A 144,179-nucleotide genomic window follows, 5' to 3' on the forward strand; every position below is an offset into this window, starting at 1 on the left:
AAGCTGCAGGCTTTGGACAAGCCCTCTGGTCTCTCTGGCCCTGTTCCTTCACCTGTTCAGTTCAGTTCAGTTCAGTTCAGTCACTCAGTCGTGTCCAGCTCTTTGCGACCCCATGGACTGCAGCACGCCAGGCCTCCCTGTCCATCACCAACTCCCGGAGTTTACCCACTGAGTCCTTCACCTGTGAAAAGGGGGTGATAACATACCCCCTCCTTAAAAAGCTCCTCAGCTCGCAGGCTGATCTCAGTGTAATGGTGTTTGTGAGTCAAGTGTTACCTGAACATAAAGCAGCCTCGCCTTTAGAAGGAGGACCCCAGAGGACATGGATTTTGTCCGCCTGGCCCACTCACTATCGAGGTGCTCGGGAAGTGGGCCCCGCCTGAGGGAGCAAAGCCTCCACACGCCGCCGCGGGTTGGATGGGGGAGCTGTGCTGGGCCCGGCGGCTCCTTGCAGCCCTGAAAGTCGATAAAATCGATTCATCCCGACCCTTTGACCCCTGCAGCGGGGCTGTCAGTGGGAGGTTGGTCTCCAGCTGGAGTGTGCATGAATATCAGGGGGCCTGGTCAGCAGTGGGGAGCACCCCGCCTGGGAGCCTGCCTTCGGACAGGGTCCCCCGCCCGGACGGACTGGGCCGCCCTGCTGCTGCACGGTTGGCACTCCTGGGGGGCGGTGGTTCCCTGGGCCCCAGAGCAGAGGTCCTCAGCCCGGGGCGCCCCATGAGAACAGTGGGCGGCTCTCTGGCTCTGCCTCTGGCTGTGGCTGCGGGGCGGTAGGTTAATGCTCCCTGGGAGCAGGGACCCTGGAGGCTGAGCAGACCCCCCAGCAGGCTCAGCACCCCCCACCCCCGCCTCTCCCAGGGGCTGAGGGACACCCCTGTGGAGCCGGCCCCTCCCCTCCCCCAGGAGACAGGGCGCTGACTCTGCCCCCAGGGCCCAGCCCCCAGCGCTATTCATGATCTGGGGGGGTGGGGGGCTTTCTGCGCCCAGGATTTGCTTTCTGATTAGCTTCATTTTATTGTCTTGGTTTTGGGGGGGAAAAAAAACTGAAGAGGGTTAGAGACAGGATGTTTGGCCTGCATGCAGGAACCTCTCAGTCATGCCCAGAGAGAGAATGGTTAAAAATGGGTGACGTGGAGAAAGGCAGGAATGTTTTTGTTCAGAAGTGTGCCCAGCGCTATACTGTGCAAGAGGGAGGCACGCACAAGGCTGGGCCCAACCTCCCCGGTCTGTTCGGGCGAGAGAGAGGTCAGCTCCTCTGAGACAGACGTCAGCAGGAGAAGGCGTCTCCCGGGGACAGGAGTCTGATGGGGCACCTGGAGAATCCCAGGGCGCCCATCCCTGGGACAAAAGTGATCTTCGCTGACATTCTGGAGGGAGAAAGGGGAGCCTTGATAGCTTACTTCAAAAAAGCTCCTAAGGAGTAATAGCTAGCCACTGCCTTATCTGTCACAAAACCAAAGTCCCAAGACTCTGTGTACACCATATTTAAACTGATCTCTTATGCTAAAACTCAGATCACGAATGGCTGATGGAATATTTCTTTTCAACAGTCCTGATTTAAATAAGATTGGCTTGTGGCTAAATGAAAAAAAAGAAAAAGCTGAAGGGGGCCCCAGGGTTCAGGAGCGTGGGCTCCGCTCCCAGAGGCCACAGAGAGGGCCGTGAGTCTGAGACCCTCAGCCCTGATCATCTTTGCAGAACGGGCTTTCCTTGGGTATAGTAGGTCCTCAATGAATTCTGCTTCTGGAAATTTGTCAACAATATCTAAGCTTCCCCCAAGACCCCAGTTGTATGTAAATCCTCCTGTAGCTTTAGGCCTGCCTGGAAGCTGCCTCTGACAGACTCTAAAGCACCCTCGAGACCTAGAAAGTTCCTGAAGCTCTCGGGAGCCTCCTTGGTTCTGCTTCTTAGGCAGAAACTCACAAGCTCCATGAAAACATAGCAGGAGACCCTCAATTAAGAATCGTACTTTTTTGGTGTGCTATTCAAAAGCCTTAGCTAAGCTAATTAAGGTTCTTAATAGCCTCCTTGGTTACTGTTTGGCTCTAAGACTTAGGGCTTGAGAACAGCTGGCCATGCCCCCCCACCCCCCAATCTCCTTTACCCTCTCACCCCCACCCCTCACCCCCCACTGCCCCACACGGCTCTGGGCAAGCCCCTCCCCTCCTTGACCCAAAAACCAAGCTGCCTCTGGGCTCTGAAATGAGCAAAGGGGTTGGGGGCTTCAGGCTTCACACTGACTGTTTTCCAGGCACCAGAGCTTCCCAGCTGGGCCTTCCCCCACCACCCTTTTCCTCCATGAAACCGTCCCCTTTGCAGAGACGAACCTCTTCTTTTTTGTCCTAACTTTCTACTCTGTCATGCTCTTTGCTCATCAACAACATTTCCAGGCATTCCTGAAGCTTCACAAAACACAGAGGGTGGAAGAGGGGGCTCTTGGATGGGGTGGGCGATTGTCCCAGCCGCTCTCTGATTCCTGTCATCTGCACGGTACAGTGGACGGGGTTAACAATGCGGGTTCGGTCCTGAAACCTGGGGGGTCGGGGTGGGGGCTGGGGTTCGGCAGAGAGTTCTTGCTCCTTCCGAACCACGCTCAGTCCCCTCTGCGCCCACCCAGAGACGTGGACGGGCCACGGCCTGCTCTAAACCTCCTGCCCCGCAGTAAGGACTTGTATCTGCGTGCCGCGCACTTGGCCTCGGCGCTGTGGTTGGATCGGGGAGTGGGACGGGGGGTGGCCTGGTGGGACAGAGGGGCGGAGGCAGCCGCCAGCCCCGGAGGCCGAACCTGGCGGGCAGGGCCACACGGGGACCCGAGCGGAGACCCAGGCTGGGACAGACACGGAACTTTTACAGGTCAGCCGACTTACAGATAGCAGTCAGATGTCCTCCACCGGGTCAGGCGGCCCAGTGAGCCGGGATGGCTGCCATCTGGGCGCTGTGGCCTGAACGTGATTTTGGAGTGAAAGCTGACTCTGGGGGGCATCCACCCACTTCCTGCCCATCTCAGAAGGGAAGGGCGTCCAGCTCCTTACGTGTGAGGGCAGGGCTGAATTTAGCTTCTGACATCTGGTGAAGCACCTCGGTGGAAACCCAGAAAAACTAAAGCAGGTCTTGCTGTTGTTTTAATTGCTCCATCATGTCTGAATGTTTTACGATAGGAGACCGCCAGGCTCCTCTGTCCATGGGGTTTCCCAGGCAAGAAGACTGGAGTGGGTTGCCATTTCCTTCTCCAGGGGATCTTCCCGACCCAGGGATGGAACCTGCTTCTCTTGCATTGGCAGGCGGACTCTTTACCACAGAGCCACCTGGGCAGCCCAAAGCAGGTGACATCTCCTAAATTAAACCTCAGGTGGCACAGCTATAAAGGCCTCTAGGAATCATCTCACTCAGTCTCAAAAAACCAAAGCCTGTGGGGACCAGTGTCTTATCCGTCAGGACGCAGTTGACTAGAGGCCTTGGAGCTCTTTCTGCTCCATCACAGGTGCTCAGCTCTACCAACCCCAGTGCCCATTTTACAGGACCACTATCTTGTGATGACCTCTTATCTATCTTAATATTACATTTATAGATAATATAACTGCCCTATATATATATATAACAGAAATCGATATAATGCCCTACATGTACTATAAGGGAGAAATAAAAGGGAAGTCATTCATAAAGAAATAGTTCAATACACAGATACACAGGAACAACTATACTCAGAGCCCATCACCATGAATGCCGTGGCCACAAATGTGGACTGATGGAAATATGTACTGTACTGGTGGCTTAAATACCTTCAGTGTGTTGTTATCGATTATGCGATTTCCTGAAACAGTAAACAACTCTCGGTGAAGTTACCACCAAGATGAAATACAATCTCCTGTTTTTTGAGGAAAATTTTAGTCCAGGTTCCCCAGAAAACAGTATGAGGCAGGGAGAAAATGATGCTTTCTCTAGAGGTACCATCCCCAGGCAGCGAGAGTGACAGATGGAAAAGCTACACGGGACGGTATGATGCTGGGTAAGCCCCTTCTTCAGACACACTGCTGGCGGGGTGAGTAAGCCCAGTTCCGCAGGAAGTTGGATCAGATGTAGAGATTACACTTAGGAATGCTGTTTAGTCACTAAGTCTTGTCTGACTCTTTGTGATCCCGTGGACTATAGCCCACCAGCTTCCTCTGTCCGTGGGGTTTTCCAGGCAGCGATACTGGAGCGGGCTGCCATTTCTTTCTCCAGGGGATCTTCCTGACCCAGGAATCTGAACCCTGTCTCCGGCATTGGCAGGTGAATTCTTTACCCCTGAGTCACCCGGAAGCCCACGCTCAAGAACAGACCACCCGAAAAAGGAAAGGAAGGAGAATCTTCATGCCCCTTGGCCGAAGTTGGTTCCATGAGGAGTTAGTTCTCTGGCCCCCTGGGTTATGTTATCTGGTCCTCCAGGCACACCTTCGGTCTGACTCCACAAACAGCAGAAATATCTGGATATGAGGGCACAGGGCTGGCTGGCCTCAGGTGTGGCGCACAACGCCCTGCAGAGTCAGGCGGACCAGGACGCTGAAGGTCTGGGTCTGGGAGTCCGGCACAGCCCAGAGGATCCCAGGAGGTGAACACGCTGAGTCTGACACAACAGAGTGATTGCATTCCTGGCAGAGCTGGTGCATCTTAAAAACCTCAAAAATTGTTTTGTGTTCGTTTTTTTTTTCTTTTCCCTTAAAGAGTCACGTTTCAGGCTCAGATTATTTGAATGGTTGGTGGAATGTTTGAGAATTAATGTAGAACACAGGACAAGTGTGTGTGGCTGGGACTGTTTGGTAGATTACAGGGAAGTGACAGCTGACATTTGTACGTTCCAGGCATCGTTCCGGGGGCTTGGTCCAGATGAGTTCACTGGATGTGCGTAATAACCCGAGGGAATCGGGACAGTTGTTGATGGGGAAACTGAGGCGATACTCTCGGCTCCAACAGCCCCAGCCTCATCAACTAACCACCAGTCACGTGCCAATCAAAGCATCCCCTGTGTCAACCCCTCCCTCCCCTGCCATGGGAGCGGCAGGCTGTGTTCTCCGTGGAGCTGTTCTCGTCACAGACACACAGCCTGATCGGGTCCCCACTCTGGGCTCCAGTTTGCTGATCTCGGGCAGGATCAGGGCTGAGGTGTGGGGACGGACGCCCCGGGCCAAAGGCCGGCTGAAGGAAGAAGAGTTTGGACCATGTACACAGAGTCCACCTCAATACCCTTCTAGACAGCAAGGCGGCTGGCCTTCCGGCCAAAGTTGTTCGCGGAGATTTTCAGGAGTTATCACTGCTGTCGCCCAGATTCTAGTGGGGCACCAGAAAATTTTTTTTAAAAAATAGAGAAACCCAAACCCCAAAGCAAACCAACCTTCTGTGTCTGTCTTCTGACAGCTCAGGCATTGCTATTTGTGGCCAAAAGCCAGCTGGGGGTCACCAGGCCTGTGGAGCCGCTGGTGGGCCAGTTGGAGCCCATCTGAATCTCTGCTCCCAGGGCGGCTTTGAAATGCAGCCGCCGCCAGAAATACCTGGTGAGCGTGGCCTCCCAGAGCCCGCGGGGGTGGTTTCTCCCCACAGAGCTTCTGACAAACATCTGCACCGGGAACTCGAGCCCCCAGCCTCCTGGCGGGTGGTCTCAGATCCGCCAAGCTACCAGGCGTGGGGTGCTCAGGGCAGTGGGGGTGAGGGGAGGAGGGGAGGCTGGTGGCGTCCACCTGTATCCTGCAGGCAAAACTCCCGTTTTCGCTACCAGCCAAGGTGACATCTGAGACTGTCAGCCTCTCACTCACTCCTGGGATAAGTAAAACAGTAATAATAATGATAATAATAATAATGACTCAGCCTCACCTGGCACCTACTATGTCCCCAGTACTGTTCTCAGCACTTTATGGATGTTAACCCTGGCCACAACGCTGTGAGGTTACATGTGTTCATGATAAGCTGCCCCCACTTTACAGATGGGAAAACTAAGGCACGATGAGGCTAAGTGATCTGTCCAGGGTCATGCCCTCCATTGGCTACCAGGCTTCCCTGGTAGCTCAGCTGGTAAAGGTCTGCCTACAATGCAGGAGACCCAGTTGTGAATCCCTGGGTCGGGAAGATCCCCTGGAGAAGAGAATGCCAACTCACTCCAGTAGCCTTGCCTGGAGAATTCCATGGGCAGGAGAGCCTGGCGGGCTACAGTCCATGGGGTCGCCAACAGTCGGACACAGCTAAACGACTTGACACGTTCCCCTTCATGCCGTCCAGGAAGTGGCTCGCGGACGTGCGTTTCTAACCACATCTCCCCGCTGCAATCCAGAGCAGCACACAGCCCCGGTGCTCTGCTCTGAGCAGGGCCCCCAGCAGGGCTTCAGCAGCCCAGGATCGTCGCAGCTCTCCTGCCGGGACGTGTCCCCACGCGGCCTCTCCCGGCACCCTGGCCGGGCAGACGCTGCGGCCGGATCCCTGGCCCTCTCTCTCTCCTGCTCAAGCCAGCCTGGGTCTCCCGTCTCAGGGGTTTCCACAGGAGGCCTGCGGCCTGATTGCTCGCCGTCATCGCCTCCTTCCCCAGGCTGACTCATCCTTCCGCTCTGCTCTGCTCCTTTCACCTCCTGCTCTGCTTCCTCCCACCTGTCCTCCCGGGCCCTTCACCCCCCACCCAAGGACCCTTCTCCTCTTCACCCCCTGGGCTGCACCCACAATCCCCCCATCCTCTACGATCCTGGCCCCTGGGATAACAGACCTCCTGGCCTGGAATGTGCTGGGCCCTGGTTGTTCAGGGTCAAAGATGAGATGGTTGACATAGCTAAAAAACAAACAAACAAAAAAAACCCAGTATGGTTCTCTTATTAAAACAGGCAGTTATTTCATTTCATGCCGACTCATGTTGGTGCCCACACTTACACACTTACACACTTACACCAGTGTAAAGACAGTTTTCTGTTTGGAGTCACATAGATCCCTGTTTCTCTGCACTGGAAATTCTGGAGTCTAGGGAATTCCAGGCCTGGCTGCCGGGCCCTGGGCGCCCCTTTGCTCTGACAGGGCGTGGGGGTCCCGGGGGCTCCACGGGCGGCTTCCCAGCGCCGGCTCACGCCCAGGCTGAGCTGAGCGGCGGCGCAGGCGGGGTCCACCCCAAGCGGCGCGCAGACCCCCGGGCGCTCCGAGGGCCGCTGTCCCCCGCCGCCGCCGACTCGCGTTCTCCCGGGGGCACAGCGGGGCCCGCCCCGGGGCCTCTGCCCCGGGAGCCGGGATTACGAGGGCGGGGCCTGAGCGGCAGATGGTAGCGCTTAGCGCCCAACTGCTCTCCGGCGCTTTGAACATCTTGAAAAGATTTCTTTAGAAGTTAGACTTGGCTTGGGAGAGACAATATGGTTCAGCCTGTGGCTTTGAAAAGGCCTCGGGGTGGGTGGTGGCGGGGGGAGGCCGTTGCACGTTCCCCCGCCTTGCTCGGGCCCTTGTTTGCGGAGCCCCGTTTTTTTCCGCGTGTTCTGTGCCCACAGTCGCCCCTGAGTTTCCACTCCATTGTCTGGGAGTCTTGTCTGCCCCGGTTGCCTGTGAGCCCCGGGAAAGGCCAGGCGGGTCGTCCTGGGCCATCCTCCAAGGGCACATTTAGATGCCTGGGGCAGCTGGACAGATTCCTGTCCTCGGGGTACCCAGCAAAGCCGGGGCTGTGTTTTGCTGATGCCCTCAGTTCAGCCCAGGTGGGGTTTGCGGAGCGTCCAAACAGGGCTTTGGGTCCCAAATCTTTTGGCACCAGCCAGGACCAATTTGCAGCTTCTTGAATCCCGGAGCTCATGGCTAATTGCACCAGAATAATACCCTCCAAATCCCCATCCTAGGCTTGTCCTATTTAACGAATCCTTTGAGGGACAAAGAGTTTGATCATCTCTGGGCTCAGATTATACCTCCCCTCCCCACCCCACAGTTTTCCTGTCCTCAATTTGGTCCCTCTGAATTCTTTCCGGAAAGAGCCAAGCTTCTCCTGGAGGAAGTCACCCAGGAGCATCTTCCGGGCAGGGAGAGCGGACTTTAAATTGGCAGAAAAGAAACGTGATCCCCGGCCGGCCTGGCCACTGCCGCTCACAGCAGCTTCAGCAGCTAGAAGCAGGCTCCATTGACCATTCATGAGATGTCAGGTGGGCTACAGATGGGAACACGGCGTTATTGATTTTTACTAGCCTGCTAAAATTGAAAGGGAAAAAAAAAAAAAACAACCCTCCTTAAAAGCTCCCGGTTAAGCTTTGTTTCCTAAATGATGATTCCAGGGCTCCGAGTTTGTCAAAGGCAAATTTAAAATATCAGAGCTGTTGGAGATATAATAAAATGAAATCTTCTTACAGCCATTAACTTCAGAGAGGAGGGGATCTCTGCTCAGGCTCCGGGGGTGGAGGGGGGCGGGGGGAGGGAGGCCAAATCCCAAGGAACAAAACCAGGAGCCCCTCCCTGCCTCCAAGGCAGCCACTTTGATAAGATCGGAGGTGAATCTAAAGCAATGAATTCCAACCGCTCTAAATTGACACCGGTTCCTTGGTGAAGCGATGATAGAGGACAGGGTCTAGGCGCCTCATGCGCCCCGCCGAGGGCACTCACTTGGAAAATGGGGAAAGTTTGGGGTTAGACGGATGTGCTCTCAGGGGAGGAAGCTGAGTCCCCCCCACAATACTTATTTAGAGGTTGTTTTCTCTGTAGCTCATCTTTTTGAGAGGTTGCCTCCTTCCAACAATAGGGAGCACCCTTGCCAGCACACTCATGGTGGTTGATGGTTTAGTCGCTAAATCATGTCCAACTCTTGTGACCCCATGGACTGTAGCTCTCCAGGTTCCTCCGTCCATGGGATTTCCCAGGCAAGAATACTGGAGTGGGTTGCCATTTCCTTCTTCAGGGGATCTTCTTGACCCAGCAATCGAACCCGGGTCTCCTGCATTGTGAAGTGAAAGTCATTCAGTCGTGTCCGACTCTTTGCGACCCCATGCATTGCAGGTGGATTCTGAGCCCCCAGGGAAGGCCACTCAGGGCCCAGACAAGTCTGTGGAGGGATCCACACCTTGGTCAGCTTACTGGGTTGCTGTGGTCCTAGGCGCCCTCTTTCTGATTGCGTGCTCTGGTTGGGTCATTTTCCTCCAAATGTCTGAAGCTGGCAAAGCCTCTCAGGAGAAATCTCTGTGAGTCCACCAAAAGCTGCGTGCTCCCCATGGTGGTTTCCTTGGAGGGAAGACTTGGGTCCCTATAGCCTCCCGAGTGTGAGTGTACAGGTATGGACGCACATGTGGGCACACACCCGTGTGTGCGTGTGTGTGCACGCACGTGCCTGTGTGTGTGCCCGCGCAGGTCGTCTGCCCGTCAGATTGAGTCGGGAATGCAACTTGGCTGGTGCCCGCTTCCTCCCGAGCTGCCCAGTGGCACCGCAGCGCTGTAGGAACATGTGACTTGTTGACTGAGTGACCTTTTTCGAATTAAAAGAGCACGGAGCTGGGAGTCACGAACTGGGGGAATCTGACCGATGGACTGACCGGCAGATATGCCCCTGAGCCCCGGACAGCGTCGTGCTGGGGGCTGCGAGGGAGTCACCGAAGCAAAGGGCACCCTCCTGGTCCGGGGAGGACAGAATACATGTGTTGGTCATCGGTTTCTCTCAGGTCCTGAAGCCGCAGAACTTCAGAGCTGGACGTGGCTCTGGGAGACCGCACCTGCCTTCCTACCTTGTGGACGAGGCCGCAGAGGCTCTGGGGGCCCATCCGACCCCCGTCAGGTCCCAGGGGCGCCCTGGACTCCAGTCCCTGACGTCCAGCAGCCAGACGGCCCTCCTCAAACACGTGGGCTCGGCGCTCGGGACGCGGACAGGCCCGGCGGAAGTCTGGGCTGCCCACCTTCTCTCTCAGACGGGAGGGTCATTCACCAGCACAGGAAAGCTCAGCACGAAGGCCTCGGGAACGTCTTTCAACCCATCACGGGACGGCAGAGGCTCAGGTCCTCCCTTATTACAGCGTTTCCCAACAGTTCCCTTGCTCCCGCAGTAAGTATTAACAGACCCCAGGGGCTTGTGGAGTGCTCTTCACTCTCCGCCTATTTTTTAAGTTTGCACATTTCATTTTAATTAATTAATTAATATTTTGTCCATGCCATGCAGCTGGCAGGATCTCAGTTCCTCACCCAGGGACTGAACCCCGGGGCCATGGCGGTGAACATGCCAAATGGTAACCACTGGACCGCCAGGGAACTACCCTCTCCATCAATTTTAATTCTCAGAAGAGCATCACGGAGTGAGTCCATGTGAGGACAGGACAGCACAGAGAAGGCGTGTGATGCCAGGATTTCCATGCAGATGGATGCCGGTTCTGCTGGTCAGAGCAAGACAAAGTGGTGTTTGTTATTGCTTCCCACTGACTGGGTAGCATTTATTTGTTTATTGCTAAGAGCACTGGCTATGTCGAGGTTAACGGTGACAACGGATGTTCCAGCACCCCTTCAGAGAGCCGAGGTTGGGCGATTGGACCCATTCATTTCCAGTGCCTAACCCTATTTCATGAAGGGTTGGCAGCATCTTTTCAAGGCTCGTGGGCACATGACCAGAGAACCTATGATTAGGTCTGTGCCATAACACATGAAACAGGATGCTCCGTGGAGTCATGTGGTTTGGGGAACTCTTTCTTCCCCACCCTCAAGAAAGACAAATGGCTTTTGAAGTAATTTTTTTTTCCATCTTAGAAATTTAAAGAACAAATTAAGATTTTAATTGCCTCTCATATGCCTTGCTCACAATTTCAAGGTGATATCAAATTCCTTTCTTCTCTGGTAATGAACTCTCTTCTTGGTCAAAGATGGTCAGCTTACAGGTATCGCGATGATTAGTCAGAAAGATGCAGCCAGTGCTGTGCGTTGCACTCTTGTCTGTTGTTATGTGGTTTATCTCCCCCAGTATTTACACTGGCATTGCCCCCAGTTATAGTGTTTGAGTTGTTGGTTTGATGTTGGGGGAGCTGTCTGAGGCAATGTCTTCAGGAACAATGGCATTGGCGACCTAAAAAATATCCATAGAGAGAGCAGAAGGGAATGGTCAGCTGGTCTCTAGCAAGCTCAGGAGTTCCACCCAGACTCCATTTTGCAGACAGAATTATGGAAAGGCTAGAAATTTCCAGATCATCCTCTAGTATACCCTCCTCCAGCCTGCTCCACCCCCGCCCCCTTTCATTAGGGTGACTGGAGTGTCCCTGACCATAACCAAGGTAACCAGGGCCCTCCTGGAAGCTGTCTCCAGCGACAGGATGGGTGCCCATCGAGGATTTAACTCAGAGGGGACCCTGGTGACCAGGGACGCTCGGAGGCTCCCTTCCCGGAGCCGCTGGGGCCGAGTGACAGCTGAAAGGCTGCGCGTGTCCCTGGGAGACAGAGGAGGACTCGGCGCTATGGATAGATTTTTATCGCACTCCTGAATACTTCCAATTACAGGCATTAGTTCCAAGGCTTTGTTTAGCAATTGGTGCCACAGCAATTGGTTTTTGTTCATTGATTTACATGAATGCATATTGTGACTGCTTCTCAGGATACATAATCTGCATCATTGCTTTTGTTCCGTGGAGCTCTTTGGGGGAATGAGGGAGAATGGGAGTATCACAGGAGGGGCGTGCTCCCCTCTCCTGGTGACCGTGGTTAGTGCTCAGGGCAGGCTTCCTCAGCCTCTGCAGGACTGAGCTTTGGGACTGGGCCATCCTGCGCCTTGTAGAATGCTGAGTGGCATCCCTAGGCTATGCCTTCTGGATCCTAGTAGCACCCCTCTGCCCACATGTGACACCCCAAAGTGTCTCTAGACATCGCCGCATGTCCCCAGAGGGCAAAGTGACCTCTGGTTGAGAACCTCCGGCTCAGGATAACCAGGGACGCAAGCAGACCCAGGAGTGTCCCACGTGGCTCAGTGGTAAGGAATCCACCTGCCAACGCAGGGGACACAGGAGACTGGGGTTTGATCCCTGGGTCAGGAAGAGCCCCTGGAGAAGGGCACGGCAACCCACTCCAGTATTCTTGCCTGGGAAACCCCACGGACAGAGGAGCCTGGCGGGGTACATCCATGGTGTCGCAAAAGAGTCCAAGACTAAACAGCAGACAACAAGCAGACCCAGACTTGCTACAGGCCCTGGTTCAGGACCTAGAACTCAGGTCTCCTGTGGACCCCGAGGCGTGAGGGGACTGGGGAGGAGGATGAAGCTGGACCAGAGTCCCCCACCAGAAGGAAGAAGCTCCCACTAGAAAAAGATAAAATTAGCCAACCCAAAAAAAAAAAAAAAATTAGCCTACCCTTCTGTAAACCTCACGGCAACCCAACACTTTGCCTAGGTGGTCTAACAATTTTTACAATCAACCTATGCAATCGGTACTCTGATTCATCTCCTCTTAGGGATGAGGAAACTGAAGCAAAGGGAAGTTCGTTATGCTCGCGGTCACAAATGCTAACTGGGAGCAAAAGTGGGATTTGAACCCAGACCCCATCGGCACCCTCCATTTCGACCCTGGATTGTTTAAGACCCTGGATTGTTTAAGACCCTGGAGAAAGCAGCGGCTGGCGCTCGGAGCCCCGTGTCTGCACGTGGGCCCTGCTGGCTCCCCGGTGGATCCCTTTATTGCATCTGCGGCAGCTGTTCCCACTGCCAGGGGAGTGGCTGGCCAACCTCACCGCACAACAATGCTCGGGGGGAAAAGCTAGAATGACCCTACTTCGTGGCATGGTGACAGGACGGGCTCACTCTGCAGGGGAGCGCCAAGAGCCTCCTGGGGTCACAGGGCAGAATCCCATGAGCACTGGTTGGCCGTGACCCCTCCCAGGCCTGGTTCCTTCCTCCTGGGCTCATCCAGTCGCCCTGTGGAAAGCATGGCTTCGTCAAAAGATGCATTCAACCTCCCCCACTAGGGAGACTTGTTTACCAAACGAAGCTGCTGCAGAGTTGGGACTGGGGTGGGGGCGGGGCGGGGGGCTCTGGGGAACACGCTAGGTGGAAGGGCAGGGGTCAAGAAGTGGGGTCAAAGGGCTGAGACCCTGGGGAAAACGGGAGATTAAACATCCTCCTTTTCAAATCGAGAGGTTGGGATAATTAATTGGTCCCCGAACATGAAAGCGTCCGATGACTGTTCTGGGCAGTGGCCATTAAGGGTCTCCTTTTCTGCAGTCAGACCAGCCTGATGATGTGGTTTGGCCTGAGGGAGGCTTTTGCCAGCCTCTGTGCCAGCTTCTGGGTCCCCTCCCCTGGAGCGACAGGGCCACCCAGGGCAAGGACAGCGGGGCCAGCCCTAGAACGATGCCTCCTTTGCAGGCATCCGTCTATCTGAAACTTGGGGAGGGAGGAAGCAGCCACGGGATCACTTCTTTACAAGTGCTGGGCGGATCTGTGGGTGACTAGGTCCCCCTTTCAGACCCGGAAACATCCCTTTGAGACTTCTGTCCTTGGGGTGCTTGGTGAGTGAGAGTTGGGGGGTTGTTTCCCCACAGCATGTCTGCTGCAGGCTTCCCTGGCGGCTCCGATGGTAAAGAATCCGCCCACAGTGCAGGAGATCTGGGTTCTATCCCTGGGTCAGGAAGATCCCCCGGAGAAGGGAATGGCCACCCACTCCAGTACTCTTGCCTGGGAAACCCCATGGACAGAGAAGCCTGGCGGGCTACAGTCCTGGAGGTCGCAAAAGAGTCAGACACAACTGAGGGACACAGCGAAGCCAGGTCGGTCCCCACAGACGCTCACTGGCTGTCCCTAGAGGTTGGGCTCAACACTCTGAAGCCATTTTACAGATGAGAAGATCAAGGCTCCGCGCGAACATGCTAGCCGAGCTGAGACACAGTCTGGGGCTCCTGACTGCACGGTCGTCTCTCTGTCGTCGCCACCCTGGAGCACAGGTGCCTGCAAGACAGGCGGGCGGGGACCGTGGGACGAGGGCAGGCCTGCAGGGCGGAGGGCGCGGGCGGCATTCCGAGGGCGGCTCTGTGCCGCTCCGGCTCGGCTCGCCTCGGGGCGGAGGAGCCAGGCTGGAAGCGGCAGGACTGCTCAGAGCCAGGGCCAAATCCATCGAGTCGGGAGGCCTGGGGGAAAGCCCCGAGGGGTGGGGGCAGAGCTGAGCTGCCAGGACTGGGGGCCACAGGCCCTGGGGGCTTCACGCCCTCCTGGGGGGCAGCCCCGCCCTGCTTGGGCTTGCAGAGGGACTCCTCGGTTACGGCAGGAGCAGCGGCTGAGGGGCCAGGACCCAGGCGGGGTGGGTCCGCGCCGAGTGCCCTAGCCTGGAGGGCTCTCAGGTCTCCCTGGCCTCTTCCTGGAGCCGATCCCGGGCCTCCGCCGTTGCATGTGTGACGGTCTTGTGCGAAGTACACTTACGGACTCTAAAATTCTACAAATCGTTATCCCCGCCTTCTCCCCACCCCCTCCAAAATCACTCGCCTGCTGAAACACTTAGCGATGCGGATGTTTTTGTGCACGTGTAGCGAGAGAGGGTGGGGAGGGGGCATCTGCCCCTGGGCAGCAGGGCTCTGAGGGGGCGCGGTGTGCAGACGGGGGTCTGTCCTGTCGGCCCGGAGCCGGACAGGGGCGCGAGGAAGCACGGGCCCTTTGGCGGATTCAGTTCTTGCACGATGCGAGTTCCAGCTCGGTTCCAATGCCCTCGCCGGGGCTGGAGACTCTGGCGCTTTCCAAAATTTTCCACCCCCGTCCCTCTCCCCCATACACACGCACTAGCACACACTAGCACATGCCATGTCCCTGGGCAAGGCCTGATTGATTTGCGGCTGTGGATCTGTTTAATGTCCCTTCTCCCCGGGCGCCCATCTAGGCGGGCAGAGGTGCTCTATTACCTTGCTGCCTGGCTGGCTGCCTGGCAGGCCTGGCTGCTGGTCGCTGACGCCCTGCACCCCCGAGGATTCCTGGGGAGGTTACAGGTGCATCCAGCAAAATGAAAATCCATAGTTTTTAAACCTTCATGAATTGAGAACGTAAACCTGGAAGATGGATCTGGAGTCACTAACGGGCCCCTGCTCTGACCGGCCCGTCTGCCCTCCGGGTGCGTGCCTGAGGGCCCTCCTCCTGGGGCCGCTCCTGATGGACCCGGGAGTCCTCCCCTGCCTTCCTCCCGGGCCGCGGGGTAGGGGCGGGGACGCAGAGGCAGACGCAGAGGCCCGGGTGCCCAGCGGGGGCTGGAGGAAGCAGGGGGCTTGGAGGAGGGCCCAGGGCCTCGCGGGCGGGGAGGGACTTTGATCCGCAAGTGGCCACATTTACTGGGGAAATTAGGGGACCCCGTCCCCACTGCGGGCTCCAGGCTGGACCCAGCCCCAAGGTTGAATATGCCCCCACTGATACAAGGCGGGTGGGGGTGGGGGGCTGTCCCAACACAGTCCCCGCGCTGGCTGAGGGCACGGGAGGAGAAGGGACCAGCTCTGGGGTCCCGACTGGTCCTAGCCATCGGTCTGCAGGTTCAGGTACTGACCTCTCAGGGCCCGCAAGCTTGCGGGGTCCTCTGCCATCCGCATGAGTCACCGCCTCTGTTTCACGCGGTCACCGCCCGAAACCCTCCTGGCCTCCTTTGCGTCACAGCGCTGCTCCCAGTCGGACGTGTCCTATGCTTTATCCACTGCTTTAGCAACTGATTCCCTACTAGGATGTAAGCTCCAAGAGGGCAGGGGTTATGGTCTCTTCTGTTCACTAATTTTTTTTTCCCCAGACCAACTGGAAAAGTGCCTGGGATGTAGTCAGTGAATAATATGTATTTGCTGATTCAGTGAACATCGCAGGGGAGCAAGGCTCACCCGCAGTTTAACCCAGCACTTCCCCTTGCTGCTTCTGACCTGAGCCTGCCGGGACTCTCCTGCTCAGCTGTCCCAGCGTTCGTGCTTGGCCACACAACATGTCTCTGCCCATCGGGGCTGTATTTGAAGACGACATTCTCGGGTCCAGCCCGGACTCAGAAGATCAGAGACGTGGAGAAGTGAGATTTACTGATGAAGCAGCTGCTCTTGAACTGTGGCTCAGCATGGTCCTTGTGCTTGATTGCAACAATGGCGATCAAGTTCTTCACACCATTTGCATCTTTCCCCTGACACTTCAGGGAGGGTGACCTGCCACTCTCTAACACCAGGCTCAGCCACGTAACTTGCTTTGGCCAATGAGATGTCAGCAAGCACAGAAGCAAGCCAGTTGGACTGCCTGGAGGAGCCTGGCCAAGATCAGCAAGTGACCAGCCTCCTCTGACACGTGAGCCGTCGGCAGCTCAGTAGAGCCCCAGAGTTGATCCTGAGCTGACTCTAGACATTTGGATGCGAGCAAGCGTTACTGTCGTACGTTGTTGAAGCCTTGGGTTGATTGTTACTGGCATGAGATAGCAATCGATAACTGACATAGGACCTTTCCAAAATCATTCTTAAATTCACCGATGAGCTCCTGTATTCACTAGTGAATATTAACATCACTTCCACATTCTCCTGGCCTCATGCTTCTCATCCCCAGGCTTCTGATAGTTCTCAGACCTCATCCAACACTCTGGTTCCTCCCATGCTCCCTCTCCATAACCCTTCCCTGTTCTTCCCTCCCTCTCATACACCAGCGGTTCATTACACTAATTGTCTCTCTCCATCTCTCGTTCCTCCATTACACAATGTGAACAAGACGGCCAGAAGATGAAAACCCAGAGTGTCGGTGAATTGACTGCTCACCTGGAAGATTGAGATACAGAATGAATGAATGAACTAGAAAATGGAAAACATTGATTGCTTTACATTTTCATCCACCCCACGTTCATCATAGATGCCCTCACATTGTGGCAGGACAATTATGAACCTGTCTTAACTACACCAGGAGAACTTCTCAGTGGCTGCTTTCATTAAAGGGTATTAATGTGAGCTGCACAAGGCTAGAGCAGGAACAAAGAAGGAGAGGAAGAGGGAAAAGGTGGGTTTTTTTGCAAATGAAACAGGAAATACAGGATATATGCACTCAAATATGGACTGTCATAAGCTGCGATGGCTGCCTCGAATGAGATCAACAGTTTCTAGGTAACCTTGTGTCCTGTGTTCTGAAAAGGAGGACAGGAACAAGAGCCTGAGTGCAATAAACAGAAAACAAAAGATGGGGAAGGAAGAGGTTGTGACAGAGACACGAGAAAAGGGAAAACTGAGAGCAGCATCTGAGTCCTTGGTTCTGAAGGATGGAAAGCTCACCTTCGGTCATCCGGTCAGGCTCACTCTGCCTCCCTGCGATGTCTTGGCTGGTCCTGGCTGGTAAACTAGGACAATTGAGAAATTTGGAATTGGGGCTCAGAAGGGTTGGTTGGCCCCGGGACTCTGCACACGGGTAACGCCAAGAGCCGTGAAGTTTCTTGTCTGCTCCATCCAGGCAGGGAGGCAGAGACAACTGGGGAAGAGACAGAGAGAAGGAGAAGGTGTATGTGGGGCAGAAGGGAGACAGCATGGGTGCTGGGGGTTCCTGCCTGCATGCTTTCCTTTTTTTTTTTTTTGCACTCTGCATTTTGTTGTTGTTGTTTAGTTGCTAAGTCACGTCCAACTTTTCTGCCGCCCCATAGACTGTAGGTTGCCAGGCTTTTTAAAATTTTATTTTCAAAATGTTTTATTTTATACAATTATAAAGATTGCACTCCATTTAGACTTATTACAAAATATTGGTTATGTTCCCCGTGGTGTACAAAACATCCTTGTGGTCTATCTTACACCCAGTCGTTGGTACTTCCCACACCTCCAGCCCTGTGAACCCCTCCCTGCCAATGGGGACCACTAGCTTGCTCTCCGTATCTGTGAATCCACTGCTTTTTTGTTAATATTCACTAGCTGGTTGTATTTGTTAGGTTCCACATATAAGTGACACTATACAGTATTTGTCTTTCTCTCTCTGACTTACTTCACTTAGCATAATGCCCTTCTAGTCCATTCCTGTTTTTTATTTACACCACAGGATTATTTCTTAGGCTTTTCCTGCATCACGAGGAGCTCTGCCCCGTGGCCAGGTGTGAGAATCCCTGCAGCAGAGCTGTAAGAAATGCACGACGAAGCCCAGTTGCCACCCAGGGCATCGACTTGGAGAGAGAATCAGAAAGCTTGCAGAAATGCTCATTGAACGGGGGGCAGAATGCTTTCAACAGATTTCTCTGAGGACTCCTCTAAATGGTTGCTTCAAACCACCTTAGCTGCACCTTTTCTCATTGAACCAGAATAACTTCATATTGTTGGAACTGATCCTTTGATGCTGTGGGTGTCGTTGGGGAGTCTTGCCAGTAAATCCTAACCATCGCCTGACAGTCAAACCTCCTTCTTCCCTTGGCACTTGAATACATTCTTTCCCTTATCCCTGCCTCCATATCCGCCAAGCCACAGGGCAGGGCGACAGAGGCAGAAGGCAAATCTCACGTTTGCTTAATAATAGTTAACTGGGACTTCCCTGGTGGTCCAATGCTGACTCCACACCTCTAATGCAGGGGGCCCAGGTTTGACCCCTGGTCAGAGAACTGGATCCCACATGCCACAACCAAGTGTTCACATGACACCACTAAAGTTTCCACTTGCGGTAAGTAAGACCTGGTGCAGTCAAATTACTAAAGAAATGTTTAAAAACTGATAATAGTTAACTCTGCCTGCACGCTAAGTTGCTTCCATCATGTCAGATTCTTTGTGACCTCATGGACTGCAGCCTGCCAGGCTACTCTGTCCACGGAATTCTCCAGGCAAGAATACTGGAGTGGGTTGCCATGCCCTCCTCCAGGGGATCTTCCCCACCCGGGGATCAAACCCATGTGTCCTGTGGCTCCAGCATTGCAGGCAGATTCTTTGCTACTGAGCCATTGGGGAAACCCCAGTAGTCAACTCTACGCCTTGTTTAAAGAAAAGAAAAAAAGAAAAAATGGAAGAACGACTTCTAGGAGTCAGGCAATTAAAGAAATCCAAAGTCATGTGGGGAGGATTGGAGTCCTTCACTCAGTCCTCACCTAGAGAGCCGGCCCAGAAAGACAGAGAGAGGGCAGGAAGGCAGCCTTTGGGGTCACGTGGCGGGAAGCTGGGCCCTACCTCCCACCACGGGGCAGAGAAGAGCAGCCAGACCCTCCAGGCCTCCTTTACCCTCGGTGGCTGAGGGGGAGGGGCAGGGGTGGCAAGATGAGGCGGTCAGACTCCCTCCACGTCCACATGGCTGGGGGTGAGGTGGGGCGATGGGGTGTTCTCCTCAGAGCTGCAACCACACACTTCAGAGCAAGGCAGACCCAAAGCATCCCCCAGGGCCCTTTGGCTCTGATGCCCTGGGCCCCAAGGGTTCATGAGTCCTTCCTTGCTGCTCCAAGTGCGGTCTGGAACCCACAGCACCGTCTCCCCAGAGCGTGACTGCGGTGCAGAACCTCAGCGGACTTGGCTTCAGACCCACTGTCCAGGAATCTGTGTTTTGGGGCGAGCTGCAGGGGACTGACATGCATGGGTGAATTGAAGAAGCGCTTTGGAAGGTGGTCGGTGATCCCAGGGCTAGATGACAATCCCAGTGTGAAGGAAACATAATTTCACAGACAGTTTATCCCTCACACAGCATGCATGCACGGCAGAGTCCCCAGTTCACTAGGGACCCCTGGGTCGTCTGCCTCAGACCTCCCCACCTGCGCCCACCCATCACTGTAGTTCCCAGAGCCCCCAGCCAGCCCTCCGTCCCTGGAGTCCAGTTCCAGCTTTGTTCCTCAGGCTTTGGCTACATCATCTCCTAATTTGTCTTCCCATCAAGTTGATGATATTTGCCTTTCCAGAAATGTAGCTATGATACAAAATTATTAAATGGCAGGAAGTAATGGTACACAATTTTTAAATGATAGGAAGGGGGCAAAGGAAGAGAAAGTAACCCAGATTGATGACCCACTCTGTCTTCTTTTTTTTTTAAGAATATTTTAAAAAAATATCTGTTTATTTGGGTCTTAGTTGCAGCACGTGAACCCTTAACTGTGGCATGTGGGATCTACTTCCCTGATCAGGGATCAAACCTGGACGCCCTGCACTGGGAGTGTGGCGTCTTAGCCACTGGGCCGCCAGGGAAGTCCCTCTGTCACTGTTTTAGCCGTATTACCTCGGGTCCTCTATGACGATGTCAGATGCTGATCAAGCGAAAGACACCAGAAAGAGTTTTATGTTTTGGCTACTTCCATCCCCCTGGCAGGGGATGGGGTCACAGAGCCCACCCCATGGGATTCCTAGGGGAAGCCCCAGGGTCTGTGGGCTGGAGCCTTTTTTGCAGTGGCCGTTCAAGAAGGGAAACTGACCTGCCTCCATTCAGGGCCTCAAAACTGGGTCAAGACAGTATTTTAAAAATCTACATTATAGTTAGTCCCCAAATTAGGTATAATCCCAGGTTATTTCACCTGATCATAACACATAGGTAATGTTGTTCCTTTGTGTCCTGCTTATCTATTTCCAAACTTGGCATAAACAACAAGCTTTTATTATGCACAAAGATAACAGCCCCTAGGACACAAAACTGTGAGGACAGGAAGCTGAGAGCGTTTGTTCTCTGCACCATGATGTTGGATTCTCTTAAATGGCTGGAAATGACTCACACAGCTGGGACTGAAAGACCCGGGACTGGAGGCTCCATCGACTGCTGGCCAGTGGCCGGGCTGAAGGACAGTCTTAGTTGAGACGGACAGCCAGCGTGCCGACATGGGGCCCCCAGCACAGTGGTCTCAGGGTACTCAACCTTCTGGCATGGAGGCTGATGGCTCCAAGAATGCGTGCTCCTGATAGTAACCGAAGTGGAAACTCTTAGATGTCCTTACAATCTAGCCTCGACGTCACCCAGCGCCTTTTCATCCCAGGGCTTAAGTCCGAGCAGTCACAGGCCTCCTCCCCCAACCAGAGACGCAGACCCAGGACCTAGACTCCACCCCTCCACGGAGGGATGTCACAGGCTTTGTGACCGTGATTTAAAACTGAGTATTAGAGAAAATGGAGGTCAGGAACCCTGCCCACAGTCAGAGCTGTGCAGTGAGTAGGAGAATATTAGACCTGATGGACTTGGAGTGTCCTGGCTTCCACAAGAGGCACTGAAAAGGTCCAAGAGAAACGTCCAGTTACAGAGACTGTTCTGCTCTTTTCTAAGAACTTTACGTCTGATTTCCTCCTCCTAAACTCCTTTCCTGATGTTCGTATCTCCTGAACAGCAAGAAGCCAGGAAACACCAGGAAATCATGAACTTTTGCTGCTAATACCTGTTATGAACATCTCCTCTGTCAACTTTTTTAATGAATTAATTTTTGTGCTGGGAGGTCGTTGCTGCATGGGGCTTTCTCTCGTTACGATGCCTGGGCCTCTCATCGTGGCAGCGTCTCCTGTTGCAGCTCTCGGACTCTAGGGCACTTGGGCTTCAGGAGTTGCTGCTCATAGGCTCCAGAGTGTGGGCTCAGTAGGTGTGACACACGGGCTTAGTTGCCCCTCCGCATGTGAGATCTTCCCAGACCAGGGATCGAACCTGTGTCTCCTGCATTGGCAGGCGGATTCTTTACCGCTGAGCCTCCAGAGAAGCTCCTCCTCTGTTCCCTTTCATCTAAGCCCACACACATGCATTGTCTACAAATGGGTGTGGTAGCACTGGGGTCAAGAGCCAGAACCCCCGAATCCAGCTTCCTGTTAGAAATCCTCTCTCTGCCCCTTTCTATACACGTGAAGGTCACGGCCATGTTATTTAAACTCTAGTTGTCTCTGTCTTCTCAACTGTAAAACGGACATAGTAATCTTCTAAGAGTGTGGTGAGGATTAAATATGGATAAAGTGCCCAGAACATTGCCCGGTGCAAAGTAAGGCCCTGGTCAGTGTTTGCGGGCATCACGTGTGTGTCAGGGAAGGTCTGGCCCTTCCCTCTCTCAAGGACAGTGCAGGGGGACAGCACACAGGTCCCAGTCGCCCCTGACGAGCTGGGATGTCTGCTGACACAGAGATACTGACGGCTCCGAGAGGAAACCAGAGGGAGCCAGAAAAATTGAATATTGACCAAATTGTAAAACTGCAAACCCATAGTTATTAAGTTTCTGGAGCTTTGCCTAGACCGCCAGTCTTTGAGAAGTGAAAGTGCAAGTCGCTCAGTCGTGTCTGAGTCATGGAATTCTCCAGGCCAGGATACTGGAGTGGGTAGCCTTTCCCTTCTCCAGGGGATCTTCCCAATCCAGGGATCAAACCCAGGTCTCCCGCATTGCAGGTGGATTCTTTACCAGCTGAGCCTCCAGGGAAGCCCAAGAATACTGGAGTGGGTAGCCTATCCCTTCTCCAGGGGATCTTCCCCACCCAGGAATTGAATCGGGGTCTCCTGCATTGCAGGCAGATTCCTTACCAACTGAGCTTCTACTCCCAATAGCCATGACTCCAGAGTCGGCGTTTTATAGTCATATTTGTGCTTCAGTGATTGCTAAAGACCATCCTACATGAAAAGGGAGATTTGCTGAGAAACCCACCTGAGGACTGGAAGCTTCTTCACTCCCTTCCTAGACCTCAGCTCACCACACGGGTTGGTGTGTAACTGGGTTGAATTCACAGCTTGATTCGCACAGTCTTGCCCAGCCTCTGAAGTTGTTGCCTGGGGCTCCCTCTTGCCTTCCCAAACCCATGCAAGCTTCCTCAAGAAGGGAAGGTAGGCTCCTCTCTGCCTCCTGCTAAAGTTCTCGACTCCTTGGGGTTCTTGAGAACTTCAGGCAAAAGTTCCACTGCATTTACAATGTGCCTTTGTAACCTCAAAGAAACACTCCCATGGAGGAATTCCCTGATGAAACACACCTGCCATGAATAAGTTGCAGGCGGTGTCAAGACACCATATGGGGGCGGAGTTCTTGTTTGCTTTCCTGTTCCCAGAGCCCACTCCAGGGCCTGGCACACAAGGGAGATTTCATAAAGACGTTTTGAGTGAATAAATGAGGCAAGTATGTGGTTGATGTTGCCAAGTTGGAGATCAGAATCCAAGACCTAGTTTTGGGTAGAAGAGCTCAGCAAACAGGCTGTGGAACCAAGGGCACAGGTGTGAGGCAGGTTACCCATCCCAGCTAAGAGACTCAGATACCTGAGCCAAAAGCCTAGGGGAAGCATCAGTGTTCAGAATCACATGGAAGAGGATGTTTTTGGTTGCAAATAGCAGAAACTTTCATTTGAATTGAAGAGGGAATGGCAGCCCACTCCAGAATACTTGCCTGGAGAATCCCATGGACAGAGGAGCCTGGTGGGCTACAGTCCATGGGATTGCAAAGAGTCAGACATGCCTGAAGCAACCAAGCGCACACACACACAAACAATAAGTGAACGTGTAGACACTCACAGCTAAAAATTCCAGAGGTGGGCGGATTCAGGAATCATTGATCCAGCAGCTCAGATGGATCCAGATCCCTGTTCTCCCAGGGACCTGGGTTCCTTGTTCTCTTTCTGGAGTTGATGCCACCCAAAGGCTGACTTCCTGCCTAGTAGCTAGCAGCAGCTAGGGCTACCTGAGTCTTTGTGCAGGTCTGGCAACTGGCTGTCCACAACTGCAGAGCAGGAAGCCTGGGGTTTGGTGTGATGGACCACCCTGAACCAACCCCACGGCCAAGGGAATGTCAGACAGCGGATGGATGAAGCCGCAGTAACTGAATCATTGGCCAAGGGAAGGGTGCCTGGTGGGACTCCAAGGTCGCTCGGCTGTGATGGGGCTGAGCCTGGATGCTGGGAGGCAGCTGCAAACCAATGGAGGAGGAGCCTGGGTGAGAGTCCTCTCCTCCAGCCCTCCACCAAGGATCAGTTCCCCCGTGCCTGCTTCCTGGCGTCACTGGTACAGCCTGGAACAAGAACATGGGGATGAACTGATTATGCTTCCTATACTATTCATAAAAATTCCATTTTCAGTTTCTGAAGCCCTACTACACTCTTAGTAGCTGAGATGATACTTTGGTGCATCTGTAACACGCCAGACTTATGGAGAAGAGGGACCTCAAGAACAGACGCTAGTCGTGTCCAACTCTTTGCGGCTCTGGACTGCGGCACACCAGGCTTCCCTGGCCTTCACTATCTCCTGGAGACAAGACATAGACGGGCTCTTTACGTTTTAAAGATCTTTTCCCCAGCAGTTTGGGGAGTAGGTGTCATCCCTCTTTTCCATATGAAAATGGTGGCTTGGTTACCCCGGTGGGCAAGGCTGAGATTAGACGCCAACTCTGTCCCATTCCCGAGTCCAAGCTCATCTACTTCAGAACCATATTTCTTCTCGCTGGGTTCAGTTCGGTTTAATCACTCAGTCGTGTCTGACTCTTTACGATCCCATGGACTGCAGCACGCCAGGCTTCCCTGTCCAACACCAGCTCCCGGAGCTTACTCAAACTCTTGTCCATCGAGTCCGTGATGCCATCCAACCATCTCATCCTCTGTCGTCCCCTTCTCCTCCTGCCTTCAGTCTTTCCTGGCATCAGAGTCCTTTCCAATGAGTCAGTTCTTTGCATCAGGTGGCCAAAGTATTGAAGTTTCAGACTCAGCCTCAGCTTCTTGCTGGGTAGAGGAGTGATTTGAACTTTGTGGGAGCCGGAGTTATAACCATCTGCCCACAATGCACAGCAGAAAAGTGCTCCGAGGTATTATCAGCAAAGGAAGTCGTGACTTGTTTTAAAAGAGAGAAAGAAAGTGGATGCAGATGCTGAAACGTCCACATTTTAGGGGAGATACCAGGAACAGGCTGGTGGTCCTAGGCATGTGGACAATGTGTGCAAATGTTTCTTTACCGTTTTCTGTCCAGATTCACCCTCGGTATTAAGCAGGTGCTCCCAGGGACCACCTAGTACCTCTCTGTCCTCTGCCAGCTCCAAGGACCCCACTGTGTCCCTAAGCGGATTTCTCCTTTTTGAAGCTTATGCCCCAGGTCTTAAGGACCTTGATGGAGCCTAAAGCTAACACCTTGGTAAAGGTAAGTGCTGAAAGGTTGGAATGACAGTCCGGGATCACGCGTTTGCATTCTGCAAAGGCAGTTCAAGGAGACCAGAAGGGTTGACTACACAGATGCCAGGAGAGATACGGGCACAAAAACAGTGCAAATGCTCTCACACTTCAACCGTGGAGCTTTCCCTCACGCTTTACAATCCTGCAGGGCCAGGAGGGGGCGGGGGGCGGAGGAGTAGGCTGGAGAGGAAAGCTGTCCCAGGAAAGGAATGTTCCAGCCTAGAGCAGGGCCGGGGAGGAGAAAGGAAGGGAAAAGTAAGCCTTCCAGGGGCTAAACCAGCAAGAATATTCAAAGCAGCACCGCTGCGCTTCCCCACTGCGGACACATGGACACACACACACACACACACACACACACGTGCCTCAAATTGCTAGCAGGCATCGTCCGGAGTAGCCTCCTGCAGAAAGGTGTCAGGAGATGGTCCCCAGGAAAGAAGGGCTTCCGGCGCCCCTTTTACACCTGGGTCAGGCGTAGGAGCACTCCCACAGGGAGGAGCTGCAGCTAAAACCTTGAGAGTGAGAAAATTCGAGGTAACAAAATAAAACACGGCTGCCGCAGGGTGTAATCAGCCTTAGAAGAAGGTGGGGGGTGGGGGTGGTGAGGGGAGGGAGGGCGAAGAGAGAGGGAGGGATGGAGGGAGATGGGAGAGAGGGAAGCAGATGTTCCCCACGTAGCGATGCGCTGTCTGCTCTCAAATGCCCTCCGGAAACTGGGAAGAAAAGGCGAGCCTGGCCGGCTGCCTTCAGGGCTCTCCCCCGACTTCACCCCTTCTCTCCGCGCAGCATTATGCTCTGTTGGTGGCTCTGGGCTCCGCAAAATGTCGCGATCTTCCCGCCCCCGACCCGGCCTGCTCCCGCACTCCCCCACCCCCGCGCCCCCACCCACCCTGGGCCTGGCTCCCCTTCGCTTCGGCAGGAATGGGCTCCTGACCCACTCAGCGCGAGGCAGGGGCCCTGAGCCTCCGCCCAGCGCCCAGGCTGGGTTTCACATTGCCCCCTTGCTTGGCGGGGCTGCTGGCACATCCCCGGCCCGTCTGTGTCCCGGGCATCCCGCCAGCTCCTGCCACCCTCCACCGCGCCCCGGGTGGGTGTCCCCCTGCCGGATGCCCCGCCCCACCGCGCGGCCCTGGCTCTCAGGTCAGGGGCAGACCTCTGCCCGCGCACGTCACCTCCAGGTCTCATCTCTCATCCCCGCACCATGGACGTCCGGTAGGTAGGGCCCCCTCCACGGGGAGATCTCTTGGAGGAGGTTCTCATGTCTCCACCTCTTCAAGGAGCACCAAGGCTCCTGGAGAAGGCCCTTCTCCAGGGGCTCCTTCCTCTGTAAGCCGAGGGCGAATGGCTTCTAGAAGGGGTCCTTGTGTTCCTGCTTTTCAAAAATGAGAAATTCCGACTTGTGGTTGGAAGGGTATTGGCCAGGGTGTCAGAGACCCTGGCTCTAAGAGGAGCTCTGCCACTAACTGGCTGGGTGGCTCTGGGCAGCCTTTTTGTGACATGAGGGGACCATGTGAACCCCTTCCGGCTCAACACCTCCGACTGAGGAGAGCAGAGGTCCCAACCTCCCAGCTCAGTGAGATCCAGTTTTGATGTTTACCGACCTGCCGCATTTCCCGGGGAGGGGGAAAGCATTTAGCCCTTCTCTTAAATTCTTCTCCCATCTTTAACTGGCACAGGGAGAGTTCCATGTTGAGACATTCAGTTACAAGCCCGTCTTTTTTTTTAATGTTTAGTTTTATGTAGTCATTTATTTTCAGCTGCGCTGGGTCTTCCCTGTGGCCTGGGTTTTTCTCTGGCTGTGGCAAGCAGGGGCCACTCTCTCGCTGTGGTGTGGGGGCTTCTCATTGCGGCGGCTCCTCTGTGGATCACAGGCTCTGGGACACGCAGGCCTCGCTAGCTGTGGTGCACAGGTTTAGCTGCTGCAAGGCATGTGGGACCTTCCCGGATCAGGGATTGAACCTGTGTCTCCTGCATCGGCAGGCAGATTCTTTCCCACTGGGCCACCAGGGAAGCCCATGATCACCTCTTTTTAAAAGTGCAAAGAGGCATTTTCTTTATAAATTGGGCATGTTGGGTCAACGGGGCAGGGCTGAGTGGTGACCCCCCACTTAACTGGACTCATGCAAAGCCCTTGGGTGGATCTAAACCCTGCATGGACACAGGTGAATGTGCACCCCATGCACACAGCCAGGATGAGGGACTGCTCTGAATACTTCCCGAGTATTGCCCCGAGCTGGATGCTCTTCAGGATGGCTGCTGACAAGCACATGTGCGGGAGCAAACTAGAGCCTGATGAATTCCTGCATGCTCTGAGAGGTGCTGAAAAGTCGTCAGGCTTCAGCAGAGGTGAAATCTGAGATTTCGGTTTCCTGCAGAGAGCAAAGGGAGAAGGCAGGAATATTGAGGTGAAGAAGTCAGACAGTGGGAACCGAGAGTGATACCTGGGGGGTGTGGGGGGTTGGGGAGACGGCCTGGGAGCAGCGATAAGAGAAAGAGCAGAATCAGACACATCAGCTTGTAAAGTCAAAGAAAAGTGATTTTGTAAGATGGGGGTGTCAGGGTGGACATACTCTTCGACCTTCTGGTTGGTTGTGGGACCTGGTTTGTTCTGAAGGAAGATGCTTGCTTCTCGTGGAGAGAGCCTACAATATACATGAATATGTATGGAACAGGATAAAATCGCCTGAAGTATGTTCTGGAGGAGTTGCTTCTTAGCAGAGGTTCTATTCTTAGCAGGGCTTCTAGCTTTGTGCCCATGGTCAGAGAAACTTTCTGCAATAAATGACAAGACCTTTGTGGTCCAGAGCAAACTGTAAACTCAGCGAAGCTGGTCTTGGCTCTCCGGCTCTTTCTAAAGACACTCTCCGCCACCTCTGATGTTTTCAGAGAGCTGACGCCTCCCCAGTCATTAACTTTCACCGCACCCACTCTCAGTCAAAAGTTCTCATGACCACCTTTCTTTCACAGTGGGGATCTCTCTGGCAACATCATCCATACTGTGAAGTCTTGGGAACTTGCTCTGTTGTTTCCTCCAAATACTAACACTAATAGTAACACTTTTGACACCACCTGGCGAATATTTGGCCAGTGGGCCTTCTCCAACACCCTACACCTTCCAATATAGAACAGACTTCCCCTCCACGCATGTGTAGACCTGTCCAGTGCAAGTTCTGAGGGAAAAGGTGTTTTCATGTTTGAAACAAATGAACCTGGACCATATTTTCAAGGTTCAGGAAAGGCTTCATGGAGGAGACAATGCCCAAGGAGGGTTTTGAGGTATAAACAGGAGGTCCCCAAGGAAACAAGAAGGCATTAAAATAGCATCTTTGGGAGGCAGCTTAAATTCCACCTTGGCTGTTTTCTAGCTTTGTGACATGGTGCACATTTCTTAACCTTTTAAAGCCTCAGTTTCAATTTTTGAAAAATGAGGATAAGAATGGTACTCACAGAGTTATTGTAGAAATGAGATGAGGCCTGGCACAAAATAAGTGCTCAATAAATATTTTCAATTATGCTTTCTTGAATTTGGGATAGACTTCCACAGAAACCTGTTGAAATTCTCGTTGGCCCATATTATTGGAGATTTATAGAATACCTTTGTCCCCTATAATTTCAACCTCAAAGGAGACCTCAGATTAATCATAGAGATATTTATTGAGCGTCTACTATATATCCCAAGCTCTGTCTGTGGCACTGGGGTATAGAGACAAAAAACTCTCCTTGCCCTCAAAAGGAAGAAAAACAAGTAAATAAATTAATCTAACATACCATTTTCAGGGCAGTAATTGAGGTTTGACAGTGAAGAAAGAGGATATTGCAGAGCGAGGCACTTAGCATTTTGCAGGATGGGGTTGGCAGTTTCAGGAAAGGCTTCATGGAGGAGACAATCCCCAAGGAGGGTTTTGAGGTATAAATAGGAGGTTCCCAGGGAAACAAGAAGGGAAGAGGACAGCTGAGGAGTAAAGAGGAGCATATGCAAAGTCATACTGACATAAGACAAGAAGATAAAGTTACAGGAGGTTGAGTGAGACAGGACTCCAGGAGAGGAGTGAAGCTCATGGGGGGTCCTGCTAAGGAGACCGTGTGAAGTAGAGTGGGCATATTCTTAGCCCGCTAGTGGGTAAGTCTACGCAGGAACGCTCTTGAGCCATTCCGGAGACAGAGCGGAAGATGAGCTAGAGGTAAACATGAGTGGAGGTGGCGAAACATGGTCCAGCTTCTCTTAGGAACTGCTTTTGGCTATTTTGGTGTCAACTTTCTCTAATCCTTTTCAAATCTGGTTGTACTGACTTAAAAATAAGTCCCTAAATAGTACAATTTAGAAATGAAAAGAGCTCTGAAAGTTGTCTTTCTCTCTTCCTTCCTTTCTTTCTTTGACAAATCAATGTTGTATATATTTATGGCATACAATATATGTACATATATATATATCATATATATATATGACATATATGTGTATATATGTCCATGTCTCTTTCTGTACTAGTACTAAGCTTTTTGATAACAATAACTCAGTGCTACAAAGTATATTTTGAGGTTAGGAAGAATGATGCCTCCAGCTTGGAAGTGTTTTCATAACTCATTTGGTGCCAGTGACTTGACTTGAAGCAATTCAGTAGCTAAATCTGAATGGAACTGACAGAGGGCTATGTATAATATTTTATTTGTCCTATTTGGTATAAATATTAATACATTTTGCTGCAGAAGTATCAAAGTTTGACCATAGCGTGCTCTCACAGATTCTCTCAGGGTATTAGGTAATATATGGCATATGCAACTGTGTTCCCCTTCTAATATTCAAAAAATTCTGAAGTGTGAAGCACATCTGGCCAGAAGGGTTTTGGCTAAGGAAAGATAAGCCTAAATGAGATCTGCCTGCCTCTACGCTGAAGGAGTAATTATTTTTCCTGATATAAACTTCCCTACATCCCCTCTCCTACTTCTGTTATTTTTTTTTTTAATCTCTCATTTCTCCTGAGATCCTGATTCATGTACACACTCAGAGTCCGGAGCGTGGATTTTGTATGTTGGTCAATGGATAACCATAAGATTGACTTCACCAGAACCCCCAGGGAGCTTATAAAACACATTTCTGGGCCCACATTCAAAGATTTTGAGTGAGTGAGTGAAAGTCGCTCAGTCGTGTCTCTTTGTGACCCCGTGGACTATACAGTCCATGGGATTCTCCAGGCCAGAATACTGGAGTGGGTAGCCTTTCCCTTCTCCAGGGGATCTTCCCAACCCAGGGGTCAAACCCAGGTCTTCTGAGTTGCAGGTGGATTCTTTACAAGCTGAACCACAAGGGGAGCCCTCAAAGGTTTTAATTCAGTTTAATTGGAGTGAGCTTGAGAGTTTTGGACATTTTTAAAGCCTTTCACATGAATCTTATTCCCAAATAGGTTTGAAAATAACCAGTAGCAGGGGGACTTCCTGGTGGCTCAGTGGTAAAGAGCCTGCCTGCCAACGCAGCATATGTGAGTCCCATCCCTGGGTCGGGAAGATCCCTGGAGAAGGAAATGCAACCCTGCTCCAGTGCTCTTGCCTGGGAAGTCCCATGGACAGAGGAGCCTGGTGGGCTACAGTCCACGGGGTCACGAAGAGTTGGACACGACTTAGCGACTAGACAACTCAGTAGCAGTGCTTCAAACATCAGCGGGTTGCTGTGAGTGTTTGGCGTTATGAGAACTTCTCTTCACTGTTTTTTTTTCCTTGTGGCTATAAGCTTCAAAGTCAGAACGAAGCTCTGTTTTCTGCTATGTGGAGAAATGAGGTCCATAGAAAGAGGGAAGAAGGAAGCAGATACCCAAGTGAAGCAGCGCTAAGAGACAGACAGCAGTCCTGATATTGTCATCTTCTTGGTACCAACTGTTTCTGAATCCCAGATGAATCCTTGCTCTTCTAAGGCCTTGGCTGTTCTGTGAGGTGTCCCCAATTTTTTTCTCTATTAATATCTCATTTTTTTACATTTAGTTGGTTTCTGTCATATGTAACCAAAATATAGTCCTGACCATTATTGTTGCCAAAATATTAAGTAGCTTTTTAATTTAAAAAACTAGAACCAAAAGTAACCTTTAAAAAGTAAATTTTTATCTGTAATTGCCAAATGAGCCTCAACACATCTCCTGGAACTTGAGTACCACTCTTCTGAACCTACAGTTGAAAAAATCTTGCCATAGGAGACACTAAAGGAGTTTATCTTGGCCATGTACCTTTAAGTCACTGTGACGTGCCTACATGCTACCCATCCACAGATTATGAGGACAGGACTCCAACTTTTTTTTTCCACAGTGACAAATTATGTTTATCCTAATTCATTCTTGTTTTTAAAATACTCCTGATAATATCTATCAATTTTTAGGTGCTCTGCATGCCTTGTTGCTCTTGAGATATATATATATATAGTTCTCTATGCTTTACACAAGAGTCTCATGAAAGAGCTTTAACTCAGAGACATTTACTTCTAAATATTTTTGCTCTGGACCACCTGAGGTGTGTCACATCTGGATAACTTGAGATGCAATATTGGGCTGTGGTCAGTGGTGGGATGGAGCTGGTTTACACTAGCTCACAAGAGCTGACTGTATTAATATGTATCTCCTCCCACCTTCATATTCAGTAACATCTTTGCATAGCTTGAAGTTAGTCCTTGTGGGAGTACTGTTTACATCGTGGAAGTTCCCTCTCCTGGAGAAAAATACTTAAAATTTGTTAAACCTTTGCCAGCACATCACTAGCTACCACCCACTTGATCTGACAGTCCTTCTCTGTGGAGTCACCGAAAGGGGGAACAGATTTTGATATGTCTGTTTTAAATATAGATAAAGATTTATAATTTCTAATTACTGTTTTACTAAATTTCATTTGCCCAAATAGCCCACCAAGTAATCAGATCTGTTACAGAGGATTTTTAACTGCACTTCCCACTCAGAATGTACAGCTGGGGCTCTTGCTAATACCAGCACCACGGACAGCACCAGCAAATCCATAATATGGAAGATTATTAGAAGAGCCAAAAATATTTCAAAGTTCAGGGTCTGGACTTGACAGTGGGTTGAACATTAGAAGACAGTGAAGAATCTAAGATGAAGGAAAAATTAAATGAGTATTTGCTAATATCCAGGTCCTCTGCTAGGTGATGTCCCCAGGATTCAAGTGTCAGGGTTAAAACAGACTAGAAACCATGGATATAAGCAAAAATAAGAGTGCCAACTTTATTCAATAATTCTCAAGGGCAATGAGGAATAAAGTAAAAATTAATGTTCCATGGTACAATAGAAGGGCAAAATATGAAATGGGTGGCCAGGACATAACTGACTCATGGGAGGCAGGAAGGTGAGTGTAAGCAAGTATAATGAGGAGACGGTAGCAGCCAGGTGGTTTACATACTAGGCAGAGATAGGCTGTGATGAATGAAGCACTGGATGGGTCTTGCCCTGGCTCTGCAGCTACTGTGCCAAGTGACCTTGGTCAGGTTGCTTGACCTGTTTGCACTCTGGTCTCATCTGTGGAATGGAGACTTTGAATTATATGATCTCTAAAGTTTCCACTGGTTCTATAGCTTTGTGGAGGATTTTATCCCAGCCAGGAAATGTCTTACATGCCCTCTTAGGAACTGAAGTACGATCTGTAAAATGGAATCCTTCAACTGGAGTAGAAATTAAAATGAGGTTCATTGAGATTTGAGATTTCACATCTCACCAAGATGATAAATTGGGGGTAGACTTTTGGGGCTTCCCTGATAGCTCAGTTGGTAAAGAATCCACCTGCAATGCAGGAGATGCCAGTTAGATTCCTGGGTTGAGAAGATCTGCTGGAGAAGGGATAAGCTACCCACTCCAGTACTCTTGGGCTTTCCTTGTGACTCAGCTGGTAAAGAATCTGCCTGCAATGTGGGAGACCTGGGTTTGACCCCTGGTTTGGGAAGATCCCCTTGAGAAGGGAAAGTCTACCCACTCCAGTATTCTGGCCTACAGAATTCCATGGACTGTATAGTCCCTGGGGTCGCAAAGAGTCAGACACAACTGAGCGACTTTCACTTTCACACTTTTGGAGAGAAGAAAAAAATGCCAATATCCCGAAGAGACTCAAACCCTAACCCATAGCTATCCCCAACTGATGATTCATCAAATAAATTAAAACTGAAACATCACTGTGATTTTACTGTCTAGTCATAAGTACAGAGTTATCATCCAGAAATCAGCTCTACCTTTACAGTTATTTGAGATCAAGCATCACTTAAGCACCAATTTTTAAAGTTTAAGTCTAATCCAGATACACAAAGGAAAAAAGGGAATTCTTAAATACAACCCAAACACCCTAGTAAGAAGTTCAGAAGCTATGTCTACAGAGAAATATCCTCAGAACTGACAATAGAGATCAAGGAACATGAGTCAAGAAAATTGGTCAATTATTTATCAGGATTAATGAAAAAATGAAACTGAACTTCAGAAAACTTCACCTGAGTTTGTATTATTGATGTTCATAAAAAGCAGTTAGGAAAAAAAAAAAAAAAAAGCAGTTAGGCAAGAAGGGAACTGTATAGAGTTCAACTCCTTCTTTTAAGAGTTGTCACCCTGCCTATGAATGATAGGTTAGAATCAAACACCACATTTTGTCATTTGGAATACAGGGGCAGGCGATCTGTTATGAGAAGATCATGCATTGAAATGTGATCTAAACGCTGTTCTGAAACATAAGCAGATATTTAAGGAGCCTCTGTGAAGGTGCTGAGGACACCATTTACAGCACAACCAATCACAGAAAAGAATTATTCCAGGCCCTGATAAATAAGCCCAACTGTGCCGAAAGAGAAGGACTCATGTCTGGAGAATATCACCCAGCCCCGCTGTTGTGGGGCTTATCGAAATACGATCTTACATGAAATGTACAGTTTCTTCCTCAAATGCTTACATGACTTAAAGCTGACTGCCTCGGGCATGCAGAAATCCAAGCTTAAGATGGAAATCAGTGTCGTTGTCCATATCAGAAACCATCTGTTCGTCATTGTCCCCTCTTTCAGAGACTGCGTCAACTTGGCATTGTGAGATTATGTTGGACCCAACTCTTTATAGAATCACAATAAGAAGTGTTCCTGTTTCAAATATTTTTTTTTTTAATAATACCCCAGATTTCTATTTGTTTCTTCATTGGCCGTGCTAGATCTTCCTTGCTGCGCAGGCTTTTCTCTGGCTGTGGTGAGTCCGGGCTACTCTCTCTGCGGGCTGCAGGCTGCCCACTGCGGTGGCTGCTCTCGTTGCAGACCACGGGCCCCAGGGCGAGCCGGCCTCAGTACCTGTGACTCCGGGCTCTAGGGCACAGGCTCCGCAGTTCCGGTGCGCGGGCTCAGCTGCCCTGCACGTGCGGGATCTTCCGGGTCAGGGATCAAACCCGTGGCTCCTGCATGGCAGGCGGATTCTTTACCACTGAGCCACCAGGGAAGCCCGCAAAGACTTTTTTGTTTTGTTTTGTTTTGCCCTACATAGTCTGAAACTGAAATCATCATAAAAGCTTTAAACCCTTAGGGAATGAAGGAACCTAGAAAGGACATGTGCTCTGGTCAATGGTAAGGTGGTCTCAGGAGTAGATAAATGTCTCTTGGGAGAGCTTGAGGTTCCCGAGGGAGGCGCTAAAATTCTCACATGGTGAAGATAACAACTGCTGACCGCAGTGATCCCAGTGCAAAGGGATGACCATCATCCAAGCCTTCAACCAAGGCTGAGGCTGCCCCGACCTTCCTGTACGAGGCTCTGGGCACACAGTACCTTGAGAGCCTGGCATGGTGCCCACACTTACCAAGCTCACAGGCTGGTAGGAGGGGCTGATGAGCAAAAGCAGCTCGGTGGGAAGGTAGCTGCTTCCCTAGAGTCACACCATCACCTACTCTAAATCTTCCTCCTAGGTCCTAAACACACTGACATTTTGAGAAAACTTTGGAGTTGTGGAATTATCACTGAGGGGAAAAAAAGGTCAAAGATTTATAGGGAGCATTCTGGAATGACCAGAATTGAGCTAAAGAAAAATATGCTTTTCTCATTTCTAGGACTTCATAATTTTTGGTTCACTTTTAGCTCTTGAAATTACCCCCCTCCCCAGCCCGTAGCTGCCAGTGGAATACATTTAAGATCCTTGATCAAAAGCCCTCCTCCAGAAGATAGCCCTGATTAATCCAATCCAGCCGCAAGCGCGACATTAATGCTGCTTCCCTTCATCACTGTGGTGAGTCAAGGATTGCCCTTTTGGTTTGTCTTCTCTCTCCCATTCGCTAGCACCTCAGTATGTCCTCTGCCTCCATAGTCTCTTTTGCAAGTTTATGAAGCAAAGAACATGTGTCCTGATTTTTCTGAATTATCCCATGCCACTAAGCTGAGTACTTTGCCCCCAGGAGATGCTTGGTCAATGCAGACATAACTCCTCTTTCATCCTCAAAGCCTACATGTTTGTGCTAAGTCGCTTCAGTCATGTCCAACTCTTTGGTACCCCATGAGCTGTAGCCTGCCAGACTCCTCTGTCCTTGGGATTCTCCAGGCAAGAATACTGGAGTGAGTTGCTGTACCCTCCTCCCGAGAATCTTCCCAACTCAGGGATCACACCCATGTCTCTTACATCTAACCTGTGTTGGCAGGTGGATTCTTTACCAGTAGCACCACCTGAGAAGCCCTCAAAGCCTGCGCACACGTGGTTATTCTGAAATCGGTGCTGGTGACCATCACGGCCACTCTTGTCTTCAGTACGTTGCGTTCCATGATCAGACCAGGATTTCCTTCCCCTTCAATTCTTTCACTGACCCTTTGGAATTTAGCTGACTCACTAACCAAGCGCTGAAGGGCAGGTACCAGCAAGTAACTTTAAAAATGTCTTTTCACCTTGCTTATAGTTTATGGGAATTTGCTTTCTGGCTCAGGAAACTCAAACAGGGGCTCTGTATCAACCTGGATGGGGGGATGGGGAGGGAGATGGGAGGGGGGTTCAAAAGGGAGGGGGTGTATGCATACCTATGGCTGATTCATGTTGGGGTTTGACAGAAAACAACAAAATTCTGTAAAGCAATTATCCTTCAATAAAGAAAAAAATTTTTTTAAAAGCCTCTTAAAACTTTGAGGAGTTTGTCGTACGTTTGCCATGGTTACAAAGGGAGCTGGCAATAAACAGCGTGTGGCAGGAAGTAACGACTTGTCCGTGACCAAGAAGCATTGGTTTTTGTGAAGAGCTCTACGGAGGCGTTGCGGGAGCAAGGTGTGCATCGAGGGAGGAGCTGGCAAGGTGTTGTTGGTGCCAAAGAGTAAAAGCCACTTTTTAGAGGGACACCCGTGTCACTGTCAACAGGGGCGGGGCTTTTCAGGGACTCGTGTGATGGAGAAAGAGTCGTGATTCCAAAGCTGTCACTGTGGGGAGACTCGACGCTGCATCCACGCACACCGGTGACCTGCTTTAATAGGATGCAAATGACCTTGTCCGGTGGCAAATGTGACCCAAGCTGTCAGATTCTGAGACAGATGACTTGATTTGCTTGTGTTCCCAGTTTGTTTCATTCTGCATGTGTGGAAAATAAGAGATGCGTGCTCCTTTCTCCATCCAGAAAGCAACCTCCTCATCCCTCTCTGGTTGCTGCTGTTCAGTACCTCAAGCCATGTCCGACTCTCTGTGACCCCACAGACTGCAGCACGTCAGGCTTCCATGTCCTTCACTATCTTCCAGAGCTTGCTCAAACTCATGTCCATGGAGTCGATGATGCCATCCAGCCATCTCATCCTCTGTTGCCCCCTTCTCCTCCTGCCCTCAATCCTTCCCAGCACCAGGGTCTTTGGTACTTTGTGTACAATGTGGCTGTGACCTGTGGCTGGGGGCTCAGGATGGACCTGTCTGATCACACAGCCCCATAAGGTGGTTTCCATTCCGGCTTCACGGACTCCAGCAATCCATGGCATGCTGCTAAATATTTTACAACCAGCTTCCTGGGAGGCCAGGGCGTGGGGAGAGAAACCCAGGTTAGTAGCATTTCCTGGTTTCCACGGTGTAAATATTCCCATCTGTGCTGATCTCAAGCTGTTAGATGACATCACTGAACGTGGTGTTGGAAAGATGAGCCATTTGGCTCTAGCTCAGCACTGCCAGCAACCTAACACTTACCCGTGACTGGGCATCCTTGTAAAGAGGGGACCGAATCAGCATCCTGATCCCCGGTCATTGTGAGCTGAGGCGGGCAGCTGAGTACCCGAGTCTTGTATAGGAGTTCCGTACATCTCGGGCGGCGAGGAGGGACCAGCAGGCCCCTTTTAGTAGGATGACTGTATTCTTTATAATCTTAACAGGGACACTTTCATGATAAAAGGGGATGTTGTTAACGTTTGTACTAGGACCGTGGGCACAACTAGGGCTGTGCCTGGAAAAGCCAGGACTATGTGATCACCTTCCTTTAAAGCAAAATGTGAACTTAGTAGGGAGCAAGACTGTATCCATTCGAGGCCTGCCCCGTCTTCCCCATCTCTGGGCTTGGTTTTCCGTCCAGGGGTCCTGGAGTCCCCACTTGGCCTGTCAGGGCCAGAGTCCACACAGCTTCTAGAACCATGTGCGTGTTCAGACTGATAGCTTCCCTCGAAGCATATTTTCAGCCACAGCAAATGCCCCTTTCTGTCCCAGCAACTGTGTCAGCAGCTCAACGCTACTCCTGTTGGTCTAAGGCCAAACATCCTGTCCTTCTCATAAAAAAATTTAAAAAAATATAAGATCTTCTTGGAGGAAAAAAAGAGTCCAGTAAATAATCCTCTCTTTACAGGACTCTAAATTTGCTTTTAGTCCTTGCTTATGAGTGTGTGGACATATTTATTGATGGAGTTGTAATCAGTGCGTGCAAACTATTGGGTGTTCTTCTTGTTTCCATTTAGCATTATTTCACACCCTCATTTCCATATATTGACTCAGTCCACACGCCTATCATTTTTTATGGCGACGTAGTACTCCATCATGTTGACATGCTCTAGTTTTACTCCCTGTTCTCCCAAGAAAATGTCCTGGCTTCAGGCTGGCTGGCCGTCATGACTGCAGGCTGGCAGGGAGAACTCTGGCTGGCTCCTGTTGTGGGAGGAGCTGAGAGCATTGGGCAGAGGATCAAGTTGATCAGTAACATGTTTCAGTTTGGGGACTGAGTCTCTAACCAGTCCCTGTGACATGTGCAAAAGAGATTCACTGAGAGACCGGGCTACACATTTGGGGTTTTTTCTTTTTGGAGATGGCATGTCTCACCTGAGCAAAATAATCGTAACTAAAATTTTTTTTTTAATTGAAGTATAGCTGATTTACATGCAGTTTTAGGTGTAGAGTGTACAGCAAAGTGACTCAGTGATATAACATATATATATATATATTTTATATGTATAAAGAAATATATGTGTGTTCTGTTATGGGTTCTTTCCCCTTATAAACTATTAAAAATGTTGAGTAGAATTCCCTGTGTAATGCAGTAGGTCTTCGTTGTATATCTGTTAATCCCAAGCTTCTAATTTCTCTCTCCTTTACCCACTTTCCCCTTTGGTAATTTTGTTTTCTATGTTTGTGGGGTCTATATTGCAATAGTGCACATTTTTGCATGTTAAAGTTCAATGTTAACACTCCCCTGTCTTCTCCTTTTATAACTTCAGCTTCTCTGCGGTCCCTGACTTGGCCAAGAGAGGCCACACATCAATAAGCACATTTAACAGAGAGGCAACCAGCATTATCGTAGGCATGGGGTGACTTTTTAGTTACGCCTGAGAATACAGGCATTTTAATAGAGCAGCATCAGGGTAAAGTCTGCCGACTCTTCCAGGGCTTCTGAGAAACCCCGGGCTGCCCAGTGGCTCCTCCAAGACCACAGAGGCTGAAAGTAGAGAATTCTGCTCTGCATGCTGAAGTCCTTGGGCCTCACGGTTCACTTCCCCTGCACTCCGAGCCCAGGCCCAGCTTGGGCTTTGCTGTGGGTGAGTGCTGCTTTGGCGACTAGGGAGGATCAATAAACAGCATGAGGGAAGAATATGATACTTAAGTGCAACCTTTGGCCTTGAACCTAAGGCTGAGTTCATTAAATTTGATTATCTTCTTGTTGGGGTTAAAGTCTCGTCTTTGTACAGTGAACTCGCTGATTTCCTGGGGGTGAGGAATCTAGAGGGGAGCTTTGACTTACCTCCCACAGTGCTTACTACTTGGCAGCCTCTGTTTTAAGCACTTTAGGCATGCGTGCGTGCATGCTAAATCATTTCAGTTGTATCTGACTCTGCAGCTCTATGGACTGTAGCCCGCCAGGCTCCTCTGTCCATGGGATTCTCCAGGCAATAATGGAGTGGGTAGCCATTCCCTTCTACAGGGGATCTTCCCAACCCAGGGGTTGAACCTGGGTCTCCTGCAGTGCAGGCAGATTCTTTACCATCTGAGCCACCAGGAAAGCCCACTTTAGGCATATTAACTCCCTAAATCCCCACAACTGTGTGAAGTATATACTATTACTCTCTCCATTTTATCAGTGAAGTAACTAAAACCTGGAAAGATTAAGCAACTTGTCAAAGTCACGAAGTTGGCACAGGGCAGATCTGGGATTAGAACTGGGATTAGAACCCTGGGTTTGCTGCCAGGGTCGATGCCTTAAACTACCACACTGTTTGAATGAAATTCCAGTCTTTTCATCCAGAAGCGGGCCTGGCCTTGCTCTGCCCTTGGCCCCTTCTGCTCCAGGCCAGAGGAGGCCATCTTCAGCCTCTGAGGAAGAAGCACATGCAGGATGGGCTGACTGTGTTCATCTGAGCCTTGCCGGCTGAACGAACAATCGGAAACACGCCTAAAAGGGTTAGCCCCAGTTTTGTCTTTAATTTCCTTCCTGAATAGATTTTTTCCTCTGCTGATGAAATCTGTCTCAATTTGGGGATGGGTGGGTAGGTAGGGGAGCCTGTGAGGATTTGGTTTCAGAAGGTCTCATATGTCTGCCAGGAAAAATATGGGGAGATTTTATGCTCCAAATATGGTGAGAGACTATATTCTTTCATGGCTTATCCATCCATCCATCCTTTTCCTCTCTATCACCCATCCCCATCCATTCATTTGTCTATCTGTTTATTTATCTACCTATGTAATCTATCTATCTATCTATCTATCTAATCTGTCTCTATCAACTTTCTATCACCTATCTGTGTATCTATCTAGCCGTCATTTTTGCAGGTTCATAATAGCAGTGTCGAGGCCACCAATCTGGTGGATGCTCCCTGGTATCTTACCCCGCCACAGCCCTGTTTATGGCCGTCGTAAAATGTCTGTGGAGAGTCCAACGACTGATTTCCCAGGGTCTTTTTCTCCTGTCTGAGGGATCAGGAAAAAAATCTATCAGCTGGAGAAATTAAGCCATTTTTCTTCGGGGGAGAGAGATGGAGGAGCCAGCTTTCCACATTAAAATGCTGCAGTGGATTCCAGATGAAAGAAAAATTGGTCTGCATAGTGATGAGTCTTCAGGAGCGATTTGGAGGGTTTGTGGCTGGCTCCTGGCAGAGGCGAGTGGCGTGTGTTGTGGGGGGGACAGGACATCAAGCCGGGATGAGTCAGGCAAGTGGGTCTCTGGGACTTTCACTCATGGGGAGCCGGCGCCAAGGCGTCACCCTACTTAGTCTCCCTGCCATTTATTCTTCCAGAAAGCTCGTTGTCCAGGTGGTTTTATCAGAGAGGGGCAATCGCTGGGCTCCTCTTCCAATTATCACATCACTCTTTACGTCCTCCAGATGCCTGACCACAGCCTCACTGCCCCTCACAACTCACACGGGCCAAGTCTGCAGGAAAGGGGGTCAGCCTTCAGAGGTGGCGGGGCCTGTCACAGAGGAAGGACATTAGCCCAGCTTCAGGCAATTAACCCAAATATGATCCAGGTATAATGCTATGACCGGCCGGAAACCTAATCAGGGCCCATCTATGGTCCTTAACAAATAGGAGTAGCTGCTCTGATGACAGTAAGCAGGTTACCGGGAAGCCACAAAAGCAGAATTCACTTAAGGATGTTGGCCTGACCCCACCCTTGCTGGGGATTAGCTTCCTGTGGGCTCTCAGATGCCCAGTCTTCCTGATCTGTCCTGGCTCTCCAGGGCCATTTCTCACCCGGGAGGCTCTTGGGAGCAGAGGCTACTTTGTCTTATCACTACCTTTTCAGGGTGAGTCTCCTGCCTACAGCCTTTGCTCACTTCCTCCAGAGGCGTCCCGCCCTGGGAGGGGAGAACGGGGCCCTGGAGAACCTGAATGCAAATCTGCTAGGTGGGTGGTTAGAGCATCACTGATAAGGTAGGAATGGTGATACCCACCCTGCAGGGCTGCTGTATCCACCCAGCAGGCATCCCAGCAACCGGAGCTGACGGGTCATTATTCTCTGCTGCCTGGCACGAGTGGAGGGGCGGCGAATTCCTGCTGTTCCCAAGTGCTGCCTGACCCACGATGTCTGCAGCTCCACCATCACTTCCGTTTATGTCTAATTTCGTTCCAGAGAAGTTTCTGTGCTCCACTCCTTGAGGTCCTCTGAAAAGACAAATATTCATGGAAGCGGTAACATATCAGACCTGCCCTTTTCACTTTTTCCCATGAAGTCCCCTAATAGCAGAGGGGTGTGAATGTGTAAATTCTGGGTGGGTGTGTCGACTGAGCCATAAGGCATAGCAAATGTGGGATTTCTGTGAGTTTTTTTCCTTAAAAGTGCATGCCAATTTTGAAGTCTACTCTATAACATAAGGATCCTCCAAATGATTTATTTAGAGAAAGTAATCCTAAAGGAAAGTCTTCCCGAGTGGCTCGATGGTAAAGAATCCATCTGCAATGCAGGAGATCCAGGTTCAATTCCTGGGTCAGGAAGATCCCCTGGAGAAGGAAATGGCAACCCACTCCAGTGTTCTTGCCTGGAGAATCCCATGGACAGAGGAGCCTGGAGAGCTACAGTCCATGGGTTCGCAAAGAGTCAGACAGGACTGAGCTACTAAACCACCACCACCACCAATCCTAAAAGAAATCAATCATGAATATTCATTGGAAGGACTGATGCTTAAGCCGAAGCTCCAATACTTTGGCCATCTGATGCCAACAGCCAACTCATTGGAAAAGAATCTGATCCTGGGAGAGACTGAAGGCAAAAGGAGAAAAGGGTGGCAGAGAATGAGATGGTTGGATGGCATCACCAACTCAATGGACATGAGTTTGATCAAACTCTGGGGTATGGTGAAGGACAGGGAAGCCTGGAGTGCTACAGTCCATGGGGTCGCAGAGGGTCGGACCTGACTTAGCAACTGAACAGCAACAAACATTAGATGATGCAGGAAGAGGGGTGATGATTGCCCATTGGTCTAGGAATTCCTAACACTGCTTTCCAAACCTGCTGCATCGGAATCACTGGGAGAACTTAAAACCACCCAGCTACCCAGACACCACGCCTGAAAGCTTGACCCATGTTTCTGAGTTGGACCCTGGCGATCTGGGTTTTAGGAAGATCCTAAATTCCCTACGTGATTCTGACTTGAGGTCAGGCTTGGGACCCACTTCAGAGTAAATGCTCCTAACCTATGCCAGGTAATCTGAAGAGAGGTGTGTGTCTTGAAATGGAGGAGTGGGGTACATGGGAGCAGAAGCCAGGTGTTGAGTTCAGAAGGGAGGTAAGGAAGGCTCACAGGAGGAGAGGAGGTAACGTAACCAGAAGTTCAGGGGCTGGAGGAGGAGAGCGGACACCTGTCTGAAGGCTGACTCCTCCCCACCGTGACTGCCAAGTGGGCAAGAGCTTTTATAGACCGAGGCCGGGGGCTGAGTGCATAAACAGCACAGTCAGCTCTGACAGTCGTCTTGAGACTGGTCATCGGTGGTCTGACCTGCATTATCTTGATTGTTTTAGGTACAGTTAATCTTCAGTTCCAGCGCTGGTTATTTCCATTTCTTGAGGCCAGTTCTCAGAATTGTGGTAGCCTATGTCATGCGGAAACAGTGGAAACAGTGACAGACTTTATTTTTGGGGGGTCCAAAATCACTGCAGATGGTGACTGCAGCCATGAAATTAAAAGATGTTTGCTCCTTGGAAGAAAAGCTATGACCAAACTAGACAGCATATTAAAAAGCAGAGACATTACTTTGCCAACAAAGGTCCATCTAGTCAAAGCTATGGTTTTTCCAGTGGTCATGTATGGATGTGAACCATAAAGAAACCTGAGCACCAAAGAATTGATGCTTTTGAACTGTGGTGTTGGAGAAGACTCTTGAGAGTCCCTTGGACTACAAGGAGATCCAACCAGTCCATCCTAAGGGAAATCAGTCCTTAATATTCTTTGGAAGGACTGATAGTGAAGCTGAAACTCCAATACATTGGCCACCTGATGTGAAGAGCTGACTCGTTTGAAAAGACCCTGATGCTGGGAAAGATTGAAGGTGGAAGAAGAAGGGGACAATAGAGGATGAGATGGTTGGATGGCATCACCAATTCAATGGACATGAGTTTGAGTAAACTCCAGGAGTTGGTGACGGACAGGGAGGCCTGGTATCCATGGGTCGCAGAGAGCCAGACATGACTGAGCGACTGAACTGACTGAACTGATGTCGTGGCTCCAGTGTGGTCATCACGTAGCTCACTCCTCCACCTGGGGTTTCAGCATCCATAAGACAGCTCATAGGATATGGCTCAGAGTATTACCCATAGCCCTTGAGAAGGAACTAAAGGTCCTTGGGTATGCTTAGTGAGTATATTATTATTTGGTCTCCCCTGATTGGGCTTCTCAGGTGACTCAGTGGTAAAGAACCCACCTGCCAATGCAGGAGACTCAGGAGATGCAGGTTTGATCCCTGGGTCAAGAAGATCCCCCTGGAAGAGGGCACGGTAACCCACTACAGTATTCTCGCCTGGAAAAAGGCCATGTGCAGAGGAGCCTGGCGGACTGCGGTCCATGGGGTCACAAAGGGTCGGACACGACTGAGCACATGTGCACTCCTTTGACTGTTTCCCTTCGTTCCTGCATGTTCCCACTTCTCTGATTAAACTTATTCTTAGACCAAAACCCTTCCACGGACAAAAGGCTGAGGACGGGGGTGGGTGGAAAGGGGAGACCATAGGGTCCTGCTCCATTTCAGTAAGACAGACAAAGAATTGGGGCTGAGAAATCGGTGAGATGGGCCTTTTAAAAGCAGATTCATGAGTTCTGCCTAGGCAGGATCAGTCCTGAGGGCAAATCTGTCCGAGCCCGTGGCTTCTTGTGGATTGGTGTCCTGAGCGTGACCAACCCTCAGGAAGGTAGAGGGCACCTGAGCCGGACTCCGACCGAGCGGCTGGCCCTGCCCCCCCGAGGCCTGGTCCGAATTTGGGTTCTGAGTCAGGCCCAGGTGGGGAGGTCCCCAAGCTGCTGCTGGTCACATGGGCACTGCAGAGGCCGTGTGGTACTGTTTCTCTGATGGTGGGGAGGGGTGGCGGGGGGTGCCTGGACGCTCTGGAAGCTTCTCTAGGCTTCGCGTCCGGGATGGGACTTGCTGGTTAATCCTGGCCGGGGCCTCCCCCTGCACTGCTGGGACCTTCCCTCCGTCTGGCCCCCGTGTGGACACTTCCCATACCCCACGCCCCTGACCCGGGCAGGACCCCAGGAGTTTGCTGTTCCTTCTCCCGTGATCACGAGGAGCACAGGGGCTGGCCAGGAGCGTCCCACTTCAGGTTTTCCAGTTCGCCGACCAGGCGGGCCCTGAGCCTGGGTTTCTGTGGAGGCAGGTGACCCCCAGGGACCTGACCTCTGACCCTCATCCCTCGGCAGGGCCAGTTGTCAAGGAGATGACAGGATTGAATTCCGAGTTAAGGGAACCAATCTTGTCTAATTTTATCTTCACTCTCTTCCTCTTGCCTGCCCTTCCTCCCTCTCTTCCTTCCTTTTTTTTTTTTAATCCCACGCAGCCGTTAAAAGAATGGTGGTCATTTTCGAGGTGGTGACCAAATCATGACTTGATTAAAGTAAGACCTTTTGTTGGCTTTTAGGAAGTCTCTGATGTAGAATTATTTTGCATATTATCCACACAGAGTTGTCTTACATTACTGATCGCTTCCAAGCACTTGGCTGGACTAACTCATCTGTAATCCTCAAAACATCTTAGGAAGACTTTGTTACCTCCAACTGTCTGTTGCAAAACATAGAGATTAAAAGGCAAAGCCCACAGCTAACCAGTAACTAAGCTGGATATGCATCTCAGGTATCCCGACCCGCAGTTTGGAGCCAGTCAGGACTTTGGACAGGATGTCTGATCATCTCTGGGCTCCTGGAAGCATTACACCTCTGGGGCCGGGTCAGTGCATCAGTCAGCTGCATACAAAAAGCTTTGAGCTCACTTCGGTGCCTAGCTGTTGATACTGGTCTGCTAATACTCAGCTCATGGGATACAATGTCGTCCATATCCTTTGTTAAAAGCCGTCCACTTTTCAAGACAAAACTGGAAATGGTGCCTCTTGCTTCTCCTTTCAACACCTACTTCCTTCTGCTCATTTTAAGGTAATAAAAATACATGATATTTCTAAAACACCACTCATCAGCCTTCTTAAACTTTCACCTAGAAACTGGCAAAGATATGAAATAAAATGATGACCAAACTCAATGGGGGTAGAGTTACCGTTGTCCTCTTGGAGGGTGCTGAAGGAGACAAGCCCACAAAAACAGTCCTTTTCTGTTCACCTGGGACCTATGAAAAATCCAGGATGAACCCTCTCTACCCATTATTGTTCCACAACCCAGAAGCATTTTTGTTTGTTCTTATTTCAATTTTTAGTAAAGAACAATCAGCTGGAAAGAGCGTGGCTATGCCACACAAGTGAAAGTGAAAGTTGCTCAGTCATGTCTGACTCTTTGTGACCCCATGGACTGTCCATGGAATTCTCCAGGCCAGAATACTGGAGTGGGTAGCCTTTCCCTTCTCCAGGGGACCTTCCCAACCGAGGAGTCAAATCCAGGTCTCCTGCATTGCAGGCAGATTCTTTACCAGCTGAGCCACAAGGGAAGCCCAAGAATACTGGAGTGGGTAGCCTATCCCTTCTCCAGCGGATCTTCCCAACCCAGGAACAGAACTGGGGTCTCCTGCATTGCAGGCAGATTCTTCACCAACTCAACTGTCAGGGAAGCCCACGCCTGACCCCGAGGATGCCAGGCCCAGCTAAGGGGACGTCCTGCTTCCTTCCTGCCTCCACTCCAGCTCTCTGATCTGAACGTCCCCCTCAGGGCCTCCTGCCGGCTGCCCATCCCTTTAGCCTCACTCCTGCTCCAGATGTGCCTAGAATGAGCACCCACACACAGAGCAGCCAGGTTTCTTCCTCCCATGGAGATTTCCCCAACCTGGATCTCTAGTTATTTTCAAGAAGACAAATAAGACTCTTCTGTAGGGTGACCACGTGTCCTGATTTGCCCATGACTGTCAGTATGATTATGACAACATAATCATGAGTTGTGTGCTCTTTTTTTTAACTGGAGTGTAATTAGTTTACAATGTTGTTAGTTTCTGCTGTACAACATGAATCAGCTAATGTATACGTGTATCCCTTCCTTCTTGCACCTCCCCCTCACCTCCCCCCACCACCATCTAGGTTGTCACAAAGCCCTGAGCTGAGCTCTGGTGCTTTAGAGCAGCTTCCCACGCGCTGTCTGTTTCACGCGTGGTGGTGTATATATGTCAGTTCTCATCTCCCGCCTTGTCCCACCCGCCCCTTCTCCCCTCTGTCCGCGTATCTCTTCTCTATGTCTGCATCTGATTCCTGCCCTGGAAATATGTTCATCTGTACTATTTGTCTAGATTCCACGTCTATGTCTTAATGTACGGTATTTGTCATTAGAGAATTGTGGGTTCCTTTTGACTCAAATTGGGATTTCCCCTGGTGGCTCAGACAGTAAAGCATCTGCCTACAGTGTGGGTAGACCTGGGTTCAATGACTGGATCAGGAAGATCCCCTGGAGAAGGAAATGGCAACCCACTCCAGTGCTCTTGCCTGGAAAATCCCATGAATGGAGGAGCCTGGTGGGCTACAGTTCATGGGGTCGCAAAGAGTCGGACATGACTGAGCAACTTCACTTTCTCTTTCTTTTGACTCAAATAAGATATCCTATTTTGGACACTAGATTAACCTGGTCTCTCAGTTTTTGGTCTCAGGGGCAAGACACCTTCATTACCATTACCCAAGTGTGATGCTCCCGTCTGAAGTCACAGCAGGCTACGGAGAGAGACATCAGGAGGTGGGCATTTTACATGGCTTGCCCCACTGAGTTACAAGTTCTTTTATCTTGGTTTCCTCAGAGATTGGGCTTCCCTGGTAGCTCAGCTGGTAAAGAATCCACCTGCAATGCAGAAGACCCCGGTTCATTCCTGGGTCGAGAAGATCCACTGGAGAAGGGATAGGCTACCCACTGCAGTATTCTTCCCTTGTGGCTCAGCTGGTAAAGAATCCACCTGCAATGCTGGAGACCTGGGTTTGATCCCTGGGTTGGGAAGATCCCCTGGAGAAGGGATAGGCTACCCACTCCAGTATTCTGGCCTGGAGAATTCCATGGACTGTATAGTCTATGTCAGAGTCAGAGTCAGACACGATTGATTGACTTTCCCTTTCACTTTCCTCAGACCTTAGAGCAGGGCCTGGACTCACTAGAGTAATATGTGTGTGCTCAGTCGCTCAGTCGTTCCAACTCCTTTTTCAGGCGTCGTAGACTGTAGCCCACCAGGCTCCTCTGTCCATGAGATTTTCCAGGCAAGAATACTGGAGTGGGCTGCCATTTCCTCCTCCAAGGGATCTTTCCGACCCAGTGATTGAACCCTCATCTCTTATGGCTCCTGCATTTGCAGGCAGATTCTTCCCACTGAGCCACCTGGGAAGCACACCCTGGAGTAGTGATTCTCGAACTTTTTGGTCTCAGAACTCTTTTGCATTCTTAAAAAGTATTGAAGACTCTAAAGAGCTTTGTTTATGAATATTATATCTAACATTTAGGAATTAAAACTAAGAAAAATTTAAAATATGCATTGGCATTGATTTACATTTTTGCAGGTCTGTTTGGTATGTTACCTAATAGTTTGTTCTTGCAGAAACTCCAACATGTAGTCTCTGAAAAACTCCCTGGAGAGAGAAGGGAAAAGGCAAATAAGCTCTAGAATTAGTATTTAAAAAAATAATTTTGCCCCCATGGATCTCTGAAAGCATCTCAGAGACTCCTGGGAGTCCCAGACCATACTTTGAAAACTACTTCCCTGTCTAGAGATCATCATATTGAGTGAAGTAAGTTAGAGAGAGAAAGACAAATATCACATGGTATTGCTTATAAGTGGAATGCAAAAAGAAATTGGTGCAAATGAACCTATTTAGAAAATAGAAATAGAGTCCCAGATGTAAAAAATAAACTTACAGTTACCGAGGGGGACGAGGGGGTGGGAGGGATAACTTGGGAGATTGGGGTTGACACATACTACTGTGGGTAAGACAGATAACTAGTAAGAGTGTCTGAGAGCACATGCTGTTCATGGGGTTCTCAAGGCAAGAACGCTGAAGTGGTGTGCCACTCCCTTCTCTAGTGGACCTCATTCTGTCAGACCTCTCCACCATGACCCGTCCGTCTTGGGTGGCCCCACACGGCATGGCTTAGTTTCACTGAGTTTCACCCTGCTTATTTAACTTATATGCAGAGTGCATCATGAGAAACGCTGGGCTGGAGGAGGCATAGCTGGAATCAAGATTGCCGGGAGAAATATCAATAACCTCAGATATGCAGATGACACCACCCTTATGGCAGAAAGTGAAGAAGAACTAAAGAGCCCCTTGATGAAAGTGAAAGAGGAGAGTGAAAAAGTTGGCTTAAAGCTCAACATTCAGAAAACTAAGGTCATGGCATCTGGTCCCACCACTTCATGGCAAATAGATGGGGAAACAGTGGAAACAGTGGCTGACTTTATTTTTCTGGGCTCCAAAATCACTGCACATGGTGACTGCAGCTATGAAATTAAAAGATGTTTACTCCTTGGAAGGAAAGTTATGACCAACCTAGACAGCATATTGAAAAGCAGAGACATTACTTTGTCCACAAAGGTCCGTCTAGTCAAGGCTATGGTTTTTCCAGTGGTCATGTATGGATGTGAGAGTTGGACTATAAAGAAAGTTGAGGGCCGAAGAACTGATGCTTTTGAACTGTGGTGTTGGAGAAGACTCTTGAGAGTCCCTTGGATTGCAAGGAGGTCCAACCAGTCCATCCTAAAGGAGATCAGTCCTGGGTGTTCATTGGAAGGACTGATGCTGAAGCTGAAACTCCAATACTTTGGCCACCTGATGTGAAGAGTTGACTCATTTGAAAAGACCCAGATGCTGGGAGGAGAAGGGCAGGCGGAGAAGGGGATGACAGAGGATGAGACGGTTGGATGGCATCACCTACTCAATTGACATGGGTTTGGGTGGACTCTGGGAGTTGGTGATGGACAGGGAGGCCTGGCGTGCTGCAGTTCATGGGGTCGCAAAGAGTCAGACACGACTGAGCTACTGAACCAAACTGATAGCACAGGGTTCAGTTCAGTTCAGTTTAGTCAGTCATGTCCAACTCTTTGCGACCCCATGGACTGCAGCCTGCCCAGCTTCCCTGTCCTTCACCATCTCCCGGAGCTTGCTCAAACTCATGTCCATAGAGTAGGTGATGCCATCCAACCATCTCATCCTCTGTCGTCCCCTTCTCCTCCTGCCTTCAATCTTTCACAGCGTCAGGGTCTTTCCCAATGAATCTGTTCTTTGAATCAGGTGGCCAAAGTATGGGAGCACAGCAATTCTCTGTAATGACCTAGATGGGAAAAGAATCTGTAAAAATGTGGAGATATGTAGATGTTTAACTGAATCACTTTGCTCTACAGCAGAAACTAACACGGCTTCCCTGGTGGCTCAGACGGTAAAGAATCCGCCCACAGTGCGAGAGGGCTGGGTTCCATCCCTGGGTTGGGAAGATCCCCTGGAGGAGGAAATGGGAACCCACTCCAGTATTCTTACCTCGAATCCCATGGACAGAGGAGCCTGGCGGACCACAGCACATGGGGTCTCAGAGTTGGATACTACTGAGCAACTAAGCACTGCACAGAATAGCATACTAAGTGAAATGTCAGAAAAAGACAAATACAGTATGACATCACTTACATGTGAAATCTAAACACTAAAACAAATGAGTGCATCTAACCAAGAAGAAGCAGACTCACAGATAGAGTGAATGACCTAGTGGGTACCAGTGGGGAGAAGGAAAGGGGGAAGAGCAATATAGGGGCGGGGAGTAGGAGGTACAAAGAATTAGGTATAAAGTAACCTACAAGGACATATTGTATAACGTGGGGAATAAAGCCAATTATTTTATAACTGTAAATGGCACATAACCTTTCAATATTGTGAATCACTATATTGTATACCTGTAACTTACGTTGTACAACTATACTTCGATTTTAAAAAGAAGATTAAAAAACCCAACACATTTGAGGAAGCTAAAGAAAAATAAAGCAGATCGGGGATGCCTCTCAAGGTCCCGTCTGCTGCTCTCCTGGCCTGGATCCTGTCCTCTTATTGTCATATGCTTCAACTTCTTTGCAGTGGAGGTTAGTTTTTTCCTGTAGGTGTCCCATTAGCCTGGGTCATGGAAGTGCAGTTCTGTGTTTCCATCTGCAACCTGAGAATGGTTTTCTGTGAATTCCACAGCTTGGGGTCCTGGCACCCTGAGGGGAGTTCACATTCAGACTTCCCTCTGTGGGAACCTCGGTCATGAGATTTCAGTTTCACACGGGAGACCTTTTTCTTTCCCTCTGGTGCTCCAGGCAGATGATGCCTCTTTGCTGTTTCTCTGAGCCGCTGGGAGAGATTTCTTTCCCCCTGAGTCTTTTCTTCGTGGAGAAGGCAGTTCTTCCACAGGTCTGCTTAGAGTCGAGGTCCCAGGTCCCCTCCCTGTGTGATAAAAGCTGGATCCCACTTTGTGTGTGCCGGGGGGCCTCTGTCTGCCTGGCTCTCCAGCCTCAGTTGGTTCCATTTTATAGTTCCTTTTGGCCTCCTGTTTTCTTTTTTCTTTTCAGTCTGGCTCAAAATTTAAAACATATCTTGGTTATATTTTATCCAGGACTTGTGTGTCTGGGACAGGAGGGAATAGACAGTTACTCTGCTATGCAGCCAGGATTTTAGAACATCCTTTATTGGCTCGTCTCGGCCCCTGAAATGTTCCCTCTGGCCTCCTGCATTGTGGTTAAGAGCATGATTCTAGAGTCAGGCTCTCTGGATTCAAATTCTGGCTCCACCACTTACAAAATGTGCACCTCAGAAAAGCTAACGGAGCTCAGGCTCCTCGTCTCTCCAGTGGGGCACTCATAACACCGACCTCCTTGGATTGCTAGAAAGATTAAATAAGTCAGCATTGATAAGGTGCTCATACGGGTGTCTGGAACCAGGTGTGATAGGTACTCTGTCCATGGGCGTCCCCAGGCAAGAATACTGGAGTGGACTGCCATTTCCTTCTCCAAGGGATCTTCCCAACTCAGGGATCAAACCCAGGTCTACTGCCTTGCAGCCAGATTCTTTACCATCTGATCCACCAGAGAAGCCCATGTTAATAGGTACTCGTTGCTATTTATTTTGGTTTAGGGACTTTCCCCGTTAGTCTGCTTGTACTGAAAGATTCAACTCTTGGAAAGTATATCCATCAGGTTACTACTCTGTATTCACCGCTAGTATGTTTAGTTTATTCAGTTCTCAACTAGTTGTCATTTTGCACAGGAGAGATGAGGAACCCGAGGAATTGGAGTCTAGTGGCTGAGCTTTGACACGGACAGGTGGTCCCGGAGAAGGGTGGTCAGGGAGGCTGGTCTGTCCAGGTGTGGATCCAGAGGGATCGATCTTTGAGAAAAATAGAGAAACTGGGACTTCTCTGATGGTCCAGTGGTTAAGACTCTGAGCTTCCACTGCAGGGGGCAAGGGTTTGATCCCTGGTCAGGGAACTAAGATCCTGCATGCGTTGCAATGCAACCAAAAGAAAAAAAAAAGAAAGAAAATTTAGAAATTAATAAAGAAAAGAAGCTGTTTCCGATGTTGGCTCTTTCCTATGGTTTTGAAGAAGGAGTCTGTCTTTTCACTGGAGTCTTTGTCTGGGCCACTTTTGCATTTATTTTTTACTGATGAGAATATTACTTCCTGGTAGACGTGTCTAGGAAACATTTTTAAATATTCCTGTGGGACACTAAGCGTCTGATGAGTTTCTCTTCCTGACATTGTAAAGTAAGTGCTCAGCCTCGGAGGCTGGACTTCCTGTGCCTTCCTGAAAAACACTTGGATGGGTCAGGCTGCAGAGATATTTGCTACAGATGGATAATCACTCTACAAGGGCTAGGAATCTTGGTGTGGACCCTGGGTGAAACTTTGGGGGAATAAGAACACTTGGATACATGTGCTTCTATTTCATGTTTTGTAGAAAGTGAATATATTGGCCAGAGTGCACTTTGTCCCTTCAATAACAGGTATTCATTGAGTACCTACTATGTGCCAAACGTCAGCACTCAGGAGGCAACCATTATAGCAAATTTCCTAGACATTCTCTCAAATTATTCTCTATAGGCAAAGACACACACACATGTACTTTGCAAAATGTACTTTTGTGTACCTTGCCTTTTCACTTAATGTTGTATCTTATAGGTCATTTCACATCGGTGCATTCTTTTTTTTTTTTTTTTCAGTGCATTCTTTTTAATAACTGCATAGTATGCCACCACATGGAGATACCATTGTATATATAAATAATGCCTTGTTGATGGAGAGTTAGGTTGTTCCCAATCATTAAAAAATGCTGCAGTGTATGATCTTATACACACATATTTCACAGAGGTGAGGCTATATTAGAAGGATAACTTCCTAGAAGCAGAATTTTTAAAAAATCCATGTACATCTTTGAAGACGGCAAGAAGGAAAAGTTCAGGCTTTAAATGAAGTGATGGGCTGTGGGAAAGCAGTGCAGCAGGGCGCACTGGCCTGGGAGTGCTTCATTGCAGATAATCAGCCAGTGAACTTGGGCAAGTCCTTTTACTTCTTTGAAGCTTAGTTTCTTCATCTGTAAAATGGAGCATTGGGTCCTTCAAGGCTGAGGGAGAAATGCCCATGAACCCACGCATCTTTTCAAAGCATTTACCTTCCTGACAGTCAGTGTAGATTTCCTCTCGACTCCCAGGCTTCTCCTTGCCGAGCTAGGTGCGTGCGTGCTAAGCGCTTTAGTTATGTCTGACTCTTTGTGACCCCATGGACTGTAGCCCACCAGGCTCCTCTGTCCATGTGATTCTCCAGGCAAGAATACTGGAGTGGGCTGCCATGCCCTTAACCAGGGCATCTTCCTGAATCAGGGATCAGACCCAGGTCTCTTATGTCTCCCGTGTTGGCAGGCAGTTTCTTTACCACTAGCGCCACCTGGGAAGCCCCAAGCTAGGTGAGGTGGTGGTTTTATATTTTATTTTAATATTTGTTCATTTATTTGGCTTCATCAGGTCATAGTTGTGGCAGGCGGGATCTTTCATTTTGGCGCATGGACTCTCTAGTTAAGGTACGTAGGCTTAGGAGCTCTGAGACAGGTGAGATATTAGTTAAGGTGCGTGGGCTTAGGAGCTCTGAGGCAGGTGAGATATTAGTTCCTCCACCAGGGGTTGAACCCCGGTCCCCTGTATTGCAAGGCAGATTCTTAGCCTCTGGACCACTAGTGAAGTCCTGAGGTGGTGGTGTCAGGTTCTATTACTTCCTAAGGAGATGGCACACCCCACTGCCAGCTTCCATTTTGCAGGAACATGTGGTTCAGTGAAAACAGCCCTGAAGAACTGAGGAGTCTAACATGTCTTATCCCAGCTGGGTGACATTGGGAAGTCCTGTTCTCTCGGTTGTTGAGTGGATGAACCAGGGGGAGGTTCGGGGTTCCAAAGAAGGTTAAAGCCCATTTCCCATTTTTTTTCTTTTTTTTTTTTTACACGGGGGACCCTTCACAGGACAAACATGACTTCACTGTGTCCAATTTCCAAACAGGACTGAGTCCCTATAAGCGTCCTTCCTTCCTGTGGCCAATGTTTGCTCAGAAGGGTGGGCCAATCTAGCCCCAGAGAGGGAGAGGAGAGATAATTGCTGGTGGAAAAGATTAGACTAATCCCCATAAGCCAGCAAGGCTGCTGATGAAATCTTTTCTTTGGGTTCTGTCTGTGGTGCTCTTGTGACAAATAATCATTCATTACCTGAAGTAAGCCCTGAGCTTTCCCAAGAGTTGGGTTGTTCAGAAAACCGTGACCCAAGTGTGGGCACCAGTCACGATGGTGCAAGTCCAGGGACCAGAGGGTCCCAGTCCTTTACTGATAGGCCTCAATCCCTAGTGGTCAAACACGGAGCTCTTGGTTAATGGAAGACTATTGTTGTTTGGTAGCGGAAGTGTCCACATGACCTCAAATAATGACCTTTGCTTATAGATTTTCTTTATAAATATTTTTGTTCAAGTTCAGGCTTAAGCCTTAAGGGCTGATTAGTGGAGGGGCGGGAGGTGTGTACACAGAGGAAAAACGCTGGGTCTTAGCAAGGAGATTTGACTGACTGCAATGGTATGAAGTTGAGAAACATGAATGAATAGGATTTGCTGTTGTGTCGAAGTTTCCTACCTCACTTAGGAAGAGTCTCACCTTTCACGTGAATCTTATCCATCCTTGAGCCTCTCCGTCATCATGGACATATCCCAGTCTTCCTGAAACTTCAGACTAAAGTGAATCTCCACACTTACAACACTCCAGAATGGGGAAACAGCTCTGTGGGCACCTTAAATTGAGGTCTCTTTCTGCCCCAGACCACCGGAAGTAGAGCGTGCCCCTGGCACTCAGCACTTGCAGGCTGCAAGCAGGATGGTGGCCATCTTGGTCAGATCTTGTCCAACTCAAGCCCTGATCACGTTACTTGGTGTCTAGCCTACCTCTTAGCACGTACTTGGGATTTCTTGAAAGCCACCAGGAAAATGGTCTTCCTTTGATTTATCAGTCCTTGTTGCTGTTGTTTTAGTCGCTAAGTTGTGTCCAACTCTTTTGTAACGCCATGCACTGGAGCCCGCCCGGCTCCTCTGTCCATGGGATTCTCCAGGCAAGAATACTGGAGTGGGTTGTCATTTCCTTCTCCAGAGGATCTTCCTGACCCAGGGATCAAACCCAAGTCTCCTGCATTGGCAGGCAGGTTCTTTACCACTAAGCCACGTGGGAAGCCCTCCCTCCTGAAGAAGACTTCCCCTCCCCCTGCAGGCCAGGGTCCTCTCCCCAGGCCCATGTGGTGGACATTAATACAAGGTCACCTTTTGCAATAGCATGACGGTGACCCTTTTCTCCTTTCCACGTGCCTGTCCTTCCAGACCAAGAAGTTTCAGCAAAGACACATATTGCAGTCATGAGGAGCACACCTTCAGAAGCCTGCTGGCCAATTTCTTCATGCTCCTGCTGGGGTATGAAGGTGCCTGGAATCTTCTGTGCACCTCAGGCACTTGCAGGAATAGGTGAATCCACCTGAGAAATCTTTGGCTGCCAGTGTCATCGGGTCACTGGCCACCCTGCGTGACCTTTCCCTCTGCCTTCCTGCAGACACAAATGTCCCCAGAGGTGCGTTCAACCACAGAAGCCATGACACAAAACTAGGTTCTGGTTTTCCTGAAGGGGTTCACCCTTCCTCAGCATTGCAGCCCCAGGGAAGGTTTGCAGGGACCAGACAAGGCTTTCATCTCTATCTTTCTCTCCAGCTCTATCTTTCTGCCTTTTCCAGACTTGTTCTTTGTTTTAAAAAAAAAGGTCCGGAGGGGAGGAGCCACGGTGGCTGTTGTCCAGGGGATGTAATTTTAACCCCCTCTGCTCCTAAAAAATCAATATTCCTTTGAGTCTCTGTGAAGAGTGTTTTATAGACTCCCTTCTGAGCAGCCCCAATCTGTAAAAGCTGATATTATCTGATGACCCTTCACTTACTTACACAATTTTTTTTTTTAAACAAAATATTTCCTGAACCTCACCTTTCTCTAGAACTGAGACCTTACCGCACATATCTGCTTTGTGACAGTACGTCTTATCTGTCCAATTTGGAAAGGAAAGCACCTCATTTACATACCTGGAGGCACCAGGGGGGTGACAAAGGTCATCAGCTGACGTGGTAGCCTCCAGCTGGACGGGAGCGGGAGGGAGGGCAGCCATGTTGTCCATGAAAGGAGGAGGGAGGGCAGCCATGTTGTCCGTGAAGGGAGGAGGGAGGGCAGCCATGTTGTCCGTGAAGGGAGGAGGGAGGGCAGCCATGTTGTCTGTGAAGGGAGGAGGGCTCTCAGCCAAGGTCAGAGAAAAAGCCATCAGCTGGAGAACGTGTGTCTCCTGTGATCAGGCCCAGGCTTCACCAGTGTTGCCTCAGACTGCAGGCACCCAGGTTTATTCTTATTGTACGTGTCACTTCACAGGAGAAACAAGCTGCCTCCACTTAACTGCCAAATCCCAGAGCTAGAAGAGACTTCAAATGTCATGTAATCTGACATTACAAACTGATGGCTGGACAGGTCGCCACGGCACACATGTCTTTCTCGGCCTGAGTAGCTTTTGTGATTTGTGTCCTTGTTTCTTTCCCCCCCACCCTGGTTTTTGTTAAACCTTATATTTTATATTGGAGTATAGCCTATTAACAATGTTGTGATGGCTGGTGGCTCAGACAGTAAAGAATGCGGGAGACCTGGGTTCGATTCCTGGGTTGGGAAGATCCCCTGGAGAAGAGAATGGCAGCCCCTCTCCAGTATTCTTGCCTGGAGAAATCTCATGGACAGAGGAGCCTAGCAGGCTATAGTCCATGGGGTCACAAAAGAGTCGGAGAGGACTTGGCGACTGAACAACAACAATTGAGCACTTTATAGGCACTTTGAGTGACTGTTTGTTGAACGCTTCTACACAGTTGGCTATGATTATTAATAACTAGCACAGAGGAATGAGTGCATCCACATCTGTTCCACCCAACCATCATGTTAGCAGTCCAGTGAGGCTACCGTTGCTCAAAACTGGTCCAGAACGTGACCTTTGACCTTGCTTTGGGGGCCATCTTTGAACCACTCCAGAAAACCTGTCTCTTTTCTTTGTTATCATGTCAAAGTTTCCACACAAACAATATTTATCACCTTATTCGGTTTTGAGTCTTAATTCTGACTCTATCAACATCGAGGATGTCCTAGATCTCTGAACCTGTAAAATGTTCCATACATTCAATTGTTATTATTATCTGGCTAAATAGCCATGGCCAAATCCACCTTCAGGGTTGAAAAATTGCCACCATTGAGAATTACCCAAAAGATAATTCAGCAACGAAAGAAATGCCAGGAGAAATATATCAATACATTTTGAACAATGGGGATGTCATTGGAATAAGAAAGTACTTTAAAGGCAAGTCTTTTCATTTAAATGAATGAAAAAAAATCAATCCCATTGCTATATAGTTACTCTGTGCCTCAAGGAACAAGAGAGAGGGAGGAGAGAGCTAAATAAGTAACAGCACAGCGTTCAGAAATAATAAGGCCGAAGGTGGATCTCACTCGGTGCATTTCTCCATGTGACCTGATTCCTGGTCGCCTCCATTTATCACTAGGAAGAAGAGTAACCCTTGGGGTAAACCTGCTCTTTGCTCCAAAATAATGGATGCAAAAACTTCCTCTAACTAGACTTTTCCCACGGATGGTGGAAGGGTTTAGACAGGCAAGATTGAGTACTGCAAAGAGGATCCAGATATGGAGCTGACATTATAGTCGAGGAGATAAAGCAGAACAGAGGAGCATGACCAGCATTAGGGAGGCATGCAGAGGGTGGGAAGAGGTCAGTTTCCACGGGTGCATCCCAGAAAGGTGCCATGGAATAAACAGCGCTTCTGTTGAGCTGTGAAGTCCTGCGGGCACTGGGAACGTGTGCAAAGGACAGAAGGGGGAGGGGAGGGAGCCACACCAAGCTAAGAGAGCAGGCTGATTACTTATTAATAAATGACTCAGCTAAAAACTCACACAATAGAGACACAGTCTGTAGATTAATCATTGGCTTTCCTTTGCATCTTTCCTTCCAGGGTGGAAAGAGCAGCGTAAGTTTCTAATGCCCTGAAACTCATTTTCCATGGAACCTGGGAAGGTCATTGGGTCCCTTGGCACCTCAGGTTGCACATCTGTTAAAAAATGGAGGCATACCTGGCAGTCCTATCTCACCAAGTGGTTCTAAGGGTGGAACGATCTAGTGCATGCAAAAAATTATTCATTTATTCAAACATCCATCTATCGGGCCCTCTGGGCTCCCATCAAAAGCAGAGGGGGAAAGGCGTGGATGTGGAATTCCAATTAGCTCAAGAGCTAGAACCAGCTCTATCAGGAGGGAGAAGGGGATTGGAATGACTAGAGACACTTGCACACTGGTTTTGGAAATTATCTCGTGGCCCCTCAACTGCTGGTAACTATGTCTTTTCATTAACTGTGAAAAGAAAAGCTCCAACAGAGAAGCTTCTCTTGGGAGGAAGTTGGCCAGGATTGGGACTGAGCACCCTGAAGCTGGCCTAGTTCCCAAAGAGAACCAGGTACCAGCCGCCTTCACCCCTCACCCGCAAGATGTCTTGCCTAGGGACTAACCTGGTGGTCTAGTGGCTAAGACTCCATGTTCCCCATGCAGGGGGGCCCTGATTCACTCTCTGCTCAAGGAACAGGATCCCCCATGCCACAACTAAGAATTCACATACCACAGCGAAAGATCCCATGTCTTGCGATGAAGATCAAAGATCCCTTGTCCTGCAACTAAGACCCGGTGCAGCCAAATAAACAGATACATATTTAAAATACACACATATATTCCCTAACTTAAACAAAAAAGTTATCTTGCCTAGGACTGTCAGATATTCCTCCCCTTTTTAACAGATGAGCAAACGGAGGTGCCAAGGGAGCCAATGACATCCGAAGGGTACATGGAAAACGCATTATAGGGCCTTAGATATCTGCCTCTTCCCTTTTGGTAAACCACCTGATGTGAAGAGCCAACTCATTGGAAAATACTCTGATGCTGGGAAAGATTGAGGGAAGGAGGAGGAGGGGACAACAGAGGATGAGATAGTTGGATGGCATCATTGACTCAATGGACATGAGTTTGAGCAAACTCCAAGAGATGGTGAGGGACAGGGAAGCGTGGCGTGCTGCAGTCCGTGGGGTTGCAGAGTGGGACATGACTGAGCAACTGAACAATGAACAACGGAACACTCTACTTGCAGACGGGAGTGTTTGGCTTTTTGTTTCTCTGGACAAAAGGGAAGGGCAGACACACTGCTGAGAGTGAGCTTACCTTCTTTGAGGAAGACCCCAGCATGGAGCCTGTCAGCTTCCCTCCCCTGGCTTGATAATGGTGGAAAGATGACTTGCTTTGTCTGAGTCTCTACCCTTCCACGTTTTACCTGGGCTCTTGGGGCAGGGCAGTTGCTAGGAGTCCCTGAAGGAAGATTAGGAAGAGGTGAAAAGGTAAGGTCTGGGGCAATATTTACTCTCCCACGGCAGTCTGTATGACCAAGAGGACGAATGAGGAGAGTACAGATAAGGTTAATCAACACAACAAGCTCACAGCTTCATTGGGACACTGGTTATAGTTTTCCTAAACCCTGAGAATGCGTTTTGATAAAGCGGAGAATCATGTGGGGTTTTTCACTGTTGAATTCCCTCAGAAAACCAGGCTTTTCCAGACACTGGTTTGACATTCTCTGTAAACACAATTAGTCTGGGGTCCCTGCCACACAGTAGTAAAGATGCCTTCAGAAAGGCAGGAGGGAGATTAAATGATTACATTAGTAGAGCAAATATATGTATGATAAAGTTTTATGAGCTCTTCTTCCAAGAAAGGGGCTCTGCAAAAGCAGTATTTTATTATCCTTGTTTCAAGGCTCAGGGAAATGTAACCTCCCTTATTCAACTTGGCAGGTGGTGATCATATTTATCTATTCACGACTTAGCTTTTTTTTTTTTTAAAGAAAATTCAGACCAAGCATCATGTTGGTATTACTAACATTATTTAGTAAAGCATTAAACATCTTGTTGTATACCATTTATCATTCTTTTCTAGAGAGGAGCTCAAAATTTCTCTGGTGAGATAGCAAAACTTAACTGTAGCAAGCAAACATTAAAATATTATATGAAGTGATTTCTGGCCGACATGATGAGATTTCCTTCTCTGTAGAATTCTTACAGTCATTTCACTGACTCCTGGAGAACCGGATGGAAGCTGATGGATGAGCTAAAATCAGCAGTCCCCTTTCGGGCACCAGAATCCGATTTCGTGGAAGACATCATTTCCACGGACAGGGGGTGGGGGCGGGGGTGGTTTCGGGATGATTCAAGCACATTGCATTTATTGTGAACTTTATTTCTAATCTAACGCTGCTACTGATCTGACAGCAGGCACCCATCCACGGCCCCGAGGTTAGGGACCCCTGGGCTAAATGATGCTTTGGGCCTGATTGTTGCCCTTTCCATTACAACAACCCTCAGGTAAAATGAAAGCTTCTGTTCAGGGCTTCCCTGGTGGCTCAGAGGGTGAAGAATCTGTCTGCAAGTCAGGAGACCCGGGTTCGATCTCTGAGTCAGGAAGATCCCCTGGAGGAGGGCATGGCAACCCACTCCAGTATTCTTGGCTGGAGAATCCCATGGACAGAGGAGCCTGGTGGGCTACAGTCCATGGGGTCGCAAAGAGTCGGACACGACTGAGCGACTAATGCACACATTCTTGCCTTTGCAGCCAGGGACTTATAGTCCAAGACAGTCAGTTGTTGCAATAGCCACGAGCTGCTCTCATTGTATAGCTAAATGAATATAATGCAAGTTAACTTTTTGCATTAGTTAAAGGAAAAAAATGTATCTACATCCAGCAGGTGAAAATGAAATTATGGAAGCCATATAGTAGTGCCAATCGCCTGTGGTTTTCTAGTGAGTTGGAGGAAAAGTTCTGTTGTTATATTTTGTTGAATGACAAGATGTCACAATAATTGGTTGTTAGGATGGATCTTTCCAAGGAAGGGGTTAGAGCCTCAAAGTCATCCAAATACAGGAAAATTGTTTTTGTGATGTTAGGTTTTTTCTTAAATCAACCTTGTAGAGGTATAACTTAAAATGCAAATTTTAACTGTAAAATGCAGATTTTAATGGGCATAGAAAAAATATATCCATCCACATAACAACCACTTCAGTCTAGAATTAGAACCTATCACCCCAGAAAGTTACCCATGTGCATTTGCAGTAATAACTACCCCTCTATCACTTATGAAAGTGTTAGTCACTCAGTTGTGTCTGACTCTTCACAACCGCATGGACTAGCCTTCCAGGTTCCTCTGTCCATGGAATTCTCTAAGCAAGAATACTGGAATGGATGGCCATTCCCTTCTCCAGAGGATCTATCACAGATAACTGCCTCCAAACAAACCTGGATCTGACTTGACATTCAGGTTTTAGCCAACTGAAGTTGGAATAATTCTGACTTGGTGCCTAGCAATGCCCTGGTGCCCTGGTATATAATATCAATATAAATAAGGATGCACTGATAATAATTAAGCCAGTCCAAACAGGCTACAGAGGGTGGGGCTCTGTAACTCCAGGATTTGCTTAGAGACAGACCTGGGAAATGGTTCCTGTGCAACGGCCCCTCCTGTGTCAGCTAGGGACAGAGTGACAACAGTTGAGATGGCTTCATGACCCCGGGGATGACTACAGGGTGACCGAGTCAGGGCGTCTTGGGGGTCCAGGAGGGTCTGTGGAGGATGGTGGGTGGGTGGGGGATTGGTGTGAGGAAGGAGGTCCGAGGAGAAGTAGGCAGCCCAGCAGGAGGCAGGGTGGGGGGCGGGGGGATGGGGATGGGTGGGGCGGGGGCTGGGGCTGAGCCCCTGGACCCAAGCAGCAGGCTCGGCTGGAGGGGCTGTGAGATCCTGGCCAAGCAGCTCCGGAAGGCCTGTGAAGCCCGGATGGCAGGTGCAGGTCGTTTCCATAATTATTACATAATACAGCCTATGTTGCATTAACATACATTATTTACTAAATAAATGCAGGTTTCAAAAAAACGTCCGACTGTGCTCCTGTTGCCCTTCGGCTTTTGAAAATGGTCTTGGTGCCTCTCAGCCCTGGGCCAGCTCTCCGGGGCTTGGAGGAACCCTGGCATGTGAGCGCCTGCCAAGCCTCTAATGACAGGGGCCCATTAGTGCATGGGGCTGGATTCCTGGAACCACCAGGAAGATGAGGAAATGCAGCCGAGAACGAGCTGGCTGCAGGCTTTGCCCGGGAGGCACCCGCGTGCCCAGCGGCGGCTCCTGGAGGACGGAGGAGACGTCGCCGGCGAGGGTGAGCCCATGTCATTCGGGCAGGCCGGCTCCAGGCTCCCCTCCTCTCTACCTGTTCCGGGCAGCTTAGGCATCTTGTGGCCGCCAGGCCTCACTGTCACCGCGAGGGGCAGAGCAACATGGAGGAGGTGTGCCGAGGGCATGTGAATTAAGTGCCCACCGGATGGCAGGTAGAAACTTAGACTGAAACCGTCTAAGACACAGTCCCTGCCCTCAGTGAAACGGGTGGCGGAGGGGTGGGGCCAGTCATCATCTTCGACTAAGAGCCGTCTTATGATCGGGCTTCCCAGGTGGTTCAGAGGTAAACTGTCCCCCCGCAATGTGGGAGACCTGGGTTCGATCCCTGGGTCGGGAAGATCCCCTGGAGAAGGAAATGGCAACCCACTCCAGTATTCTTGCCTGGAAAATTCCATGGATGGAGGAGCCTGACAGGGCTACAGTCCATGGCGTCGCAAAGAGTCGGACCCGACTGAGCAACTTCACTTTCTTTTACTTTATGATCGAATTAGGGGAAGGACAGGGAAGCCTGGCATGCTGCCGTCCGTGGATCGCAGAGTCGGACACGACTAGGCGGCTGAACAACAACACGTTTCGTATGTTGAAGTCTTGACCCTGCCCCCTCTCCTCAGAAAGTGACCTCATTTAGGGACAGTCTTTCCAGAGGTAACCCTAACCCAGTGTGACTCCGTCCTCATCAGAAGGGGATATGTGGACACAGACACTCAGAGAGACGAGGACGTGCAGACAGGGAGAAGACGGCCGTCTGCAACCCGGGGGAGAGGCGGGGAACGGCCCTCACAAGGAGTCGGTCCTGCCCACACTTAGAGTTCAGTTTTCTGGCCTCTAGGACGGGGTGACAAAAAACTTGCGTTGTTTAAATCACCCAGCCGTGCAGCCCTAGGAAAGCTAATAGAGGTCCTGTGGCACCAAGGAATGTCTAGGCTGGTACCCTCGGGGAGAGGAGGGAGAAGAAATGGAAAGTCCTGTGGGCAGCCAGAGGGGGGCTTTGCAGCTGAGGGTGCGGGCGGAGGGTGGGCACAGAGAAAGAAGCCAGGAGGAACATCAGATGCTGAGCCCAGGAAGCAGGTCTGAGGGCCAGCAGAAGGCAGTCCCACAGCACGGGTCTCTGACAATCATATACTCTCAGAAACGGCTCCAACTCCACTGGCAATGGTGAAAACGCAAGCCACTGATACATTGACCCTGGGAAATCAAGAACTTTTTAAAAATTTTGATTGCAGTGATTGATGTGTGTGAGTTTCTTGGATCAGGTTCATTATCAACAATAACCTGAGCTTCCGCGGCTGGGGCAGGGATGGGGTTACCGGCATCCGGGGCCGCCCGCGGTTCTCTGGACCGACAGCTGTGGTTGACGCATCCTGCCTGGCCTTGCAGGGCGGCTGGACTCCCCTGCCTGCAGACGAGGTATGATGACTGATTGCCTGCTTTTGAGAACCAGCTTGACATGGAACTAGCAAACTTCCAAAGTCAAGTGAAAATGAAAGTGAAAGTCCCCTCAGTCGTGTCCAACTCTTTGCGACCCCATACACTGCATGGAATTCTCCAGGCCAGAACACTGGAGTAGGTAGCCTTTCCCTTCTCCAGGGGATCTTCCCAATCCAGGGATCGAACCCAAGTCTCCCACACTGCAGTCTGACTCTTTACCAGCTGAGACACCAGGGAAGATCCAAGTCAAGTTAGGGGGTAAGGAAATAGGCTGAGGACTTGGATTTTAATTCATTAATGTCCACACAACATGGAAACTTTCCGAATGGGAACAAGCCAAGCCAGAATATTTGGTCTTAAAAATCCTTCCTGGGATCATGATGGGGGTCCTGTAGAGAAGGATGGGGCATTGGGTAAAAGCTAGCAGTAAGATTTTCCTCTATTAGAATGCACAAAAAGTAACGCATCTCGGGATGCTGGAAGGACAATACTTGGCTTTGCAAATGTTAAAACGAAGAGTTTGGGCCAGCAGTTCTTGGTTCTCAGGAAGGTCACATGAGGATGAATAATGAACTTTCTCAGGGCCAATTCCTGGACAGCGGATCCTGTTTTATTGTCCAAAGAAAGGCAGGGTCTATTCTCCAATGTTCTGTAGGCTGTCGAGAGGGGGGATAAATCTGAGACCGCCTTTAAATACTGGGTTTCAATTGCTTTCTTTCTTTCCTGGGCAGATATATGGCCTTGTGGTATGATTTAGTGCCCGAGCCCCAAGGAGCTGAAGTGCTCTGTAGGACCAAGACAGGGCTTTCCAATTATTTTTGTGCTTTCTGCCGAGGACAAGACTCAGTTCCCAGGAGAGGGCCATTCAAGCCTGATGATTCTTCTTGGGAGGAAAAGTGACGGACCATAGCTAGGGCTGGCCTGGCTCCCCTACTGCTTTGGGGTTTGGGGAGACTGCCTATATAATGGTAATAGTAATAGTAACAGTAACGGTAATAATAATAGTTGTGCTTCCCAGGTGGCAGAGTAGTAAAGAACCCGCCTGCAAGGCGGGAGGCGCTAGAGACACAGGTTCGATCCCCAGGTCAGGAAGATCCCCTGGAGAAGGAAAGAGCAACCCTCTCCAGTATTCTGGACTGGAGAATCCCATGGACAGAGGGAGCCTGGTGGGCTGCAGTCCATGGGGTTGCAAAGAATCAGACGACTGGGCAACTGAGAACATATAGTTGCTGTTTTGTGCTTGAAGTGAGAGCGGTGTTCATTGCTTAAACTTTCTCCCCTCTTGGTTCTCTTTAACCAATTAAAGAGCTCAGTAAGATCGAAGAGTCACCCGAAGCCTAGGAATCCCTCATAAAACTGGGCGGCAGCTCTCCTCTCTGAAATGACACGTTCCGTGATCGACTGTCTCAAGAGAGACTCTGCTCCCGAGAGGATGGTGGTGGGCAGGACAGGAGGGCAGCAGACTCCAGAATGTACCCATATCCACTCAGGGACCCGGCTCCTGGCAGCTGTGACTTACTGGATTTTCCCAGTTCTCCTTGATCTCCCCGAGCAGAAAAGTCACTCCTTCTCTCCCTGGAAAACAGGTGAGGAGTGGGGAAAGGAACCAGAAGTTTTTATTACAACAGTTCTCTCTTCTAAGTCTGGAGTAAGGAGTAAAAATATAAGGAGTAGGATCATGGCTGTATACCTTTAATAACTGTAATTGTTGAGGTCTTCCCCTGGTGCCAGGTATTCTGATGAGGATATTACATGCATCATTAATTTTTAAGGTAGTTTTGATTTCTTGACAAGGGACCAGAAATCACGGGCTTGCCAGTTCCTCTAAACAGTTACTGGCTCCACAAGCCAAGCTTTGGGTTAGCAAAGTGCTTTTACCCCTAGACAGTCATCAGGGACCATGGTTGGCCATAGGCTTGGTCTGCTCTGGGTCTTAGGGATTGGGAGCTCAGGAAGAGAAGGGATTGTCTGAGTTTTCACATTCCAAGCACCCAGTCAGTGTGATTGGCTCAAGGATGAAGTTTGACTCAGGTTAGTTCAGGGTTCAGTTCAGTCACTCTGTTGGGTACAACTCTTTGTGACCCCACGGACTGCAGCATGCCAAGCCTCTCTGTCCATCACCAGCTCCTGGAGTTTACTCAAACTCACATCCATCAAGTTGGAGATGTCATCCAACCATCTCATCCTGTCGTTCCCTTCTCCTCCTGCCTTCAATCTTTCCCAGCATCATGGTCTTTTCCAAAGAGTCAGTTCTTCACATCGGGTGACCAAAGTATTGGAGCTTCAGATTCAGCATAAGTCCTTCCAATGAATATTCAGGACTGATTTCCTTTAGGATGGACTAGTTGAATCTCCTTGCAGTCCAAGGAACTGTCAAGAGTCTTCTCAAACACCGCAGTTCAAAAACATCAATTCTTCGGTGCTCAGATTTCTTTATGGTCCAACTCTCACATCCGTACATGACTACTGGAAAAACCATAGCTTTGTCTAGACTTAGATTAGACCAGAGGACAAAATACTGGGACTTCCTTTGGACCTTTTCTTTCTCAGAAACAGTAGCTTTTTTGTTCATGAAGGTTGCTGATGACGTGGGTAATGGAGAGTTTCCCTGGTGGCTCAGATGGTAAAGAATCTGCCTGTAATGAGGGAGACTTGGGTTTGATCCCGGGTCAGGAAGATCCCCTGGAGGAGGGCATGGCAACCCACTCCAGTATTCTTGCCTGGAGAATCCCCGTGGACAGAGGAGCCTGGTGGGCTACAGTCCTTGGGGTCTCAAAGAGTCAGATACGACTGAGTGACTAAGCACAACAATGTTAAGACTGGGGATTTGGGGGAACCCTAGTAGAGAGACCAGCGTGGGAGGAAAGCCAAACCAGAGGTCAAGTCTTGATGATCTTGTTCAAAAACTTGGTTGCCTTGCTAGAGGCTGAGCTAGACATACTTCTGGCTTTCTAGTCCATTGAGGCTGTGTGTTCTTCCCCTATTTTTTGTGTTGGATTTCTGTTGCACACAACCAAAAAAGTGTTTGTTAATGTATTTGTGGATCTTCCCAATGGGATGAATGATCTTCAGAGAGTTTATTGTGGAAATGAAGTAGAAAAATGCACACCTAATGTTCTCAGAGCTTCTATGACCAAACGTAGCCCACTCCCACCTCCAGGCTGAACCAGAGCCTCTGAAGATGTCACCACACTCGCCCTTTTAAATTTGGGATGAAATGCCATAGTCATTCACAGGAGGGGTGCCTGGAGATGTCAGCCCGCAGCCTTGAGAATCTTAGCTGGAATTGATCAGTCCAGCTTTGGTCACTTTTGGGGGGTGGGGGAAAGGGGTCCTGAAAAAGAGGATGTGCTGAAGGGGCTTTATTATACGGGGAGGAGAGGTGGACATTATGTCGTCAGGCTGGCCGGGGAGGAAGCAGAGCAGTCAGGGCGGGGTGGAGGGAGCCCTGAAGATGAAGGAAGAGGTGCAGGGGTCAAACACCAAGTCTTCCTCAGTAGGGATGTGACCAGAAGTGCAGAGAAGACAAATCTCCCCAGGTCCTGACTTGGCAATGAGCCGCCCCTACCCTCAGATGGTCATGGAAGAGGAGCCGTGTTGTCCATCAGAGAAATGGAGTGTGATCTGAGTCAGACTCTAGAGTGATTGTGGGTGGGAGTGTCGGCAGCCTCAGTCGGGGAATGGACGCCATCCCAAGTGTGTCCTGGGTGTTCACGTGCGTGTGCCCGTGGGCGCACGTGGTGTTTCAGAATCATCAGAGGGTGGCCTCAGCCGACAGGCAGCTGTCAGCCAAGGGGCCCTTCCGCTTGTAATTGAGAAACGGCAGCGTGCTGTCTCTCCCGGAGCGGGATGATAGTAATTAATTGTTCATTGATCCCCACAGGTCAGCTGGGGGTCAGGGAAGTTGCTCCAGTGGCCTCCCAGTTTGCCAGGCAGCCAGAGAGCAGTGGTTTGAGACCTCCGTGGGAACTGTCCTGTGCCCTAAACCCTGACAAAAGGTGACAGGATAATTATGGTAACCTCGGTGTCTGTTATTACAAATGATACACAAGTGAGCCGTTCAGGAACGCCAGGCCAGCACACCATCCAAGACGGGAAGGAGGAGCGAAGCGTGAGCAACGGTGCACACTTGTCAGTGCGGAGCGGGATGCGGCAGCAGGACTGTTAGCGTCACTCAGAAGCTTAAGTAAGTGTCCATCGGGGTGTGAAGGAGCGCCTGGAAAGCCATGTATGGCTCACTGCCGATCCATATGGGGGTTACAGTCTAAGGTGGAGACCTCTTACACCGTCTGAAGGGCACGCAGAGTGGATGGATTCAATAAGACTCAGGTCAGGCCGCAGCGTTTCTGCAAAGCCTTCTCCCATCCGCCGTGTTCTCCTAGACTCCAGCGATCCCCGACACGATCTCCCAGGGGTGGGGGGCGTGGTGCTAGGGCCTCAGGTCACATCTGTGTTCCCGTGGAGTTTACGCAGGTCCCGGGTTACCCTGCTTGTCTGCGTCTCTCCCCGGCAACCAGACTGTAAGCTTTAAGAAGGCTGGAACCGTCTCAGATACCTTAAACCACAGCCACGGAGAACGCTGGGTGTCGCGTTGTGCCAGGCATGTAGTAAGTTCCATAATGCTTGGCACAGGGTGAAATACATACTAGTTCTTAATAAATATTGATTGATTAAGAATATGGAACCTGATTACTGCATTGATTGTGAGGAGGGTGAGGGGTGGGGGTAGGGTGCTGCTGTGGTGAAATCTTGGTGGGTTCACTATTTCCCAGAGGAGAAGAGGCTCGATGTGTTAACCTTTCTGCCCTTGTATCTTAAAGGCTATGGGGTGAGATTACTGATAGAGTCTGTATTGGTGTGAATTTTTTCGGTGATGTACACTATCTCTGCGTTAGGACAGACCTCACAGAACAGCCTAGTGTCTACATTTCAGGGGCAAAACCATTTTGACTCGGGGGAGAGAGAGAGTTTCGATGAAGCCAAGGATCTGTTTTTCTTCTGAAATGGGGGTGCTTTCTCTCTGTGTACCTGCCTTTTCCTATCGGGCGGAGCTGGACGTGGTTGCCTCTTACAGCTCTTAGAGGCAGGACAGTTCCCTCACTGAAGAACCTTCCATCTGTTCGATGCCTCCACCCAGAGCCATCAACCACCACGAAACCCAAAGGACCCACCTAAAGGATGCCTTTTGAGACTCAGTCTTTTGCAGGCTATGATCTCTGGCTCTCGCGGCGTTCCTCCCAACTCAGCCTGTTTGTCTCAGCCCCCTTCATAGGCTCGCCAGGCGTTCCTCCATCTCACCTATGTTCACCGTTGCAATTGCCCCCTGTCGTTCTCTGTCTCCAGAGAGGTGTCTCTCCCAGGCCCAGGTCTCTGTGTCCTTGGACTTCTCAGGCACCAACTTCCACCTGAATGTCCCAGAAGCTCTTGGAACTCAGTAAATACACACGGGCAGCATCACGTTCACGCCTCTACCTCTGCGTCCTCATCGCCAAAGCTGTTCTCCACTTAGCAAACGCCACCCTCAGGCACGTTCCCCACGTCAGGAATCCAGGAGTCGTCCTGAGCTTCTCCATCCCTTGCTCCTCACGCCCAGGTGGGGCCGGAGATGGGGATGAGACTGGCCGCCTCACTGTGACTTCGTCACCTGCTGGGTCACCCACACAGCTCAGTCCTTACCATCTCCTCTGTAGGTCACTGGGAAGGCTGCTTAGCTTTTCTCCCTTCCTTTCCTCTTGTCCACACCCCATTCATTTTCCACCCCACTGTTAAAGATCTTGTAAGTATTTACTGGGCTTCCCTGGGGGCTCAGTGGTAGAGAATCTGCCTGTCAATGCAGGAGATGCTGGTTCCATCCCTGGGTCAGGAAGATCCTCTGGAGAAGGAAATGGCAATCTACTCCAGCATTCTTGCCTGGAAAAATCCCATGGACAGAGGAGCCTGGAGGGCTACATGTCCCTGCCCTCTTTAAGCTCCACCAGAGCTTTCCAACACTTCTAGAAGGTCAGACACCTGGCCTGGTTTATGAGGACTGTGATACTCAGGTTCTTGCTTGGACTTTGCTGGTGGCTCAGCTGGTAAAGAATTCGTTTGCAATGTGGGAGACCTGGGTTCAATCCCTGGGTTGGAAAGATCCCCTGGAGAAGGGATAGGCTACCCATTCCAGTATTCTGGCCTGGAGAATTCCGTGGACTGTGTAGTCCATGGGGTCGCAAAGAGTCACACACGACTGAATGACTTTCACTGGTCACCTCTGTGGCCCCCCAAACTGTCCTGCCACATGACTGTCGGTATCCTGTATAGACTGATGCCCCCTCCATGGCCCGTGAAAGGAACGCCCTCAACCACACTCAACAGTCCTACTCTGCTTTAGGTCTCAACCTCTGAGCAGCTGCCGTCACCATGCTGACCCTCATCTCTGCCACCAGGCAGGGTGACAGGCTCCTTGCCCTGTATTCCCATAAATGCCCCCCAATATGCCAACACTTAGAATAGCAGCTGACGTTTAGGAAGCACTTGCTGTGCCCGGGCTGGATCTAGCCCAGAGCCTACCCTTTGATCCCCGGCTTCACGCTGCCTCTCCTCCAAGCTGTCTTTGCTTGAAGATCTGTCCTCCCTACTTAAGTGTGAGTTTCCTCCAGGGTCCAGATTTGCTTTGTTCAATTTTTTTTTTTCCTTAACCCCAGTGCCTGGCATATCACAAGGGTCAGCAATTTGTAGAAAGAAAGTAGTTCTGGATCTGTCCACTCCAGAGTATATTCGATTTCTCAGATCGTGCCTTTTATCATCTAAAATGTGAGGGAAAAGTGTATATCTGGCATCTTCATGGCCAAGCAAGAGAAAGCATTCTTATCCCAGTATTTATCTTTTATCTATAATATTTACCTAAGAACTATTGAAAATGATTTTCCAAAACGTGTCATGAAGGCAGAAGGGCAGGACAGAAATTATGTCCTCCTGGAAAAATGTCCCTTTTTCTCTCAGGTATCAGGCTCCCTTTTAAAATTAGCTTCTGAATATGAACGACCCAGCTCTTTAAACTTTAATGTCCCAGCCATTTTAATTGTTTCTTTCAAAGTACAAAAGAGCAGCTGGGACACATCGGCACTAATCACTTGCCAACTTTCCTTTTTACAAAAAAAAAAAAAACCCAGCTAAGCTCTTTCTGAGATTTAAAATCATTCCATCTGAGACCCCTGCTTGGCACCTACGTTTGCACTCACATAAAAGGAGCCTAATTTCTGCTTTTAAGAAATGTGTCGTGAAAGCAATTTTCAGTTTTGTTCTTTTCTTTGAAAAACATAATAATAAAGTGCAAATTTTAAAGTTTTCCTCTCCTTTTCCTTGGCCAGTATCCCTCTGCCCTTCTCTCCTTGAATTGTCCTTAGATACTGTTGCCAAATAAAATACAGGAGGCTCAGTAGATTTGAATTTCAGATAAACAACAGATACTGTCTTAGTATACATCTGTCCAATGCAATATTTGGGATATATTTATATGAAAAATGTATTTGTTGTATATTTGAAATTCAAACTTATTAGTGCTCTGCGCTTTTATTTGCTAAATCTGACAGTCCTAACCTGGGAGCTTCCTATTTCTACTAAATGGAAAACACTATGAAGAACAATATTCTGAAAACAAATAAGTAAATAAATAAAGCTAACAGCATGACTTTGGATATCTCATCCCACATACACACATAATTCCCTACATACTCCCGGGTCCGTGATAAATAATTTGCTTCTTGCGATCCAGAAGGATAAGTGGATGTAATTTCTGGACCCCTAAATAACCCCTGTCAATGATGTACAAGCACTTACTGAAAATGAGTATGTTTTTAGGGAACTTGTGACCCAAAGGGGAAGGTGGCGCTGTCCCTATTTGGGGTCACATTCTAGCTTTTATGAAACAAAAGAAAGAAAATGCTTTATTTTAGGGTAGCCCTGATGAGGAGTGACGATGATTTCCGAGAAGGAACAGAGAAAGCAGCCAGAAAGGAGAGCGAGGTGCCTCCCTTTGTAAAAGGCAGGAGGCTTCCCCCTTGTCCGCCCCTCCCCTCCCCCTCTCGGATCCAGGGCAAGGATGGGTCTAGGGGGTCTGGGCGGGGTCTCCGACAGTCACAGGCACGCCCCCTGGGGCACTATTTGGCCCTGGGTCTGAAATTGATTCTTTCTGGGTTTCAGGGCAGCGTCAGCAGCTCCTGCTGTCACTTCCAGGACTTTTATAGACTCTGACAGGGCAGAGGCGCCCTGTCTTTTGTCTTTTGTATTCTGTTTGTGTTCAGCCTCTAATCCACGTGGGGCCTAACACGCAGGGGCCTGAAGGGGAGGGTCTGCTCCAGGGGCTGTGGGCTGGGAGGACAGTCCTGGGAGGAAGCAGGGGGAGGTCCCCTTGCCCCTAGGCCATCCTTTTAGATTTACACACTCACGCTGGGATCTCCTTCTCCTTCGGGGAAAGGCTTTGCTGTGCCCATCAGCTGGGATCCCCTGGGGTGTGCAGGGGGAGATGCAGGGACTTCCAGGTGAGGGTGCTGCTCCCCGAGGCACTTCCAGCCCGAGTGGGGACATAAGCATTAAAACAGACGGGCAAGTGAATGAGGTGGAGGTGGTAGTGCCCGAGGCCTCGTACAGGGAGCAGTTCCCAGGCCTGAGACGGTGCAGCGGCCTTTGGAGGAAAGACTCACGAGTTTTAAACCTTCGAAAGAAAGCTGGTCCAGGTTCGATGCATGAGACAGGGTGCTCAGGGCTGATGCGCTGGGATGACCCAGAGGGAAGGGTTGGGGAGGGAGGTGGGAGGGGGGTTCAGGATGGGGAACACAGGTACACCGTGGCTGATTCATGTCAATGTATGGCAAAACCACTACAATATTGTAAAGTAATTAGCCTCCAATTAAAATAAGTAAATTTTTTAAAAATTAAAAAAAAAAATAAAAATGAAAGAAACCTAGGAACAAGGCCAGACGACAGAACGCCCTGGTAGGCAAGGGAGGGAAAGGACTAGAGGCAGGGGGATGGCCCGGAGTAGCTGGGGGCAGGGAGTGTGTGTTTAGAGTCTTCCGCTCCAGTTTGATTTTTCCCTTTTTTAATTTTGATTTTTTTTTTTGCCTGCACCGAGTCTTCGCTGCTGCACACGGGGTCTCTCCAGTTTCGGTGAGCAGGGGCGTCTCTTCACTGCCGCACGTGGGTTTCTCATCGCCGTGGCTTCCCTTGTAGGGGAGGGCCGGCTCTAAGATGCACTGGTTTCAGTAGCTGCAACATGTGGGCCCGGTCACCCCGGGGCATGTCAGATCTTCCTGGACCAGGGATCAAACTCACGTCCCCTGATTGGCAGGCAGATTCTTAACCTCTGAACCACCAGGGAAATCCTTCCACTCCAGTTTAAATGGCCCCCGATGCAGGAAAACTGGGGTGCAAGTGTCGTTGAGAGCTGCTCAAACTCGAGCAAACCTCAGCATCACCTGGACAGCAGAGACTGTTGAAATAGACATGAGTGGGCCCACCGCCAGAGCTTCTGAGGCAGGGGGCCTGGGTGGGGCCTGAGCATCTGCATTTCTGACAAGTCCCCAGGGCTGCTGGTCTGCAGAGCTTACTGTGTGATCCACCGGTCCTTCCCAGGAGGACCAGAACTGCTTCCCTTGCTAGTTCACTGTGTCTCCACTTCCTAGAAGCAGCTCTGCAAACAATCAATCATAAAAGGTGATACTGGCCAGTAGTGGGATTGCTGAAGCATATGGTAGGAAGTCCAAAAGGGAGCGGGTATATGTATCCACGTGACTGGTTCTTTTTGCTATGCAGCAGAAACTAACACAACATTGTAAAGCAACTATACCCCAATAAAGAGCTTCACTGGTGGCTTAGACAGTAAAGAATCTGTCTTCAATGTGGGAGACCCAGGGTTCGATCTCTGGGTTGGGAAGATCCTCTGGAGAAGGGAATGACAACCCACTTCAGTATTCTTGCCTGGAAAATCCCATGGCATACAGTCCATGGGGTTGCAAAGAGCTGGATGAGACTAAGAACACATGGACGCATACTCCAATAAAAATTAATTTTTTAAAAGGTGATACTGGTATCTGCCTATATTTTTTTTTGTTATGATTGGCGGGAGGGGTGGAGGAAGAAGAAATTTATTCCCTAGTTTCTTTTTTCCATCTACTCAATCTTTGGAACTTCAGCTTTCATTTTTTGGATGCTATCCCCAGCCCCACACCGATTCACTCATCATTCCAATTCACAGATCATTACAAATAGCCAGCAGGTCTAAAGTATTCACACTGGTCTTTCCTCATCTTTGTCCTTCCAGTGAAGGTACCACTGGCAGGTGGGGATGCCAGATTCGTGCGGTGTTCTTTATGAAGCCTGAGGGTTAAACACATTCTTGCGGCCCTCCACCGTTTAGAGCACTAAAATCACCACATTCCAGATAGAAAGAGTAAGAAAGTGGTTAAGGAGGTTGGGCATTTTAGACCTGTCATCAGTTGTCACAATGTAACAGGCATGCTCTGTGATGGAAAAGGAAACCCATCCAATGAAGATATTTTAAAATATTTATTTATGTGGCTGAGCTGGGTCTTAGTTGTAGCATGTGGGGTTTAGTTCCCTGTAGCATGAGGGATTTAGTTCCCAGGGATTGAACCCAGGGCCTCTGCACTGGGAGCAGAGTCTCAGCCACTGGACAGGACCACCAGGGAAGCTCCATCCAGCGGGCATCTCAACAGATAAGGCGGTGGTCCAGCTCTAAGCCATGGGAGGAGCTTGTGTCATTACTGGTGAGCACACAGTGGAGAGCGGGCTTCTCACTGATATTTCCGCTGCATGTTTCTTGGTTTCTTGCTGCTTCCTCTAATGCGTTTGCTTTTATTTTTTTTTTTTTCTTTTTGCCCTGGTTGTTAAAACTATCACATCAACTGATAACCCTGAAAAATGAGAAAAGGAGTCACGAGTGGGGGAAGAGATGCCGGATGGTCACGTCTACCTTGCTTTGGACAACATGGAAGAGGGAGGGACCTCCTCACCTTCCAAAGCAAAACTTTCTGAGGTGGAGCATCCTTACATGGTCTGGAAACTACCTGCTGGGATTGCAAATGGTGGCGGCTGTTCTGGAGTCAGTAAAAAAAGGACGAAAGAGAGGAAAGCGGTCTTCTTAAAGAAGCAGCAGTACTAGAGGAGAGAAGGATCCCTGAGAGGCATCAGGAGGGCCATCAGACAAGGCATCCCAGGCTACTTGGAAGGACTGGCAACCCGTGGAGTCCAGACCTGGGGGTCAACCAACCCATTCTCTGTACAATCAGGCCGTTCACAGCCCTTCCCCAGGAAGACAGGTCAGCTGATCCCAGGCCCTTGACCCCAGCTACTGGGGGGAGAATCCCCTCCCATGACGAGGTCCAGTGCAGCTCTCCTTGCCCCAGCTTCCCCCGAGGTTTTTCCCTTCCTCGACCCCTCCTCTGCCTTGCTCTTCCCTTGCCCTCGAAGTCCAAAGGCAGGCAGCCTCCTGTCCTCCAGCAGAATTAGTAGCAGGGCTACAAGTGGGTTGATGAGCACCCTATTTGCTTTAGGACTATTTCCGGGTCTGCTTCCGCAGACTCCCTGTTTATGCTCCCTTCACGGGTTGTAGATGAAGCAGATTGAATGCAAATGGCCAGGGGCACTGCCTTTCTCCAAGCGGGAAGAGCCTCGTACCCACTGCGTGACCTCAGGCCGCCCCTGTGGCCTCCCCGGGCTCAGTTCCCTGACATGCCCATCTGTGGCTCCCCAACACACGTGGAAACTCCGTCAGGAAGGCCACCTCTGAAAGCCTCCTGTGTGATCTGGAAGGGGGAGGTCAGACTCTGACTCGGGAGCACAGGTTGATTTTTAAAGTCGGTTCATTGTGTCCCAGCGCTGAAGAGATGAGATCCTTGAAACCAAATGGTTAGTTTTGAACGGCTGAGTTTTAAACCCAGGACTCCAGGGGGTGGGTTTGAATGACTGGACATCCTTCTGGGAGATCTTAGGGTCAAGCCCTGAGACTGGGGGGAGCTGGCGAGGCCAGGAAGCCCCGAAGCTGGGCTGGGGAGCCCATGCTGAATGGTCAGTGGACTCAATGCCCCTGTCTCCCCATGGCTCTCCCCCAGCACCCCACATGTGAAGTCCATTGTCTCCTCCACGAAATGCACTGATTCGGAAATACTTCAGGCTCCTGGTTTCTGTCAGTCAGCACACATCATTGATAACTGAGTGTCTAGTCTAGACAACATATGGAGTGGACAAATAATTCCAGGCAAAATTAAAAACTAGTAAAAGTCACAAATATGTTTATACAACACACACACACACACACACACACACACACACACCCCTATACAGCTAATTGTGAATACATACGTGCATGGTCTCTTTCTCTCTTCCACAACTGAGAACAGGTTCTGAGCACTTACAGGATCTGGGAGGTTCAGGCTGGGAGACTGAGTTTCCAGACTAGGATCAGGAAGAGGGCTCCAGAGCAGAGGGCCTGGCAGACCCCTGTCTGGGCTGCGTGGAGCCGAGGGCGGTGCCCCCTGAAGACCCCCCCGGGCTTGGAGCCCCAACCCGCTGTTAGCACGGGGCCTGGCCCGACCTCCTGGGCAGGGTCCTCTGGGTCAGCTCCCAGCCCGCCCCCCGCTCCTCCCGGCGCTGTCTGGCTGCAGCCCGTCTCCCCAGCTCCCTGACACAGGCTAATTGCTTGTAACCAAACTTGGCCTTAGAAATGTCAGGCGTCATGGGAAGTGGGAGGGGGAGGAAGGGGATCAAAAAGAACAAGAGGAGTTGGGCAGAAGCCACCACGGAGGGGGCAGCCCCCGGGCCCCCGGGGCCGGCCGGGTTCATTAACTGATCCAGATCCAGAAGGTCACCGCCTTGCGGAGCGGCTGCTCCGGCCCCGCGGTCTCCAGGTAGCAGCTGTCAGGAGGACACCTTGGAAAGGGCAGGGAAGCGTCAGCGGGCCCTCAGCCCTGCAGAGCGCCCCGGGGCCCGCCCGGGTCAGCCCGCTTCCAAATGCCAAAGTGAAAGCATTTATTAAGCCAGCTCCTTCCAGTCCGCTGGGCCCCCCGCTGACAGGAGGCCGGCTCCTTCGAAGGCCCGGCCTTGACTCTCGGGGGCCGCGGGGTCCCCGTCCTGACCTCCTCCTGCCCCACAACACCTGCTGCTGCTGCTCTGGGTGGGGCTGCAAGCTAAGAAATGGCAAGCATGGCCTCGGATTTTGCCCTCAAGAAACACTGTTTTCAGTGCACTAGTGGTCTCTGGGTGTCACAGTCACTCAAAAACTGAAACAGTGAGGTATGTTTTCTGGGGCACTGCAGTTCTCTGCAGAAAGGTCTGGCCAAGGGTGCCACCTCAGGCAGAGAGAGGCGGGGCTTCCCCTCCGGGGGTGGGGGCTCCCTTGGCTTTTCTGCCCCAATTCCCTCTTCTCCAGACCAACACCACTCATGCACCGTGTGGGTCCCAAGTGCCCGAGTGTCCGCGGTTTCTGGCCCTTCCCATCCAAATATGAAAATTAAACACTCTTGAGATCAGCCCCTTGCCTCTCTGCTGAGGTCCCGTCGCGTGTTCAGAGGCAGCCCCGAGCACACAGCTAAACCCACACTGCTTGTATTGCAACGTCCCAAGTGCACAGTGTGGGAACCCAGACTCCCTGGGGTCCGTTTCTCTGCACTGGCTAGCTGTGTGACCTTGCATAAGTCGCTTCACCGCTGCATATCTCAACTTCCCCATCAGCAAAACAGAGGGTAGTGTCTATGTCCATGGGGTCATTGCAAAAATTAAATGAGCTAATACAGGTAAAGCACCGAGAACCGTGCCTGGCGTGTGGTAAACAGGATATAAGTTTATTGATGCTACATTTTTTTCATTTTCTGTTTGAAATCTTTGCCTGCTTTTAAGCGTAGCTCCTCTTTCCCAAAAATGCACTGTTAGGAGAGGATTTGATGGAACATCGTCATCCAGTGGGGACTGACCGCCTACTACACAGTGTTAGGTGCTGTACAGACGAAGACGGACAAGTCAGACCCCAGGCGGACGCCCGTCATTGGCATCTCCCTGATGGACGTGGTTTCTCGCGCTGAGGTTGTCAGCAAACCTGGGTAGAAAGCTCCGTGGCTGGCAGATGGTGTCAAGGGTCACAGGGCAGGAGTGGCAAAGGGCTGCCAGGGGCTGGAGTCAAGCCCTCTTGACCACAAATGTGGTTTTTTGGTTGTTTATTTAATAAGAGTGAAAGAGACTTAACGGACACAACAATCCAATCCTATATGTGGATCTGGTTTGGATCTAGCTTTGAACAAACCAACTGTAAAACCACATTTTTGAGACCACTGGGAAAATCTGATCATGGACTGGTTGTTAGGCATGATTGTGGTATCATGGTTATGTTTCAAAAAGTCTTTCTTGATTAGAAATATACACTTGACTGTTTATAGATGAAGTGATGCAATGTCCAGAGTTTGGTTTTTTTCCTAGCTTTATTGATATATGATTTACAAATAAAAATTAAATACATTTAGGTTGTATGACATGACTTTTCAATGGTGAACAATGCAATGATTTGTGCACATGCTGTGAAATGATTTTTTTTGCTGTTGTTATTAGTCACTAAGTTGTGTCCACCTCTTTGCGACCCCATGGACTGCAGCCCACCAGGCTTCTCTCTCCATGGAATTTTCCAGGCAAGAATCCTGGAGTAAGTTGCCATTTCCTTCTCCAGGAATCTTCCCGACCCAGGGATTGAACCCATGACTCCTATTTGGCAGCCATCTTCTGCTTGGCAGGCAGATTCTTTGTCTTTGAGTCACCTGGGAAGCCAAAATGATGTCCACAGTCAAGCTAATGAACACATCAATTGCCTCAGCTTTTGTGAGGTGAGGTAATTCGTGTGCATGTGTGTGAGTGTATGGTGAGAATACTTCAGCTCTATTCTTTTAGCAACTTACAATGCAATATTATTGACTATAATCATCACCTCACTGTACATTAGATCCTCAGAATTTATTCATCTTATAACCAGAAATTTGATCTCCTTGCAGTCCAAGGGACTCTCAAGAGTCTTCTCCCAACACACAGTTCAAAGGCATCAATTCTTCTGTGCTCAGCCTTCTTCTTTATGGTCCAAATCTCACATCCATACAGGACTACTACCAGTCAATCCTAAGGGAAATCAGTCCTGAATATTCGTTGGAAGGACTGATGCTGAAGCTGAAACTCCAATACTTTGGCCACCTGATGTGAAGAACTGATTCATTGGAAAAGACCCCGATGCTGGGAAAGACTGAAGGCGGAAGGAGAAGGACAGACAGAGGATGAGATGGTTGGATGGCATCACTGACTCAGTGGACATGAGTTTGAGTAAACTGCCCGAGTTGGTGGTGGACAGGGAAGTCTCGCGTACTGCAGTCCATGGGGTTGCAGAGTTGGACACGACTGAGCGACTGAACAGAACTGATAACTGGAAGTTTGTCCCCTTTGGCCAACATCTCCCCATTTTCCTCACCCACTTCCTGGTAGCCACCATTATACTCTCTGCCTTTATGAGTTTGACTTTTTCAGATTCCACATGTAAGTGAGACGATACGGCATTTGTCCTTCTGTATCTGATTGCTTTAGTTAGCATGATGTCCTCGTGGTTCATCCATATTATTGCAAATGACAGAATTTCCACTTTTATATGATCCAAACAATATTCCATTGTATATGTACACCACATTTTCTTTGTCCAGTCATCCTTTGACTGGATAGACACTTAGGTTGTTTCTGTATCTTTGCTATTGTTCAGTCTCTAAGTCATGTTGGACTTTTTGCGACACCATGGGTGGTAGCCCCCCAGGCTCCTCTGTCCATGGGATTTCCCAGGCAGGAGTCCTGGAGTGGGTTGCCATTTCCCCCTCCACCCCATCTGGGCTACTGTGAATAATACTTCACATGAACAGCTACAGGTGTTTCATCAGGAATGTGCTGTACTGTGTGGAATGGAGGTAACTGTTTCACGATACTGACTTCATTTCATTCGCATATATACCCAGAAGTAGGGTTGTTGGGTCACGGAGTTTCATCGGTAATTTTTAGAAGAAGAACCTCCATGCTGTTTTCACGGAGGCTGCCCCAGTTTGCATTCCCACCAATAGTGCATGAAAGTCCCCTTTCCTCCACATCCTCAGCTGCATCTGTCCTCGCTTGTCTTTTTGATGAGCGCTACTCTCTCATTCTAACAGGTGTGAGGTGATATCTCATTATATTTCTTTTTCGTTTTGTCTTCACACTGGTTTTTGTTTCTTTATTTTTAATTGGAGGATAATTGCTTTACAGAGTCGTGGTAGTTTCTGCTGTACAACGTGAATCAGCTGTAAGCGAGCGTGTGTCCCCTCTCTTGGCCTTCCCTCCCTCCGCGTCCCCATCCTGCCCCTCTGGGTCACCACGGAACAGCGGGCTGAGCTCCTGGTACACACAGCTGCTTCCTGCCCACTACTGTGTTACACACACTCAACCTCTCCCACCCTCTCTTTCTCCTGCTGTGTCCACAGTCCATCCTCAACGTCTGCATCTCTATTCCTGCCCTGCAAATGGGTTCATCAGTACCATTTTCCTAGATTCTGTATATATGCATTAATACACAATACTCATTTCAATGTAGCTTTGAGTTGCATTTCTTTGATGATTCGTGATAAGCACCTTTTTGTTCACTAAGAGTCGGGCACGGCTGAGCAACTAACACACACCTTTTTGTTACTCTGTTGGCCATTTGTGTGTCTTCTCTGGAGAAGTGCCTATTCAGGTAGTTTTCCCACATTTCAATCAGATTATTTGTTTGCTATTGAGTCGCAGGTGTTTCATCAGGAATCTGCTGTACAGTGTGGGGTGACAGGGAAGAGAATGAAGATAAAACAAGACTGACCAAACTGGATAATTGGTGAAGCTGGGTGACAGCCACAGGAGAATTTGTTTTTGTATGTGTTTGAGAATTTCTGTAATAAAAAGTTAAAATGGAACACCATGGGCCCTATAAATAGTCAACTGATCATTGACGAAGGAGCAAAGGCAATACAATTAAACAAGCATAATGTCTTTGACAAGTGGTGCTGGATCAACTGAACATCCACATACAAAATAAATTAATCTAGACAGACCTCCACAAAAATTAACTCAAAATGGATCAGAGACCTAAATGGAAAATGTAAAAGTATAAAACTCTCTGGAGATAATATAAGAGAAAAGCTAGAGGACCTTGGGTATGATGGTGCTTTTTTAGATATAACATCAAAGACATGATCCATGAAAGAAATAATTGATAAGCTAGACTTCATTAAAATTAAAAACCTCTGCTCTGTGAAAGACAATGTCAAGAGAATTAGAAGGCAACCCACGGACTGGGAAAAAATATTTGTAAAAGACACATCTGATAAAGGAAGGCTATCCAAAATATACCAAGAACTTTGAAAACTTTACAATAAGAAAATAATCTGGTTTTAAAAACAAGCCAAAGGCCTTAATAGACACCTCACTGAAGAAGAGATACAGATGACAGATAAGGTTTTGAAAAGATGCTCCACATCCTTTGTCAACAGGGAAATGCGAATTAAAACAATGAGAAATCACTACACACCTATTAAAATGGATAAAATCCAGAACACTGACAATACCAAATGCTGAAGAGAACAGGGAGCAACAGGAACTCTGCTACGCTGTTGCCAGGAACGCAAAATGGTACAGCCGTTTTGGAAGACTGCTGGCTTCTTATAAAACAAAACACTCTTACCATACAACCCAGCGATCATTCCCCTTAGTCTTTGCCCTGAGAAGTTGAAAACTCTTGTCCATGCACATGTTTATAGCCACTTTAACTATGACTGCCACAGCTTGGAAGTAACCAAGATGTCCTTCAGTAGGTCAATGGATAAATAAATAAATAGTGGTACATCCAAGCAGTGGAATATTATTCAGCTCCCCCAAAAGAAACAAGTTATCAAACCCTGAGAAAACACAGAGGAACCTTCAATGCTATTGCTAAGTGGAAGAAGTCAATCCGAAAGGCTGCATCCTTTGTGATTCTAACTATATGACATCTGAAAGGGGCAAAACAATAAAGAGTAAAAACGATCAGTGGTTACAAAGGGTGGATAGAAGGGGAGAGATGCATAGGGAGAGCATGGAGCATTTTTAGGGCAGTGAAATTGCTTGATCCCATAATGATGGATGCCTGACGTTACATGTTAATATTCATCCAAACCCACAGAACACGCAACACCAAGAGCGATCCTAAGGCAAACTACAGATTTCGGTGATTATAATGTGTCAACATAGGTTCATCCTTGGTAACGACTGTACCAATCTGGTGAGTGATGTCGTTAACAGAGGAGGCTATTCGTGTGTTTTGGAGCAGGGGGTATGTGGGAAATCTCTACCTCCCTCTCAGTTGTGTTGTAAATCTAAAACTGATCCAAAAAAAGAAAAAACACACACACAGTGGAGAGGCAGCTGCTTTGGCTGGGACAAAACTGCCCGCAACCTTGCTCTTCAGACCTGGGCATGGTCATCTGTTTCTTATCCCAGGGGCCCCTGTCTGACCACAGGCCCTGTGTCCTGATCACGAAGTGAGCATTCTCTGACAGTGAACCCAGGGGCTCTACGGACCAAGAACTCATGGTTTTGAAGAAGCCCTACAGGTGAAGCATGGAAACCAGGTCAGTCCACTCCTGGGATGGCAGTGCCTATGCTAACTAGCTTCTTCCCACTCTGATCCAGGTGCTGCCGAGGAACTGCCTTTCCCCCGTCACGCGTGCACAAGGAAGAGGTTTCCATCGCCTTAAAAGGCCCTGGTGTCCCCGGGCTCCTGTGCTGTGCTGTTCCCAGAAGATCCTACTCGTGGGAGAAAGCAGGCTGGTAGCATCCTTGTCAGTGTCTCCGCCTCGTGATTGAGGTATCCGTCCCTGAACGTCTGGGGGACAGCTGTCACTTCCCGCTTGTTTACATGCAGTTCCCAGTTCTCTCTCCCAGAGAGCCCCATCACTCTCCCAGAACACCTCCGGAAAGTCACCGGAGGTTCCTTTTCTCTCCCTCCCTCCTCACTGAGTCCACTCCACAGCCCTATTTTGGAGCTTGGGCAAGTGGTGGGGAGGTTCAGCATCGTAGAAAAGCTACAGTGCCCTACTGGGTTGTGGGGAAGGCGCTGGATTAGAGGTCAGGAGCCCTGGGATTCAGAGATCCATTTTCTGTTATCTGTCAGTCCCAAAGGAAATCAGTCCTGAATATTCATTGGAAGGACTGATGCTGAAGCTGAAACTCCAATACTTTGGCCCCCTGATGCAAAGAATTGACTCACTGGAAAAGACCCTGATGCTTGGAAAGATTGAAGGCAGGAGGAAAAGGGGACGACAGAGGATGAGATGGTTGGATGGCATCACCAACTCGATGGACATGAGTTTGAGTAAACTCTGGGAGTTGGTGATGGACAGGGGGGCCTGGCATGCTGCAGCTCCTGGGGTCACAAAAGTCAGATATGACTGAGCGACTGAACAGAACTGGACTTTCTGTTATCTGGTTTGGGTCATAGAAGGCAATTCCTTTTATCTTCTCTCATTCCAACTGTTCTCATTTGGAGGACTGGATTGTAAGGTTGTGTCCTGCTCCAAAAGTCAACTATTTCCTCCTTTTGAAGAGTGCCTGGCTCACTTCCATTTGAGGGAGAGCCCTCATGGATCCCATCTCTCCACGCAGTGCCCCAGCGATGGTGGGAACGGCCTCCGTGCTTCCCAGTGGGGCCATCACGGGCTCAGGCAGGACCCTGCCCAGCTGCTGTGAGCTCTCACCACTGCAGTCCATGGGGAGGAGAGCAGAGTGGTACCCAGGTCAAAACCAGCCCATGAGCCCATAGTGGGAGGGGATGCGGTTTTGTCAGCTCAGCCTGGGCCTGCTTGTGAGAGCTTCTGGGCAATCCTGGGGATGCCAGCACACCAATTAACAAGTTTCTGTTAAGCCTGTCCCTTCCCAGTCAACTAGCTAGGGTTCTTGCCATTTGGAATCCTTTCCCACCAACCTGAAATTCTGGTCTCTTGGCTCTCCCCAGCCCCACCTGGAGGAGGCGGTGGGATACAAGGTGGCCAAACGTTGTCTGGAGTCCTTCCTAAGTAGCTGCTGGCACTCTGGCCCAGGTCCCCCTGGCGTTGGCAGTGGGGCCCCTGAGGGAACAGCACTCAGAGCCAGTTCAGGGTGCCGGTGAAGAGGAAGAGGCAGGACCCTCTGGAGTCAGACGCCTGAGGCCCCTTCCCCGCCCAGCTGCTCACTGGTCCTAGGTGCTGTGCTGAGCGGCGCTTAATCACTCAGCTGTGTCTAACCCTTCGCGACCCCATGGACTGTAGCCCGCCAGGCTCCTCTGTCCATGGGGATTCTCCAGGCAAGAGTACTGGAGTGGGTTGCCATGCCCTCCTTCAGGGGATCTTCCCAACCCAGGGATTGAATTCAGGAATCCCACATTGCCATTGCCAAAGAATCTTCTGGATTCTTTACCATCTGAGGCACCAGGGAAACCCCCTGGGAGCTAGGGCCAGTTATTTAACTTTTTAGGCTTTTGTTTCGACATTTGTGAAGTGGGGCTCATGATGCGCTCTCTCTCAGAACGTTTTCTGATGAGAGTTAAACGAGTCAAGCTGTCTGGGATGGGCTCGTAACCAACCATCCCGTTGGTTATGGGATGACTGTCCCACGTGCGGCCGCCCCTCACTGTGTGATCTTTGAGGAACCCACCGTTGGCGGGCGGTGGGGTCACTGCGCAGCGGCGGGGACTCCGGGGCAGCAAGAGCATCCGTTGTCTTATCAGCTCACAACTGAGGGGAAAGGGGCCTGTTTCCGCGGGTGCATGCAGACCCTGGGAAGCTGCTCAGACCTCGCTTACGCTCTTTGGGGCTCACCCTGTAGCTCCCCTGGGCCGGGAGTGCTGGGGCTGAGTGATGAGAAGGTTCGCTCTCCCTGGACTCAAGTCCCACACCCAGAGTCAGCCCCCAGACTTTGCCTGCGAGAGTAACCCAGGAAGTAACCCCAGCTTCGCTTGGGAGGTGAATTAGTTCCCTTGGATGCCTTATTTGTTGAGCGCCTACTATGTGCTCCCACTTGACCGGGAGCTGGGGACCCAGACTGTGGCTCAAATTTTCTCTCTGCCTCAAGGCTCCTTCTTAGACCCCGTCTAATGAGCTCCACCCCAGGTCTGCCCCCAGTGCCCTCCTGCCTCCGAGCCTTCACCTTGCTTCCCGCCTTGGCTTGGAATCCTCTCTTCATAAGATACACACACACGACTTTCCCAGGCTTCCTGCAGGACCATGCTTGAATGTCACCTCCTCAGGGAAGACTTCTTTGATTTCACTGTTTAAATCAACCCACTGGGCTCTATGCCTTTCCCCAGCGTTTTGGTCTTCATTGAGTTTATCACTCAGTTCAATTGCTCAGTCGTGTCCGACTCTTTGAGACCCCATGGATTGCAGCACACCAGGCCTCCCTGTCCATCACCAAGTCCTGGAGCTTACTCAAACTCATGTCCATCGAGCTTATCACTACCTGACATTATTCATGTAGTTGGTTTTTTCCCCATCACTTCCAGACTTGGATATATATCAGGTGTTCTTAAGATTTTTTTTTTTAAATGTCCTATGACCCCATTAGCAATCTGGTAAAGCCTACAGATCCCATCTCAGAATAAAGTGCTGTAAATGCATCCAACGCAATGCAATCTGGATTGGTTGAATCCATAGATGGGAAAACCCGTGGATACTGAGGGTCACCTGTCTGTAGTTTTACAAAGGACACCAACAATATTGAAATATGGCTATGGAAATACAGAAAAGTCCACAAATTTATGACACTGGAATATATATGCTTCTTTAATAGCACATAAAATAATGATATCTAAAGTGGTCTGCCAAATCCCTAATTTTGAGGTAATGTTATTTCTAATAATTATTCCCAGGTATCTGCAATAGCTGTAGTGTGATATGAAAATATATATATATATATTTTTTTGGTGACAAACCAGTATTGCTAATACTGCTGTTTGTTACCTACATTCATAATCGAAGGAATGCTAAAGTTTAATTACTTTAGTGAAAATAAAGATACATTTTTCCCCCAATTGAGTTCACAGATTCCTTGAATTCTTAACAGTTTAAACTCTTCAGGCCTGCTAGCACCCAAAACCATGCCTAGCATATCACAGGCACTCAATAAATATTTCTTGAATAAACAAAAGCTTATGTTACAATCTAGTAGTTAAAGGGTTGGAGTTTCTCCCTACTCTTTCACATCCATTCTAATAATACTATGATGGCAATAGCTAGTGTTCAATGATCATATGCTATGTACCAGGCATTGTTTTATAAATATTACATCATTTATTTCTTCCGACAACTCTGAGGAAGGTACTATTAATACTCCTTTGCTGCAGTTATGGAAACTGAGCCAAACAGAGTTTAAGCAATCTGTTCAAGGCTGCACGACGGGTGTTAGAACTCAGCTTTGTCTGATGCAAAGAGCTGACTCATTGGAAAGGACCCTGCTGCTGGGAAAGATTGAGGGCAGGAGGAAAAAGGGATGGCAGAGGATGAGATGGTTAGACAGCATCACCGACTCAACGGACATGAATTTGAGCAGATTCCAGGAGATGGTGAAGGACAGGGAAGCCTGGCGTGCTGCAGCCCGTGGGGTCGCAAAGAGTTGGATATGACTTAGTGACTGAACAACAACAATTCTCTGAGTCCAGAGCTGTGTTCTTAGACTCTCAAAGGAAGCTTCCTCGGGTGTCTTGGCCTGGGGAACTGTCCACAGTTCCAAAGGTCCTGCCCTGGTCTCCTCCGCTAGCTAAGGCTCAGACCAGCTCTCTTTCACCCTTATCTTCTGAGGCGCCATCTGCGAGATCTCAGCTGCACCTGAGCTTAACAGAACCACGTCAAAGCTAATGACCACCATCATTAAAAAGTCTACAAGTAACATGTTGAAGAGGGCGTGGAGAAAAGGGAACCCTCCCACACTGTTGGTGTGAGTGTAAATCTCTGTGACCACTATAAAAAACCATATGAGGGTTCTTCGGAAAACTGAGCTACCATTTGATCCAGCAATCCCACTCTCCTGAGCATATACCTTGACAAAACTATAATTCAAAGAAATACACACACCCCATGTTTAGAGCAGCACTGGTCACAGCAGCCAAGACATGGAAACAGCCTAAATGGCCACTGACAGATGGAAGGATAAAGAAGATGTGGTACATGTATTCAGTGGAATACTACTCAGCCACAAAAAAGAACAAAATAATGCCATTTGCAGCAACATGGATGCAGCTAGAGATTATCACACAAAGTGAGGTCAGAAAGAGAAAGACAGATTCCATATGATATCACTTGTATGTGGAATCTAAAATATGACACCTATCTATGAAACAGAAGCAAAGTCATGGACATGGAGAATGGACATGTGGTTGCCAATGGAGAGGTGGTTGGGATTAGCAGATGTAAGCTCTTACATAGGGGATGGATACACAGCAAGGTCTATAGCCCAGCGAACCATATTCAATATCTTGTAACAACCTGCAATGAAAAAGAGTGTGAAGAATAATATATATATATTATAGCATTCACAATGGCTTTGTTTTGGTTTATTATATATGTATATTATAACTGAATCACTTTTCTGTACACCAGAAACACAGCATTGTAAATCAACTATACTTCAGTTTTTAAAAAAAGCTAATGACTGACCACTGGGTCGGTATCTTCAGGACAGGGTTTTCTTCTACTCTCCAAATCTCAACATCCATCTGCACACTGGGCATCTCCCCTTGAAGTCCTTCACACGCTGCCATGCCAGTGTAAGGCTCACCTTCTCTGCAAGAACTTTCCTGGTGCTTCCCAGGTAGACCTGCCAGCCTGGCGTCTCCACTGTTCTCTACACACAACTCACCAGCATCCCAGTGGCGCGGCGCTCCCGGATTTGCTTATGTGTCTGCCTGCCCTCCCCATTCTGGCAGCTGCTTGAGGACAGGGGCTCTTTTGAGGGTGCCTCTAAATCTCTAGGACTTAGAGTGACATCTGACACAGTTAGGTGCCCTGTGGATGTTTACTGAATGGACGAACAGATGTATGAATGAATAAATGAGTAATTATATGGTCCAACTTTACCTCCCACTTTGGCTATTGTGTTTATTATTGTTGTTGTTGTTTAGTCACTCTGTTGCGTCCCGCTCCTTGTGGCCCCATGAACCGTAGCCTGCCAGCCTCCTCTGTCCATGGGATTTCCCAGACAAGAGTACTGGAGTGGTTTGCCATTTCCTTCTCCAGGGGATCTTCCCCACCCAGGGATTGAACCTGAGTCTCCTGCGTTGGCAGGCAAATTCATTGCCACTGAGCCACCAGGGAAGCCCTGTGTTTATTATAACTTACACATAACCAAGCATCTAGTACCATTACATGACCCAAGGGAAATGGACTCTGAAGGTGTGAGAACTGAGTTCCTCTTTATTTCCAAGCTTACAGTCAGTCTGAGCAGTAAAAATACAAAGAACTAGATCACAGTAGGGCATTTTAGCTATTTGTTTCAGTTCCTCAAATCAATTCAAACCCCGTTAATACTTAATTTAATTCCTTGGCTTTTTTCCCCTCTAGAACATTAACAGATATGTTATTAAGCTATGGGGTCATTCATAATTGGTCATCTCTCTGTGAATTAAATTTTAAAAAGGAAAAGTAAGATCAAAGGATAATCAGATTTCCTATTTATGCAGGACAACCAAGTTAAATTATATTTTCTTGCTAAAAATAGATTATTTTCTTAAGAATTAAACATTTATTTTTATCTCAAACAATCTCCATACATCTTCTGTAGAGTTAACAAATAAATTCCAGGTAATAGTATTACATATTTAATAAATGTAGGGTGTATTGGATGGTATTAGAGTGCAAAGCATCAAGCAAGTTCTGGAGGCAAGTAAAAATGGATTGAAAGGTCTCGTTCCAGTAAAGGAGTTTGTGAACCAAAGAAGGGTGTGAGCCGTGAGAGAAAGGCTGAGCAAAGCTGGCCACAGAACTTATATTTCAAAAAACAAGGTTGAAGCTTTGAGACATTTTGAAATCTTGGCCTGGTGACATTGTTCCTGGAGGAAAGATTTGTAGGGTCAGAAGAGAAAGGAGCAGGTGGGATAACAGAAGTATTATTGTGAAAGTGTTAGTTGCCCAGTTGTGTCTGACTCTCTGAGACTCCCATGGACTGTAGCCCACCAGGCTCCTTTGTCCATGGAATTTTCCAAGCAAGAATGCTGGAGTGGGTAGCCATGCCCTTCTTCAGGGGATCTTCTTGATCCAAGGACAGAACCTGGGTCTCCTGCATTGCAGGCAGATTCTTTACTGTCTGAGCCACCAGGAGGCCCATGTGGTGTAAAAGGCTTCCTTAAATCACACTCACCTTATTAATTCCCCACAGTGATGGGTGCCTGGCGTGTGTTCTGATTGCCACAACACTGCTGAGCACCCTTGCGCCTGATATTCTATGTGACACCCCTGGCATACGTACCCAGGACTGCTGGATCACTACTATCCAATCTGATAGCACAAAAGGTATGATATATAAGCATTGAGCCAATGGTTCTCAACTGGGACAGTTTTGCTCCCCCAGGGGACATATGACAATATCAGAAGACATTCTGCTTGTCCTGTCCGGCATCTGGTGAGTAGGAGTCAAAGATACTGCTAAACGTTTTACAAAGCACAGGACAGCCCCTACAGCAGAGTTAACCAGCCTAAAACGTTGCTATGCAGAGGTTGAGAAGCCCTCATCAAGGTATCTTAATTTTTTGGTCCATATTCCTTTTTGATGACCCAGTGATGGAACTGAGTGAGTCTATGAGCCTCCTGAAAATGTATGCTGAGTTTTATGTGTGTGTGTTTATGAAATATGAGATGATGTCAAGAGCATCCTCCCATGCCCTCAATTCATGTACACCCAGAACCTCAGAATGCAATCTTGTTTAGAACCTGGGTCTTTGCAGATGGAATTCATTAAGGATCTCAAGGTAAATTCTTCCTGGATTTAGGGTGGGTCCTAAATCCAGTGACCAGTGTCCTTAAAATAAGAAGATAGAGAAGATACACAGAGATAAACAAGGAAGGTCATGTGAAAGTGGAGACATACAGAGACTGCAGTTAATGCTGCTGCAATTGAACCCATGTCTCTTGCGTCTCCTGCATGGACAGGGAGATTCTTTACCACTGTGCCACCCGGGAAGCCCTCAAGGAATGCCAGGAACCACCAAAAGCTGGAAGAGGCTAGAAAGGATTCTCCTCCAGAGCCTTCAGTAGGAGTGTAACCCTGCCAGCCACTTGATTTCAGATTTCTGGCTGCCAGAACTGTGACAGAATAAATTTCTCTTGTTTTAAGGCACAAAGTTTGCAGCAGTGCTAGGAAACAAATATGAGGAACGTGCATTCTTTTGGGGGCAAAGAGTTTATTTTTTGCCTGCCCAATATTCTTTTCCATTCATTTCATCATGGCATCCCCATTTCCCTCCTACTTGTTTCATCCATCTGAGTGGTCCAAAGTGGGGTTGGCCCCATCCCAAGTCACATGACCCAGGCCCAACCAGTCACCCAAGTGATTTTTCACAGTTGGACATGTGGCCCAAGTCATGTCCTTCCATGGAATCCCTTCAGGTCAGGTTGTCACATGAATACATAAGATCACCTTTGCTGGTGGCCCTCTTTGCTACCGTGTAGAGATAGCCTGCTGAGGATAAAGTCAACACAGAGGACAACATAGCCAGCAGAGAGGGGGGATGTCTGAGGATTCCACTGGAGACCCAGGACCAGTCTGTTCTTAAAGATTCAACTCTTAAACTTTCCTGTAACCACCCTTAGTCCCACACTTTCTTGGTTTAATCCAGGGTAAGTTGGGTATCGTTCAACTGAAACTAACTAAAAGAGTTCTGACAAAGAGAATCTCCAGTTTTCATTGACATTGCAGTGGAATGATTCCCCTCAAATGTTTATGAATCCCAAATCTTTTTAATTGTCAGAAAGGTTTGTAGTTCTGTGCTTAAGAGCTCACTGTATAACCGTAAGAGTAACAGGGCAGTCTCAACCCCAGAAATACGGCCTCTTTGGTTTGTTGAATTTCAGATTCTATAAAGTTTTCACAAGTTTCTAGGATCATGGAATATTAGAACTGAAGGTGATATCAAAGAATGTCCTGATTTTTTTAAAGATAAAAGCATGGAGGAAGAGGATATTATGCATTGACAATTCAGATCATTAGAAATATAATTTATCTTGAGAGTCCTTTAAATAAGCACCTTTCATTGCACATGTAAAATAAAATTTGTCTAGAAATATATTTCTCCATCAACCTTCATTGGAATGCATCTATTATGTAAAGAAAGTGAAAGTAAAAGTCTCTCAGTCATGTCTGACTCTTTGCGACCCCATGGACTGTATAGTCCATGGAATTCTCCAGGCCAGAATATTGGAGTGGGTAGCCCTTCCCTTCTCCAGGGGATCTTCCTATCCCAGGGATCAAACCCAGGTCTCCTACATCGCAGGCAGATTCTTTACCAGCTGAGCCACAAGGGAAGCCCAAGAAAACTGGAGTGGGTAGCCTATCCCTTCTCCAGGGGATCTTCCTGACCCAGGAATCGAACCGGGGTCTCCTGCATTGCAGGCGGATTCTTTACCAGCTGAGTTATCAGGGTAGCCCTCTGTAAAGAAAGATGGGCTCATAAATGATGCAATCATATATTCAAATGATAAGTGAAGAGAAATATTAAAAGCTTGCTTGTTTTAGTCAACATTCATTTTCTGAGATGTCTGTCTGACTTCCCTGTGATTTGTGATGCCACCAGTGACCTCAGAATTTCCTTAATGAACAAGGTCAACACGTCTCCACTGCCTGCCCTTCCTCTCCCCCGATCACCCCTCTCTGGAGGGATGCCTGGCAAACATCCACTGGAAAAAAAATGAAGATGAGGATGCCTAGGTCTTTATCATAGCTACATATAGAGTCAGTCGTGTGGGTTTGGGGACCACATCTCCAAGTTGATTGACTTGTTCTTGGAGGTTTAGAAAGTGCATCATTGCACACCCCACACTTCACACACCTACATGAGGTCTTGGTAAGAGTCCCTCATCCTGGGTTCTGGGTTCTGGCATGATGGAGTAACCTCACTGGTCCCCTGGGTCCTTTTAGCTGTGGGAGGTGGGAGCAGCAGCATCTTTCTCTTCTGCTGGAATAAGGAAATAAGACGCATTTGCCAAATCCCTCTGTTCCTTCTCCCCCACCTTTCCCTAACTTGGGGGATGTTCGATGCTCTCTCAAGCAGATCTCAGAGAAGACACCAAAGTAATACTGAAGCAGCGATGCTTTTTTCTGCATTTTTCTGAAGCATGACCTTTAGATTCTGAGCAAGCTGCTATGTGGTTGTGTTCCCATGCTGGACAGGCCCGAGGGAGGGAAGGGCAGTGTAACCAGGCCTGTACCCCGGTAGTTGAATTCACCTCCACAGCCTTCTCAGGAGCTCAGGGGGATTTCTGAAATTGACCTAAAACTGCGGTCAAGCTAAATAAGCCCCACAAGGACATGAATTTCAGGCATGCGTGAAGGAATCTCAATACAATGTTAACCGTTGAAGAGCTAAGACAGATCTTACAGAGGAGTTTCCTTGCACCCAAGATCTCTACCTCTCCTATTGGTGATGTGTAGACATGGAACTGGGCTTCCCTGAGAGCTCAGCTGGTAAAGAATCCGCCGGCAATTCAGGAGACGCCAGTTCCATTCTTGGGTCAGGAAGATCCCCTGGAGAAGGGATAGTCTATCCACCCCAGTATTCTTGGGCTTCCCTTGTGGCTCAGCTGGTAAAGAATCCTCCAGCAATGCCGGAGACCTGGGTTTGATCCCTGGGTTGGGAAGATCCCCTGGAGAAGGGACCCACTCCAGTATTGTGGCCTGGAGAATTCCATGGACTGTGTAGTCCATGGGGTCACAAAGGGTTGAACACAACTGAGTGACTTTCACTTTCACAACTTTCACTTCAGACATGGAGTCAGAGGTCGTCAGATAGCAAGAGCACCTAACCTACTCATCTCGATTAAGACATGACAAATTAAGGGTCCTCTGACAGGACAAACTAATTACAAAGGTGGGTTCATGCCAGGTATCCTGATTGTGGTGGCTTCAAAACATGCTTCCCAAATTCTTTGACATTCCTACCATGGATAGAGCATCTAGGTCCTCTCCTTGAATCTGGGCCCCGTGAGGGACTGACTACCGGAACAATGGCTGAAGTCAGTGATGCCGCAGTTTCCCAGCACAGGACTTGATCTTCTGTCTCTTGGAACTGGCATTCTCGGACTCACGCTGTGAGGAAGCCCGAGCAGCCTGTGGAGAGGCCCGTGTGGAGAGGAATGAGGTCCTTGGCTGTTAGTCCCAGCTGAGCTCCCAGCCAACAGCAATGTCAACTCACCAACAGGCTTCCCTGGAGGCTCAGTGGTGAAGAATCCGCCTGCCAATGCAGGAGACATGGGTTTGAGCCCTGATCTGGGAAGATCCCACATGCTGCAGAGCATCTAGGCCCAGGAGCCACTACTGTTAGGCCTTTGCTCTAGAGCCAGAGAACCGCAAGTATTGTGCCCACGTGCCACAGCTACTGAAGTCTGAGCGCCCTAGAGCCCATGCTCTGCAACGAGAGAAGCCACTGCAAGGAGAAGCCCCCACACGGCAACTGGAGAAAGCCCTCGGGCAGCAACAGAGACCCAGCACGGCCAAGATAAACAAATAAGATTATAAAAACAAATAAATACAATTAAAACAACAACTCACCAGCCCTGTATGTCATCCTGGAAGCACATTCTTCAGCCCCACTCACCTCCTGCCGCAGGTGGTGCCACAAAGAGCAGAGAAGGGCCTTCCCTGCAGATTCGTGGGCGAAACAGAGGTTTGTTTTTAACAAACCTTAAACCACAAAGCATTTAGTGGTTTTCAGCTACTGCGATTTGGGTGGTTTGTCATACGGCAATAAATGACTTGGACCCTCCCTGTCTGATACAGTCTTTATTCCATCACCACCAGCCAGCATCTCAGAACGATTATAATGAAGAATAAAGTGAAAGTCATTCAGTCATGTCCGACTCTTTGAGATCCTTATAGTCCATGGAATTCTCCAGGCCAGAATACTGGAGTGGGTAGCCTTTCCCTTCTCCAGGGGATCTTCCCCACCCAGGTCTCCCACATTGCCGGCAGATTCTTTACCAGCTGAGCCACAAGGGAAGCCCACTTGCCTGGTGGCTCAGACGGTAAAGCGTCTTGCTTACAATGCGGGAGACCTGGGTTCGATCCCTGGGTTGGGAAGATACTCGGGAGAAGGAAATGGCAACCCACTCCAGTACTCTTGCTTGGAAAATCCCATGGATGGAGGAGCCTGGTAGGCTACAGTCGATGGGGTAGCAAAGAGTCAGACACAACTGAGCGACTTCACTTTCACTTTGAGCCATCTTCTCGTTGGCCGGGGGAGGTGGGGCGAATCGGAAGGTGCTACGCTGGTGGTTGTCACACTTACTCAGACAGAGGAGTGAAGTGGGGAGCTCGCTAAAAATGCAAGTCAGCTGAGTATTTCAGTCGCCTTGGTTTCGGTCTGAGTACCCACATTTTAAACATACACCCCGGTTCCATTCTTCTTTCTCAAGATTACTTTGGCTATTCGAGGTTTTTTGTATTTCCATACGTCTACAAGCAATAAATGCTGGAGAGGGTGTGGAGAAAAGGGAACCCTCTTACACTGTTGGTGGGAATGCAAACTAGTACAGCCACTATGGAGAACAGTGTGGAGATTCCTTAAAAAACTGGAAATAGAACTGCCATATGACCCAGCAATCCCACTTCTGGGCATACACACTGAGGAAACCAGATCTGAAAGAGACACGTGCACCCCAATGTTCATCGCAGCACTGTTTATAATAGCCAGGACATGGAAGCAACCTAGATGCCCATCAGCAGATGAATGGATAAGGAAGCTGTGGTACATATACACCATGGAATATTACTCAGCCATTAAAAAGAATTCATTTGAATCAGTCCTAACGAGATGGATGAAACTGGAACCCCTTATACAGAGTGAAGTAAGCCAGAAAGATAAAGAACATTACAGCATACTAACACATATATATGGAATTTAGAAAGATGGTAACGATAACCCTATATGCAAAACAGAAAAAGAGACACAGAAATACAGAACAGACTTTTGAACTCTGTGGGAGAAGGTGAGGGTGGGATGTTTCAAAAGAACAGCATGTATACTATCTATGGTGAAACAGATCACCAGCCCAGGTGGGATGCATGAGACAAGTGCTCGGGCCTGGTGCACTGGGAAGACCCAGAGGAATCGGGGGAGAGGGAGGTGGGAGGGGGGATCAGGATGGGGAATACGTGTAAATCTATGGCTGATTCATATCAATGTATGACAAAACCCACTGAAATGTTGTGAAGTAATTAGCCTCCAACTAATAAAAAAAAAAAAAGAAAAAGAAAAAAAAACATACACCCCGGTTGTCCGTGAATCTTATAGAGTCATCAGTTAATTAGACGATCATTACGCCAACAAGAGCAAGCTCGCTGGACAAAAACGCTTTGGGAAACTTACAGCTGTCCTTCAGATCTACCCTGTCTCCCACCTTCATCATTTTTCAGCTTGAAGAAGACTGGTAGTTGGCTTTCTAGAAAGACGGACGCATTTTTTTAATTTATTTTTTTAAATTGGAGTATAAATAATTGTCTTACAATGTTGTATTAGTTTCCGATATAGGACAACATGAATCAACTAAATGAAAACATTACTTTAATTCAATTACACAAGGTAAAGCTCCATGAATCTGACTTCTTCATTCAAATTCTACCTATTCAGAGCTGCTAGCCCCTAGCTATGCCCTATGTTCTCCCAGGGCGAATAGCTCTCTCAGGGTAGGGTGTTCTAGTGGTTAAAACACATGCCCTCATATCAGACAAATCCGGCTTCAAAGCCTGGGGGCCTCGTATTAGGCATTGCCTCTAGCCAATGACTTCCTTCCTAGGTCTCTGATTATGCATCTGTTAAAGGATCATAGATGACTAACGCACGTTAGATGTTCAACACAATGCTTGGCACATAGTAAGTGCTCAATAAATATCTTGTATTATGACTTGTCTAACAAAAGATAAAGAGGAGGGGACAGTCTACATATCACTCAGCCAGAATTTATACGTGGAGACAGAGAAATGGACAGAATCAGTGATAACCTCAGCCTGATGTAAATCAGGGTCAAATCTCTGGGGCACATCTTTAAAAACACGGATTCCTGGGCCCCAGTCCCACAGATGCTGATTCAGGATGTGCTCGGGCCCCAGAACCTGTACAGATAACTCCAGGGCGCTGCTAGGTCTGAGAGCCAGTGGAACACTCAGGCCCCTTTCCTCCTGAACATGGTGATTACCTTGTACATTACAGTAACCTGCAAGATGCTGTCCCGTTCCAGCACATTTGCAAGCATTCTATGCATCCCCCCTGCGAGAACGTGGCTGCCTTGCTCCTTAATCAACTTGAGTGACACAGTCATTCCTCCAAGGACCAGTCCTGTTTCTCTCCTCCAAAGAGGCTGGGGCTTCAGCGTGCTCCAGGGTGAGAGATGACCCAGACACCTCCGGTTCCCTAACCTTCCTGAAGTTCACAATGGCCACCTGTACACCTCACCCAGCTCTTCACTCACAGAATAGAAGTAAATGTCACTCCTGGAGATTTTAATTAATCGCCTTTCTATTTTTTTTGTTTTTTTCCTTTTGGGTCAGACTCTTAAGTGTCGATCAAGTTGATGGAGCTCCAGGGAGTCTTCTGTTCTGAATAGGTGAAAACTTGTACCCACAAAAAGAGTTCCCCATCCGATCAATTCTCTCTAACAACTTTATTGATTAGCTGCAGGAACATTTTTCATTTATTAATTATGAAGAAGATGTCTCAGAGATTTCTTAAAGTTAACTATTGTAATTTTTTTTAATCCTGAGTTAACATTGACTGGCCTCACACTGCTTACCAGGGCACAGAGTCCTATAACAGGAGTGGGGAGCCCGGGAAAGGAGGCTGTTAAAGTGCCTTCGAGCAGACACTGCAGACTGAATCTTCATTTGGGGCTGATTAATTGATTCCTTGAAAAAAAACAAAACAAAACACCACAGTTTGTCCTTTTCAGTAATGTGTTAGCATCAAAATATCATCCCATTATGATGTCTAAGCTAGTGATGGTTAATTAATTAATTGCCACCAGTTAAAAACACTGCTCGACCCAGGTAAATCTTTCATTTATTAAAATCGATTCTGATAATGGCTTTGCAAAGGGATTCAGGGGGTAGAATCAGGAGTCTTGACCAGCTCCTCCTTCCCTCCCGGCGCCTTCCCTTCCTTCCCCCTCCTCCTCTGACCCTCCAGTCTCCCTTCTCTCCCTCCTCCCCCCCCTCCCCCTCCATCCCGTCGCTGACACCCTGTCCGAGGCAGGTGTCTGTTACAGCCTCATTCAGCAGTGCCGTGCGGGGGCTGCCTGGTCTCTGGATGCTCCGAAGGTTGTAAACTGGCTCCCTCCCTCTGAGCTGCTCAGCAGAAAGCCTCTGATGGTGGACCACCTTGTCAGCTCGATTCCTCAGGCTTCCCGAGGAGGCAGGCTGGGCTGCTAGGAACTTGTGCCTGGAAATCAAATTCTTGCTCCCCAGCAGCCTGTATGCTTCCCAGCCCTTCCTCTCATCACGCCAGTGCTGGACAAGGTTCTTGTAAGTAACCCTCAGTCTGGACGCAAGAAGGAAGACATCAGGTTATCCAGCTTAGTTTCACAAATATCCCGTGTCCACTGGGCTGGATGGACCCAGGTTTGTGGTGGCACAAACGTGAATATGGACTCATCCCTGCTCTCAGGGTGACTGCAGTCTACAGAAGGAGCCTGAATCCTTCTTACACTTCCAGGGCAATTGGAGAACCCTCAGCGAGTATATGCATATAGATGAAACTGAATCACTTTGCTGGACATCTGAAACTAACACAACATTGTAAATCAATATGTGTGTGTGCTTGCTTAGTCATGTCTGACTCTACGAACCCACGGATTGTAGCCGTCCATGTTCCTCTGTCCATGGAATTTGCTAGGCAAAAATACTGAAGCTGAGTTGCCATTTTCTACTCTGGAGGATCTTCCCAACCAGAGATAAAACCCACATCTCTTGTATCTCCTGCATTGCACGTGGATTCTTTACCACTGCTCCACCTGCTGCTGGGCTGTTCTTAGTCACTCAGTCATGTCCAACCCTTTGCGACCCCATGGACTGTAGCCCGCCAGGCTCCTCTGTCCATAGCAATTCTCCAGGCAAGAATACTGGAGTGGGTTGCCATACCCTCCTCCATGGGATCTTCCCATCCCAGGGATCAAACCCAGATCTCCTGCATTGCTGGCAGATTCTTTACCATCCGAGCCACCAGGGAAGCCCCATAAATCAACTGTATTTCAATTAAAAAAATAATAAATGGAGAATCCTGAAGAAGAAAGCTGGTGGTGGGTGGGTAAAATCAAAGATAGGAGAAGATGCCCACCTCACCTTAAGTACTTCAGAGGAAAAATGGGTTTGATTCCAAGGTAAAAGGTTGTAAAAGGGGATATTTCTCATGGGAATAAGAGAGGGCAAAAATGAATCTGACTGCTGGATGTGAATGATCCCAGTGAAAATGAAAAGAGGGTGAGAGGCAAAATAAAACAAAACAAAGAGCAAAACCCCTGGTCCTGCTCAGGGAGCTCGGAGCGGGGTGTGAGGTTGGGAGTGCTGGTGAGGGTGGCCGACCCACCGCAGGGTGGAGTGGGCGCTGAGTCAGGAGGAGCCCAACTTCCCAAAGGGCTACATTGATTCACAGAAGCGCTAAACTATGCGTTGGTGTAAGAAGAAAAAAATGGGGTAGGAGGGATCCAGGTTTGAGAAGGCTGATGGGGGGATCATAGGGCCATGGAGCCCATCTGGGTTCTCAGGCAAGAAGCTCAGCAGTAGGGAGACAGTGAGGGACACAGGGATGTGTGACCGCTTGAAATGGGCTGATGTCGCCAGAGAAATCTCATGCCAGACTCTGAAAAGAATTACAAATGTGACCTTCGTACTTCCTTCTGTTGCTAAGAAATTAAGGAAGGAGGATAGGAAAATAGATATTGGTAAAAAGCCCTCATTTTCAAAGAAAAAAAGAAAGGGTAGGTTCTAGAAACCTTAAATTCAAACCCTGGTAAAATTCCAGAACAGGTCATTAAAAGGAAGATTTTAGGAGGCCTTTAGAAATGAAACCAGAGGGTCTCAGTAGTTAACATGGGTTTGTGAATCACCAGTCAAACTAACTAGATGTCCTTTATGATAAGGTTCTAGACTTGTACATCACAAGTACAGCAAAATCAAGGATCGCCTTGATTCTGGCAAAACAACTAAGCGACCTTGCTCGACATTCCTATGGGTTAATTTGTAAATTCTGGGTTCAATCTGTGCTGTTAGTTTTAGGCGCTATCAACAAAAATTCTTAGCAAAAAGACCTTGATTATTGAACCCAAGGAGAAGTTTAGTTTAGAATTCTGTTCCTGACCCAACCTTGTTCAACACTTTTCTAAAAGAAGTCAATGAAAGCACAAAAGACATGCTTATCAGATTTACAAATATGACTCATGTCTGGAAGGAATAGTTAACACAGCAAAAGAACAAATCACTATTCAAAGTTATTCCGTCAGGTTGGAATATGGAAATAAACCAAGAGTGTAACAGGAATGAACACAAAGTCTGAGTTTAGGTTAAAAAAATCAATAGGAAAGGCATAGCATTAGGTAAGTATCACTTGGCAGCAGTTGACATGAATAGAAGGTTGGAGATTTATCTGATTGTAAAATCAGGATAAAGCAACAGCCTAATGTCACGGCTAGGAAAGTCGATCCAGTATTAGGCTCTGTGTTAGTTAAGGTACCCCCAGAAGCAGAATCCAAGGTAAGGATTCCAGTACAAGTAATTAGTTGGGGAAGTGACCCCACGACGCCGCATCCTGTAGGGAGTGGACGAAATGGGATGGAAAGCAGCCAGCAGAGTGAGTGTCAAGCCAATGACCATGCATGAGACAGGGGTTTGATGCTGCAGGGACACTCTGAGAAGTGTGGAGAAAGTGAAACTCAGGGTCACCCGGCTGAGGTGGGGAGAGAGCTGGGACACTCATACTCCAACTCCCGCTGGTCGTTGATCGAAGGTCGTCATGGCCAGTGTTCATTCCTTGACACTTCCAACTGGGCACAGCCCGATGGGCTCTGGCAGCCAGAGAGAGCCCTCAGGTGAGGCCAAACGTGCTGACAGGTAGAAGTCAGCCTGGCAGGCGCCAAAATGCAAGGGCTCAAGAGGACATGAGCTGCACACCAGTAATATCCGCTACAGTCTCTCAGACTCAGATAACATACAAGTGTCCTTCCGGTTGGTCAACCATAACCTGAAACACTGTATGTCGTTCTGGTGCCTCGCGGAAGAAGAACCTTGAAAAATGGGGCATTTCTTAGAGCAGGGACCCAAGATAATAAGGATTTTGAGGACCACGTCATCTGAAAATGGAACCCAGGAGCCCCAGTCCCCAGTTTGGACTTGGGGACAGAGAATGTATGCTTGACGTCTCCCAGCTGCCTAGTGAACGTCTCCAATTCGACACATCCATGTGGGAATTCAGTTCCTCCCCTGCCTCCCCCAAAACGACAACACCTGTGTTTGAAATACTCCTGCACAAATAGAGAAAATATAACACAAGAGGGCCCCTGTGTGCATGCACAGTCGCTCAGTCGTGTCTGTTCCTCTGTGACCCCAGGAACTGTAGCTCACCAGGCTCCTCCGTCCACGGGACTTTCCAGGTGAGACTACTGGAGTGGGCTGCCATTTCCTCCTCCAGGGGATCTTCCAGACCCAGGGATCAAACCCGGGTCTCCTGCATTGGCAGCTGGATTCTTTACCACTGAGCCACCTGGAAGTCCAACAGGGCCCCTGCTGCTGCAGCAGCTGCTGCTAAGTCGCTTCAGTTGTGTCTGACTCTGTGCGACCCCACAGACGGCAGCCCACCAGGCTCCCCGGTCCCTGGGATTCTCCAGGCAAGAACTGGAGTGGGTTGCCATTTCCTTCTCCGGGATTCAATAGGCCCCTACCTCCCACTAAAAAACATGTAGTGATATTTTTCTTCTACAAGAGTAGTGAGGAAGCGGGGATGAATAGATATGGAAGACCCAGAGCCAAATGCCAAAACTACACATGCATATAGTTTCAAAGAGGCACTAAATGTTTATACTGAAGCAACTGGTTCAAAGAATGTATAAAACTTCGGCAAATTTTTAATCTGAGTCTCTAAATGAAATAGGGAATTCATTTTTTTTTTTAAAAATTAAAACAACATCATGGGTGAGCAAATAAAAGATTATTTGCTACTCAATGTGAGGAGATATTATATGAATAAATATCCTTGCATACAAATACGTATACACATATATAGTTACAGTTAACTGGTTACTATTCCACTCACAAATGTATACACACACAGCAAATTATAGCTGGGTATGATACTATGGGTATGAAGCTGAAGCTCCAACACTTCTGCCACCTGATGTGAAGAACTGACTCATTAGGAAAAACTCTGATGCTGGGAAAGATTGAAGGCAGGAGGAGAAGGGATGAGGATGAGATGGATGGATGGCATTACTGACTCGATGGACATGAGTTTGAACAAGCTCTGGGAGATGATGAAGGACAGGGAAGCCTGGCTTTCTGTAGTCCATGGGGTCGCAGAGTCGGACACAACTGAGCGATTGAACAATAACAATGATACTATTAATACCAGTTCCCCCTGACTGGATAAAATGGATTATGACACACTCATAAATAGAATATGAAGTCTCCACGTGTTGGTTGAGAATAACATCCAAGATACAGTTTTCTCCAAACACTCAGAGTCTCCCTGCCATGTACACGGCCCGCGTTTTACCTGGTTTCAGGGCTGACGGGTCCCTCCCTTCCTTTCACTGCTCCTGGGTCCTGGTCAGGCTACTTACTAAGCATGAACCCTTGGGAAAAATCCTCTAACTTCTCAGGATCAGTATTTTCCCCAAACACTTTTGTCACAGGCTTGCTGTGGATAACACTGGGAATAAGAACGAGTTTTGGAATTGAGAACTAGGTTTTTTGTTGTTGTTTTGAGTTGACCAGAGTCGGTATGTCTCACACGGTAAAGAATCTACCCGCAATTCAGGAGACCCGGGTTCGATCCCTCTGTCGGGAAGATCCCCTGAAGAAGGAAATGGCAGCCCACTCCAGTATTCTTGCCTGGAGAATCCCACACGCGGAAGAGCCTTGGTGGGCTACAGTCCGTGGAGTCAGACATGACTGAGCGACAAACTCTTTCACTTTCAAGGAATAAAGAAATCGAAGCTGCCCCTGAAGCTTTTGTAGAAAGAAGCATTTATTCCTCTCTTCATTTACTGTTACTCTAGGCAGGGGACACGATGCTTGCTCCTGGAATCTGCTTCCCCCGAGGAGGCCATCAGAGATGCTGCGATCTGGACTGGTAGTAACAGACACACACAAATCAGAACAAAGGCAGGAGAACAACACAGAGGAACAAAGAAAGCATCCGAATGCGAGTCACCTGGGCGGGCACAGCTGCGGTCAGAAGCTGTGGCAGGAGCACTCTGGGAATCCGAAGGCGGCGACGTGCGGGGAAGCTGTCAGTTCTCATCTAAGCCGTCCCAAGACCTCCGGTGACAGTCAGGATGCCGCTGCAAATTGAATGAGCAGAAAGACACCGTGTGAATACCAGACCCAGGAAATGTCTTCCAAAAATGATAGCAAACTGAGCCGATGCAACTAAAGGGGCACTTGAATGTCTGGCATTCATGAGAACAAATTCAAGGAGCAGCTACCTACGTCGAAGAAGAATGTGCTACCGTACACATCTAAGAAATTGAGGTCGGTGTTTGAGGCAAGATGAAATAATTAGAGTTGACCCCGATGATGGAAAGATTTTCACAAGGCTTTCATTGTTTAATCTGTTGCTGTCAGTACTTTCTAGAGAATAAGGTGGACTTTTGTCTTCCTTTCTTGCGATGCACTGCTGCCTTGCAAGGGACTGGCATTCTTGACAACTCAGCACTCTAGGCTTTGGGGGGTTGATGGTGGAAGAAAAACAGTACCTGGTACTTTACAAAGTACTTCTGCATCATTTATCTTAGTTGACCTCAATACCATTGAGAGAAATGCAATATGAGGAAAGTTGGACTCTGCAAAGTGAGGGGCATCACACATCAACACACCCGGCTTCTAGGTGTGCTCTTCCTGCCATGCCATGGACCACCCTACCTCACCCAGCCACCCCTCCACTGCTCAAATCTTGCTTGATCCATTTTCAGGCCTGAAGTACCATTCATTCGACAAACGTATCTCAGGAATGCCCATACCAAGATGAAAACACCTCTCGGAGGATTATCACATGGATGACATTATCTGCCAATGAGTTGATCCAATAGGATCCTTAGGAGAGGAAAGACAAGACAGACGCGTTCTGAAATCAGGGTGGAAAGAGTATGAGAAATCTGGAGTACACAACACTGCTAGATACAGTTAGCGAATCCAGGCAGGGACCCAGAGGAAGCTTTGAGCAGCTGGAGAGCATTTAGAGGGTATAGAGGGGCCCAGAGAAAATGGACAGAAAGACCTCAAGACAAGTGTCACCTACGCTGTGGTTTTTATCTAGAGCTGGTCCAGATCACGTGACTAGGGGGAGGGCCTCCATTTCCATGCAGCTGGCCAGCTCGATGGGATGAAGAATCGGGTTTTGTTGAAGTAGACCGAGGGAAACTGGATTCACAAAGATGACTATGGGGGAGGTTCGTTAGCGCCGGGAAGGGTGCTCAGGAACTTTAATTCTAGACAGAGGCCATAATCCCAGAGTCTGCAGACCAAGTCCACGCAGAGAGGAAAAGTCTGCAGCCTACTGTGATATGCAAGTCTGAGTCTCAGAGGCTAAGATCGGGGTCTGGCGGGGAGCGCGCTGGGCGGGTGAGGGTGAGTGGCCGCCCAGACCCACCCAAAGGCCCCTGGAGCCACTGGTTCCCAGGGAGCCACAGGCCCAGCTTAAGGTCTTGGAATGTAAGTGATCAGAGGCATGGGCTCTGTTACCCCGGCCCCAGGGATTAGACGGGTAACTCAAAGAAGACGGGAAACTAGAGTTAAGAAGAACAATACACACGTACTGACCTACAATTCCACTCCCATGAATTTTACTCTACAGATACTGTCATAGGAGTGTGGCACGCCGAGACCGTGTAATGGTTAGTGCTCTCCATTGTAACTTTGGTTCACATCTGAGTTCTGGCAGTAGTGTTACACCTGCCATCTGCTTTCCTTGGGCTTCCCAGGTGACGCTAGTGGTAAAGAACCTGCCTGTCAATGCAGGAGATGTGAGATGGGTTTCCATCCCTGGGTCTGGAAGATCCCTGGAGAAGGACGTGGCAACCCACTCCAGTATTCTTGCCTGGAGAATCCCATGGACAGAGGGGCCTGGCGGTCTGCAGTCTATAGGGTCGCAGAGAGTCAGACACAGGTGAAGTGACTTAGCACACACACGCATAATGCACGGAATCTAATCTATATGAGTATATCCTTACACATGTGAGAGGTGGCATACCTCCAAGAACACTCACTGTGGCGTGGTTAGTAACAGCCAGAGATCAGAGACAAGCCAAGTGTTCATCCATAAAGCATGGCCAGGACAAACTGTGGCCTACTCATGCGAAGACGTTAAACTCCAGAGCTCTCTATGCTTGGATCTGGAATAATCTTCAAACTATATTTCCCTCAAAATAAGCAGAGCAGAGGACTCTGTACTGTGACCTACCTTTTTTTTTTTTTTTTTTTTTGTAAAACATGACTGGGGGTCCCTCTAAGGCATGACACCTGGGTGCCTGTGTTATAGGTTAGGAAGGAGAGGCTTCTGTTTTTGAACTTTTCATTTTGTATTGTGGTACAGCCCACCAACAATGTTGTGATGGCTTCAGGTGAGCAGCAAAGGGACTCATGGATACACATGTACCACTCTCCCCTAGACTCCCCTCCCATCCAGGCGGCCCCAGGACATTGAGCAGAGTTCCCGTGTTCTACAGTAGGTCTTTGTTGGTTATCCATCTTAAATACAGCCGTGTATACATGTCCATCCCAAACTCCTTAACTATCCCTTCCACTCGGCAACCTTAAGTTCATCTTGCACGTCTGTGAGTCTCTTTCTGTTTTTACGTAAACTCATTTGCATCATTTCCTTAGGAAGGAGGTATTTATCAATATGCCCTCTTGTCATTTGGGAGATTTGTACTCTGTGTATGTGTTGCCTATTAAGAAAATACAGGCTCGAAAGCACTAGATGACAGGGAGCAGGAAACCCAGAGCAAAGTGTCACCAGAGATGGGAGCGTGGCAGGGGCGGGGCAGTGGGATGCGAGCTCACCGCCAGGCTTGTGTGTTCCCAGGGGTGTCCGGGGGTGGCCAGAGAGGGCGGAGGCGGGGCGGCGCAGCCCAGGAAAGTGACACCTGACCGCGAGGAGCAAGGAGAGGCAGGTGACCAGGCAGCTCTCCAAATGCCCTCCTGCCTTGGAGACTTTGTTCTGGGAGGGAATTTCCAGATCACTTATTCTGGTGGCTCCAAAATGTTAGTCTGAGATTTGACTGTGTCGGTGCCAACCAGAGCCCTTGTCAATAAAATTCAGATGGATGGTCCCATCCCGGACCCCTAAAGTTTGAAAGTTTTTGGGGTGGGGTGGGACTTGTATTCCTGCAGATTCTATGTGCAGGTCGGGAACCACTGACTCTAACCATCCACCTCTCTCATAGCTCAAAGGGACTACCAAGAAAGATGACGCTGGTGCAGGGTGGGCCGTGACCACAGACCAGTCAGGAGGCTGGGGCTGAGGGACAGTACCCACAAGCAGTGTGCTCCAGCATCCACCGCAAGAAACACAGGTTCACGGCCACACAGACTGTGACAGAATCCCGGGCCTGCTGCCTCATAGCTGCGTCCTTGGAGATGACTTAATTTTGTTATGCTTCAATCTCTTCTTCTCTTACAAGGATTTAATAATGCCTACCCCGTAGGCTTAAAATTAAAATGATTTTATATAAATCTGCTCCATATTATGTAAAAGCCTAAATGGGAAAAGAACTTGAAGAAGAATAGTACATGCATATGTGGGCTTCCCAGGTGGCGCTAGTGGTAAAGAACCCGCCTGCCAATGCAGGAGACATAAGAAACGTGGGTTCGATCCCTGGGTCGGGAAGATCCCTTGGAGGAGGGCATGGCTACCCACTCCAGTATTCTTACCTGGAGAATTCCATGCATGGAGGAGCCCAGTGGGCTAGAGTCCATATGGACAGAGGAGCCTGGTGGGCTAGAGTCCATAGGGTCGAAAAGAGTAGGACAGAATTGAAGCCAGTTAGCACACACTGCACAGATATATAACTGAATCACTTTGCTGTGTACCTAAAACTAACGCAACATTGTCAATCACCCATACTCCAGTAGCAAATAAGAAGTTAAAGTACATATATATGTGTATAGATACTATATATATGCTACCCAGTTGTTATTGCTATTGGCTCTTCTATTACTGCTGCTGCAACCTCACAGGAAGATAATGACCTTGCCAAGAGGCAAAGGACTGTCATCACAGGAAGAGTCAGAAACCAGACGACCAATGTCTGCAGCATCACTGAAGCCCAGGATCAAACCCTCAGAGGAACCACAGCAAAACGTGGGCGGGACGTGCCGTCAGTTTTCCGTGAGGCTCATCATCCCACAACCATCTGAGCCACTCCCATGTCTATCCTGGCTGACATTTCGTGCTTAATCACCCCCAAAACATCCCATTTTGTGCTGGTGGTGGGATTGCCTTGGGCTTATGTGGTGAGCCACACTAGAGGGAGAAATAGACTGGCTTCGGATCTCTAGAGGACTCAGAGCGCTCTGCACTTTTTGTACTATTTAACTGAGCTCGTGATCAGATCACTTTCCTAGGATTACAGAATGGAAGCCCGAGGTATTCATCTGATCTCTTTTCCTCTGAGTGCCTAATTCCATTAATGACTACGGAAGCACCTTCCCCACATGGTTTAATGGGTTTGGGCTCAGAGTCACTCCAATTTCTCATCAAGCCTGGTTGGTAGAGGCCCCAAAGTGCAGAGAACTTGCAGTGTGGAGCTTTAAGAAGCTCAGCCTAGCCCCTCTTTCTCAGGCAGAGCTAAATTTTACCTAGAGGCCAAGCTCCAAACAAATCTTTCTTCAGATTTGGAACTTTCAGAAGAGCCTTTACGAGGAATGTGGTAGCTTGGTTGCAGTTGGGGTTTTTGTTGTTGTTGTTGTTATTTAATTTATTTTTATTTTTTTTCCATTTATTTTTATTAGTTGGAGGCTAATTACTTTACAATATTGTAGTGGTTTTTGCCATACATTGACATGAATCAGCCATGGATTTACATGTATTCCCCATCCCGATCCCCCCTCCCACCTCCCTCTCCACCCGATCCCTCTGGGTCTTCCCAGTGCACCAGCCCTAAGCACTTGTCTCATGCATCCAACCTGGGCTGGTGATCTGTTTCACCCTTGATAATATACATGTTTCAATGCTGTTCTCTCTAAACACCCCACCCTCGCTTTCTCCCACAGAGTCCAAAAGTCTGTTCTGTACATCTGTGTCTCTTTTTCTATTTTGCATATAGGGTTATCGTTACCATCTTTCTAAATTCCATATATATGTGTTAGTATGCTGTATTGGTCTTTATCTTTCTGGCTTACTTCAGTCTGTATAATGGGCTCCAGTTTCATCCATCTCATTAGAACTGATTCAAATGAATTCTTTTTAATGGCTGAGTAATATTCCATGGTGTATATGTACCACAGCTTCCTTATCCATTCGTCTGCTGATGGGCATCTAGGTTGCTTCCATGTCCTGGCTATTATAAACAGTGCTGCGATGAACATTGGGGTGCATGTGTCTCTTTCAGATCTGGTTTCCTCAGTGTGTATGCCCAGGAGTAGGGTTGCTGGGTCATACGGCAGTTCTATTTCCAGTTTTTTAAGAAATCTCCACACTGTTCTCCATAGTGGCTGTACTAGTTTGCATTCCCACCAACAGTGTAAGAGGGTTCCCTTTTCTCCACACCCTCTCCAGCATTTATTGCTTATAGACTTTTGGATAACAGCCATCCTGACTGGCGTGTAATGGTACCTCATTGTGGTTTTGATTTGCATTTCTCTGATAATGAGTGATGTTGAGCATCTTTTCATGTGTTTGTTAGCCATCTGTATGTCTTCTTTGGAGAAATGTCTGTTTAGTTCTTTGGCCCATTTTTTGATTGGGTCATTTATTTTTCTGGAATTGAGCTACAGGAGTTGCTTGTATATTTTTGAGATTAATCCTTTGTCTGTGGCTTCATTTGCTATTATTTTCTCCCAATCTGAGGGCTGTCTTTTCACCTTGCTTATAGTTTCCTTTGTTGTGCAAAAGCTTTTAAGTTTCATTAGGTCCCATTTGTTTATTTTTGCTTTTATTTCCAATATTCTGGGAGGTGGGTCATAGAGGATCCTGCTGTGATTTATGTCGGAGAGTGTTTTGCCTATGTTCTCCTTTAGGAGTTTTATAGTTTCTGGTCTTACATTTAGATCTTTAATCCATTTTGAGTTTATTTTTGTGTATGGTGTTAGAAAGTGTTCTAGTTTCATTCTTTTACAAGTGGTTGACCAGTTTTCCCAGCACCACTAGTTAATGAAGTTGTCTTTTTTCCATTGTATATTCTTGCCTCCTTTGTCGAAGATAATGCAGTTGGGTTTTTAAAACTTCTGCTTGGTTAAGCTGGGCCTTAGTTGTGGCATGTGGGATCTAGTTTCCTGACCAGTGATCGAACCCGAGTCCCCTGCATTTGGAGCGTGAAGTCTGAGCCCCTGGGCCACCAGGGAAGTCCCTTATTCTTTTTGTAGAGGCTGAAGAGGATGGAAAATGAAGAGGGGCTCCCTGGATCTGGCTCTGAGTCTAACTGGTGCATCCGGATTCCTTGTCACGGTTCTCCTCAGGCCTGCTGCCTTTCATTTATTTCCTCCACAATCTGAGCTTCATAAATATAGGAGCCTCTGCATCTGAAACGAGAGGGGAGAGAAAACTGGGAGAATAAATTGCAAGGAGATGAGGTGAGGAACGCACCCCTGAGAGATGGTCCCTGGGGATTGGACCCCACCCTGACTTCACAAAGAGGAGGCGACGGAGGCCTCGAGAGGTAGGGGGTCTGTGGCCAAGAAGGGATCAGAACCCAGAGGTCAGAGTCTGGCGAGTTTGGCAAAGTCAGGAAGAAAGCACTGGGCAGGGGAAAGGAGGACCAAGGCTGAGGAGTTTGAACTAAATTTGTTGGCGAACCTGTCCCTAGAGTTTTTAAAAAATCATTTCTAAAATATTACATAAGTGTCTCACTTTCTATTGCCGTGTAACAAATGAACGAAAGCTAAACAGCTAAAAATAACAAACAGTTATTATCTCCCAGTTTTTGTGGGTCAGGAATCCAGGCACACGTGATCCAGAGGCCTCAGGCTTAACATATCTCACATGGCTGCAGCCAGGACCACGGCAAAGGGGAGGACGTGCTTCCAAGATCGCTCATTGGTTCCTGACCAGGTCCAGTTTCCTGTGGGCTTCTGGCCAGAGGCCCTCACGGTTCCTGGTCATGGGGACCTCCTGGCCATCAGTCAGCTCATAACATGGCAGCTGGCTTCCCTCAAAGCAACAGAGACTGCCCAAGACAGAACCCGTCCTCTTGATTGTAATTTTGGAAATGTCATCCCATCAACACATCCGTGTTGTGTTAGCTGCTCAGTCGTGTCTGACTCTTTGCGAGCCCATGGACTATAGCCCGCCAGGTTCCTCTATCCATGGAATTCTCCAGGCAAGACTACTGGAGTACGTAGCTATTCCCTTCTCTGGGTGATCTTCCCTGGAGTCTCCTTGGATCAAACCCGGGTCTCCTGCATCACAGGCAGATTTTTTCACCGGGGAAGTCCTATGTTGGCTTGGCTAGGCTCAGCTCACCAGGGCAGGTGTCATTTGCCTGGGGTCTGCAGGAAGAAATAAAAGAAGGAGAAATGGGTGGGGGGTGTGAGGAGGAGTGCAGAAGGGAGAAGGTTGGAAAGAAAGAAAACTGGAAGATTTTAGGCTGTGGTTGGAGTTTCTTGGCTTCTTCATGGGGAGAGAGGGAAACCATTTTCTCTAAAGGGTGCAATTAAAAAAAATTTTTTTTATTTACTTACTACTTGGCTGTGTTGGGTCTTCATTGCGGCATGGGCTTTTCTTTAGTTGCAGGGCATGAGCTTCTCACTGTGGTGGCTTCTCTTGTCGTGAAGCGTGGACTCCAGGACTCGAAGGCATCAGTAGGTGGGCAGGGGGGCTCAGCAGCTGCAGCTCCCTGGCTGGGACGTGTGGGCTTAGTTGCTCTGCCGCATGTGGGATCTTCCCAGGTCAGGAATTGAACCCCTATCTCCTGCGTCGGCAGGCAGATTCTTTGATTCTTTACCACTGAGCCACTAGGGAAGCCCTTGAGTGTCAATTACACAATTAAAACACAAATCTAGGGGCTGCTGTGGGAAATGAGATCTGCAAAGCAATGCCGGGTTGGCGCCTTCGGTGATGGGTGTGAAGGCGTGTGATGAAGCAGAATATCTTCTCTACACTGAAATATCTGCAGAATAAATCAGGACCAGAATCTCCAAATTCTAGCAGTACATTAGGAGCAACTTACTTTATCTTTTCTTTTTTTAAATTTTATTTGGCCACACAGAGTCTTAAGTGTAGCCTGTGGGATCTGTTTCCCCTCACCAGGAATCGGACCCAGTCCCCCTGCATGGGAGTGTAGCCTTAGCCACTGGGCCACCAGGGAATTCCCACAATTTACTTTATCTTGATTCATCTCTTTGGAGGAAAAGAATTAGGGATTTGGGGCTGAGTGCAAAAGTCTATGATCCCTAGGAGGAGTTGTTCATGAAGACGAAAGGAGAGACCCAGAGAGAGGCTTTGAAAAGCAGATTCCTATACCTGAAGGAATTTGTAAGAAGTTCCTAACTGCCTCGTGGAGGAAAAGGCTCAAGTATGTAAAAAAATAAGGCAGAAAACAGGTGCCCTTTGAATAATTCGCCCGGGGACTCAGGAAAAACACTGGCACGTAGAAAAGACGGGAAGCATCGCAAGATGGAGCTGCATTCTGAGATCTAAAAAGGGGCAGGTGGGAGCAGATGCATAGGGAGGGGAGAGGGAGACAAGAGGAGGGGAAGAACGAATTACTGAGGGACGAAGAAAGAAGACCTTGAAGATATGCGAACAGAAATGCTAAGACAGGCTTCTGCGAAAGTTTACCAGAAGTGGTCCTCATTTACATTACAGAAAAGAAAAACCCAGGAAAATACCCTTCCAGAGGGGCCGAGAGGGTAAGCAGGTAACAGGAGGATTCAAAAGAGCAGCGGTTTTGATGGGTAGTTTTACTTCTGTCTTTAGCAAAAGATGCTCCAGTTTGATGTAAGGTCTGTGGGCTACAGTCAGAAAGCGACCACCACCAGACATTTGTCTTGTGTGGAACCCGACATTCCCAGTCCTTCTCGAGATTTCCGATCTCCTTTCGGCCCCGCCTTGGCTGGTGAGACCAGCAGGTGGCTTCTTTGACTCTCCGTTTGCCTTTCACCCCAGGCTGGTGTTCTAGGCTTGGAGTCCCACTCCCGTGACACGCTGGGGGCCGGGGTACCTGCAATAGAGTGGAGCGGCCTTTGCAAAGAGCTATCTGAGACTAAACCCCCGGGGACTCGAGACACTCAATTGAATGGACGTCGGGATTTGACAGGGACCGCTGGGGAGGGACCAGCCATCATTCTGAGCATTTCCCAGGCTTGGGGTGTTACCTGGGGAGCTTCACAAAGAACAAACATGACGCACATCTTTTAGGAAGCAGAAAAAGCTTCCTTACAGCCTGATCAGCTTAACCTGGTTTCCAGGGAAGATGCTAGAACAAATCATCAAGCAATCAATGTGCAGTCAGCCAGAAGGCGGCAAGGCCTGGGAAGCTCACGGACACAGCCCTGTAAGGAGTAAATCAAGTCGGACCAATTTAATTTCCTCCTATGATAGACTGACAGGCCATGTAGATAAGGTGGAAGCAATAGATGTAATCGACCTGAGACCTCAGCAAGGCTTTTGCTTCTGTGCCACGTGACAGGCTCCGTGACGAGCCCGCTTGCTGTGGTTCAGGCCAGGGGTCAAGGACCCCGGGGCTCTCACACCAGACGGGGAGCCAGCTCCCGCCACGCTCCCCTCCTCTCCGCTCCGTTGCCTCAGCACGTTGAGGTTCGCTGTCACGTGATTTTATTTGGCTAGCACTTGTTTTGTGCTTCCTAGGTTTGTGCAGTGCGGTGGTTTAATCACGAAGTCATGTCTAACTCTTGGCAACCCCATGGACTGTAGCCTGACAGGCTCCTCTGTCCGTGGAATTTTCCAGGCAAGAATACTGGAGTGGGTTGCCATTCCCTTCTCCAGGGGATCTTCCCGACCCAGGGATCAAACCCACATCTCCTGCATTGCAGGCAGATTCTTTACCGCTGAGCCACCAGGGAAAAAGCACTGTGGCCCTTCATAAATGTTTGTTGACTAACTGAATGAATGGATTCTTGGGCACATGAGCTGTAACCTTAGGAGACTGGCACCAGGGAGCTTGACCGCAGTCCACCTCCTCCATGCAAACAGCTAATTGCTCCTCCATCCGTTCAAAAGGTCAGAATCCAGTGTTCTGTCTACACCATGTTGAGGTTGGGTGTGTGCAGAGTAGAAAGAGGGCTCTTTTCTGCTCTCAGTGGTTGGCATGTTTTTCAGAACTGACTGAGAGAGAGACAGTGGAGTTAGTTCCAGGATGGATTAGGTGGTCTTCAGGTTACCCACTTTGTCTGTAGCCTAGAGGACAGAATTTTAATAGCACAAAGTATCCATGAAAGAAAAAGTGTAAGTCGATCGGGTGTGTCTGACTCTTTGCGACTCCAGGGACCGAAGCTCCCCAGGCTCCTTTGTCCATGGAATTCTCCAGGCAAGAACACTGAAGTGAGTAGCCACTTCCTTCTCTAGGGGATCTTGCCATCAAACCTGCAAAACTTATTCATGAGTCATAACAAAATGGACTAAGTTGAAACGTTGAACCAGACCCAGAAAACAGCCTATGGCATGCCTACGGTACAGCCTGCAATACAGCCTGCGGATCCCATAATACAGAACGGGAAAGAAACTGAACAGGATTGTTTTTTGTCAAGTTTGCAGGTCAGGCTTGAGCTAACTGGGACCTAAATGTAGTTTTCAACAGACTCCCAGATGGTAGGAGAAGCCATACGGCTTCAACAAATGGCATACGGTAAATGCCATCCAGCCAGGAATTAAATGTTCCTCAGGGTCCCAAGGAGCAGACCTCGTGTGACTTCCAGCCCCATTTCTTTGGAGTGAGTGCAGAGGAAAAAAATGGCTGAAATCACTAAATGGTTGCGGAAATACCTGAGATATGAGAGAAATGGCTAAAGCAGTTAACTAAGGAGAAGGCTATCAGATTGTCAAGGATCTAAAAGTGGTAAGTGAGGCACAAATAGTTACTCTTCCCCTCTTCTTTGGGTCAGTAAAAAGAAAAAATGGAAGATTTTATTTAAAAAAAAAATTTTTTTTTTAAATTTTTGGCTGCACTGTGCAGCACATGGGATCTTAGTTCCCCAACCAAGGATCAAACCCCTGTCCTCCAGGCCCCCTTCTATCTTCCCAAATGGTCCAAGTGCTTCTTATTGGTGGAACCAAATCTCTTTCCTTGACCTGGCTGCAAAGGAGTCTGGGAAATACAGGTTTTGACTTGCTGGATTCCAGAGAGCAGGAGGCAGAGATAGAGTTGAGCGCTGACTTGTCACACCCAAGACTCTGGTGATCTTTGAAAGTGTGGCAGAAGTAACTGTTTAGGAGGGAACTTTTCGTTTTATAGGGCGTCCTTGGTGGCTCAGATAATAAAGAATCTGCCCGCAATGCGGAGACCTGGGTTCAATCCCTGGGTTGAGAAGATGCCCTGGAGAAGGGAATGGCAACCCACTCCAGTATTCTTGCTTGGAGAAGTTCATGGACAAGGAGCCTGGCAGGCTACAGTCCATGGGGTCACAAAAAGTCAGACAGGACTGAAGCGACTGGCCCAGCACAGCAAATGTTATTAAAGATGGTCTTAAGGCGAGGGTGGGATGTTTCAAGAGAACAGCATCAAAACATGTATATTATCTAGGGTGAAACAGATCACCAGCCCAGGCTGGATGCATGAGACAAGTGCTCGGGCCTGGTGCACTGGGAAGACCCAGAGGGAGCAGGTAGAGAGTGAGGTGGGAGGGGGGATCGGGATGGGAATACATGTAAATCCATGGCTGATTCAAGTCAATGTATGACAAAAACCACTACAATATTGTAAAGTAATTAGCCTCCAACTAATAAAAAAAAAAAAATAAATAAAGATGGTCTTTTCTCTGAGTCTTTCAGTTTCTCCATAGAAGAAGCCTCCAATCTCCAGCCTGGAGTCATAAGTCAGTTCTCAGCACCCTGCGAGCTAGAGGTGCCTCTCTCTAGAGGTAGAGAGAGGTGTGACTCTCTCTACCTGAAGGTCCTTAAGTTCAGAGTTTTCATTTCCATCCTAAAAATCCACATGGATTTTGCAATCCACTGTATAATAAATCTTAGTTTGTTATAACATAAAAATATTTTCTGCTGAATCTTTGGGTGAAACAATGCAGCAGACAGCTGCTTCAAACTTGATTTGTATTTAAAAAAACTACATCTTGATGCATGGTCCCAGAGATACATATTGTCCAGTTTGAGAAATAACAGGTCTCAATTATTTCTCTTACAAGTTAAGATTCAACGACTATTTTCCTCTTCTTAGTAGGTAGGAAAAAATGAAAAACAACAAAAGAAAGGAAGGGAAGCAGCTTGAGAAGCAGTGACCTGCCCCCTGTTTTACAAATAAATCATAGCAGGACAAAACTGGAGTGGAAAATTCAGAACAGTGATCAATACCTGGAGAGAAGAAACCAGAAGGCCGTGTTTTATTGCATGATCCATGCACTACGTGCAAGAAAGCAGCTCAGTGCGAACAGAGGCTTCCAGGCCGGGAGGAGGTGGAGACAAATCCTTTTTTCAACGAAAGGAGCCAGTGAGAGCCGGCTGGAAGTAAATCCAGCGCTTCTGGAAAATGCCATGGTCCTGCTTTGGGACGCTTATGCCAGCATGTTTTGGTTTTGTTTTTCACTGCAGGGGCATAAGACAAAGCAAGTCATACATTGCTTCTGCCCAACCCTGGAACTGGCTGTTGGTGACATGTCCAAGACAACACTCACCACTATGTTTGGAGGTCAAGCTGGGCAAAATTAGTTGGTATAAATCAGGTGAAAGAAAATGAAAATCAGAGGAGCATGCAGTAAAGCAAAAAGAGAAAGATGTACAGTAACTCCTTAGACAGAGGAGGAGAGAAAAGGATGGATGGGTGACTGAGGAGGATTGGGTTTGTGGTACCCTCTGAGGGTAGAGTGTTTGGACAGACATGGACTCACCCAAGGGCTTCCCAGGTGGCCCTAGTGGTAAAGAACCTGCCTGCCAGTGCAGGAGATATAAGAGACTCGGCTTTGATCCCTGGGTTGGGAAGATCCCCTGGAGGAGGGCATGGCAACCCACTCTAGTATTCTTGGCTGGAGAATCCATGGACAGAGGAGCCTGGTGGGCCACACAGAGTCGGACACGACTCAAGTGACTTGACACGCATGTAGACTCATTAGTCCTTTCAATGCTGACAGCCCCATGTTATAGATGAGTAAGTGAAATCTGGGCAAGCTTCAGAGATTTGCTCAACATTACAACGATAGTAAACATTCATAGCAGATCCTGGATTCCAACCCGGGACTATGGGCTTCCTTGAAAGATGATCATTCAACTACCCTCTTATGTCTAAAAGGGATGAGCTAGCAGGTTGGGATACTATCCCAGCTCTACCACTAACAGGCTGTACACCATTGGGCATGCCACTTAAATACTTAGCTTCTTCACCTGCACAACAGAGATAATAATAGCATCTGCTTCACTGGATAGTCAAGGGAATCAGACAAGATAATACAGATAAAGTACTTGGCACAGGGTTTGGTGCATAGTAAGTGCTCAGAAAATGCTAGTTGCTACGCAAACACCTGGGAGCTGTACAAGAAAGGAGCATTCTGGGAAAACCTCAAGCAGAAGAATTCTGAACATCACGCCTGGTAAGAGACCATGCTAATTGCATATCCCTGCTTTTCACGGAATCAAAAGGGGTGACATTTCTCAGCTGACTTCCATGCAGTTTGGGTCAATGGCATCAGTCATAGTTCTCTAGAAAAATGGAACCAATCAGAGGTATATAGGTAGAAGACAGATAGATAAATAGATAGATGATTGATAGATCTATTTCAAGAAATGGGTTCACACAATTGCGGGGGCTGGGCAGGAAGGTCTAAAACTTGTCAGGCAGGCTGGCAGCTCAGCTTAAGACTGATGATGCAGTCTTAAGGCAGAATTTCTTCTCCTTCAAGAAATCTCCAGTTTTGCTTTTAAGGGCTTCAACTGATTGGATCAGAACCACCCAACTAGTGAAAGACAATCTCCTTCACTTAAAGTCAACTGATTGCAAGCCACATTACAGAGATGCTAGCCATGTCTACACAATGTCATCATTGCAACACCTAGATCAGTGTTTGTGTCAATGCCTGAGTCCTCCCGCCTAGCCCAGTTGACGTGGCATTTATCATCACAGAGGTACAGCCAGTGTGGGAGGTAGTGGGGATGGGGTGTGGGGGTGGGGGGTGGGGGTAGAGAAACCAGGATGTGCCTCTTCCACCTCCCCACCGCCTCGGGAGCACCTCCACCAGCGAGAGTGGGCCCACCAGGCAGCCTTTCCATCTTGGCCCCAGGTCCTCTAAGCAGCCCCAGACAATGGCTCTAGCTCCCATCAGACGGCCCAGCTTCTGTGGATGAGCCTTTCTCCACTGCCTCCAGAGCCCACAGTGGTAATGGCTTCCTGCTCTTACCAACCTCGGGGCTGTCTCTCTGTCACTGTTCAGCTTACTCAGCATCTCCCGTATCACCGATGCCATGTGTATGTGATCTTGGGTGGCTTCTGCCTTGACCCTGACCCCATCAGAGGCCCTTTCTGTTACATGGGATGCTTGCCCAGGCTCTCTCAAATGGCACCAGTGCCTTAGGACCTTGTGGATGAGCTATGGGGATGAATCTAGAGAAGCAAAGAAGACAGAGGCAAAATAACTTATCCCACGATGGCACTCATAGCTGCTCAGACAGGGCACCACCTGATGGGGAGAGAGTACAAAATCCTGATGCCAACCTCCTGGGGGCAGAGCCGGGGAGACAGCCCTGGGCCTAAGGCTTCCACTTACTCCTGAGTGTTGGCATCTGCTTCTCTCTAAAAGCGATCATCTCCAAAACCCTGCGCATCCCAGAGGGCAGCCCCACATTGCACGCGCACCGCCCCTCCATGCTCGAGACCAGGGCCATTTTGCGTGTAGTCTCTGAACGGCTGGGGCATGAAAGCAGCTGGTTATCATGCCATCTCTGAGCACGTCGATGTCTCATTATAGAAGCATCTGTCTGAAGACGTGGAGGCTGTCAGTGAGAAGAGTTTAAGACATCAGGAATCAACTCCTTCCACATACCCTCACCTCACCCCTTCCCCTGCTTAAATGTTCTCCAAACACTTGGTAATATCCGGCGTATCGTACATTTTGATTATTTATTTGCCACATTCATATATTGTAATAGGCTTCCCTGGCGGCTCAGACGGTAAAGAATCTGCCTGCCATGCAGGAGACCCAGGTTAGATCCCTGGGTTGGGAAGATCCCCTGGAGAAGGAAATGGCTACGCGCTCCAATATTCTTGCCTGGAGAATCTCATGGACAGAGGAACCTAGTGGGTTACAGTCCACAGGGTCACAAAGAGTCAGACACGACTGAGTGACTAACTCTTTCACTATATTGTAATATGATCATCAGTGCATTGATAGCGGCTCTGTCACTTCACATAATTATCATTTCTCTGTTCTGGTGGGAACAAATAAGATCTAGTCTCTCAGCAAGTTTGATGATTATAATACAACACCGTATTCACTTTGTATTTATTGTCACTGGGCATTAGATCTCCAGGACTTACTTGTCTTGGGCTTCCCAGGTGGGGCTAGTGGTAAGGAACCCAGCCGCCAAAGCAGGAGACATAAGGGATGTGCATCGATCCCTGGGTCGGGAAGACCCCCTGAAGGAGGGCATGGCAACCCACTCCAGTATTCTTGCCTGGAGAATCCCACGGACAGAGGAGCTGGCTGGCTGCATTCTGCAGGGTTGCAAAGAGTCGGGCATGACTGAAGTGACTTAGCACACATACACTTACTTGCCTGTTAGCTGCAGGTTTGCACATTAAATAACATCCATTCCCCCTCCCCCAACCCCTGGTAAGCACCAGTCTACTCTCTTTTGACCAGTTGAGTTTTTTCAATTACATAGATAAGTGAGACCTCACAGTCCTTGTCTTTCTCTCTCTGATTTACCCCACTTAGCATAATATCTTGGAGGTCCAGCCAAGTTACCATAAATGGCAGGATTTCCTTTTTTCTCCCAACTGAGGTTCTGTCTTTGTCTTGGCTGCTTCTCCCTCTCTCCCACCAGACTCTGAAGCCCTTTGCACACTGCCCGTCTCCCCCACCCCTCCACCTCGCCCAGAGGAGGAGATACAGTGGGGGCTCAAACACATCCCAGCTTCGTGAACCTCTCCTCGGGGTGGGGGTGTGGGAGGGGAACCATTTCCTCCCAGTTCACAGGCAGAAAGACAACAGAATAAAAGGCACAATAGCACCAATAATTTCACCAAGGCTACCAGCCATCTGTACTCCTTTTAATCATCATAAGAGTAACACATGTTTGTTTTTGAAAATTTGGACCATACAGAAAATAATTTTTAAAAGCCACATCTATCCTGGTGCATTTCCTGCCAGTGCAAATATGCACATGTTTTCAAGGAAATTGGAATCATAACATAGCTTTTTAAAAACTGGAGTATGAATATATTTCTTCACTCGGATGTTCACAAGCATAACATCGTTTTTGATCCTTCTTTCCTTATTTTATGGGGAAATTTTTCATGTTGTTAAATAGTTATGTTAAGTATCTTTCAAAAATGTGATTTTTCACAGATGCAAAATATACCACCATATGGATGCGCCCTGCTTGATCACCCTATTGTGGGGGATTCCGAACATTTCCTGTCCCCTGTCACCTCCAGGCCTGTGATCCACTGATTAGCTCCATGATGTGTCCACACAGGACATTCTCAGACCCTGCCTGACACTGCCGAGCCCTCCACCAAGCTCCCAAGCTCTCTCTCTTCTTCCTTTATTCTGTCTTGCAGAAGAAGCTTTTGGACTGTGGTGCTGGAGGAGACTCTTGAGAGTCCCTCGGACTGCAAGGGAGAGCAAACCAGTCAATTCTAAAGGAAATCAACCCTGGCCAAAAGATATATGACCAGTATAGTGCATGGACGTGCCTGGTGGCGTCTGCTTACAATGTGGGAGACCCGGGTTCAATCCCTGGGTCGGGAAGATCTCCTGGAGAAGGAAATGGCAAACCACTCCAGTATTCTTGCCTGGAAAATTCCATGGACAGAGGAGCCTGGTGAGCTACAGTCCATGGGGCCACGAAGAGTCAGACATGACTGAACTATTACCCCAGGAGCATTTACATTTTAAATCTCATTTAACTGGATGGCCAAATAGGAAAAGGAGTATGTCAAGGCTGTATATTGTCGCCCTGCTTGTTTAACTTATATGCAGAGTACATCATGAGAAACGCTGGTCTGGAAGAAGCACAAGCTGGAATCAAGATTGCCGGGAGAAATATTAATAACCTCAGATATGCAGATGACACCACCCTTATGGCAGAAAGTGAAGAGGAACTAAAAAGCCTCTTGATGAAAGTGAAAGAGGAGAGTGAAAAAGTTGGCTTAAAGCTTAACATTCAGAAAACTAAGATCATGGCATCTGGTCCCATCACCTCATGGGAAATAGATGGGGAAACAGTAGAAACAGCGTCAGACTTTATTTTTTTGGGCTCCAAAATCACTGCAGATGGTGACTGCAGCCATGAAATTAAAAGACGCTTACTCCTTGGAAGGAAAGTTATGACCAACCTAGACAGCATATTAAAAAGCAGAGACATTACTTTGCCAACAAAGGTCCGTCTGGTCAAGGCTATGGTTTTTCCAGTGGTCATGTATGGATGTGGGAGTTGGACTGTGAAGAAAGCTGAGCACCGAAAAATTGATGCTTTTGAACTGTGGTGTTGGAGAAGACTCTTGAGAGTCCCTTGGACTGCAAGGAGATCCAACCAGTCCATCCTAAAGGAGATCAGTCCCGGGTGTTCATTGGAAGGATGGACGCTGAAGCTGAAACTCCAATACTTTGGCTACCTCATGCGAAGAGTTGACTCACTGGAAAAGACCCTGATGCTGGGAAGGATTGGGGGCAGGAGGAGAAGGGGATGACAGAGGATGAGATGGCTGGATGGCATCACCAACTCGATGGGCATGAGTTTGAGTAGACTCCGGGGGTTTGTGATGGACCAGGAGGCCTGGCGTGCTGCGATTCATGGGGTCGCAAAGAGTCGGACACGACTGAGCAACTGGACTGACCTGAACTGGATAGCAGATGACTTAAACTCAGTGAAATGAATCTCAGCTGGCGGGGTTTCCAGCGATATGGTAGGCCAGTAGGATCTTTAGGTACAGGTCCTTTCCAAGTTCATCATAAATGACCCTGTGAAACCAAGACTCCCAAGCAAGTAGGTGTGAATCCTATCAAAGGTGGTAAAAAGCTATTGGACACTAACATTCCAGTCTCCCAAGTCGTTGACTCATGTTTGCTTCAGATGAAAATTTAATTTCAAAGTGGAGCAATTAAGGAGGTTTGTAGAAATCGTACTAAAAATGGTTAGAATGATGTTAGGCAAGAAATCTGCTCTGTGATCTGCAAATATTGTCTGAACTGTTTTCAAAGCATTGAGGGGTAAGGAATGAATACAAATGTGATCCAAAGCAGAGAATCAACTCTACCTATGAAGTATTCTTTCAAAAAAAATTACCCCTGACTGATCAAACCTTCAGATCTAACTATGAATTACATTAATTATAGAGACAAGGGGACCATATTCAGGGACACCGAAAGAATGTTATCAGCAATGCTATTTCAACCTTGAAAGTGAAAGTTGCTCAGTTGTGTCCAACTCTTTGCGACGTCATGGACTATCCAGTCCATGGAATTCTCCAGGCCATAATACTGGAGTGGGTAGCCTTTCCCTTCTCCAAGGGGTTTTCCCAACCCAGCGATTGAACCCAGGTCTCCCGCATTGCAGGTGGATTCTTTACCAGCTGAGTCACAAGGGAAGCCCAAGAATACTGGAGTGGGTAAACTAACCCTTCTGCAGTGGTTCTTCCCAACCCAGGAATTGAACCGGGGTCTTCTACATTGCAGGCGGATTCTTTACCAGCTAAACTACCAGGAATGGAAATCAGCTGGAGAGCTCTGCGGGGCTGGACAATTCTGATTCAGTAGGTTGGGGAGTGGGGAACTTCCCCGGTGGTTCCAGTGGTAAAGAATCCACCTGCCAATGCAGGAGATACCAGCTCAATCCCTGCATCAGAAAGATCCTCTGAGTAGGAAATGACAACCCACTCGAGTGTCCTTGCCTGGCAAACCCCATAGGGAGAGGAGCCTGGAAGGCCACAGTTCATGGGGTTGCAAAGAGTCAGACATGACTCAGAGTTTGAGCTCAGACAGGTTTCGGGGGGCCTGAGATTTTGTATTTCTAACAAACTCTCACGCAATTGGGACAACTCTCTGAGAACTATTGCTATGAAGGTGGTTTTCCTCTTTCTTTGTTTTTTGAGCTATAATTGACATATAACATTGTTTATCAGTTTTAGTATACTACATAATGATGTTCATATATATTGCATAGTGATCACCACAATATTTAGTTAAAATTCATTACCACACAGAGTCTACAATTTTTTGTGTGTGATAAGAACCTTTAATACCTACTCTCTTAACATCTTTCAAATATATTAATACCACATACTATTATTAACTATATAGTCAGCATGCTGTATATTGCATCCTAAGGACTTCTTTACCTCATCACTGGAAATGTGTACCCTTTGACCTCCTTCACCCATTTCACACACACACACACACCACAAGCCCCCTGTCTCCGGCCACCACCAACCTGTTTTCTGTATCTGTGAGTGTGGTGTTTTGTTTAGATTCCACATGTAAGTTACATCATATAGTGTTTGATCTTTCTTTCTTTCTCTCTGTTTTAAAGAATCTTTATCTTTTAAAGACACTGCAATATTTTCAAATTTATTTTTGGTTGGAGGATAATTGCTTTATAATGCTGCGCTGGTCTCTGCCCTACAACACAGTGAACCGGCCGTACGCACACGTATGCCCCTCCCTCTTGGACCTCCCTCCCAACCTGCATCCCATCCCTCTAGGTCGTCACAGAGCCCTGGGTTGAATTCTGCAATACTTACGGACAAAATAATAAGATGTCTGGGATTTCTTTAAAAACAACTCAAAAAATAAAAAAATAAAATAAAAACAACTCAGGGAGGGGGAAGGTAGGAAGTATAGATGACACAAAATTGGCCAAGAGTTGATCATTACTGAACGTGAGTAAGTAATGGGGGCACAGGAATTCCTTATGCTATACTCTCTACTTTTGTGTATATTTGAAACCTTGCATAATAAAAGGTGGAAAATAAATAAGTCAAGCAGAGGGTCATCTTTAGATTCATCTATACGTATGTAGGGCCCATCCCGTGCAGCAGTTTTATGTGTATTTTATTTAACTGTCACAACACTATGTGGTTCCAGTGGATGAAATAACTTGCATTTCATTCATTCAGGCTTTCCACTCAAGTACAATGCTCCTTCTATTCTATCAGCGGTCACCACCCAAGCAGGTAAAAGAAGCACCTCGAGATCTATTTAAAATGCAGATTCCAACACCCCCTGAAAGTGTCTCTGATTTGGAGGATTTGGAGTGGGGCTCAGAAATCTGTGTTTTCATCAGTCCCACAGGTGACCGTTAATGCAGGTGACTTGGAGGCTGCAAGCTGAGAACAGGGTCTTAGAGGGTTGAGCCAACTGGAACGAAGGACGCTAGGAGATCCACCTTCCCCAGAAAGACTTCAGAGACCAGAAACCCCAAGAGAGGATTCTCCCCATCCGTGCCTCCTTCTGTAGGTATTGAGGTCATGAATTCCACTTTGGCTGGGCTTCTAGGCCCTTCTGTAAGGGCTAAATGATGAAGGCTGTACTAAGGTAGGAAAGGCAGGGCTTGAGTCACCTAGAACAGCCAGAAACAAGCACCGTGTACATCCTTCTCTTAAAGGAGCAGCTTCCCAAGGCTGCACATGTCAGCTGCGTTCCTCCTGCACCACACAGGAGAATGAGCTCTTGTCTGATTCTAACCGCGTCTGCCGCTGCCTGCCAAAGCCTTTAAGGAACATTCTGGAGCTCTCTGTCTTCCCTTGGCAATGTGGATAGAGCAGCCGTTGGGGCATGCTGGGGGAGGATGTCATGAAGTTGCTTTTGAGACTTGGGGAGGCAAGGCCCTTCTGACACCCTACCTCCCGGGTAGAGAAGGCTCCTGAGACCCAGTCTCACTTTTGCAAATGAGCAGGGTTTAGAAGGCCAGATGATACTTTCTACCTTTGTGGTTCTGCCCCCTCAGCTACATATTAGAAAGATCTGGAGAAATCTGAAAAGCTCTGAGTGCCTAGACCCCCTCCCTCCACTCCAGACCATCATATCATGACAGTGACAGTGGGACCCAGGGCTCTGTATTTCTTAGGACTTCCCAGGTGATTCCCATGAGCAGCCAAGGTCGAGAGCTGCTCCCAGTCGTTTTAATAATGAAAGCCCCTTAAAACCTGGTTTCGAGACTCTTGGTACCTGAGTTCCTTGGGGACAAAGACTGGACCTCCCTCCTTGCCTGTATCTTCCTCAGCATCCAGAACCACTGGGTGTAGAAGCTGTCCTCAGCAAATACTTTCCCAATTCAAGAAGCATTCATTGGACCTACTGTGTGCCCAGACGTGGGGAATATAAAATCACTCATAATGCTTAGTACTGGCTGTGCAGAAACTGGCAAAAAAAAAAAAAAAAAAAAAAGTGAGGGAAATAAGATACACCAACATAAAAGTTAAAATAATACAAAAGAATTAAATAGCAATTCAAGATAATTTGCCACAGTTGTTTGTCCCATATGCACTGACTGAGGGGTTTCAGGAAAGAGGGCAGTTACCAGGGTGGTCCTGGGAGGTTCTGCCTACGAGGTTGGTCTTGGGGATATGGGAGATTCGGGCAGCGAAAGGATAGAAGGCTGGGAGATAAGACTTCTCCAGCAGGTGGAGAAGCTCACACTCAAGACTCCATGCCAAGCTTCATGTGGCCAAGTCCTCTGCTTCTAAAACATGATGGCATTGTAGGGAATCTCGTTTTGACTTTCTGACTGAGAATCTAGGCATGTATTCGAAAGATGACTGGACTGTGAGTTAGGAAACCGAATGAGGATGGGCATGTCGCAGGCTCTCTGGTCCTGAGTCTCTATCACATGAGAGGTGGGGGCTAAGAGAAATTTAGTGCTCACTTTCCACCTGAGACTCTGTAATTCAGGCCCCAAGACCACGAGGCGCAGATTCTGTGTTTATAATAAACCTTATTAAGGTATAACGTACAGTAATTTGAGTGTGTATTTTGATGAGTTTTCAAATACATACACCCATGCAACCACCACCATAATCAAGACAGAGGACTTTTCCATCAACCCCATGAGCTCCTCTATGTCCTCTCCCTGTAAATTGCCACCCTCCCAACTCCAGCCCCAAGTAACCATTGACCCACTTTCTGTCACTATTACCAGACTTGTTTTTTCCAAAGTTAAATGCAAGTGTATACCTAACTTTATAAGAAATTGCCAAACTTGTTCCAAAGGGGTTGTACCATTTTGCATTCCCATCATTAATGTCTGAGTGATCTGATCCATACGTTCTGCATTGTTGCTAAAACTTGGTATTGTCAGTCTTTTTAACTTAGCCATACAGGATATGCTTCAATCTTAGATTTTAGGTTATCCCTATACAGCAAGGGACAGAAGGCATTTCAGCAGGAATCCTATTATGCTGCTTGGCCCTAGGACTGGTTTATCCTTGTGAAATGTGGTGTCTCCCTGTTATTCTGGGATCAGAGACACAGGTCAGTTTCACTGGAAGTTAAGATCAGGGTGAACCTGTTGGGGGAACTCAGTCTTCATCATCCATCATGGATAATGCTTTAGGTCTCCCTGCAGTCTGATTTCGGAGGCCCAGGACCCCAGCCAGGGCCTCCAAGAGGACTCCTGACTCAATGCTAAGGAAGAGAGACCGCCTTTGGGCGCCAGGATGCTTTTCTTCCTACTTGCGCCAACCCCTTCATTTTATGACATGTTTTAATGAGGGAGGATAAAGAGAGAAAATGAGTGCCAGATGTATTTGAGACGGATCTGAACAATAATCACATTCTGCAGTGAAATGACAGAAATCCTCCACTCAATATGCTTTAGAAAGGGCTGGCAGGAGAGAAGTGTGTGTTCTTGAAAGCACAACTTAACAAGCACATTTCAAAGTTTTAGCACAGAAAAGATGTCCAAAACACCCAAAGAAAATTGAAGTGGAACACCCTGCTTCTACTTTTTGAAAGGAATAAATACGAATTGAACCTCAGTGAAGATGGTGAAGGATCAGCCCTGCCTAGCGGTGGATTCCTCCTGCGCTGGATTCTAGCACAGTGAGGGAAGATGCTTACCAAACAGAAAGAGACTCACAGACTTAGATCCATCCAACCTCCTCAACCCTGGGGGATTTGACTGGGGGGGCCGTTGATCAGACATGGTGGTCTGCAGAGAAGGCAGTGCTCCACAGGGCAAATTGCTACCCCTTCGCCTGGCCACAGCCGGTCTGCAACTAAAGGTAGAGAGCTGGAGTTAACACGAGCTGTATCTCCGGTCTTGGAGGGTGGCCCCCGGGAGGGACAGTGCCCCTGACACTCCGGGAGATCTACTGCACACACTCAGGAGTCCAGATGCGCCACCTGCCTTAAACGTCCAGTGTTTTCTCTTAAAGTCCAGTATTTGAGTCCCCACCCCTCATTCAAGTCATGAGACCAACTTGGAGTCAGGACCTAGAAAGCCCAGCCACCCACAAAGCCCACCTCACCTTGCTAACAATGGCCATTTTCCCTTCACTTAGGTATTGACCACCACCACTCCCAATAAAGTGAGGTAGCACTTAGAAAACACACCTTTAAAATCGAAATTTACAGTCCCACTTCTAGGCATATATCTGGAGGAAAACATGATCCGAAAGGATACATGTACCCTGATGTTCATTGCAGTGCTGTTTACAACAGCCAAGATACGGAAGCAAGCTAAGTGCCCATCAACAGAGGAATGGGCAAGGAAGATGTGGTACATAGATTCAGTGGAATACTGCTGCTGCTGCTAAGTCACTTCAGTCATGTTCAACTCTGTGCGACCCCATAGACGGCAGCCCACCAGGCTCCGCCGTCCCTGGGATTCTCCAGGCAAGAACATTGGAGTGGGTTGCCATTTCCTTCTCCAATGCATGAAAGTGAAAAGTGAAAGTGAAGTCGCTCAGCCATGTCCGACTCTTAGCAACCCCAGTGGAATACTACTCAGCCATTAAAAAGAAACAAGCTAATGCATTTGCAGCAACATGGATGGGCCTATAGATCGTCATACTGAGTGAAGTAAGTCAGACAGAGAAGGAGAAGCATCATATGACATCCATTATATGTGGAATCTAAAAAGAAATGATACGAGTGAAATTGCTTACTAAACAGAAAGAGACTCACAGATTTAGAGAACGAACGTATGGTTGTTGAAGGAGGGGAAGGATGGGGGAAAGGGATAAGTAGGAAGTCTGGGATGAACATGTACACAGTGCTATACTTAAAATGGATAACCAACAAGATCTCACTGTATAGCACAGGGAACTCTGTTCAATGTCATGTAGCAGCCTGGATGGGAGGGGAGTTTGGGGGAGAAGGGATACACGCATATGTATGGCTAAGTCCCTTCGCTGCTCACCTGGAACAACATTGTTTGTTGATCAGCTATACCCCCAAGACAAAATAAAAAGTTTTAAAATAAATAAATAACTGCAGCTGTACTACAGTTCTGTGAGATAGAACCATTGAGGGAAAGGGGACAGAGGGCACACGCAATCCCTCTGTCATATTTTTTACAATTGTATCCAGATTGATAATTTTCTTAAAATCCAAAGTATAATTTAAAAAATAACAAAAACAAACGGAAAGGGTAAAATCCTAAAGAGATTAGATAATGTATGGGTTTGGCCTGAGATACAGGAATGCCAAAGTGAAGAAAATGGGATTATTTTCAAGCCTTGGCTCATGAATTGTGGAGTCCAAGAAGTCCCAAGAACTGAGAACCAGAGAATTGATGGTGCAGTTCCAGGCTGAGTCCTAAGGCAGGAGAAGGCTCTAGATGAGACACGGTCAGGCAGAGAGCAAACTCTCTCTCGCTCAGCCTTTTGTTAGACTCAGGCCTTCAGCCCACTGGATGAGATCCACTCACGTTGGGAAGGGCCATCTGCTTTGTTCATCTATTAACTCAGATGTTCATCTCATCCAGAAACACCCTCACAGACACACCCAGAAGGATGCTCAGCCAAATATCTGGGCACCCAATGGCCCAGTCAAGTCGACACATAAGGTCAATGGTCACAATCTCAAGCAAAGACACTTCACATCTCTGTGCCTCCCTTCGTTCATCTGTAAAACGGACACGATGCGGGCCCCCTCCTCATCCGGTTGAGGAGAAGTTCAAGAAAAACAGAATATTCACAGTCCTTTGTAGCATCCTTAATGGAACATAGTAAGTGCCCCAGCTGCCGGGAGGGAGCAGTCGGCAAGGAGCGGTGAGAAGCCGGACTGGGGTTTCCTGAGCGGTCCAGCGTGCGCAGTCGCTCAGCCGAGCTCCACTCTTTGTGACCCCATAGACGGCAGCCCACCAGGCCCCTCTGTCCATAGAGTTTCCCAGGCAAGAGTACTGGAGTGGGTTGCCCTTTCCTCCTCCCGGGAATCTTACCGACCCAGGGATCCAGCCCACGTCTCCTACACTGCAGGTGGAGTCTTTACCACTGAGCCACCAGCAAGGCCCTCCCTGTGCAGGCTGGCCTCTGACTTGCCCCCAGGGTCCCTTCTCTCCTTCCTCATCCGCCTGTAGCAGCAGTTCTAACACTGACATTTGCAAAGGTTCTGCTTCCTCAGAGTAACGTTTCCTTCCCATCCCTTTAGCAGCAGCCTCTATTTATGGACAGTCCAGTTGTCCCACCCAGGACTTCTGATCAAGACCCTGGCAGCTGGCAGCGAGAGGGCTGGGCGGGTCTCCACGATATTCTTGTCTGCCGCCCTGACATTTGATGCTGTGGGAACGGACTGGCTGCCTCCCTCACCGTAATTGCTGTTGACAAAACACAAGAAGCCCAAAGGCATTCCCTGGTGCTGACCCAGCTCCCCCGGCTCTGGGCTTATTCAGAGGACCATGGCGGTCACGTGACAAGGGGGCGTGGAGAATTACACGTAACAGGGCAGGTGCAGGGAGGCAGAGGCAATGGTTTATGTGAAAGAAGTCACCCCTCTACACGCAAATATCTAAAAACTATTCATTTGGGGGCAGCAGCAAGGAAGAAATACATGAAAGGAAAATTGATTTCTATTTAAATGGTGTGTTTTCATCACCTTTCTTCGGAGCCTGAGCATCCATCTTTTGAGTACCTGTGCTAATTGATTTCAAATGCGATTCACCGCAGTCGCTGTAGAATAATAAATCTCAGGGCAAAGAGGCTAAGCGGGGGACCTGAGTGGAGCCGAAGAGGACGTAACCCGCGGCCGCTAACAGGTGTGCCTGTGTCATCCTGGGTGAGCTTGGAACAGTCCCCTGATGGATGCTGGCGGCAGGGGGTCTCAGCTGCTCGTGTCATGGACAACGCTTTGCCCTCGAAATCCTCCTACGGATCCAGGGAGCGTCCGTTTCTGGGCTCCTGCCTGGGGCTCGAGGGGTCATACCCAGCTGTACACGGTCCCTCTTCTGAGGTTGAAGGCATTCTTGTGACCTCTCTCCCACTCCTGGAAATCCTGTTGCCTTCTGTCTCAGGAGCCCCTCATGGGCCTGGTCTTCCTGGGAAGCCTCTTTCTCATGACCTTCTTCTTTTGTTTGTGTTCATTTCCTCCCCCAGAGGGCTGTCACCTTAGGAGGCAAGCAGTTGAGTGGGTCCCTGGAAGGAATGACAGAGACCACCTAGTCATCTACCCCCAGGGGAGGGATGAACCTCTGAGTGAGGTGAGTCCAGGCTCCGTGGCTGGTCGCAGAAGGCAAGTGGAACCTCTGGGCCCCATCCTGGTGATTCCCTACCCACTTCCGCCCCACCGCCCCCAACCCCGGGCCGGAGTCATGTCCTTGCTCATCCCTGGGAGGGCTGAGGGCTGAGACCAGGGCTGGGATGCAAGCCTGGATAGGAAGGATCAAGGCGGGCTCAGGCCTACTCAGTGGTCATGCAGCAGCTTTAATGATGCTTTCCTGAGTAAGAATCTAGCTGATAAGGAGAACCACTAACCTGTCAAAAGACCCTGTGAAAAAGAAGCTGAACAATCACAAAAAACTGATGCATCCACTCCAGAAAATAACTCCTGGGAGACAAGCCACTCCCAAAGCCTTGGGTCAGCAGGGAGCCATGCTAGGAAGGCAGGAAGTGGGAGTCTAGTGACTCTGGGGGACCCAGAGAGGCGCTGGGGCTGGAGACCTGTGCCCGCCTGTACAAGCGTTGGGTCCTGGCCGGTTGTACACGGCGTAACTGTTAGATTTGTGCAGACCCCCGTCCGCCCTCCACTGGCGTCAAATCCTTATAACTCTCCACTTTATATTCCTGGAACTCTGCTGGGGCAGAGCTACTCCCAAGAGGAACTGAACCCTCTCCATGGGTTTTTCTCCAAATAATTGCGATCAGGAGTTTATTTCTGAGAATGGACCACCCTACTCAGGATTTATCCACATAAGCCAGGAGCAACATCTACATAAGATCAAGATACAGAGTCATTTCATTCGGTTTGGGCACAAAGACAATTAATCCAAATTTCCAATGCGTAGACAAATTATCCCAAGACAGACTAAATTATTGATGGACTTAATGGTCTCTTTTTTGGTACGGATATGACTTCATTCTTTAGGATAAGCATTTCAGTAGTTACATAAGTACATTTAAGCTGCCATGCTTTCCTCCCACTGAATTCTCAGCCCACATAAATCATTTTTTTTAATTTAAATTTTTTCCCTCCAGTTTTGTTGAGATATAATTGACACACCACACCGTAAAAATGTAAGGGGTACAGCATAATGATTTGACTTGCCTACATCATGAAATGATTATCACAATCAGTTTAGTGAACATCTATCATCCCATAGAGATACAAAATAAAAGAAATGGAAAAAAATGTTTTTCCTGGTGATGAGAACTCAGGTATTTCCCTCTGGACAGCTTTCACATATAACAGACGGCAATGCTAATTATATTTATCAGGTTATATATGACATCCCTAGTATCGTCCGCATTTATCTCAAAAGTAGAGGCTTGTATCTTTTGACTGCTTTCGTTTGATTCCCCTCCCGCCACGGTTGCTGATGTTCACAGCATCAGATGAGCTGGATCCTTATGTCCTACATCTCTGCCCGTTGCTTTCATTTCATTCATTCATTCATTCGTTCACTCACAGTCTCAGCCCTCATATAGCCCACCGTTCAGTGGGGGAAGCCAGACATTGAACAGATGAGCTGTTTCTTCCTGCGTTGCGAGGATATGATAAGGGGGATTTAAACCGAAAAGCCCTGACGCCTGGCTAAGCCGAGTCAAGCTCTCATTCCCCTCCACCCCCCAGCTTCCCCATCTCCCACCTGCCAACCCCCCATGGGGCCTATTGATTCCTGACACGCCTTGATGTAAAATTACACATCGTGATATCATTCAGGATAATGCTGACAAAGGCAAAGGGGGCCCCTGCGGCGCCCGCTGAGACCTCCTTCCCTCACTCCCACCACCCACTGGAGCCCAATCCTGAATTCCATTTACAGCTGGGAGGATGCAGACGGCAGCGAAGACGCCCCACAGAGGGGGGAAGATAAATACAATTTCAATCGGACCCATTGATCTCCCCTCTGATCAATTTAGCAGTCAGGGAGGTGGAGAAACAGGCAGGAAAAGCCCTGCCGGGCGTGCCGCCCGTTTAATTCGCTTCTGAAGGGCAGGGGACACGCTGGCTCACAGTCCCTGGGTGAGAAACCCCATACTCTGCAGTCCCAAAACGGAGGGAAGGAGGCGGGAAGTAATTTGGAAGAGGAAAGAACAGGCATTAACAAGCTGGACTTAAAATACCCATTAGGTGATTAAGGGGATTAGGCTGGTATTATTTGTGAGCGCTGTCTCTGAAAGCTAGGAGGGAAGCTGAGACTCCGCCAGGCACGCTCCCTCCAGCCCGGGAGAGCGCGCGGTGACTCATCTTTGTCCCAGCAAAGACCCAGCGGCACCAGGGGCCTGGCTGGCTGCCTCTGCCCTGCGCTGGGCACAGCACAGCTTCTCGTCAAGAAGAAAATCAACCTCTTCCGCTGGAGCACGAGCCCGGGCGCCTCTTTCTTTTGCTCTGGGTTCCGTGCTGTGAGGGGCGTGGGCCGGAACGCGGGGTCTGTCTCGGGGGTCCCCCAGTTCCTAACTCTAGCACGCTGTTGCCCAATCCTCCCACTTGATGTAGGCATCCCGTAATAGATTAAACCCGAGAACAAGTCTGCGGGTTCTCCAGGATGAACTGAGGGCGGCGGGGACCTTGGACCCGCTGTCACTGAGCCCACAGGGGCCGCTCTCAGTCACCACCCAGGGCCACTCAGAGGAAGAGGCCAGGGATGTCTCCTGACGGAGCAGAGTCCACGAGTGGACAGACTGGACCTCACAGAGGGAAGGAGGGAGCTTTGACCTTGCTTCTTAGGGCCTGCTGCCCCCTTCCCCCCACACCCCGCCTGGGAACCCTGCCCTCCTCACCCCCCAACCCCCTCCCCGGCCCAGGCCCCCCCAGGTCTTCCTGTGGTTTCCCACCACGTGCTCCTGGAGCCCCGCCATGGGTCTCTCACTGGTCCTCCACCAGGCGTCCGTGGGGGGAAGGAGCATCGCTTCTGCAGTCCAAGCCTTGAGCTAAAGGGAGGGAGCACTAACCACGGGGGGCAGGCTGGGGCTTTCAAACAGAAGAGGACCGTTTTGGAGACCTGGGTCTTCTGGGGCTGCGGGAAGCACACCGCAGAGCCAATCACCTGCGTGCGGCCTCCCTGCAGGGTCATGACCTGCGCTGGGCGTTGCTCCTGTTGAATCCTGCTGAGCCCTTCCGCCCTCGCCCCACCGTGTGGCAAGATGGCTCTGGCAGGGCTGGCAGTTGGTGGGCACAGAGCTCCGGAATGGTGCCAGGTTCTTACAGGAGAGCCCCCGCCTGGGGCCCGGAAGCACCACACTGAATGTCTTCAGCGGGTGAAACGGTCAATGTCTGCACTCAGCTCTCCTGCTGTCCCCGAGACCATCATTTCCTGGCCCAGGCCCTCCGTCCATCCACAGCCTCCAGCGGCTCCAGACTCCTTCACTCTGGACCCCAGGTTTGCTCCAGATTGCCACATTCAGAGCCAAGTGTCCCCAACATGCTGGAGAGAGAGAGAGCTCTTTTATAGGAGAGTTAAACTCTTGGAGCTGGTCTCTGCAGATGATCACTCTGGAGAGGAGAGAGTTCCTACCTGAGGGAGGGACCGCCACCCAGGTGGGGATTTTTTTCTGTATCTTCAGTGTCATCCAACTCAATTATATCCACAGGTATTTACTGGGCATTTATTCGATGCCAGGCCCTGGGATGACAGTAATAAACAAGCTGAATTAGTCTCTGCCCTCACAGAATGAATAGTCTAGAGGATGGGCTTCCCAGGTGGCGCAGTGGTAAAAGAATCCAAGTGTCAATGCAAGAGACACAAGAGACGCAGATTCAATCCCTGGATCAGGAAGATTCCCTAGCATCATAAATGGCAACCCACTCCAGTATCTTTGGCTGGGAAATTCCGTGGATGGAGAAGCCTGGAGGACTACAGTTCTTGGGGCTGCGAAGAATCAGACATGAGCATGAACATGCACACATAGGATGAGAGGGGATACAGACAGGCTAACAGAGTGTTCTGGTGAGGCCTGGTAAAGACATTAGCAAGAGAAGCGGAAGCCGCAGTCGGGCTCCTGGGCTCTTGATGGAGGTCAGGACTGAGATCAGCGGGAAAGAAGCAATGTCTCAGCTAAAACTTGAGGATGAGCTGGGGTTAGCAGGTTAGAGGGTGGGAGTGGAGGGAGGAGAGGGCCGCGGGACGGAGGGAGAATGCATGCAGAGGATTGAGGCAGGAGGTTGCTGGGCATAGTTCAGGACCTGTTAGAAGTTCCACTGGAACTCAGACAATGGATGATGGGGAAAATGGGGGAGATGAGGCTGGAGGAATCGTGAAGGTGTGATTCCTAAGAGGCTTAGCAGGCTGACTAGGGGTTTGAGCCTCATCTCTCCTAAGGGCACCGAGAGGCCAGTCTATGTATATTCGCTCAGTCGTGTCCAACTCTTTGAGACCCCATGAACTATATAGTCCATGGAATTCTCCTGGCCAGGATACTGGAGTGGGTAGCCTGTCCCTCCTCCAGGGGATCTTCCCAACCTGGGGATGGAACCCAGGTCTCCCACATTACAGGCGGATTCTTTGCCAGCTGAGCCACAGGGAAAGCCCAAGAATACTGGAGTGGGTAGCCTATCCCTTCTCCTGGGGATCTTCCCGACCCAGGAATCAAACTGGGGTCTCCTGCATTGCAGGCGGATTCTTTATGAACTGAACTATCAGGGAAGCCCAAGAGGCCAGTGGGAAGTTTTAAAATGAGGAAGTGATGGACTCAGATCTGTGTTTGAGAAAGATCTTTCTGTCTGTGCTGAGAGGAACTGGGGGCAGGAGATCAGGCTGACGGCAGTGGCAGGGCCCAGGCAAGGAGCATCACTGGGCACAGAAATGCGGAGGGACAGCCGACGCTGTAACTGAGAGCTGGGATGCCATTTGCTGGAAAAGGGGGTGCAAGAGGAGAGAATCTGGAGTAAGACAGCCTCTCGCCGTGAGCGCAGATGCTCGTGGACCCACACCAGGCCCTGAGGGGACAGAGTACACAGACCCTGAGCTTCTTGTCATCAGTCGACATATACTCTTGCATCTCCAACATCTGGCACTTAATCGGTGGTGAAAAGTATTTATTAAATGCATGTATGAATGAATGCATGAATACACGGATATAAGATAGACTCTCTAATTTCAAAGTTCTTTGAGTCTTATTGCGAGACAAGGTGATCCTACATCAAACAATTAGAGAACAGCACAAGATGGAACATAATTAAGTTCTAAATCATCTGGTTCAGGCTGTAAGTGCTGGGGTTTCAGAGAAGGGAAAGATCAATGTGGGCTGGAGGAGTTAAGGATGGCTTAAATATAATTCCCTGACATTACTGCACCCTGGAAACAACAGTGCTGGTCTTAAAACTGGAGAGAGATGAAAGCCAACACAGAGAGCCTTATTTACCCAGTGCTATACCACGGACCACCATGATATTGGGGGACTGAATTCATATCATTGGCCTTGGGAGGTTAACACTGCTCAAGTGAATTTATTCCTGCACAATTTATAGTGGGCCCTGACATAATCCATTCTCACTGTATCCTTTTTTTAAGGATGCTTTTTTATTGAGGTGAAATTCGTGTGACCTAAAATTAACCATCCTAAAGCGTACCAGTCAGTGGCGCTTAATACATTCACATCATTGTGTAACTACCTCCTTTCTCTAGATCCAAAACATATTCATCACCCACTAGGAACCCTGCGCACGCTATACTTGAGCCAGAAGAGCAGTATGGTGGGCTGGAAGGAGCCCTGAAATACGTGGCCTTGAGTTGTCATCTGGGGTCTATGATTAAGCTGTCAAATCTGACCCAGAGCAAGTCACCAGTGTGACTTCTGGAGCTCAGCTCCATCATCTCTAAAATGGGTGTGTTTGATTAAGATGACAATCAAGGCCTCGTCTAACTTTACAACACTAAGGCTTTAAGTACAGTTGTCTTACACATTTGAAGACTGTTGGCATGAAAATAGATTCATTGGTGTTTCAAATTCGTTGGTGATTCGAGCTATGCTTGCATCCTGAATAATTTTATATCTAATTCCAAGCCTTAACACGTCTTGCTCTTTCTTCCTGCCCCAAATCTTTAGTCACCACTTGTTGTTGTTGTTTTTGACCAGCCTGTCTGTGCACAACTCATGGAAACAGTGTGTTTCCTGTTTTCCTAGCGATTTCAAACTGTGCAGAGTTCAGCCAAATGCACAGAATATAAAAAAGAATGGAGCAAGAAAGGGATGACTATATGCTGAGTCTCCTGGGTTCATGGGGAGTCTCCTAAAACTCAGTAGCTATTTGGAAGTACCAGTCCATTGTCAAAATTTGAAATTGAAGACTGGAGGGATTCTCTGAGCATGGGATTGCTTCCACATGCTGCACTGGATGAAGATGCTAAAGGTAAGTCTCATAAAGTGAGCCTAGAAGTCTAGCTGTTAATGAGAAAGTTGAAGTGTTAGTTGCTTCAGTTGTGACCGACTCTGCAGACGCACGGACTATAGCCCACGAGGCTCCTCTGCCCACGGGATCCTGCAGGCAAGAATACTAGAGTGGGTTGCCACCCTTCTCTGGGGGATCTTCCTGACCCAGGAGTCGAACCCAGATCTCCAGCATTGCAGGCAAATTCTTTACTGTCTGAGCCACCAGGGAAGGCCCTGACTGTGCGCTAATGAAGTGCTAACCCAGTGTTCTGATTCCACAGAGGCTTAGACCAGAAATGCACGAGGCTCACAGATGCCACTGGAAGAGAGGCAAGGGCTGGAGCCACACCTGGAGATGGTGCTACCCGAACCAGCACCTTAGACGTGTGATGAGACCAGACGTGTTAGGCAACTTAGTATCGAGTACTCAGAAGTAAGAGGGAAAACACCTTAACTGACTGAATTTTTTCACATTTCAAAGGACTTCTCTAGACTGTGTCAGAAACACTTTATGCAGACACACGTCACTGCGTGAGGTTTTTGATGTTCTCATAGGTGGATTTTTGTATGCAGAAAAGATCATTTCAGGTTTTGTTTAGAATATAAGATTCTTCCATTTGTTACTAGTGAGTGCTGACCTTTAATGAGTGATTATATATCAGGGATCACTCTAAGAGCTTACATTTACTATCTTATTTAATGCACTATTAGTATTCTGCTATTAATGTTAGTGTGTCCATTTTACAGGTGAGAATACTGAGGCACAGCCAGGTGAATCTACCTGTCCAGGATCACACAGCAATTCAATAGCATTGCCAATTTTAAACCCTGGCAGTTTGGCTTCAGCAACCAAGCTCCTAACCATTATGTTCTACTATTTCTCCTTAAAGAGTCAAATTTAAAAACCTGCTTCTAACTTAGACTTTTACATTTAGTTTATAAATCTCATTTTTCTATCTGCGAGTCTAACACATTTTAACAACCACTTTAAGGGAGACTTTGATTCATGGTTGATTCCATTTATAAACTTAATTAAATTCCTTTAAACATTTTAAACTGCAGTTATAAATTTATTATGTTCTCTTTCCTTTTTAAGCACTTCATTTGACTGATTTAATAAACAAAAACCTCCCAACTGCTTACATTCTTATAAATCTAATAAATTAAACTTCTGAGTATGGGGAACCCTAAGTACTCCTAAATGTTTTAACTCTGTATGTTAATTTTATAAAATTTCCATTTAAGATCACAAGCCTCATGAATCACTCTGTTCCCATTTTAAACTAAGCTTACAAGACTGAACTGTTCCTACAGAAGACAAATGCTCTTCAACATTACAAAATTAAGATGCCAAATATGCAGAGTTCCCTGCTGTGAAAAAAAAAAAAACCAATGCTACCAACTTGATTCTTTTAAACATTCCTAATTTTAATTTTAAAAATTTCTGAGTTAAAACATGCTTCTGCTTTAAAGAAACAATTTTTCTCTAAACAAATGTGGGAGTCACTTTCCTAGAATTTTTTTTTTTCCTTGCCTCTACTGGAGAGATTTCTTAAGTGACCAAGAGCTTTAACCAGAATTTGACCAGACTTTTGTCTGCAAATCCAGCATCCAGGTTAAAGCCATGTTTGCAGTCACTGTTCCTGGTTTTCAAAACTCCAAGAATGGAGTGGTCATGGGGTCCTGGGTTATGATTTTAGCTAATTTTTAAGTCATGTAGTATCTGTAGCCTCTCCTCAGGTAAGCTCATGTTTGATTGGGTTCAATAGTCTATTTGCCACTCCATCCCATTCTGATTTATTTTTCATTCTATCTCTCTGTTAGGGCTATGCAACTTGTATGGATATTAATATAATAACTGACTGAATTCTGCATGTCTCCTATGGCTGTGTCTGACCTGAATTAGAACTTCTACCAGCAATATTCATGTATGTATATGCAACCTTCACCCATAGTCCCCAAGCTATTTTTAGAGTCACTTAGTGTCCCAGACAAAATAGTGACCAGTTTTGAATATCCAACGGCATCATACATTGAAGCATTTGTTTAGATGAGTTCCAAGAGGAATGGATAAGAACGTTTGCATAGACTAAACGTGAAGGCGCTTACTAAGGAAACATGGGTTTGATTGGAGATCTGAAATGAAATTTCTCATGTAGCTTGGGGAATGCAAATCAGCTGGTAGCATACCAACCCCCACTGGACCAGGAAAATAGTTTCCTTTTGCTTTAAGACTTAAAAATCGGGTGTATGATTCCGAAGTTCATTTTCTCTCCCCAGACCCGACGCATAAGCCCCCTGCACTTGCATCATCAGAAAGCCGTGGTAATTGCTAGGACATGTTCATTTACCCTGCAAAGAGCTGGTTTTGTCTGCCTGTATTTAAAGGATTTGCAGGGGTGACCGGGAACAGCTGGAGAGAGGGGTTTGGGCTGTGAAGGCAGAGAGCCTGGGCTCAGAGACGGATGTGTAAGGACTCAGTTAGCTTGACATGCAGCAGCTCACTGCCATCTCCTCCCTCCTCCGGGGCATCCTCGCACCGTCAGTTCTCACGCTCTCTCCCTTCCCCATCCCCTGCTCTCTGCCCTCTCACCTACCCTCCCTCAGTCCAGAGACTGTAACCTTGCAGAGTGGTAGATCGACCACCCCCATCCTCCCATAAAAAAAAAAAAAAAATCTTATTACTGTTGCTACAATCAGAATCAGGAGTGGTTTGAATGCTCCTATTGATAATCACAGCTGGGACTGCATAAGCAAAAGAAAGCCAGCAAAATCGGGACTAGTGGACAGTCAGAGACCATGGAAAACCCATCGATTGTCGCTGCGGCTTCTCTCCATAGCACAGAAGGAGCGCAGAAGAGCTGGACTCTGGGTAATTTCAAGCAAACAATGTGCTGTGGAGCGTTATTTGTAGGTCCTGAAAATCGAAGTGGGACCCCCAGCTCCCCGCAGAACATGCTTCGTTAGTGTGGAACAAAGGGCCGCTGCTGGCTGGGGACGGCGCGCGGCCGGGGAGCGGGGAGGCAGAGGGTCCAGGGGAAGCTCCGGGAGGCCGTGCCCAAGGAGAGCCCCCGTCCTTCCCAGAGCGGGGCCGCCGTGCGTGAGGTCATAGATGCCGGCGGCCCCGGGGTTCGCTGGTCGGGGGGAGCGTCTCCCGCCTTTCATTTGCCTCCTGTCTCCAGTGCGGGGGTTCCGTAAGGACCCAGCAATGTAAAAGCACCTGTTTCAGAGGCACTGATGCGATCTGAGAGCTCTCCTGGCACCACGATGGGGCCCAAGGCCGCGTCAGGGAGCAGCACCGTCAGTCCACAGAAGAGACAGTTGGCACCGGCCGTCAGGGTCCCCCGGGCAGAGCGTGAGGAAGGGGCCCTCACAAAGCCTGGGCAGGGCTGAGGGAAACCGGCAAAGGAGGGCAGAGCTCCCAGGGCGGGCCCGCAGAGGGAGGGCCCCTCCCCGGGCCCAGAGAAGGAGACGGGTTCCAGAGCTTGCCTTTGCTAGGTGGACTCAGCTACTCCAAAGGGTGACCCACCCAAGGAGGGAAGGAGCACCCTGACTTCACTCCCGTCCCTGCCTCTGGTCTCCCGGCAGAGACTAGGACTGGTTCAGCCCTGCTAGAGGCCAGAAGACAAAAAGGCACATCAAGAACTCCCAGGCTCACCTCCCAGGACCACTGCAGATGAAGAAGGGTGGAAAGTTCTGGAAATGCCCAGTACAGTGACCCAGACCACCCTGTGTCCCTAGCCCACCCTAAACATCATTCTTTGGCACTTATCCACTCACAGGGCTTCCCGGGTGGCACTTGTGGTGAAGAACCCACTTGCCAATGCAGGAGACATAAGAGACGCGGGTTTGACCCCTGGGTCAGGAAGATCCCCTGGAGGAGGGCATGGCAACCCACTCCAGGATTCCTGCCTGGAGAGTCCCATGGACAGAGGCACCTGGAGGGCTGCAGTCTATGGGGTCGTGAAGAGTCGGACAGGACTGAAGCGACAGAGAACGCCACACACATGTCGTTTGTTCACATGAGAGTCCTCGGAAACAGGCCTGGGCTGAATGCAGCGGACTCAACAAATAAGAAGCAGCTGGGAGTCTGGGGGCCGCTGGCGTTGGTCCCACAGCAACCATGTCAGGGCTGGCTTCTCCGGGACCCTCTTGGCCTCTCTCTTATACTCATCGCCTCCTGGTCATGTGACCCAAGCATCCCAACATTCTAACCCCGGGGCCTCTCGTGGTCCCTGGAACACAGAGGATGCTCAGGAAATTAGGAGTGAATGTAGGAACGACAGGCCAACCAGCAGCTGGGGATGGTTCAAGGGCAGGCTGCTTCCTTGGCCTGTGAGCGCAGTCCTCTCAGGAGACCCGCTGAGCAGAGTCCATACACCAGCCAAGCGCAGGGCCCCCCCCTCCTCTGCTGCACCCCTTCTATCTTGGGCACATCGGCACCAGGACCGCGGAGCCCCGACTCTGCTCTCCCAGGTCTCCCCAGCTGTCACCCTGAGCTCCAGAGAGCAGACCCCATGCATGTCCATCTTTGTCACCCTCATGCTCAGCAGAGGGACACGTAAGTCCAATCCCCCTTTCACAGATGAGACACTGTCTCAAGATCCTTGTTTTCTAGGGCAGCAGCGTCTTCACGACCCTCCTACAGAGAAAACAAAAGAAAAATACAATCTGCTCCCACGGTCTCGCCACATACAACCTTTCCCACCAGCCCACAGCCAGCTGCTCGGAAACACAGGCCTTTCCATGGGATCTTGATTCTTCAAAACAAGAAGAAGGGATGGGGGAGGAAAGAGAAGAACTAGAAGAAATCGTACTGCAAACTCCTGGATTGATTTAGAGGAGCCCAGAAAGGTGTCCAATACATCAGTTCCTTCAGCCGCCTGCCACAGTAACCACAGACCACTGTGCGGGGAGGAGGCAGGGTCAGAGGGGGACTAAAGTCCCATCCTCTCTTCCAGGTTTTGCCAGGAAAACGTTAATTCCACAGAGTGGATACTGGGCCTTCCCTTCAAAGCATCAATTCACATAATTCTTCCAGAAGGGAGGGCAATAGAGTTGAGCCAAATGCAACAAGATGACATGTGTCTGAAAAATAAACTTAATTTGACCCGCCATGCATTTTAAACAGTGGACTAGGTTACTACATTAATTAGCTACAATACCACCCATGAGGGTCAAACCCAAGATAGAACCATATTTCTATATCACATCACTTCTAGGCTGGTATAAGTCCCCTGTCCCCTGCTGTCCAGTTGGTTTGCATTCCCAGGGTGTTTATTTTGTCCATATACTTCTGAGTGGTCACCAGCACATTTGCACACCTGCCAGGAGGAATGCTGGGGGGAGGAAGGCAAGGGCACACCCCTCAGTCTAAGGGCAAGACTTCATTTCCACCTTTCATTCTATTGGCCGCATTGGAGTCACATGGCAACCTTTGGCTGCAGGGGAGGCTGGGAAATATAGTCTCTATTCTTAGTGGCCTTGTTTCCCAAGTAAAAATTATTTCACACTGTAAGAAGGAAAGAAAATATTTTCAGGGACAATCGCAGTCACTGCTGTATTTGTAAACATGTGAAAACAGGTGTGTTTTATGTACAAATTACAGATTTCCCTGGTGGCTCAGAGGGTAAAGCAGCTGCCTGCAATGAGGGAGACCTGGGTTCCATCCCTGGGTTGGGAAGATCCTCTGGAGAAGGAAATGGCAACCCACTCCAGTACTCTTGCCTGGAAAATCCCATGGATGGAGAAGCCTGGTAGGGTACAGTCCATGGGGTCACAAAGAGTTGGACATGACTGAGCAACTTCACTTTCACTTTAAAAAGCTGAAGGAACTGACAATCTTGGGAGCTACTGCTGTGGGACAAGAATCAGCAGGAGTAAGTAGAAGCTGAGCTCATCCCCAATGGGGCAGGTTTTCCCCAGTTCCTACCTAGAACGAAGAAGAGTCTGGAGCTGAAGGATGCCCTTAGCGGTAGGGTAAAGTAACAGTTCAGGTTAATCCAGCTCCAAGAGAGTAACCCTTTTCTAGTAGAAGGTTCTACTACACACCCACCCTCACCACCAACTCCGCATCAGTGCCGTAAGAGCCAGCATCCTTGGAATCAACGTCAAACCAAAGAATTCAGTCATTCATTTTCTTCAGCAAACATTACTTGTGCACTATTATGTGCCAGTCCTTATACTAGGCCCAGAGAGACAAAGAATAGGATACAGACTTTGTCTTCCAAGAGCTCTTATTTTTTTTTTTTGAAACATTTATTTTGGGGCCCCTCAAAGTATTTTTAACATTAAATTAGCTCCTATATTAATATGTGTGTATCAGTCCTCCACTGTGAGCTCATCATAATAGGAGGTATCAGAGAGGTTTTCGCGTAGCTTAAGATAAGACCCAGGACCTGCTGACCAACTAGAGAATAAATAAATAGTCCTGAAGAGTTTCACTCTGGGGAGTTTTGAGGCATTTCCTCCTTCTGGCCCTTGTCCCACTTCCCCAAGTGTATATACTCCAAGTATATATTCCCTAAGTGTATGGAGGGTGACATGTTGTTTTACGGGTTAAGAAACCATGTACCACAAACATGTAGCAAATTTATTCTAGATCGCCTGCTTCAAGACAGAAGACATTTCTCTGGCACCTCCACTGGTTCCCGCTGGTGGAAATCATCGCCATCGGGGCTGGGTTGGCCATGGTACATCGTTCTGCCATCTCATAGCCAGTCTTTTGGGCTAGAACTTTAGTTTTGACTCTATCATCAGGTTAATCTACTTCTGACCCATACATGTACTTGGAGTAAGTAGAAGAGTGAGGACAGGCTTCCTTGGTAGCTCAGTGGTAAAGAATCCACCTGCCAATGCAGGAGACTCAAGTTCAACCCCTGGGTCAGGAAGATCCCCTGATGAAGGAAATGGCAACCCACTCTAGTATTCTTCTCTGGAAAATCCTATGGACAGAGGAGCCTGGCGGGCTACCGTCTGGGGTTGCAAACAGTTGGACACGACTTGGCAACTCAACAACAACAACAACAAAGAGTAAGGACACAGGAGCAGATTTGTTTTGAGCCCCTTGGCACGGACTTGGTGCGGCCGCCCTAGTCTCACCCCCACCCTCACCCGGAGATCCTCCGTGAGTTCCCTGCTGTTAAGCCACGCTGAGGACTCATACTTATGAACACTGCTTTGGTACCATGTAGCTATGAATTTAAATCACAGCTTCACAACAAACGTGCTGGAAGATTCTGAAATCATGACTGAAACTTTCTAAAGTAGAGCTGGCTTCTCTCTAGAATGAAGGTAATCATGGTAACAATATAAGATTGTTCAGAGGAATTACTCCTTCATTCAACATATTTTGAGTTCTTACTACGTTCTAGAGGCTTTATTGTAGCATTGACAAATTCCCACTTTCGTGTAACAGATATTAGAGGAATAAATGAGTCAGTTAGTGTCTGAAAGGATTGAGCCTGCTGGTGTTTGAAACATGGTTAGAACATTATTTGAAGGGAAGCTAGGAGAAGTGTCCATGATGTCCCAGGAGCCTCGAATACCCCCAGGGTCCAGGGAAGAGACTAAAGAGAAAGTTCTATTGCCCTAGTCCTCAGAGGAGAAAACTCCTGCCCACTCATTCACCCTTAGACCCTATGGACTCATTGTTGCCCACAAGAGGTCTTAGATCTTATAAGATGCTTAGAAAGTCTCAAAAACAGAGACATCAGGTATATATACATTAAAGCAAGCAAGCAATGCTTAACCTCATACATAAACACCATGGTGAAGCTTCAGGTGCTGAGACGTTTTGCTGAGATATTTGGTGGCAGTAAGCTTTCTAGCGCCCTCAGATCACGGTCACAAAGGAGACAACACCTCGGTGTGTGCGTGAAAGTCGCTGAGTCATGTCTGACTCTTTGCAACCCCATGGACTGTAGCCCACCAGGCTCCTCTGTCCTTGGAATTTCCCAGGCAAGAATACTAGAGTGTGTAGCCATTCCCTTCTCCAGGGGATTCTCCAGACCCAGGGATCAAACGTGGGTCTCCTGCGCTGCAGGCAGATTCTCTACCTTGGAGGCACCAGGGAAGCCCCAACAACCTCTCTGGTCCCACATAACAATCCACATAAAGCTAAGCCTTTTTTGATGCCTTCTTATTCCAAACAGGACACAAGGCAGCTTCCCTCCCTGGGTCTTCAGGAAACTTAGCCCCCAAAACAGGAAGGCAAACCTACTGGCACTGTAGCTTCTCATTGCACCGGGGGCATCTACAGGCCAAACTGGGTCACAAACTATTGAAAATGGAAAAGGACGGGAAGCAGTTCTCCTGACTGACTCCGCATGGTGCAGTCTCCCTGCAGGCTGTGGGCGCTGCGGGGAGAGGGAAGGCGTGTTGCCAGCCTCCTCTGTGCCAGCGGAGTCAGGAGAACGTGAAGAAACAACACGGGCCTTGAACAGCCGTGCAGGGGAAGGATGAACTCGCTTTTGCCTGAGGCCCC

This window comes from Cervus canadensis, chromosome 23 (assembly GCF_019320065.1).
Source record: "Cervus canadensis isolate Bull #8, Minnesota chromosome 23, ASM1932006v1, whole genome shotgun sequence".
Lineage (NCBI taxonomy): Eukaryota > Metazoa > Chordata > Mammalia > Artiodactyla > Cervidae > Cervus > Cervus canadensis.